Source organism: Carcharodon carcharias, chromosome 14 (assembly GCF_017639515.1).
Source record: "Carcharodon carcharias isolate sCarCar2 chromosome 14, sCarCar2.pri, whole genome shotgun sequence".
Lineage (NCBI taxonomy): Eukaryota > Metazoa > Chordata > Chondrichthyes > Lamniformes > Lamnidae > Carcharodon > Carcharodon carcharias.
Window position 1 is genome coordinate 144,674,961 of NC_054480.1, and position 119,332 is coordinate 144,794,292.

A 119,332-nucleotide genomic window follows, 5' to 3' on the forward strand; every position below is an offset into this window, starting at 1 on the left:
CTCTTTCTCTCAAGTGCTAAGGAACGCAAGCTGCAACAACTCATCGACACCAACACCTATCCAGGACCCTCCACCCCTGCCTGTCCCTCCGTCCCCACCCCATCTTCCAATCCCAGCCCCAGCCGTGTATTCACTATACCCCCTGACCTTCCCCTCTCCGATGCTGAACATTCAGTGCTCAGCAAAGGACTTAGTTTCAAACCCCTACGCCCTTATCTCAATGAATTTCGGGCTCGGCATGATACTGAACTCTTCTTCCGCCGCCTTCGTCTCCGTGCTCACTTCTTTGGGCAGGAGTCCTCTCCCCGTTCAATGGATCCTTTCACCCACCTCCAATATTCTCCCTCCACCTGGACCCCTCCCTCTGGATTCTTACCTTCTCTTGATCTTTTCATTGCGAACTGTCGGCGTGAGATTAGTTGTCTCAATTTCTCTGCTCCTCTCACCCATTCTAACCTGTCTCTCTCTGAACTTGCTGCACTCCGTTCTCTCAGGTCCAACCCTGACATTGTCATCAAAACCGCTGACAAAGGTGGTGCTGTTGTTGTCTGGCGCACTGACCTCTACCTCGCAGAGGCTGAGCGTCAACTCGCAGACGCTTCCTCCTACCTCTCCCTGGACCATGACCCCACCACTGAACATCAAGCCATTGTTTCCAGGACTGTTACTGACCTCATCTCCTCTGGAGATCTCCCTCCCACAGCTTCCAACCTGATAGTTCCCCAACCTCAGACGGCCCGCTTCTACCTCCTACCCAAAATCCACAAACAGAACTGTCCCGGCAGACCGATTGTGTCAGCCTGTTCCTGTCCCATGGAACTCATTTCTTGCTATCTTGACTCCATTCTCTCTCCCCTTGTCCAGTCCCTTCCCACCTACATCCGTGATTCCTCTGACATCCTACATCATATCAACAATTTCCAGTTCCCTGGCCCCAATTGCCTCCTCTTCACCATGGACATCCAATCCCTCTACACCTCCATCCCCCACCAGGATGGTCTGAGGGCCCTTAGCTTCTTCCTCGAACAGAGGCCTGAACAATCCCCATCCACCACTATTCTCCTCCGTCTGGCTGAACTTGTTCTCACACTGAACAATTTCTCCTTAAACTCCTCTCACATCCTCCAAATAAAAGGTGTGGCTATGGGTACCCGCATGGGCCCCAGCTATGCCTGTCTCTTTATGGGGTATGTGGAACATTCCTTGTTCCAGTCCTACTCCGGCCCCCTCCCACAACTCTTTCTCCGATACATCGATGATTACTTTGGTGCCGCTCCATGCTCTCATCTGGACCTGGAAAAATTTATTAATTTTGCTTCCAATTTCCACCCCTCCATCATTTTCACATGGTCCATCTCTGACACTTCCCTTCCCTTCCTTGACCTCTCTGTCTCAATTTCTGGTGATAGACTGTCCACCAATATTCATTACAAGCCTGCCGACTCCCACGGCTACCTCGACTACAGCTCCTCACACCCTGCTTCCTGTAAGGACTCCATCCCATTCTCTCAGTTCCTTCGCCTCCGTCGCACCTGTTCCGATGATGCCACTTTCAAAAACAGTTCCTCTGACATGTCTTCCTTCTTCCTTAACCGAGGTTTTCCACCCACGGTAGTTGACAGGGCCCTCAACCATGTCTGGCCCATCTCCCGCGCATCCACCCTCACACTTTCTTTTCCTCCTGTAAACATGATAGGGTCCCCCTTGTCCTCACTTATCACCCCACCAGCCTCCGCATTCAAAGGATCATCCTCCACCATTTCCGCCAACTCCAGCATGATGCCACCACCAAACACATCTTCCTTTCACCCGCCCCTGGCAGCATTCCGCAGGGATTGTTCCCTCTGGGACACCCTGGTCCACTCCTCCATCACCCCCTACACCTCAACCCCCTCCCACGGCACCTTCCCATGCAACAACAGAAGGTGCAACTCCTGCCCCTTTACTACCCCTCTCCTCACCATCCAAGGGCCCAAACACTTCTTTCAAGTGAAGCAGCATTTCACTTGTACTTCCCTCAATTTAGTCTACTGCATTCGCTGCTCCCAATGCGGTTTCCTCTACATTGGAGAGACCAAACGCAGATTGAGTGACCGCTTTGCAGAACACCTTCGGTCTGTCCGCAAGCATGACCCAGACCTCCCTGTCGCTTGCCATTTCAACACTCCACCCTGCTCTCATGCCCACATGTCCGTCCTTGGCCTGCTGCATTGTTCCAGTGAAGCTCAATGCAAACTGGAGGAACAGCACCTCATCTTCCGACTAGGCACTTTACAGCCTTCTGGACTGAATATTGAGTTCAACAATTTTAGATCATGAACTCTCTCCTCCATCCCTTTCCGATCCCCTCCTTTTTTTCCCAATAATTTATACAGATTTTTCTTTTCGCACCTATTTCCATTATTTATAAATGTATTTCCATCCATTGTTTTATCTCTACCTTTTAGCCTTTTTTGATTCCTTCACCCCACCCCACCCCCACTAGGGCTATCTGTACCTTGCTCATCCTGCTTTCTACCCTTAATTAGCACATTCCTTTGATAATATCACCACCTTCAACACCTCTTTGTCCTTTTGTCTGTGACATCTTTTGGTTATCTCCACCTATCACTGGCCTTCTATCCAGCTCTACTTGTCCCACCCACCCTTTAAACCAGCTTATATTTAATCTCTCTTCTATTTTTATTTAGTTCTGCTGAAGGGTCAATCGGTCTCAAAATGTTAACTGTGCTCCTCCCCGCAGATGCTGCCAGACTTGCTGAGATTTTCCAGGTATTTTTGTTTCTGTTCCATAAGGAGCAGGAATGTTCCTCTGCAGAATCACAAGATGTTGTGGTCTTAATTTCCCTGGATTCTCCCTCCTGCAAGAACCTCCTGGAATTCCTTCCTTCCCTCTTGCTTTCCTTCCTGGTGGGCCATCTGAGTATATATAGGCTGATAACCATCTCCTTCCCACCTCTTTCACATTCAAAGTGAAATGGGCCTCGAGCATTTACAATGAGGCTTGGTGAATATAGCTGGGGCCTATTTCCTAATGCAGCAGATGAGTTATTAGCCGCTCACTGAAAACCTCCTTGGATGTGGGTTTTGTTTTGAAGCAGCCTTCTTGAAGCTACGAAACAAAGTTAAACTTGGGCAATAACATGTCAGGCAACTTAATCTCAACATGTAAAAAAAAAAATTCAGAAGGCCTTGCTCCTCAAAATTAAAAACAAAATGGCTGCGGGGCCCATTCAATGGGAAATATTAAATTGAAAGTGTTTCCTGCAACACTTATTTTCTCCTTTGAAAGCCAAGCATCACAAAATAGTCGATCCTGATTAGATCAACCACCTCTGAGCCCTTTTACCCCTGTCATTTTAACAAAACTGTCTACACGCACAAGCATGGAAGCTGCCACATAAGACAGTCCGATAAATGAGATTCTTTAAAAGGCGGCTCATTAAAAATCCTGTGGCAAATAGTTGTATCATATTAGAAATTGCCTTCGCAGATCAATGCATTAATTCAGGTGTTGCTTCTGAATCCATATTGAGTCACACTTTTTTGCAAAACTCACTCAAACACTTAGAATTGGTCTTTTGACAGTTAGCATTGTGGTTGGCATTCTAACGAAGGGATACTGTTGCATCTCTTTTCACATTAATGAGATTACTTAGTAATGAGATTACTTAGCAAGATATGTATAAGGTTTTGTGCTCGGAGGTCTCATATTACTCATGTCAGCTCCCAATGTGTGGCAAAGTCATCTTTAATTCAGATGCAGGTAATTCTACTTTCCAGACCAAGATGCTGCGTGGGTCTAGGAGAAAATGTAAAAAGGCAACAAAGTCGGAAGAGAACAGATTGATGGAGAACGGTGTTACTGATGAAAATCAAATGAGTCCCACTGTGCAAGGACAGAGGCAGGGTACTGCAGACTCTGGGGTTCCTCTTCCTCCACCTCCCTCTCCTGCTCCACGGATTAGGCCCAGACTGATATTTCACACACAGCTGGCTCATGGCAGCCCTACCGGCAGGATTGAAGGCTTCACCAATGTTAAGGAACTGTATACCAAAATCGCAGAGGTCTTTGAGATCTCACCCACAGAGGTGCGTATGGTAGGGAGAGCAAGCTAGCATTTTCTGGTACTCTTTATCAGCTGTGGTTTAATGTTTTTGCTTCAGCACCAAAATAATTTGCCTGTCAGAAATAAAAAGAAGCTCCTTTTTGTGCACTATTCAACGCAGAACCAAAGGGTTTTAATAAGGGATTCTCTCTGGGGGCTGGTAATTGTGTGCTAGATAGATTTCAGAACTTAGACCAAGTAGCAGATGTTATAGTAGATATTTTATGAATGTTTCACATAGATTTTGAAGTTGTTAAGGCATTTGTAATTTTAAATTTGATGATAGCTTGCCTGGAATACTGCTGGTGGCATTAGATGTATAGTGTTTTTCTCTCCATGGTTTCAGTGGAGGAGTTGCCACAGATAAAAGTAAATAGACTGATAGAATGTGACAGAGAAATGCAGGATGAGCATGTTGGCCATTGAAATTCCTATTTTGGGGGTGCGGGCTGGTAGAGGAGGTATCCGATTTATGATCCCCGTGCCTGTATGGTGAGGCTCTGGTTGGCCTAATATTAAGCTTTGCAGGCCTTATTTCCATGGAGTGGGAAAAGCTGCCTCTTGCTCACAAAGCCTGCTTGAAACTTGAGCTACTGTAAGGCCCTCACAAGCAGCGTGAGGAGAATGAGGGGTGGCTGTGGGGGGAATCAGTTATGAAGGGTGGTGGGGCAATTTTGACAGCTAGGTGACTCACGTTCTTTTAATATGGTGCTGGGAGGTGCATTTCTGCTCCTCCGATTCCATATTCATGTAGGCATTTTGTAAAACTTATCTTGTTTGTTGAGGCCTGATTTTCCTGAGTGCACGTAGCTGGTGTCAGGTGATTCAGGATAAATAATTATGGAGTGAGCACCTAAAACAGGCATTAGGCCCTTATTTTCATGTGTAAATCCGCTTCAAGTGTGGGCACTGATCAACGCTATTTTAGCCTTTACCAATACGGTGGACAGTGCACTTCTAGTTCATAATGGAGGTGCACTTCCTGGCTGTCGTATTAGAGACATTTAACAGCCAAAAACGGCACTGTATGTCTGAAATTCTAGGCCATTATGTGATAATCCACTAATATTGGCAATAGTAATCTCTATGCTTGTGTGATAGAGAACATATCACTTATTCAGTTATCAATCAAAGTCCAGACTGAATAATGTTCAGTTGAGGCCACCAGTTGCATGAGTGTTGCATTACGACTCATCACCAAATGTCGCTTCACTATTTATCCATATAGCTTGCGCATCCATCATCAGAATCCAGCTGGTACAGATCAAGTGCTATCAGGCCTCCCTCCCCTTTGCCGAAACTGCTCATATACTACCGTTGTTCTGGAGATCCCAGGTTTTTTTCTCCCCTATTAACAACAGCCTTAAATTCCTCTCTTTTGTCCCCTTACCTTTATCTCCAGCAAGTGTGAGGAGCTCATGGATTTCTTTGTCACCAGCATGGACACCATCTGTTTCAATGCGTCTACAGTCAATGCCACCAGCCCTCCCTGCCAACTCTTTCCCTTGCCAACCAAGCCAAAATTCCCATCGACTCCTCCCTCCTCCAAACCCCAACCTCTGTCTTTCTCTAGTTTCTCTTCCATCATTTGCAGATGATCCAAATACTGGAGGTGTAGATAATTATTGATAAGATGCCCTTGGCTCAAAAGTGACTGAAGGAATTCAATGTCAATAATGATCCATTTTGGTTTGAAAAAAAACAGCAATAATTATACTCTGAATGGAAGTCAGTTCAGCACTGTGAACGAGTTGAGAGACTGCGGGCTATAGGTTCACAAAATGTTAAAGGTGGTAACTTGGGTTAAAATGTTTGTAGAAAAAAATGAAATTCTGGGTTTCACCTCATGTGGTATAGAATATAAAAGCCAAAACATGATTATGAGCCTTTATAAAACTTAAACAACATTTCAGTCAGAGTACTGTGGGCAATAATGGGCTCCACACTGCAGGAAGGATATTGAAGTTTTAGAGAGAGTACAAGGTATGTTCACTGCAATGCTGCCAGGTATAAGGGAACACAAATATGAAGAAAGATTTAAAAAATTGGGTGTTTTTTCATTACAATAACACAAATTACAGAGCAATAGGATACCAGTGGTTAAGATAATGAAAAGATGGATCAGGATAGACTGTTTCCAGTAGCTGAGGGGTCAAGAACAAGGATCAGAGGTATAAGATTAAAAGAGATTTAAGTGTTGTCCAACAAAATCGCTGACTAGCCTTAAGTATGGCCATGCCGACGCTACTTTTTAATTCATTCATGGGATGTGGGCTTTGCTGGCTGGACCAGCATTTATTGCCCTTCCCAGCTGCCCTTGAGAAGGTGGTGATGAGCTGCCTTCTTGAACTGCTGCAGTCCACGTGGTACACCCACTACTTTAGCCACAAGCACTAATTTAAGTAGAAAACACTTACATCTACTCACACATACTTGACAAGTGTATATTCACTGAGCAAACATCGAGCACCTTCAGCAATGAAGGGATAAATCATTCACCACAATTAAAAAAACTTGCATGCTCTGCTTTTTGTTTTACCATTTCACCAACAAACGCACAAAAAGCTTAAAGTACACATGCATATATCTTGCGAATATGAATATTGAGATCACTTTCCTAACAACAGCATTTATTGCTCATTTTCATTTTACTAATTTGAAATGCAATTCGCCACAAGTAGCTTAACAAGTAGCTAATGCCTTGGACAACAGTGAGTGAGAACTGAAAGCAGGAGAAACTTCTTCACACACTGAGTTGGGAGGTTGTTAAATTCACACCTAGGGTTAATGGGAGGTTTTGTCACTGGGCTAATATTCTAGAAATCCAGGGTACTGCTCTGGTGACCTGGGTTGAATCCCACCACAGCAGGCAGTGAAATTTGAATTCCATAAGAATCAGGAATTAAAGGTCTGATGATGACTGTGAAACCCTTGCTGACTGTGGTAAAAACTCATCTGATCTGGTTCACTAATGCCCTTTAGGAGAAGGAAATCTACTGTCCTTACCTGGTAACTCCAGACTCACAGCAAATGTGGTTGGCTCTTAAATGCCTTCTGAACCTGGGCAATGAGAGATGGGCAATAAAAGCTGAAACAGCATAAAAATAAATATCTGTGGGCAGCACTTTTATGGGGTTATGCTTTCCGGGGCTTGATTGTGATTCATGGGCATCCCGTGAACGAATAATTTAAAAAAGAATTCAAGACTCGATTGGATAGTGGATGGAGGAAAGGGGATTTGGAAATAGTGTGGGTAAATGCGACTGGAACAGAACTGGGCTTGGTCATGAGGCCCTCTTTGTTGGAATAACCAGTCTAAAGTCGCTGTATCATGTCATGTGTAAGGAATAACCACAAATAACTAGAATTTTACGGACGGGTGCCCAATCTGATCGGGTGTAAAGTTGCACAAGATGACATCGGGTGAGTGTCCTGAGGTCATTGCGCAATGGCGCGATATTTCTCTCGACGCTCGCACTCAAAAGTCAGAAGCGCACCCGCTTGACAACGAAGTGGGTATTTGGAGCCCATTAACGGCCCAGTTGTCTGCGATTTTTTTGTGGCCCGTCCAACCTCACAGTTGGCGGATGGGCCGATCGGCCAGGGGGCCTTTACACTTGTCATCAAACCTCATCCAAGGACAGGATGAAATCTCCATTATGAAACAACATAAAAATAAATATCAGTGGGCCAGCATTTTTATGAGGGTATGCTTTCCGGGGCTTGATTGCGATTCGTGGATTTTTTTTTTTTGCAGCTTTTTGTAGCTTTGTTTCGTTATTTGCAGGTCCGCGGCTCCCTGAGGCAGCTGTCTGTCTTCAGGGGGGGCCCTCTCGCAGCGCTCTGCCATGCCTACAGTGATGTCATCGCCCACCTTCACCCTCTACCCGCCCCCACCCCCGGCAGCGCTGAGTCTTTCAGCGTGGATTCCACACTGGCTGTTAATTGGCCGGGGTGGGGTGGGGGGCAGATAGCGGTGGGTGGTCCTTTTCCCGGCTGTTCCCGGGCCCACCGGTTGCGTGTACCCGCCAAGGATAAAGTTCAGGCCCATGTGGGTGAAATGCCAGAAGTGCGTCAGCGCTCATGGGTCTAGTGCCTACTTGACGAAGGGTTAAAGAAAATGGGCAGAATTTTCTGCCTGTCAGGCCTGACCCAATCTCCGGTGGGCGGGGAGCTGATCCCCGCCGGAGAAACGGGCCCCGCTGCCATTTTATGTGGGCGGGCCAATTAGGGCCCGCCCAGCGTGACTCCCGGCCGGAAGCGCTATGCGCTCGCTGTGTGGGTGGGGGAGGATTCCCCAAAAGCGAGAGTGCGCTCTTTCACACATGCGCACACCTGCCCGAGGCTAAGTGCTGCCTCAGGGAGATCGCTGAAAGCTGTACAAACATTAAAAATAGAAAAAAAAATCCTTAACATGTCCCCCTCATCTGACAATGTCACACGAGATGGGACATGTCCATAAATTTCACTAAAACTTTATTACACTTTTTTAAACCCTACATGAAGTCTCATCCCGCCAGTGGATAAGGTTTCATGTTTTCTCTATTCCCCGCTGGGGCTCTTGGCCGACCTACTAACATTAAGGGTGGACGGGCAGGTCCTTTAATTGTTTTAATGATCCTGTCAATGGAGTCAATTGGCCATTGATAGGTCAGCGGGCCCGCAGCTGACTTTGCTGAGACCCCGCCTTCCTGAATATTTAAATGGGGCGGGATGATGTCGGGGGTTCCGCCCAATGTCATCCTGCGTCATTTTGTGTGTCGGCGAGTGGGCCCTGCCTCTTGCTCACTGACGGCAAAATTCAACCCAATCTCTTACCCAATATGGAGGTGGGGAATGTTGTTAGGAGTTCTTCCAGAAGGAAATATGTACCCACTTCCTGCCTGTTGTACTGGGGCCTTCGCAATGTGAATAGTGCCAAGTGCATCAGTTTCTAAGCCATTTGATACATGGATATTTGATGCATGGGACTTCTCCTTTATCTCTCCTGTTATAACCAGCAAACAGTTGAAAACGCCATATTTGCTGCCTCACTTGTTAGGTTATTGCTGTTTCCATTAATAAAAGAGATCTTAAAGAAGAGGAAACAGTTTTTCGATTCTCCCCGTCATAAAAGGCCACAGGAGAGCACCTTAGAAAAGGAAGATAACAGATGGAGTTATCAAACTTTAGAGATAAAAGCACAATACCTTCTTGATGAAATAGAGGAAGCATGATCTGCTTTCAGAGCATACAAGATCAAACAACAATATTGGATAAAGCTAACATTGTTATTCCAAGTGTGTGACGAGCAAGCTTTCCACAGGTGCAACACCTTCAGCCCAACTGCTGTTGCTGAAAGTGATGATAAATATTTTATGCGTACTCTGGATGGAAGTTTAAAGGAACTGATCTAACAGCAATAAATCACACTGCTACAGGCCACTAGCAAATTATTTCCTGTATGCTAGCAATGGCGTACGTAAGCCTAATTACTGCTTATTTTTAAGGAAATTCCAGGCCAATATTCACATGTGCCTATTCTGATTAGCTTTCATTTGCATCAAGTGTGACACAGGGACTGACAACAGAAGGCCAGAGCCATTCACATAAAAATATATTAATATTAAACTAAATGAAAGAATAATAGTGACTAAAGAGAGTGAAACTGAGAAGGAAAAATGAAGGCAGGAAAGAAAAGAAAGAGCGATAGAGATGTGCAGAGATAGACATCTACAGAGTCACAGGTAATAACGCTGAGAGCAAAAAAGTGAGAAAATGTTTCAGAAAGTATAAAAAAAAAGACAATTTTATCAATCTTGTTCTTCCCAAGGGCTATCATGTGCTCTACCTCATGAATTCAATCTGTTAAGGAAATATACAACATAAATACTCCCTGAGCAGCACAGTTAATATAAAAAAACTCCAGATTGTTCCATACTGAACCCCTGCTCGCAATGGAATCCTCCAACCCCATCTTCAGAGAAACTATTAAGTCTAATATCAAATCTGAGATAAGTCATACTTCCTTCAGCTCCATGTCAACAAACCCGAGGCTGTCTTCTTTGGTTTATGTAAGCACCTCTGCTCTGACGCACCACATACTGTCTCATGTTGAGTCAGGAATTGTGAAATTATGGGGGGGGCCTGTCTGACCTCCCACCCCCCACTCCCCACCCCCCCACCAACCTTAATTCCACTTAAAGCTGCTTTTTGTTAGCTATTTGGAACCCCATCTCCCTCCTTCTTATGCCAAAAATGTCGTCCAGGCCTTCATCACCTTATAATTTGATTTCTCCAACGCTTTCATTACCTCCAGCTAACCCACCTGCATCACCTTCCCTCCATCCCCTTTAACTCAGACAAAATACTGCAGCCTCATGTTTCAAAGCCTCATTACTCAGGGGAGGTGATGGCATAGTGCTTTGTCACTGGGCTGGTGATCCAAAGATCCAGCGTAATACACTGGAGATCTGGGTTCGAATCCCACCATGGCAGATGGAATTTGAATTTGTTAAAAATCTGGTTGATGAGTTGACAGTCATTTAAAAGCTAATTAAAAATAATTAACAGAATTGCCATCCAACCTTGAGATTGGTTGGTAGACAGGTGAAGTGTGCTCCCTGGGGTATGCCTCCTTCCCTGCCTGCATAGGGTGTTTTCTGGGCTCATGTGAAATGGTGGTAGGCAGCAATCAGCCTCCCTGATGGGAGAAAATTCTCCCCTAAAAGTCTAAAGGTGTTGATTGTTGTAAAAACCCTTCTAGTTCACTAATGCCCTTTAGGGAAGGAAATTCGCCATCCTACCTGGCCTATATACGACTCCTGACCCACAGCGATGTGGTTGACCCCTGCACTAGGATGCAACTAGAGATGGGTAATGACTGCTGTCCTGGCTGGCAACTCATCTCACGAATGAATAAAAAAAACTCCTATCCTCACTAATATTCAGTGGCTTGCCATTCAGGCTTTGTAGCCCACGCGTGCACTCTGTCCCTGCTGTGCATGTTCATTTCTATTTTCTCATTGTTATTTGCAGTGTCTCTGATCCATCTTGTTGCATCCTATCTTACTGATCTCCTTCTGCGTGGGCTGAATTTTCAGGAAGGTCGGGGCTCGGCTGCAATATTACACTCTTAACAACTATTGATTGGCATAAAGCGGGACTTCTGCCCCTCACTCGGGAGGGAGTCCGGCCAATCTGACTGTCCAGCTGCTCTCCGGTCCCTCCAGGCACAGCGCTGCAGTGGCCAGAAGAGGCACTGCAGGGAGCTGCCTGGTGCTCAGTCCCACGAAATGGAGGACAGGTAAGTGGCCAGGGTCCCAGGGCTTGGGGGGGTCATGACAGGGGCAGTGATTAGGGTCTTGGGGAATAGGCTGGGGGGGGGTGGTGGGTGGTGTGGTGGAGGTGGTGGTGGTGGTGAAGGGAGGCCCAGAGGTCACGGGGCCTTGAGGGGAGGATGCCCCCTGTCAGAAGGGGGCTTCTGATGGAGGCACCCTCACCCTTACTGCCTGAGATCAGATTTACTTTATATTTGTGTTCCCCTCACAACCCCTCCACAACCCACCACCCCCCCACCAACCCATCCCCCCAACCACCCCCCCGAGCTGCCATAAAAATTGAGGCTGGGTGGGAAAAGGCCCTTAAGTTGCCATTAAGTGGCCATTTAAGGGCCTTAACTGGGGCAAAGGCAGACTTCCCGTCTGAGGCCCTGCCCATCAAATCGCTACTAGCTCAGGGTGGGCAGGATCCTGAAGACAATCCCGCCCGTGCAATTTCATGCTCTGCTCCTGCCTCAGAACCTGCTGGGGGGGGGGGTGGGGGTGGGTGGTGGGGAAGCGCAAAATTCTGGCCCATGTTTCTGCTGCATGCGCTCAACTACCCTAAAACACCATACTTAGCCTCACCCTTTCCTTCCCTTCACTTATCGCCATTGGTAGTTCTCTGGAATTTTTCATCCAGTTTCCTTTGCCATGTCATCTCTCTCCCTGCTTTCAAAACACCTCCTGAAAGACCTTTGTTTTCACCATTGCCCTCCTTCTCAACCCTGGCCTCTCTATTCCTTCCATTTGCCCTGTAGTCAATGTATTCCTTTTCTCCTAAAGTTCTCTACAGCTGAGGGGCACTATATAAATGCAAGTTGCTGTGTCCCATGAAGTACTTGAACCTTTTATTTTAGAAAAAAATAACTCAGTGTTTGAAATGAACAGGAAACACTGGAACTACACAGCAGGTGCACCATATCTGAGCAGAGAACGGGTTAACATTTTAATTTAGAACATTCATCAAAATTTGCATCTGTAATATTGTAAGGTGCAGCCTTTTCGAAATGTGAGACTGACAGGGGATTGAGAACAAACCTCTGCAGAATATCCGTCCCATCTTCAGCAGCAAACCCCTCCCATCCCCCCCTTCTTCTCTACCCCCACGCACCCCCCCAACCGCCTATACATTTGTGGACCCAATTCTAATGATGCTTTTGAGGCCTTGTCTGCTACTTTAACAGGAGGCCTGACAGCCAAAGCAAACCTATCCTGAGTCAGAAGAAGCCCACACTGGGAAGTTTATAATTTGTTTAAAGGTTCCACGAGGACCAGGGATTAGGAGTGCCTCTGGGCCCCACAAGGAAACCATGGGCTGAATTTTCCCTCCATTTGGGGGGGGGGGATGTTGATGGGCAGACGCGAACAGGTGCGCTTCCGATCGGCGCCATTTTAGGTGGGCGAACCAATTAAGTCCCACCCAGCCTGACATTTGCAGGAAAGCGCTATACGCTCCCTGTGCAGGTTGGTGGGGGGGGGCAGATTCCTAAAATCGAGAGTGCGCTGTTTCACACACGCACCTGAAAGAGCGCACTCATCTCCCTGAGGCTAAGTGCAGCCTCAGGGAGATCGGCTCTAAATGTGAAAAAGCTCAAAATAGAAAAATAAAATTTCCCCAACATGTCCCCTCATGTGACAAGGTCAGATGAGTTGGGACATGTTCATAATTTCCAAAAAAACTTCATCAAAATTTTTAAAACCCTACACGAAACCTCATCCCGCCGGTGGATGAGGTTTGATGCTTTTTCTATTAGCAGCCGGGGCTCCTGGCCTGTCCGACAACCTTAAGGTTGGACTGGCCGGTCCACTAATTACTTTAATTGCTGTCAGTGGCCTCAATTGGCCATTGACAGGTCGATGGGTGCGCAGCTGATTTTGCTGCCCCCCCCGCCTTCCTGAAAATTTAAATGGGGCGCGGTGATGTCGGGAGTTCCTCCCAACGTCACCATTCATCAGTCTACATGTCAGCGAACAGGCCCCACCCCGGCTCGCCGACAGTAAAATCCAGCCCCATGGGTTTCTCTTGCCTGATAATGATTGGCCCTGACTGGCCACCAACCACCCCCACCCCCCCCCCCACCCACCCACCCACCCCACCGCTTAGCTGACTGCTGGGGAGTTACTGAGACCCTGACAGCAGCCTCTTGCTACCAAAGTTTTGCTCCTTCCCATAAACCAGGCAGTGACTTCTCCTCCGTCTGGGCAGGTGTTGGTAGCTGGATATGGAAATAAGGCCCTAGTGCTAAAATTCCTCTGGTCCTCACAATGTGGGCCTGTTGCTTGCCCAGGCCCCTTGCAAGACAGGATTCAGCCCCACAATAAAACCGTGGCCCTGCATTCACCATTGAGAACAGACCCCCATTTCAGGTTTGGTCACTGCTTAAATGTTGGTGCAGAAATATTTCTGTAATTCACAGGAGTTAGTCAGAAATAGCTCCGCTATGCTCTCATGTAGTTAGATCTTCAAAAATATACCTATAATTATCAGTCTATAATTTTTCATGAAAAATAATTTTCAAAAACATTTTTCAACATTAAGGGAATATTGAACAAAACACAAAGACATTTTTAAAAATCAGGCAAAGGACATCAATTTCAATTAAATAAAATTGTTGACATTTTTACATATTCCAATATTGAAGTGTGTTATTAGAATTTGTTATGTTTGAATAATGAATGTGCTGGATGGAACTATACAGATACAGCAAAATTAGAACTTTAAACGATGTCATAAACACAGCAATTTTCACTGAATCATCACTACATAATAATAATGATGATAATGGCCTCTTCTAACTATTGGTTGAGCAAACGACAATTACATATTGAAATGATCAAAATGAAGCTGTACTAATCCCTGCACATTTTCATAAAAGCAAAATACTGTGGATGCTGGAAATCTGAAACAAAATCAAAGGTAGCTGGAAAATCTCAGCAGGTCTGACAGCATCTGCGGAGAGGAATACAGTTAACGTTTCGAGTCCGTATGACTCTTCATCAGAACTAAAGAAATATAGAAATGGGGTGAAGTATAAGCTGTTTGAAGTGGGTGGGACAGGTAGAGCTGGATAGAGGGCCAGTGATAGGTGGAGGCAAAGAAGAGATTGCCAAAGATGTCATAGACAAAAGGACAAAGGGGTGTTGACGGTGGTGATATTAGCTAAGAAATGTGCTAATAGGTGACATTAAGGGTAGAAAGCAGGACAAGCAAGGTACAGATAGCCCTAGTGGGGGTGGGGTGGGGGGGGGGGAAGGGATGGAAATGGGCTAAAAGGTAGAGATAAAACAATGGATGGAAATACATTTAAAAATAATGGAAATAGGGGGGAAAAGAAAAATATATTTTAAAAAATGCACATTTTCATTTTGTTTTACCCCTGTATGGGCTCTTTTGTAATATAAATAAGCATAGTTTTGTATTAACACACAAGGAACAGCTGAATCCTATTTACATAAACAGTGAGAGGCTCAATATTGCCTGAAATGTGAGATTAAATGGCTGAAATTTCTCGGTTACTCCAGTTTCTAGGGTCACTCACAATATGTCAGCATGAAATTCCTGAGCTCAGTATTTTAACAGACTTATCAGCTTGTGTATTCTACGTATTTAACACCCAGTGGAACTTGCAACACAAAAAATGAAAAGGTACAGAAGTCATTTCAAGTCTTGTATAAAGAGATAAGGGAGTCAGAATAAAAGTGTGTTAGAAACCCTGCAGCAACAAAGATAAAAAGTGATTCAAGAATGAACTGTATAGATTCACATTAGCATGTTCATGGGACTGAAATTCACACATGGGTCAAAGAAACTGCTTGCATATTGAACTCAGGATAACTGTCACTTTCTGAGGGACTGTAACATATACTAAATATGAGAGACACAGGAGAAACCATTAGAAAAATAAGTTCTGTTGAAGGGTCATTCGGACTCGAAACGTTAACTATGTTCCTCTCCGCAGATGCTGCCAGACCCGCTGAGTTTTTCCAGGTATTTTTGTTTTTGTATTAGAAAAATGGGAATGGTTATATGATAAATAACCTCACAATAAAACTATGTAATATAGTAAGAATTCCTGTTATGTCTGAAGCAATATTAACCACCTGGCTGCTCAAATGTGACTCATAAACGATAGTATTCACTGTGGAATTATTTAGTTGGTAATGTAATACTATTCTTTTAACGTCCTTATTGCAACTTGTACCATAAACAATACTTTCATATTTATTTTCAAGCTATTTTGTTCATTCTTTTACAGGGGGTGGGCATCACTGGCTAGGTCAGCATTTGTTGCCTATCCCTAATTGCCCTTCATGGGGGTGAGCCGCCTTCTTGAGCCATTGCAGTCCGTGTGATGTAGGTACATCCACAGTGCTGTTAGGAAGGGAAAGTTAGGAAGTTTGTGTATTTTTTGAAGAAAATAATTATAAAAACAGTGGTAACTATCCGGCTCGGTCTGATTGGGTAAGTATTCACGTGCCCCATGTTATTTTATAAAGGTCACAGCTGGAGCGCAAACCTTTTACTTTCTAATGAACAATGATCTTGCTTCATAGTTCCACAGTGTTTATGACATATTTTAAGTATTTCCTTCTTTTGTCTCAGCAGATTCTCTTCTGCACATTAAATACTCACAAAGTCGACATGCAGAAATTACTGGGAGGCCAGATTGGACTGGAGGACTTTATCTTTGCCCATGTAAGAGGACAAATGAAGGAAGTGGAGGTGACAAAATCAGAGGATGCTCTTGGTCTGACTATCACGGACAATGGAACAGGCTATGCCTTCATTAAGGTACCAGAAGTACAGGTCGTGGACACTGTCCTTCAAGTATGGCTCAATGAATTAGGTGCTGGGGGAGGTGGGGGTGGTTGGAACGATGTCAGGAATGAAGTAGGTAAACAGGATTACAGTCGTAATTATAAAAGTCCCCCCTAAGGTTTGATAAAAACCAAGCAAAATGAGTAAGAAACTTAAAACAACTCAAACTGGAATTGTGCCCATGCAAGAGAGGGTTTTCTGCTGAAGGTTGGTACAAGTTGGCCTAGTGTGGAGTATTGTTGGCAAGTCCAATTTAAAGGGATGCGGTCGTTTAAAGAAAGGTGTTAGTGTACAGCAACAAATAGTTGCTTCAGTATTATTAAACTTCAAAGCAATTTCGGATGCTTGTCAGCCTGGATTCAGGAATGAAGACCTATGTGAAATGAAAGGAAACCCGATGAAGATTGACACGGCTGATTCTGTGAGTAGTTGTTTCAAACACAATTCAAAGCAAACACAGTTGCAAGGTGGGAATATGATGAGGTTTGCCCGGTTTGGCACTTCTTTCCCAGAGAACACCAGGGTATCATTCATGATGACAAGTGGCAAAAATGGACCACTATGTGGAGGCTGACCTAGGAGCCCTCATCTTTGTGTTGAGTGGGAGAAGCAGAAATGTTTGCAGCAGTGGCAGCTTTTGCAGGAATTCTATCGAGTGGGATTTTCCAGCCCAGCCTGTGGCAGGTGTCACGGCGGGTGGGAGTGGACAATATCGTGAGATTGGAAAAATCAGTTTACCAGCACCATGAAAGCAATATGGGATCATCCTCTCCGGCTGGTCAATGGCGGGCTGTGTTTCCTGACACGGCACATCAGGAACATCATTTTGATACATTCGCATCCCAACAGTATCTTCATCAACTGTACCTTCATCACACGGACAGCAGTGGCTCAAGAAGGCAACTCGTCACCACCTTCTCAAGGGCAATTAGGGGTGGGCAATAACCACCAGCCTAGCGAGTGACGCCCCCATCCCATGGACAAATTTAAAAAATTTATAAGGGCTGCTCTCCTGAATCATCCTCCCAAGCTGGATCAACAGCGCATGTCGGCGTCCAGTTAGACGAAGGTATATAAGTGATGTGCACCTGGTGACCTGTACTTCACTTGTGCCTCTGAGGTTCACTCGTCTATGTTGCATCATGCAGTGCTCATGGCAAATCTTTTCAGGTGATTAGTTTCTGACACTAGAACAAAGCCACCATTGAACCCACGTTCAGTGATTAGTCGTTGACAGGAGTAGGGTGCTGCCCACCAGCGATACAGTGTGTGTCCCGGGTGTGCATATGTAATGAGGTGAGAAGCGGATGACAAGGCATAAAAACCTACCATTGCAGCCGACACGTTATGGTGACTCATGCCTGTTTCTCATTGATACTGCAGAGGGGAGACTGTCAGGAAGATGGAGCCTGGGTTTCTTGCTGCCGCATAATCACACACAGGCAGGAGAGAGGGGGGAGGAAATTGCGTCGGAGACACCAGGCTCGCCAAAGGCAGGACCAAAACCCTCAAGACCAAGGGGCAGCAGGGCCCTGGCTGGTTAGGCCATTGGGTACTTGGCTGAGGTTCCTATGAAATAAAGTGGAGAGAATTAGTGCATTGCAGGTGACTCTAAAACAGCACAGTGCACTCACGGAATGGTCCTCTGAGGGATGAGCTGGTGCAGGATCCTCATGTGGATGTTGCTGCCAACCTCACCGACAGTCCACGTCCTCTCCGGCCAACTCAAAGACTCAGTTTTCAAACTGAGAGAAGACGTTGAGTTCCGGCACTCCATCCCCGGGACTGGGAGCTCTCCCTGTGATTGTGTGTGATCTTGTCCTGCAGAAGGATAGATGGCGAGAGCATGAGCAAGACACAGGCTAGGGCGAATGATAAGAATGCCTGGCATGTGTAGGTGGTGAGGGGAGCTATGGATGGGATGAGGGTACGATCTCCGGAGGAGATAAGCCTCGATGGAGATGTGAGGGTGTGTGTGTGAGAGTGAGTGGTGATGTTCCTTGAGCTGGCAGTGGGTGAGATTTGAGTGAATGAGTGATGGGCTTGTGAGCGTGTGAGTTTATAGTGATGAGATAGTTGTCTTAACCTGGCATCTCGGATGAGATAATTCATCCTCTTTCTGCAGTGGGTGTCTGACCCTTTGGGCAGAACTTTCTGCCTGTAGGGTGGGTGGGCCTCACCCAATCTCCGGCGGGTGGGGAGCTGATCCCCGCTGGAGAAGCGGGTCTTGCCGCCATTTAATGTGAGCGGGCCTATTAAGGCCCACCCAGCGTGATGCCCGGTGGGACGCGCTATGCCCTCCCTGTGCGGGCGGGGGGGGGGATTCCCCAAAAACGAGAGTGCGCTCTTTCACACATGCACACGATAAAGCACACACCTGTCTGAGGCTAAGTGCAGCCTCAGGGCGATCACTGACAATTTTAAAAACATTAAAAATAGAAAAATAAAAATCCTTAACATGTTCCCCTCATGTGACAATGTCACGCGAGATGGGACATGTTCATAAATTACACTAAAACTTTATTAAAATTTTTAAAACCCTACATGAAGCCTCATTCCGCCAGTGGATGAGGTTTCATGTTTTCTCTAGTTGCCGCCGAAGCTCCTGGCCGACCCGCTAACCTTAAGGTTGGACGGGCAGGTCCTTTAATTGTTTCAATGATCCTGTCAGTGGCCTCAATTGGCCATTGACAGGTTGGCAGGCCCGCAGCTGGTTTTGCTGTCCCCCCGCCTTCCTGAATATTTAAATGGAGTGCGGTGACGGCGGGGGTTTTGCCTGATGTCATCTCACGTCGGCGAGTGGACCCCACCCCCTGCTCACCGACGGCAAAATACAGCCCCTTGTGTGCAGCGTTGGCACATCCATCGCCTCCCAAGCCGGGTTGCTGAGTTTGCTGGACCTCCTGTGGACAGGGTGGTGGTAGAGGACATTGTGGCAGGCCTCAACTGCTTCCTAAAGGCATACCAGTGAGGCATCACTGAATTTGGGGGCTGCCACCTTTTTGGTTTTTGGGGCCATGTCCTCAGTGGAGCAGTCCTGGGCTGCAGATATTGAGAACGCTGCGCACGGCTCTACTTTAAATATGCGCCTGGAGTAAGGAAGTGGTGAACTCACAGTGGGGCAGGCGAATCAGAGGCCACCCTCCTGCGATACAGTGTGTTTACCGTGCGTGCATATTTAATAAGGCGAGGAATGGATGATATGGCATGAAAGCCCGACATTGCAGCCAACGGGTAAAACTCGGATCTCAAAGACTGCATGCCTTTGACTGTCAATGATCCCAAAGGCTCTCCAGAGGCCTTCATCAGGAAGGGATACCATTCCATCAACATGCAATTGGCCTGCAACCAGTCTGAGCAGATCCTGTAGGCCCTGTGAGCAGCCACAATGGTGACACGCTGAGGTACTCCCGAGTGTCACAGATTTTCACTAACCCGGAAGCCTTTACGGATGGATTCTTGCCGACCAAGGATAGGCACTGAAGAGATGGCTGCTCTCACCAGTGAAGAACCCTAGGATGGAGGCAAAGGAATGATACAATGTGAACCAGATGGTGACCTGAGCCACCATCGAGCAGACCACCGGTTGACTCAAGATGAGATTTCAGGTGCCTGGATTGTCCAACTTGCCTCAGCGAGGATCTCCCAGGATGTGGTGGTCTGCTGCACGTTACATAACCTGGCGCTGATGAATTAGTGGAGCACAAGGCATCCTCAGGTGAGGAGGAGGATGAAGAAAGTGGCGACCAGTTGCCACATGTGGAAAGGCATGAGGAGCTGCATGGAGCATTCCAAGGCGCAGGTGCAAGGGAGGCACAGGAGATGGTCATTTACACTCGATTTGGATGATCCTTCCCATATCCAGCCATCCAACCATTTATGGGTCCACATTCAACGGGCATTTTGCCATCCACCTCAGCTCTAAGCGCAGGCTCGATTAACCACTGCCACCTAGTGCTTCTGAACGATCCAACATGCAGATAACTACACGCACCATGGCTGCTCCCAACCAGCCCTTGGGGCAGGGCCATGGTCCTCCTGTGCTGCCAGAGGGCCTCCAACAATAGATGGAAATTTCCAGAAAACAAATAACACCTTTATCACAAACATAATCAGGCAGAGGCTATAAGAGCATACCTACCTATTCACCTGTGATGCTGAAATGCAACAACTGTTAATTCTGTTTCTTAATTCTCTTCTGTATGCTCCTATGTAGCTTCCCCCTTTCATGGCCAATGAAGTGGAGGCAGGATCATGACCTTGTTGTCCTCTGGCCTGGGATGACCTTGGCAGGTATCTTCTGGCTGCCTAAGGTTTGGCAGGCCCTGGCATGCTGAGGGTCTCCTGGACAGGTGCAGGAACCTGCTTTGTCATCATAGCAACTTGAGGTGCTGGTGTCATTGGCAGAGGGGCTCCTGGTCCACAGTAGAAGTGCCCTGTTGCTCCTCCTCCTTCACGAGGCACATTCATACCTCCCTGCTGAGCTGAGAAGGACCTGGTGGAGAATCCAGGCCCCACACCCACCTCTTGACTTGCCACTGCTCCCTTGAGCCCATGGACAGGGCGATGGTAAGCAGGTCTGCGAGCATCACTAGCACCTACTGACTGGTCTGCTGCATGTGGGGTCTTGATGGAGGAGGCCTCAACACAGATGAAACGGAAATGACAGTACTCCTGGCCTGGGCGGACTCCTCCACTGTCCAAATAAGAGTGCACTCTGGAATCTCCGCTAGATCTTCGTGCACCTCACACTCAGCGTCCAGCATCTGCTGGGCCAGGAGATCACACGCTGCTGCGGAGCTGGTGTATTGCAGTGCTCCGGCTTTCGTGGCCCTTTAAAGATGGCGCCAGCACAACTGACCACATCAGCTGAGCCTTTGCCTCAGTCTTTGCCTCAGGCTGGTGAATGATTGCCCCGCCCCCCCCCACCAGCCCACCTGCCAGCTGTTAATTGGCTGGCAGCAGGGGAGTGGCAGAGCTGGTGCCACCCACTTTGGATCCAACCTCCCCCTCCTCGCCAGGTCAAGTCACATCCTGGGCACTATCAGTTAACCTGTGACATTACTAATCTGGCCTGCCCTATACCAATAGAATCTAAAGAGCATCTGAGGTATGCCATACTGTAGAGCTGATTATATTTGCATTAAATACATTTTCACTATATTTGCAAATTTCAGTAGTTTTGCCTAATCTTATTTACCACAGGTATAGCTATAAATAAATAGCTGTTCATTGAATAGATTGGAAGAGAAGCATCTTTCAAATGCCGGTGTCCAATCTCTCCACAGCTGAACAAATTGAACAAATGGATTTTGACTGGGATAGTCTTCTTACCCAGTCTATGCATGGCTCAGCCAGAACTGGACACATTTTTGCGCCTTGTTGTTGAATTGGACAAGATCTGCAACAGTGCAGGGTTCCTCTAGCGATAGGCATTGCAGGAGATGTTGCATAGTCTGTGGCTTAGTTCCACATTCACAAGTTGATGGGCAGGTTGTATATCCCCATTTGCTTAGCGACACCTTTGAACGAGCTACACCAGTCCTAAGTCTGTTAAGGCACTTCCAGGTTGCCCAGTTGCAATTAGCTCCTGGGGGAAGGCTTTCATCCGGTAGAATTTCCATCGCTGGGGGTTGTTCGAGACTGGCGAGCCAGTCTTTCTACAAGGAGATGTGGGCTTCAGATGGGGTTGATTGTAATGGAACACTGTTCATGAAGCTCTTCCTTGACTTTAGGCGGCTGGGTGTAGGTGTCTGACCATGTAGAGGGTGCCTCTCATCTGATGTTTGACGGAGTTGCTCTTTCTTGCTGGCTACCGTTCTTCTTATATCAGGGGGAGCGACACCCGCCAGGATATATAGGCTGTTGGTGTTTGTTGTTTTGAAACAACCTGTGATAAGTTGGCAGCTTGCATTCAGAACGGGGCCAAGGTAGAAGCATTCAGGTCGCGACCCTGTTTCAACCAGTTCTACCACCACCATGCACAGCAAATAGTGTATACAACTGAGATAGTGAACAAGGAGGAAGTGTTTTGTATTGAATCTCTCAGCAAAATAATCTCCAAAAGGCACTAAAAATAACAACCCATCTCAGAGCCCCATCACTTTAAACATACAACTGTTAAAAATTAAAGTGCAGCTGGTTAGAGCAGATGTGATCATTAGCTTATTAACATTTGTGTGTTTTCTATGTGAGTAAGCATTGCATTGAACAAGTGTTAATAACACCTTCCAACTGGTTAACTGGTTTTAATGAGCAATGCATGCTAAGTTAAAGCCAGAACACTTGTATTCATAAATTTTGTTAACACAGAGCCAGAAAACTTGGAAAACGTGATACTGTGTTGCTGTTTTCTATGGATCCAGATTATTTTAATGCAGTGTTGATGATTCCAGTATTTAAAAACATCCTCATACATTTTTATGTACTCTTCTGACCTTATTCCTTTCCCTGGATCCTGTTGACACCATTTTGTACAACTTGATTATCATACTATAGGTTATTCACTTTTGGGGACTAAATTGCTCTGGTTAAGTGTTGTAGTATAGTTTTATGGATAAAACATTACTGTAGGAAATTAATCAAAAGATTGAATAACCAAATTCCCTAGGACTGGATCGAATGAATGAAACTGTAAAATGCTGGAAGCCATTTCCATTGTGAGCTTTAAGCAATCATTAAGAAAAGCCTTCATGTCATCTCTGGGTTTAAGTTTGCTTCCACATGTCAAGGAATAGTTCTTGAGGTTAATTGCCAGCAAAGTCAGATTAATGATTTCCTTCTGCTGTTACTTCATAAATTGCATAAACCGTGCCCCTGTATGAACTTTACAGATCATTGTGAAAAAATAATTTCCTTCATATGGATAATTACTTTTGTTCTTACTAAATAATAACTTTTGATTTCACAGAGGATAAAAGAAGGCAGTACCATCGACAGAATCAAGACTGTGTGCGTCGGAGACCACATAGAAGGAATAAACAATCAAACTATAGTAGGTTGCCGACACTATGAAGTTGCCAAGATGTTGAAAGATTTGCCCAAAGGTCAACCATTCATACTTGGGTTAGTGGAACCAAGGAAGGCTTTTGGTGAGTCAGTCAACAAACCAGCCCACATTCAAATCAAGCATCATTAACATTTTCCATATCAGGCAATATTTATTTTCAGGCTACATTCTTGACTTATCCCCTAGAACCAATCCAACATGTATTAATGGATAACTTAGAAATGCCTTTGCAATTGTAACATTTATTAACTTTTCTTCATCCCTCTTAGAACATCATCCATTTCCAAGTAGGGTTAAAGCTGCCCTGATCTTTCAGCACAAGTCCATTATTATACTATTTACAAAGGGTCAGCTCCTCCACATTAGCAAATAGATAAATGTCTTGTTTGCTTGGTGGCTTAGCAGTGAATCTGATCCTGTTGGCTGTGTTGGAGAGAATGTGGATATGATATCAGATATCAGGGCTTGTTATTTTTGTGGGAGATGATACACTCGTAACAGACACTGTAGAATAGGAAATGGCTGCTTCATAACTTATTTTAATTTGTGAGGCTGATATACCTGAGTGCAGTGTACTGGGGGAAATTGCAAAACTTCCCTTTGCTAGCTGGCTCCATTAAGCCATCTATCACTGGAGGAGTACTCCCAGCGTGGCAATCCTAGTGTTTATCTCCTCTGGCCTTACAAGGAAAGTATTCCATGCTGCTATGAAAAAATGAAAGATTGTATGTCAAAAAGCAATGGTCATGTACAATGCTTGAAGTGATATCTCTTAGAAGATGTGGCAGTTCCCATCTTAGGTTTGTGTCTTACTTGACTGGCCTCCCAAGGAATGAGCGACACTGAGAACCTCTGTCTTCCTTCTGACACCAGCAAATTCCTCATTTAGGCCAGGTACAAGAGAGCTGGCTGGTTGTGTTACATAAGCCAACAACTTCATTTCAAATAACTGGTATTTGTGGTTCCTCTGGAGGATATTCTTCAGTCCAAATAGGAGAATCTCGTTTTGCTGCATCTTCTGCAGTGAGACCTCTGCTTCATCACTGTCAAAATGCACCACTTGGATCCAGAGGACCAATATTGTGATTGGTTAGCGCCACTTAAAGCTAACCTGCTCTGCTTAAAGGCTGGGGCTGATGCAGAGATTCGCGGTTGAAGGGAATTTGACCTGGGAAATAGTGACAAATAGCACAACTGAGGAGAGTGGGCTCCAAGGTTTTCAGACGCTGCACTGGAGGCCATTTTGAAGAAGGTGGAAAGATGGAGAGGTGTCCTGTATTTCCAGGGGACCAGAAGGCCCTTCTGATACACACCAAAAGACAGGAGGACCAGGTAGCCATGGGTGCTAATGCCAGAAGTAAAGATCCGAGGGATTGGATACAATGCTGCAAGAAGTTCAATGACTTCATACAGTGGTCAAGATCAGTGAATGCATCTTCAAATGCCACACCCTACTATGTGCACCAGTGATCTCAGTCGCTGTTTAAATCACCACACCTCCAAGACTCACTGGCCAACAATCTCTATCAATCAGATCTCATATCTAATGTCCATATGCTTCACCTCACCTACACACATTAGCACTGCTTAAAAGCCTTAAACCCACACCTTGCAGCTTGCACACACTGCAGCTATTCAAAAATGGCAGTTCCATCATCCAAACGGATTGAACCACACTCATTGATACACTTCCCTCCCTCTTGCAAGACAAGGTGGTGCACAACTGGGAGGCAACAGGAGCTAACCACAGGGGATAGGCACACCTGCATGTCCTAAGCCTCATGGAGGAGATGCTATTGGCCACTGTTGGGATGGCTAATCTTACCTTTCCCTTTCAGATACCAGCTCACACAACTTGGCCAGCCATGGAGTAACACCAAGAAGGAAGTAATGATGCAGAAACAACACCATCACTTGATTCACACTCAGATCTACAGCTCAGATACTGACAATGCACTGTATCTTAGAGGATAGATTAGATGCAGGATCTGCATGTGGTGAGACATTAGGCGTAAGTGGGCTGCAGCCAGGGCAGGGGTCAGCTCACCAGAGAGTGAGGTCACACACAGGTTCCATTGCGGAGGGCTCAAATGAGGATTTTGATGGGACATCCTATAGAAGATGAATTTGCATAACCAATCCCAAATAAAAACATAAAATGTGAGAAAAACTCAACAGGTCTGGCAACATCTGCAAAGAGAGAAACAGAGTTAACGTTTCGAGTCCAATATTACTCTCTATCCGAACTCTTGTGAGCTTTTTCTTTCATTCATTCAGGGGATGTGGGCTTCACTGGCTGGGCCAGCATTTATTGCCCATCCCTAGTTACCTTTGAGAAGGTAGGTACACCCACAGTGCTGTTAGGGAGGGAGTTCCAGGAATTTGATCCAGTGACAGTGAAGGAACGGCAATATATTTTCAAGTCAGGATGGTGAATGACTTGGAGGGGAACTTCCAGGTGGTGGTGTTCCCATCTATCTGTTGCCCTTGTCTTCTAGATAGTAGTGATCATAGGTTTGGAAGGTGCTGTCGAAGGAGCCTTGGTGAGTTCCTACAGTGCATCTTGTAGATGGTACACACTGCTGCTACTGTGCATCGGTGGTGGAGGGAGTGAATGTTTGTGGATGTGGTGCCAATCAAGCGTGCTGCTTTGTCTTGGATGGTGTCAAGCTTCTTCAGTGTTGGTGGAGCTGCACTCATCCAGGCAAGTAGGGAGTATTCTATCACACTCCTGACTTGTGCCTTATAGATGGTGGACAGGCTTTGGGGAGTCAGGAGGTGAGTCACTCATTGTACGATTCCTAGCCTCTGACCTGCTCTTGTAGCCACAGTATTTATATGGTTAGTCCAGTTCAGTTTCTGGTCAATGGTAACTCCCAGGATGTTGATAGTGGGACATTCAGTGATGGTAATGCCATTGAACATCAAGGAACGATGGTTGGATTCGCTCTAGGAGATGGTCATTGCCAGACACTTGTGTGAGGCAAATGTTATTTGTCACTTGTCAGCCCAAATCTGGATATTTTCCAGGTCTTGCTGAATTTGGACATGGACTGATTCAGTATCTGAGGAGTCGCAAATGGTGCTGAACATTGTGCAATCATCAGTGAACATCCCCACTTCTGACCTTATAATGGAAGGAAGGTCATTGATGAAGCAGCTGAAGATGGTTGGGCCGAGGACACTACCCTGAGGAACTCCTGCAGTGATGTCCTGGAGCTGAGATGATTGACCTCCAACAACCACAACCATCTTCCTTTGTGCTAGGTATGACTCCAACCAGCAGAGTTTTCCCCCCTGATTCCCATTGACTCCAGTTTTGCTAGGGTTCCTTGATGCCACACTTGTTCAACTGCAGCCTTGATGCCAAGGCCAGTCATTCTCACCTCACCTCGTGAGTTCAGCTCTTTTGTCCATGTTTGAACCAAGGCTGTAATGAGGTCAGGAGCTGAGTGGCCCTGGCGGAACCAAAACTGGGCATCAGTGAGAAGGTTATTGCTAAGCAAGTGCTGCTTAATAGCACTATTGATGACTCCTTCCATTATTTTACTGATGATCAAGAGTAGACTGATGGGGCGGTAATTGGCTGGGTTGGATTTGTTCTGCTTTTTGTGTACAGGACATACCTGGGCAATTTTCCATGTAGCTGGATAGATGCCAGTGTTGTAGCTGTACTGGAACAGCTTGGCTAGGGGTGCAGCAAGTTCTGGAGCACAAGTCTTCAATACAATTTCCGAAATATTGTCAGGACCCATAGCCTTTGCAGTATCCAGTGCCTTCAGCCATTTCTTGATATCACATGGAGTGAATCGAATTGGCTGAAGACTGGCATCTGTGATGCTGGGGACCTCTGGAGGAGGCCAAGATGGATCACGTACTAGGCACTTCTGGCTGAAGATTGTAGTGAATGCTTCAGCCTTATCTTTTGCACTGCTGTGCTGGGCCCCTCCATCATTGAGGGTGGGGATATTTGTGGAGCCTCCTCCTCTAGTGAGTTGTTTAATTTTCCACCACCATTCACGATTGGATGTGGCAGGACTGCAGAGCTTAGATCTGATCCGTTGATTGTGGGATCGCTTAGCTCTGTCTATCACTTGTTGCCTATGCTGTGGAAGTAGTCCTATGTTATAGATTCACCAGGTTGACACCTCATTTTTAGGTATGCCTGGTGCTGCTCCTGGCATGCCCCCCTGCACTCTTAAACCAGAGCTGATCCCCTGGCTTGATGGTAATGATAGAGTGGGGGATATGCCGGGCCATGAGGTTACAAATTGTGTTTGAGTACAATTCTGCTGCTGCCGATGGCCCACAGTGCCTCATGGATGCCCAGTCTTGAGTTGCTAGATCTGCAGACCTGTTCAAAATCTATCCCATTTAGCATGGTGGTAGTGCCACACAACACGATCGAGCGCATCTTCAGTGTGAAGGTGGGACTTCATCTCCACAAGGACTGTTCAGTGGTCATTCCTACCGATACTGTCATGGACAGATGCATCTGCGGCAGGCAGGTGGTGAGGATGAAGTCAGGTATGTTTTTCCCTCTTGTTGGTTCCCTCATCACCTGCCGCAGACCCAGTCTAGCAGTCATGTCGTTTAGGAATTGGCCAGCTTGATCAGTAGTGGTGCTATGGAGCCACTCTTGCTGATGGACATTGAAATCCCCCACCCAGAGTACTTTCTGCACCCTTATCGCCCTCAGAGCTTCCTCCAAGTGGTGTTCAACATGGAGGAGCACTGATTCATCAGCTGAGGGAGGGCGGTACGTGGTAATCAGCAGGAGGTTTCCTTGCCCATGTTTGACCTGATGCCATGAGACTTCATGGGGTCCAGAGTCAATGTTGAGGACTCCCAGGGCAACTCCCTCCTGACTGTATATCACTGTGCCGCCACCTCTGCTGGGTCTGTCCTGCCGGTGGGACAAGACAAACACAGGGATGGCGATGGTGGTGTCTGGGACATTATCTGTGTTCTATGAGGATGACTGTCAGGCTGTTGCTTGACTTTCCTGTGAGACAGTTCTCCAAATTTTGGCATTAGCCCCCAGATGTTAGTAAGGAGGACTTTGCAGGGTCGACAGGGCTGAGTTTGCCGTTGTTGTTTCTGGTGCCTAGGTTGATGCCGGGTGGTCCGTCCGGTTTCATTCCTTGAAGAGCTGCCAGCACTCTGATTGGTCAGCAACTCTTGGAAGTGAGATCTTTGCCCTTGAAACCATGGCAGCACTGAGGACAGGGAATTAATTGATTGACATTAAATCTAGCCCAAAGCACGTAGATTTAAAAAAAAAGCATGGGACTGAAGGCAAGTCCTTGTGGAACTCCAGAGGTAATACATCAAGTTTAGGAAGTGAAAGCGTTGCTCGAGTTGGGCAGACTGTGTTGGGACAAGTTAAATCTCTTCAACTTTCTAGTTCTCTTTCCTTGCAAACACTCCTTAAAACCTAGATAAAAGCAAAATACTGCAGATGCTGGAAATCTGAAACAAAAACAGAAAATGCTAGAAAAACTCAGCAGGTCTGACAGCATCTGTGGAGAGAGAAAAAAACAAAGTTAACATTTCGAGTCCATAAGACCCTTCTTAAGAGCTGAAGAGAAGTGGAAACGAGATGAAATTTATTCTTCTATTTAAGGGGGGGTGGGGCAGGTGGCGCTGGATAGAAGGCCAGCGATAGGTGGGGACATAGGAGGGATTGACAAAGATGTCATGAACATGGATTCCTTAAAACCTACCTCTTTGATCAAACTTTTGGTCATCTGCCCTAATATCTCCTTATGTCGCTCAGTGTCAAATGTTGTTTTATAATGGTCCATGTGAAGCACCTTGGGCCTTTTACCAGGCCCTATGTAAATAGAAATTATTGTTGTCCTACTGCTGACTGGTGTTATGTCATTCTCATTCTTTATCCTCTGCTTACTGAAGATCATTTCTTGCCCAGTGACACTAAATTGTTCTTATTTAATAGATTTTAATGATTTAGAGAGTACTCCTTCTTCTCCTGAATAAAATATTTTGTCATTCTATAGTAGCTGTTCAGCAGTCCGATTGTCACCTCTTCAGATCTATTTAAGCTACAAGCATTTGCATAAATTTGAAATCCTAACCTGATATCTTGAAAGGCGATCGCTTAGGCACCTGAAATTTTAATTTGTATTAATTAAAAATAGAGCAACGAGAGGTTTAGCTGCTGATTGATAAAGATTTAATTGCAGGTTAATATGGACGGTTGCTTCAAAATGGCGTTTGAAGTCTCCCAGCTGCAGTGTTGATTTTATGATAGTTCTTATTGTTAGTTTTAAAATCTTCAGATCCTAAATGCAGCTTTAACTGGTAACAGAAAGATCACAAACCTGCTTCATTATTCATTACTGTCAGCTTTTGATTTATTTATGAACAGCTGCAATTCACGTAAAAGCTTTTCTGTGCCAGTCACATCTTTTAAACTGTTCTCCGTACAAGACTTGCAGTGCCATCACATGTCCTTTTCCCTCGTTAACTTCCTGCACTTGTTTAACCAATGCAAGTTGTGGATTTAAGTAAAGATGATATTTCTGACAATTGGCATATTTAAAGCAGAAAATGCGCTGGTTGACCAGCTGTTTTATGTCAGCTTTTGAAATTAAGTAGCAGCCATGAGGGACTGGGGTCTTCAGGTGTTTCCATTATACCTGATTCTATGCCATAATGAAGAGCGCCTTTATTGCGTTTGTAATGTTTCTACACTTGACTGTTACTATAATACATGTTGCAGTACGAGTCCTACAACTGAGGAAGGAAGACATGCCATTAGCTCCCTCTGAAAGATGAAGCGTTGCACAGGCACCACACACAGGAGCTGGGATTTCCTGGTTCCACCCGCGGTGGGTGTAATGGCGGACGGGAGGGGAAAATACCGGGAGAGGGAAAAAGTCCGTTTCCCATTGGCATAACAACGGGTTGCGATCGTCTGCTCCCGTCCCCAGTGGCGGCGCCCACCACGGTTTTTCCACCACACCATGTCGAGAACGCCAACTGAATACGTTAGAATATCATGAATGCTCATTACGAAGGCATCATGTGGAGGAATCACGCTCCCATTCTGGAAAAGGCCACACCGGGGCGTCTAATTAGACTGGCATGATTCACAACCGTATATAAGTGACATGCACCTGGCGACCTGCGTTTCACTTGTGACTTCGAGGTTTGTTTAACCTACTTTACACTCGTGGCACCTCCGACTCTGCACCAGCTTCACAGGCACCACCGTTTCACTTTCAAGGCAAGGGTCCATATACCAGACCAGCTGTAAGGCGGGGGTGGGTTGTAATGTGCTACAGGGCTCGACTGGGGGGTGGGGGTGGGGGGAGACAAGACAGAAGCAAGAAAAGGGGCTGGAGGACAAGGGCTTTACTGGGGTTGGGAGGCAATCTAGAGCCTTCATTGTAATAGCGCATGCATGCGAGATTAATTTCGATGCGTTCCAATCATCAATCTCCCTGCAATAACCCCTTGTAGCAATCATGGTAATTCCCCAGTGCGATAATGACTCCAAAATCAAGTGGACCCCCAGACAAACAGGAGAAGCCTCTTGGAAACCCCACCTCAGAACTTTGCAGCTGCCAGGTTCAGAGATGGGAACACCCTGGCCCCCCAAAAGGAATCTCAGCCCCTCAAACAGCATGTGCCCTCATGTGTTTTCCAAAGGATGTAGCCTTAAGAGTCCACTGAATGAGTAATTTATCAGCTCAAACAAATGCAGCAAATCCACGCACCTGGTCAAATCTATCTCATAGTAGTAGGTCTACTGAAATGGGGCTGGGGTTGAGGAGGGAGCATCCTGTGACACTGAGAGAGGTTGTTGCGATGGCCATGATTGGATTGGCTAATAGGTGCCTAGACTGTAACCAATCCCTTGAACCCACAGCCACCCACATGTCAGTATCAGAAAGAGAACCTTTGGAGATTGATGCTCAGCATGTCTTTCTTTCAATGTCCCTGAAGAGAGGAAACCTTCAGGAAGATGGAGGGTGCATTTAATGTTCCCTGCATCATTGCATACAGGCAGGAGGAAAGGCAGAGAAGAGTGCTTCAGTGGTGCCAGGCTCTCCAGAGGGAGGAACTTCACCCTGATCAGCAAAGACACAGAGGATGAGGATCACAGAAGCGCTATGCATAGGCGCCTCTCAAGACTGAGGGTGTACAGGAGAAGCCTGTCTTTTCTGCAGATGAACGAGACAGAGTGTCGTCAATGCCTCCGCATATTCTGGGATCTGATGGCTCACATCTGCCACATTCTCTATGAGTCGATGCAGCCGCACGGATGGGGAGGACATCCTTTGCCAGTTGTTCTCAAAGTCAGCACTGTGCTTAACTTCTATGCGAGTGGCTCTTTCCATGGCTCCCCAGGGGACCTCTGTGGCATTTCTCTAGCTTCCAGGTACAAGTGATGGACGCCCTCTTTGCCAATGCCCACAAATATGGGCACTTTACTAGAAATCAAGCTAGCCAGAGCACTGGACTTTGCTGCTATTTTCTGGATTCCCACAGCTGCAGGGTGCCATTGACTGCACTCATGCGGCCACAAGAACTCCCTGGCAACATGCACTCCAACATATCAACAGGAAAGGGTTCCCCTCGCTCAATGTGCAGCTGGTCAGCGACCATGCAGGTTTGTAGGAGATACCAAGGAAGCTGCCACGACTCTTACATCTTGAGTAGATCACAGACCCATGGCAGTTACACAATATTCAGGGTAGGCTCCTCGGTGATGATGCCCATCCAACAGCCACAAGTTCCAGCTGAGGGAAGGTACATGAACATTTATAGAGCAAACCATTGGCATATTGAAGATGTAGTTCCGATGCCTGGGCCAATCTGGTGGAGCACTGCAGTACCAGTACCACTCCCCAGAGAGTCTCACAGATCATGGTGGTTTGCTGTACCATGCACAACCTGGTGCTGCAAACTTGGGGGAGAACTTGCCAGATGCTGAGGAGCTGCATGTCTCCTCCAATGAGGAGGACATTGAGAGCGGTGAGGTCAAAGAAGCTTTTTTTTTTATTCGTTCATGGGATATGGGTATTGCTGCAGGCCAGGCTAGCATTTATTACCCATCCCTAGTTCAGGGGTGCAGTCAGGAGTCACATGTAGGACAGCAGATTTCCTTCCCTAAAGAGCATTAGTGAACCAGATGGGTTTTTACAACAGTTGACAATGGTTTAATTTCCAGGTTTTTATTGAATTCAAATTCCACCGTGGCAGGATTTGAACCTGGATCTCTGGGGTATTATCCTGGGTCGCTGGGTTACTAATCTAGCAACGATACCAATACACCATTGCCTCCCCAGGGGAAGAAGCTATAGCATGGGCCAGATAAGACAGGTATTCACATGAGATGTTTATAGTCACCAGATTGCAGGAGGATGATGATAAGTAGCAGTGCTTATCCTGTCAGAGCTGTGCCCTCCATGATGGGCTCACATCACCACCAGTATGGCTAGCCTTCTCAACCATCCTCTTCACTCTGAGATTGAATATTTACACATTCTGCTCACAATGTACTCATCCTTTGAAGGATGGTGAAGCCTCCAGGGCATGTGTCCTTGTTGAGATGATGTACCAACTGCAGGAGGTCGTTCAGGCATCGTATAACAAAATTTGTTACCTCTTAAGCATCTCTCTAGCATCCCAGTCACTAAGGCAGCCTACAAGAGGCAGGAGTTGCACTGCAGCCCTCAGTGGACTCATGGCAGTATAACTTCAGTCTAATGAAGTGCCTCAAGTAGATCCATCGCCAGCAATGGAAAAATGCCTTCCGTGTCACGTCGATGGTGATATTGCTAGGCTAGATTTGGGCCAAGGCAGGTGAGGACGTTCAACAGATTTAACGTCTGTTCAGTGCACTCAGTCCTCAGTGTTACCTTAATCCTCATTACACTGAGACTCACCACTCTCAGTTAGGGATGCAGGGCTCCAGTTAGCCCGACCTTTCAACGGACATAGGTCACCTCATGAAGGCCATCCTCACACATTTGCCTGACAGACATGAAAAAGCCTCTTTTTCAACACCATCAATTTCCCATCATGGTCAGCTCCAGCCCTTGGGACCCCAAAAATGCAGACACACCATGACGCCCTTGAAGTTCTACTGCATTGATAATAAAGAGCACACATCAGCTGCATTACATCCTATCTCCTAGCTTATTTCTGCCCTGAGCATTGTCATCCCATCAAATTAACATATGAGCATTGAGATCATGCACATCTCCACATGGATGCAGCATCACTGAACTTGGTGAGTGTTTAGGGAGGGGAGACTAAGCAGAATGAATGGGCCAGCACTGCAATCCTTTTTGACAATAGCCTTGTGAGCGCTATGCAGACAATTCTAAGGTGAAAAATGGTTAAAGATGTAACTTTGAGCAGCAGGACAAAATTATGCCTGTGAGGGACAAAGCACCGGCACAACGAGGTGGAAAGGTGTGCACATTTATTGGTCAGCCTGGCAGATGTAGGCTTATAGATTCGACAACACACAAGGCTGGCAAGAGTGCACATGACCTCTGAGTATGGGCTTATAGATTGCAAATCCTCACGGATGATAGAGAGCACAGAGCTCAAGGAAAGATGACCTTTTTCCATGTTCACCTATACCTCTCCTTCTACAGTACGCCTTCACCTTTCCACAATACAGACTAGTCAGGGGGTTACACGAGCCTCCATTTTACACAGCCAAGAATAAACACCAACAGAACCTGCAATGCATGGTGACGGGATGTCTGGCCCAAGCAGACTTTAGATTGAGGGTGAGGCATCCCTGATGTCGGTAATGAACTGATAAGTGACACACACTGTGATGAGATGGCTGCGCACAACATCGACCAGAGGCACATGATGCAATATTTGCGATTAGTGGGGGGAGGGAACATGGAGTGACATCTGATCGAGCATGACACAGCTCAGCACACAGAGGGGGCATACCCAAGAGGAGATGTGGAATGGGTGCAATTCAATTTACCTATGAAAGAGAGTAGAGATAATTAGTGCACAGCAACAGTCTCCAAGATATAACATTGCACTCACAGTCTTGGTGTCTGGAGAATCAGCTGGTGCAGGATCCTCACTTGGGTGTGTGTTGCTAACCTCGCTATCACCACAGGCAGGTCCTGGTCCTGTCTGGCCAGGTGTACTGCACGCCCCTCATTCTGGGTGAAGGCCCTGATCTCTGCCATCCCGCCACAGTCTGGAATCTCTCCCTCTTATCGTGGGCGAACTTGACCCGCATGAAGACAGATGGAGAGAGTGTGATGAGAGGATGATAAGAATGCCTGCCTTGTGTGTGTGCCGAGTGGAGCTGTGTCCGGGATGGGAATGCAAGCTGCACAGGACATGAGCCCAGGCGGAGATGTCAGGGTGTGTGTGGGAGAGTGAGTGGTGATGTCCCGTGGTGATCCACCCTATGGTCCCTCATACCCTCCATGGCAACCCATGCCCCTCTACTCACCCTTCCATTGCCTTTTATAGTCCCATTGCCAACTTATGCCAACCCATGCCCTCTCTCACCACCCTTTCCCCTTATACCTCCATGCCAACTCATCCAGTATCCACCATGGGCACACCTCAGGAGCTATGGTGAGATGAAATAAAATAAAGGTCTAATTGTCAATTGCAGACTTCACTATATTTTTAAAAACACACTCATTGACAATATTTAAATTCCTTCAATTACTTAACCCTTATAAAAACAAACATATCCTTCAAGCATTTAATCCAAATGAAAACAAACATTTCTATTCATAGCTCCACATCAAAGGTGGCTAACCTCTTTACACCCACTTAGAGCTGGCAACCAAACTGAATTTATAGGCCCTCCACTGTGTTAATGATAGGTTGTTGAAGCAGACAATTAGCACTAATCTTATAATATAAGCCCTCAGGCTTATGTCAACAAATAATGAAACAGTAGCCACTGATATTTTTCAACTGCAGACTGGATTTTTTTTACAAAAATTGAAAGGACCTGGGTATTTAAATGACAGCTTGACAGTTCCACAGAGTGTATCCACTTTTTACGCATATTCATGTTTACTCTTAACAACTCCAAGGGGGTACCTGACCTCTCTCAAAGGGCACCTGACCTCTCCCAAAGAGGTGCCTTACCTCTTCAAAGGAGTGCCTACCTCTCCAAATAACTCCAGCAGCTATAGACCTTTTCCACCAATGTCTAAAGACCATGAGGAGTGTTTTGGAAACCCCAATAACGAAATTTGTTTCTGTTTGAAGGCAGCTGCCTCAATGAAGCACAGATGTGCAAAGCACAGCTTTCCCTTAGTACCCCCACCCTGGCAAAAATGGCATGTGTCGGGGTTTGGGGATGGGACTTCCAGAATCAGGCCCCGGGGGCACTATGGCTAAGGTGCGGAGCCCTTCCTTCTTGCAAAGATTCAGGCCCAAGTAACCACTTCCTCGGAACACTTGGATGTTTCTGGTAGCCTAAAAGGGGGAGGAGGCTGGAGGATACAGATCCCATCCTGCTTTCTGCCCTTCCACTGCAAAATTGCCTTGAATTTGGTGTTTCTACAGGGTTTCTGTGAATCACTCACAAGGTTACATTGACCAATTGGGAGAATTCCTGTGGAAATTCAAACTCTTTACATCTATCAAAGCTGCTTTCTATAATCTGTGCTTCTTACCTTTCTCACTGTAGCTTGGCAGTTCCTGTTGGTAATATCTGCAGCCAAATTTTAATACATTCATAAAGGATATCATTGTTCCCTACTTTAGCTGCTGACATTACTCATTCAAATAAACTGGTTATTGCCTATGTTGAAACAATGGGAAAAGCATTGTTCCATCAATATGTTGAAACATTCACCTACTAATATTGCCAACAATAATTTCTACAAATGTATTTTTGAGCTGAATCTCGATTTTTTTTTTATTACTCTGCCTGTAAGGAAATTATTTTAATTTGTAAAGCCTGGCAAGAATGAAAAAATAAATGATTCCCAGCTGTCTGATGTTTATTTTCTCCACTTACACCTTTTGAAGCTGAACTGCTTGTCAGCCATTGACTAATGATGCTTGTTAGCTGATAACTGAAGGTTGATTAGCAAGACTCAACCCATTTTATATTAGGGCTGGGATTCGCCTGTGCTTCAGCACTTGTTCTTATATTGTGGTGAGCACCAACGCTCCAAGTCAGGGTTTCCTACCTTTCACATGGTTAAGTGGAACTGGTATCAGTGCTTGCTGGGTTTCTGAATGGAATAAGTTTGCTTCTGTAGCATTTTCATGGTTATGCAAATGACTATAACATTCACCTTATAATACACATAATTTCCAAGAATACTGCTTATTGCAGATCAACCCATTCACAGGGTTCACAGGGTTGCCCACAGAGACCAAGAACTGGTAGCAGATGGGAAAAATCAGGGATTGTGCTGCTGTTGGATTTGTGACAAGCATGTAGGTTAGGCTTTAGCAGTGCTGAGAACTGAATTGGGCCCACTGTAAAAGGCAATAATAAGGTAAAGTTCCTCTGTGCACTATTCGTTGTGCACTGGTTAATGTATTGACACTGAGTTCCTGTTTGCACTATTTTAACACAGCTGTTAACTCATTTTAAACATGTTTTTTATGCTAAGATATAACAGCTAGGAAGTGAACATAAACATGGCCATCGGTATGTGAAAAATAGCACATAGAAACCCTCTGTTCAAGAGACCGATCTCTAAATTGGCATCCCAATGCTGCAACCCTCTCCATTTTACACCTCCACCTGCCTCTGTTTTTCATTAAATGATGGACAGAGTGGGAGCCAATGAATCCAGTATAAGTTTATCCTTCGAACCAGAGCCAATTGCGAAGGAATCATGAGTTGCTGTTGGCTGGAAATTTAAAGTATAATAGTGATTTAAGAGGGAGTACCACCCAAAAACCACTATTATTGACATAGGGAAAACTGATTGGGTAAGAAAACACGCAAAAGCAATATGATAATGAACATTCAATTTGCCAAAAATTTCCAAGGAAAGGGAGAGTTTTAAAAATAAATCAAAACTAATGCTGCAGGATGCCTACATTTTCTATTGAATTCCATATAAGTTGAGGTGGATGGATGTTTTGAATATTCAATAATGTTGGTTCCTAAATTTGGATTTGCTGTTTTTAAATATAGGCAGTGGTTTGATGGATCATTGGGTGTGGAGTTGCAATATAGCCCTAGCAACTCAACAACACATTACATTAGGCTTTCCACTGCTTTGTACTTCTTCTGTCCTGATTTCAATGTAGCTGTGCTGTTTGACACACAAACTGTTGGTCTCCATAGTACTCCTGCCTTCTGTTCCAAAAGTATTATGCTCTGACGCCAAAGGGTAAAATTTGTCATTTGTAACATTTTGTTGATAGTGACTTGCCAACATGATCAGTCTGCCTCTCAGATTGAATCATAGAAACTTTAAGCACAGGCAGCTGCATCTAGATAGAAAATAACAGATGGCCAACCACGTAGTCACTCATTGAGTTAGACCATAAGATATAGGAGCAGAAATTAGGCCATTCGGCCCATCGGGTCTGCTCCACCATTCAATCAAATCTCAACCCCATTCTCCCGCCTTCTCCCCGTAACCTTTGATCCCCTTACCAATCAAGAACCTATCTATCTCGGTCTTAAATACACTCAATGACCTGGCCTCCACAGCCTTCTGTGGCAATGAATTCCATACATTCACTACTCTCTGGCTAAAGAAGTTTCTCCTCATTTCTGTTCTAAAAGGTCTTCCTTTTACTCTGAGGCTGTGCCCTTGGGTCCTAGTCTTTCCTACTAATGGAAACATCTTCCCCACGTCCACTCTATCCAGGCCTTTCAGTATTCTGTAAGTTTCAATCAGATTCCCCCTCATCCTTCTAAACTCCATCGAGTACAGACCCAGAGTCCTCAAATGTTCCTCATATGTTAAACCTTTCATTCCTGGGATCATTCTCGTGAACCTCCTCTGGACCCTTTCCAGGGCAGCACATCCTTCCTGAGATACGGGGCCCAAAATTGCTCACAATATTCTAAATGTGGTCTGACCAGAGCCTTATAAAGCCTCAGCAGCACATCCCTGCTTTTATATTCTAGTCCTCTCGAAATAAATGCTAACATTGCATTTGCCTTCCTATCTACCGACTCAACCTACAAGTTAACCTTAAGAGAATCCTAGGCTAGGACTCCCAATGTCCCTTTGCACTCCAGATTTCTGAATTCTCTCCCCATTTAGAAAATAGTCTATGCCTTTATTCTTCCTACCAAAGTGCATGACCTCACACTTGCCCACGTTGTATTCCATCTGCCACTTCTTTGCCCATTCTCCTAACCTGTCCAAATCCTTCTGCAGCCTACCCGCCTCCTCAATACTACTTGTCCCTCCATCTATCTTTGTATCATCTGCAAACTTAGCCAGGATGCCCTCAGTTCCTTCATCTAGATCATTAATGTATAAAGTGAAAAGTTGTGGTCCCAACACTGACCCCTGCAGAACTCCACTAGTCACTGGCCGCCATCCTGAGAAGGACCCCCTTATCCCCACTCTCTGCCTCCTGCCAGACAGCCAATCTTCTATCCATGCTAGTACCTTGCCTCTAACACCATGGGCTCTTATCTTACTGAGCAGCCTCTTGTGTGGCACCTTGTCAAAGGCCTTCTGGAAGTCCAAGTAGATAACATCCATTGGATCTCCTTTGTCTAACCTACTCATTACCTCCTCGAAGAATTCTAACAGATTTGTCAGGCATGACCTCCCCTTGATTAAACCATGCTGACTTTGCCCTATTTTACCATGCACTTCCAAGTATTCTGAAATCTCATCCTTAATAATGGACTCTAAAATCTTACCAATGACCGAGGTCAGGCTAATCGGCCTGTAATTTCCTGTCTTTTGCCTCACTCCCTTCTTAAACAGGGGGGTTACATTAGCGATTTTCCAGTCCTCTGGGACCCTCCCTGACTCCAGTGATTCCTGAAAGATTGTCACTAACGCCTCCACTATCTCTTCAGCTATATCCTTCAGAACTCTGGGGTGTAATCCATTTGGTCTCGGTGATTTATCCACCTTCAGACCTTTCAGTTTTCCTAGCACCTTCTCCTTGGTAATGGCCACCATATTCACTTCTGCCCCCCTACCCCCCCACCCTCCGATTCTCTTGAACTTTGGGGATGTTACTCGTGTCTTCTACTGTGAAGACTGACGCAAAGTACCTATTCAGTTCCTCCACCATTTCTTTGTTCCCCACTACTACTTCCCCAGTGTCATTTTCCAGCAGCCCAATGTCCACTTTTACCTCTCTCTTACCCTTTATATATCTAAAAAAACTCTTGCAATCTTCTTTTATATTACTAGCTAGTTTACCCTTATATTTTATCTTCTCCCTCCTTATTTCTTTTTTAGTTGTCCTCTGTTGGTCTTTGTAGGCTTCCCAATCCCCTGGTTTCGCACTGCTCTTCGCTGCATTGTATGTTTTCTCTTTAGCTTTTATGCTGTCCCTGACTTCCCTTGTCAGCCATGGTTGCCTCGTCCTCCCTTTAGTATGCTTCTTCTTCCTAGGGATGAATTTTTGCTGTGTCTCCCAAATTACTCCCAGAAACTCCTGCCATTGCTGTTCCACTGTCTTTCCTGCTAGGCTCATCTCCCAGTCAATTCTGGCCAGCTCCTCCCTCATGCCTCTGTAGTTGCCTTTATTCAACTGTAATACCGTTACATCGGATTCCAGCTTTTTCCTCTCAAATTGCGGGGTAAATTCTATCATATTATGGTCACTTCCTCCTAAGGGTTCCTTCACCTTAGCTCCCTTATCAAATCTGCCTCATTACACATCACTAAATCTAGAATTGCCTGTTCCCTAGTGGGCTCCACCACAAGCTGCTCCAAAAAGCCATCTCGTAGACATTCCACAAATTCCTTTTCTTGGGATCCACTACCAACCTGATTTTCCCAGTCTACCTGCATATTGAAATCCCCCATGATCACTGTAACCTTGCCTTTCTTACACACCTTTTCTATCTCCTAGTGTATCTTGTGCCCCACATCCTGACTACAGTTCGGAGGCCTGTATATAACTCCCATTATGGTTTTTTTACCTTTGCCATTCCTCAACTCTACCCACACAGATTCTACATCATCTGACCCTACGTCATTTCTGCTATCGATTTAATTTCATTTCTTACTAACAAAGCAACCCCACCCCCTCTGCCAACCTGCCTATCTTTTCGATAGGATGTATATCCTTGGATATTTAGCTCCCAGTTCTGATCCCCTTGCAGCCATGTCTCTGTGATGCCCACCACATCATACCTGCCAATTTCAATCTGCGCCACAAACTTATTTACCTTATTTCGTATACTGCGTGCATTCAGATACAACACCTTCAGTCCTGTATTTCCTGTCCCCTTTCTCATTGTCGTCCCTTTATCTGATGTGCTTGAAGTTAGATTCCTAGCCCTTTCCAAACACTCTGTCCTATTTTGTGTTCTGGAGACTTTAATAGCCTCTCCTGGGCTCTCCTTTCTTTTCAGTTTTTTCATAATTTTCCATGAAGTTGAATCCACCACCACCCCCCCAACCACCCACCCCACACGCTAACCTACTGCTTTGTTTCCCATTAGTTATACTTCTTGGAGTTTTACCCTTTCCTCCACCCCCCCCAACTTTCTAGTTTCAAGTCCTGTTGACCACCCTATTTACCCTTTTCGCTAGAACATTGGTCCCAGATCAGTTCAGGTGGAGACCGTCCCAACGGTACAGATCCCTCTTGTTCCAATACTGACGCCAGTGCCCCACGAAATGGAATCCCTCTTTCCCATACCACTCCTTTAGCCACGTGTGCAGTGGTGCACAAGCTGCAAAACACTGGGGATCATTAGCTGAATAACCTGTCAATCAGGATGTTCAGTGTCCAAAGCAGCCATTCCGGCTTTCATCCACCCTGACTGACAGACGACTTGGCCAATTGTTGCTGTAGTTCTGCACAATCATTGGCCTAGTAGGTCACGCCAGATTCTCTGGTCCTCCTTTCTTGTGGACATGTTCTGTTTAGACGTTGTTGGATGTTGCTTTCTTCACTGTTCTTCAGACCTGGCTGGAGGCTGCTGGAGGGCAAAGTAAGGTAAAACGCCTAGTGCCTCTATGTTTAGTTTATTCCCACACTGCCCTACCCTCCTTGACTTCCCCTCGAGTCAATGGTGCCTGTGGCCGCTGGCCCTACCCAAGCCCTTCTTAGTCCCTTGACATTGGTGTGTGACCCTGGGCCAGCCTCCCCCTGCGTGCGAGTGATTCAGTGAGCATGAGAGTGATTGAATGAGTGCGAATGATTGAGTGAGTGTGAAAGTAAATGTTTGTGTGTGTATGAGTGTGAGAGAGAGAGAGAACCCTGAGACTGGGAGTGAGCTGGACGCACACACATACACACACATGCACGCACACATACTTCAGTGCAGGGACTCACGCCCTCCCCTTTCTCTACCTCCCCCCTCTTTAAAAACCTATCCACACACCCAGACTGAAAAGCAATCCACGTACAAGCCCTTCTTTCACATGAACTCTGTCAAGGCCAGCTCGGATTGTGCACCAGCAGAGGTGAATGCAAGTTTGGTGCTAGTTAACCTTAGCTCAGCCCCGGTCCCCTCCCCCTTCCTTGGAGACCTGGACTTGGGGCCTAGTCTGTCTTTCTCTAGAACAAAAACAGAATTACCTGGAAAAACTCAGCAGGTCTGGCAGCATCGGCGGAGAAGAAAAGAGTTGACGTTTCGAGTCCTCATGACCCTTCGACAGAACTAGTTCTGTCGAAGGGTAATGAGGACTCGAAACGTCAACTCTTTTCTTCTCCGCCGATGCTGCCAGACCTGCTGAGTTTTTCCAGGTAATTCTGTTTTTGTTTTGGATTTCCAGCATCCGCAGTTTTTTTGTTTTTATCTCTGTCTTTCTCTAGCTCTGCTTCTGAGGCAAAAAGGCTTCATTAGTTAGCTGTGCTGCTTGGCACTTTTGTAATGGTCATTTTTATTAATTATTCATATTTTTAAGTTATCGGTTTATTGCTTACAGTTTGGTTTTTTGTTGCTCAGAAAGTTGGTTATGTTTTTTTCATATCTTAACTTTTCTTTTGAAATTCATGCTTAATGTTGTTGTCAAACCAGATCTCCGGCAGCTGCTGCTGACTTCTTGATGAAAGGGAATGAGAGGCTCATAAAGAAGTCTGATTGCTTTTTGGAGGGCTGGCAATAAGGGTCATTTTTGTTCCAATATAAACAGAAAATGTTGGAAATGCTCAGCATGCCTGGCAGCATCTGTGCAGAGAAAAAGAGGTCAGTGACCCTTCATCAGAACTAGTGCAGATCGTGGACCTGAAGCATTGACTCTGCTTCTCATTCCATAGATGCTGCCCAGCCTGCTGAGTATTTCCAACATTTTCTGTTTATACTTCGGATTTCCAGCACCTGTAGCAATTTGCTTTCCAATTGTATGCTCCATGCTGGGCATTTGTAAGTGTGGTTAGTTTCAATTTAAAATGAGAAAATATCACTCAATGCAAAGTGTAATTTTTCTGTTAACAAAGCCCACCTGTGTGGCTAGAAATAGCACATTTATTGCAGGTAAATTGGTTGGTGCTAATTTACTGGAAGGTTTTTCTCACTTTTAAACCTGGAAGTGAAACCAGCTGTCACTGTTAGTTTGAGATAGCCTCATTTGTACATAGGATTGTTGTTTGTGGTGCTTATGAGGGTCAAGTTTTTTGCATGTTGCTGCTGGATATTGCATAGGGCCAGGTCCAAAGGAGCAGGGCTGGTTGCATAATATGAATGACAAGTTGCGTGTAATTGTCTGACAAATCTGTGGAAGTAAAGTGCATCATACTGAAACCTTTCGATGGGCTTTAGAAATAGAGGCATAGAGTACAAAAGTTAAGAAGTTTTGCCAAATCTATATGAAACAGTTCAACGCCACTGTGACTATGGTTCCCAATTCTGGACATCAGAAGGAAGTGAGGGGTGGGGTTGCAGGGTGGGTGGTGGTGGGGTGTGCGATGAATAAGGGGCCCAAAAACAGGAGAAGCATCAGGGCACATGATTTTTCTCCCTGGCCTTACAGGGTGTTGGTGGGATTGGGTGGAGACATTTCTGATACATTAACAAGCCTGTTTAAACTTGCTTTGTACAAAGCCATTTGCTTTGGGTCCAACTGTAAGAACACTTTTTCAGTTTAAACAGTACATTTTAACTTGACTCACTTGTTTATGTGTGAAGAATGTGAATTGATAACAAGAATCTAAACAGCTTTTCAGTGCCAGTCTGTATATCAGATCAACCAATTCAGTAATTACTCTTCTAGTTTCCATTCTCTGTTGCCATGCTTAATGTCCAACTTGATGATAGACTGCAGTAAGTATTCCAGCCAAAGCCAAAGATTTTCAAAAGATGTTTAACAAAACATAGAAGGACACAATGAAGACATTCCATTAATAATGTTGTGCTTTTATAACTGTTTACCTAAACCCATTGTACTTCTAAGAAATTTTCCATCAGTGAATCATACAAACCAAGCAAGACCAAAAGAACTTAACTGAAGAATAATTCAGTTCACGCACTGTGCGTTGTGACTAACATCGAGGCCGGGATTTTTCAGCCCCGCTGTGTAGGGACCCGCCGTGGGGTATGTGGTGGGCCAGCCAAAATCCCATTGACCTTCGGTGGGACCGGATGATCCCGGCAGCGATTGGGTTCAGAAAATCCTGCCCTGGGTTTGCTGAATGGTTTGTAATTTCTGAACATGTTAATGATCATAAAAAGAAAGACTTGTATTTATATAGTGTTTCTCAAGACCACCAGATGCCTCAAGTAATTTCACACCCCATGAAGTACTTTTTGAAGTGGTAATCACCATGTAGGAATGTAGCAGCCAATTTGCATACAGCAAGCTCCTATTAATGACAATGTGATAATGACCAGACAAGCTATTTTTGTAATAAAAACAGAAAATGCTGGAAAAGCTCAGCAGGTCTGGCAGTATCCATGGAGAGAGCAACAGAATTAACATTTCGAATCCATATGACATATGGACTCGAAACATTAATTTTGTTTCTCTCTCCACGAATGCTGTCAGACCTGCTTAGCTTTTCCAGCATTTTCTGTTTTTAATTACAGGTTTCCATCATCTGTTATATTTGGCTTTTACGTAAGCTTTTTTTGTGTGTTGTTGATTGAAGGATAGATATTGGCCAGGACACAAAGGATAACTTCCCTGCTTCTCTTTGAAATTGTGTCATGGGATCTTTTACAGCCACCCAAGTAGGCGGATGGGGCCTCAGTTTAACTAACATCTCAACCAAAGGACGGTACATCTGACAGTACAGTGCTCCCTCAATACTGCTTTGGAGTGTCAGCCTTGATTTTTGTGCTCAAGCCCTGGAGTGGGACTTGAACCTTGAGGTTCAGAGGTGAGAGTGCTACCAACTGAGCCACCATTGACACACCTTAAACAATGATCCATTATTTATCTTGAATTGTATGAATCCTTTGTTTCTCTTGCATCAATCTTCTTCAACGTCTATCATCTTTATACCATATACAATAGAGATGGAAGCCATTCTGAAATCAGTTTGGTATTAGGGCTTCACTCATAAAACAGCGTGAAAATATTGCCTCTCATTATATCACTTTCGGACGCTCTGGATATCTAATTGGCCTGATCTTCCTGTCTCCAGATTGACCCAAGATGTGCATCAGGACCTTGCAGATTTCCCAATGTGCTGACCTCTGTGGGAATTGCCCAGGAAGTTTAAACTACTGAAGAGCAATTTCCCTGCTCCCTGGGACACTTCGCGAATGTCTCCAACTTTGAGCTAGAGTTGGAGACTTTGGACAGTTCTGTTGGACTTACCTGTACAGTTACCCAAGAAATGTTAGGCAGGAAAATCCTAGTCCTGGATAACTGGAGAACTGACCCCCCAATCATTCACACTGTCCCCCGACTCGCTGCTCAACAGCCTTGACAATACCCCCCCTGACCCGGCCCCACTACGCCCCGACCACCCGACAACCCCTCGGACCAGAACTAACTACCCCCCACCACCCAACTTGACCTGAGAGGCCCCAAGCTGACTTACCCCTCCTGACCCAACCTGACTACTACCATCTGACCCACTACCACCTTACCCACCTGCCACCCTACACACTTAACTCACCTATTCTACTAATTACCTCACCCACCTACCTACCTTACCCATTCACTCATTCATCCATTCAAAAAAATTCATCCATTCGCCCATTCACTAACATTCACACTGGATTTTTAAACTTACCACAGAGCAGCTGGTCCATAAAAAAGGGAAATGTCTTGTCTTCTCCCCCTGAATCTACTTCACCGCAATGGATCTCTCTGATGGACGCTGCATTCTGCATTCCTGGGGAAGCTGGGGTCGAATGACCTGGCAAGAGATGCAGAGCAATGTCTCGACATTGGATAAGTTTGAGCAGAGCAGCAATCCAACGATGATTGCTGCTCCACTGAAGCTCCGGGCGGTTTTGACAGAGGTTGAAAATATAAAATGGCAACATGCTGGATCAAACCTTCCAAGAGACTGGGGGGGGGGAGGTGTGGTGGATCACGTCAAAGGCTGCAGTCAAGATAGATGTGGAGGGATGGTACATCATAGATACAGTGGGACAGGATGTAACTTGTGAAACAGGCTCAAGGGTAACATATAAGGGAAACATTTCTAACATCACACCTGCAGTGAGGAGTCTTGCCTAGCAGGAGTGTATATTTGAAATTCAAGGGCAAAGAGTACCCGCAGGGTTAAGGGTCCGATAACCCGCTGTAGGCAAATCGCTCAGAGGTGGGGTCACATTGGGAAGGGGACTCAATGTACAAGTTTCAAATTTTGCTTCCTATTCCCCTCCAAATCATCTTCTACACAGCAAGGAAGATCCTGTCCATAGTTTAACAATTAAGGATGGTTCTTAAAGTGAATTCAAGCCTCCCAAATGGCTCCTAAATTATGATTTTCCACTCATCTTTTCCATTACCAAATATGTTTTCTTTCCTTGATGTCCTGTCAGTGACTTGGAGTTCAGAATCTTTACTAGTCTCTCATTTAGTTCCCACTCAAATATGATTGATTTTGCTGTCGCAATGCTCTGTCTTGTTTGGACCTGGAATGAAATAACAACCAGGGTTGATGTTGCAGATGCTTTCCTGATTAGAAATGCATCAGACATTGAAGCTTTTAAGTAAATTCTGTGTTGCATTAAAGCAAAGAGATTCATGAGTTTCCAGCGTGCGCGACAGATTGCTCAGATCGCCTCAGGTTCATAATTAAAAACAGAGCACCTAATAGCTCAAACATTCATGTTTAATATAACTTGTGCGTTGGGGAATTGTTTCAACTTATTTTGTTAATTTATATTTAGAAATCCTGATGAACAGTTGTTATGGCTTTTAATTAATTGCATAAAAAGCAGATTAACCAGGTTTGGAAGTTCGAATCTAAATATTACAATGCTAGGGAAGATGATGGTGAGGTCATATTGTGGTACAAATATGAAATCAGATTCAGTGATGTCCAAAAGCATTCAAAGGAAGTATGAATTTAACTTGGGTTGACATCTCAACATAGATGGTTTCGGGCGTGAGAGGAGAACATAGCGAGAAGGCTAAAAATCAGCTTCACGCCTTCATGAAACCAGCTTGTCATCCTCTGCTCCACCTGTCAATGGCGGGCTTGCATTTCCCATTGCCACACTTCAGGAACATCATTTCAACACAGTTATATCTATGTGTGATGGCAAGGGTTGTTGGGAGGGACTCAGACGAACACACAGACTCTGGCGGTGTGAAAGAGGAGATTGGGGAGGTCGATGTGGATGGGGGTGGGACTCTTGGGAAGATAGGGAGTGTGTACATTCACCTGGACATCCTGGAAAGACAAGGGCTTTGGTTGGTAGGTGATGGCGGGAGGTGGAAGGTGATGACACGGGGGTCAACAGTGATGGGGGAAAGGACGTGGGTGACTGGGGGAGGGAAAAGGATGGGGGAACTGAAAACAAACGTTACAATGGCCATGCTTCTGAAATTGAAAGTGAGACGAGCCTCGTGTTGGACGGGGACAAGTGCTGCATGGGAGAGCGATCAGTGGGTGGGCGGAGATGCAGGTCGGCTCAGGAGGACAACTGAAAGAGAACCCCAGCAGGCAGCTTGAAGATGCTTGGGATAGTGAGATGAGCGTGATGGACGAAGGCTCTGTGTATGTGGGAGAGTGTTTGCACGAGGCTCTGAAAGGCCCTGCCACCCACAACGTCTCCCCCCCACCCCCCCCGAATCACTCGTGGTCCAGCTGCGTGCAGCTGAACTGCTATTGGGACTGGGGGGGGATGCAGGGGGAGGACTTGCAAAGTCTGTAAATGAAGCTGAAAGCCAGCATTACACAATACTCAGTGAAAGTGAATATCTTTTCAGCTTATAAAGTGACAAAATGTGTTCACTTGTGATCAGAAATTTTTGACTTTTCTAGCTCTAGCACTTCTTCTAGGTGAGGCGCTACATTCACAAGAGAGGTGGAGACAGCCTGTGCAATGGTTAGTCCTGCTGCCTCTGATGACGTTGGCATTGGTCCTCATGACAGCTGCCGCCTTGAGGGCCCCAGCTTGCTTTGGCTGTCCTCCTATGGGCCAGCTACACCCCCTCCGGTGACAAAGAACAAGGTTGAGGGGAGGACAGCCTCTGAGGTTCCTGAATGGATGACCCAGGGGTGTCCAGCTGCTGCTCCTCCTCCCTTTGGGTGGCCGAGGGCCCCAGCTGGACTCCTTGATGAGAAGGAGCACCTGGAGGGACATCAAGGTGCCCTGTTTCCCTCTCGCGTTGCCACTGCAGGAGCTCACCCATGGCTACCGTGATGGAGCGCAGTGCATCGCCACGTTCTGCTGGACCAAAGCCTCCATGATGCCGACCATCCTCCCCATGGAGACCTCCATACATGCACGTGTGGGCAGCGCTTCATTAGAGAAGGGGTGGACACACTCCTCCAACTCACACGCCACTCTGTTGAGGGCTTCCAATAGATGTGCCCCTGCCTTCTGCTGACTCTCCTGGAAGGCTGAATCCAGAGACTCATCATTGGACCTCACAGATGCCTCTTCCTTAGTTTGTGTGGTGAGTGGAGCCATGAACAGGATGAGGACACACGCTCCAGAGGATATGAGCCTGATGGAGATGTGAGGGTGTGTGTGAGAGTTAGTGGTGTTGTTCCTTGAGCTGTGAGATCCCTGTGGGTGTGTGATGGGTTTGTGAGTGTGTGTGAGTTGAAAGTGATGAGAAGAGTGACTTACCCTGGTGGAACGGATGAGACCATTCATCCTCTTGCGGCACTGGGTGGCTGTCCTCTCTTGCAGGGCATTGGCGCTGACCCCCATTGTCACTGCCTTCCATGCTGGATTGGTGACTTTGCTTGCTGGTCTTTGCCCAGAGTGGGGGCAAATGACATCGCGGTGAGTCTCAACTGCATCCAGTAGGCGCTTGAGGGAGGCACTGCTAAATTTAGGGGCAGCATGTGTCCTTCCTTTGGCAGTCATCAGTTCCCAGCCACTTCCCATTCCTTGAAGTGTGCTAGCTCTGTGCAGGGCCTTTAAATATGGCACCCGGTTTACTGAAGGCCCGAGGTGAAGGCTGAAGGTGAGTCACCGGCTCCAGCCAGTGACCCAGTCTATTTGCCAGGAATTAATTATTAATGAGGCAGGAGACGTTGGGAATGGGATGACACAGCATGAAAAGCTGCCAATGCGGCCAGAGGGGGTGGGGGGTAAAAGTCTTTTCTCCTGCCTGCTACCACACTTAGTGCAAATCTGGGGTGATTCCACCCAGAAAGAAATATTACTTTTCACGAGAACAATATTAATATTTGTTTATATGACCAGCTCTAGAATAGAGAATAAATTCAAATTCACTAACAAATCTTTTGATGTTTATCTGTTCTGTGCCGTATGTTTAAATTAGAAAACAGCATAAATAAATGCCATAATAAGCAATTGCAATGTTCCACAAATAATAATCCATTACCATCCATGTCCAAACACAGCAAGACCTGGACAATATTCAAGCTTGGATTGACAAGTGGCAAGTAACATTCACACCACACAAGTGCCAGTCAATGACCATCTCCAACAAGAGAGTATCTAACCATCGCTCCTTGATGTTCAATGACATCACCATCGTTGAATCCCCCACTATCAACATCCTGGGGGTTACCATTGACCAGAAACTGAACTGGACTAGCCATATAAATACTGTGGCTACAAGAGCAGGTTAGAGGCTAGGAATCCTGCAGCGAGTAACTTACCTCCTGACTCCCCAACTCCACCATCCACAAGGCACAAATCAGGAGTGTGATGGAATACCCTCCGCTTGCCTAGGTGAATGCAGCTCCACTCCACAACACTCATGAAGCTTGATGCCATCCAGGACAAAGCAGCCCACTTGATTGGCACCTCACCCACAAACATTCACTCCCTCCACCACTGATGCACAGTGGCAGCAGTGTGTACCATCTACAAGATGCACTGCAAGAACTCATCAAGGCTCCTTAGACAGCACCTTCCAAACCCACGATCACTACCATCTAGAAGGACAAGGGCAGCAGCCACATGGGAACACCACAACCTGCAAGTTCCCCTCCAAGTCACTCACCATCCTGCCTTTGAAATATATCGCTGTTCCTTCACTGTCACTGGGTCAAAATCCTGTACTCCCTTCATAACAGTACTGTGGGTGTACCTACACCACATGGACTGCAGCGGTTCAAGAAGGCAGCTCACCACCACCTTCTCAAGAGCAATTAGGATGGCCATATATAATTGCAGCAAAAGTTCCTTACTCTTGTACTGCACCCTTCTCCCACAACCACCCCACCCCAACCTCCTTGCAATAAAGGCTAATATACCATTTACTTTCCTAATTGCTTGCTGTAAGCACATATACAGGTATCCACATACAACTTGCATTTACATTGTATTTTTAAGAAAAAGCCACAAAGGAGCATTAACAAGCAAAATTTGACATTTTAAAGAAGGAAGAGAAGTAGAAAGACTTATGGAGAGAACTTCAGAGCTTAGAGCCGAGACACCTGACAGCATAGCTGCTTTTGGTGGGGCGATTAAAGTTGGGGATGCTAGAGGCCAGAATTAGAGGAGCAGAGGGATCTCAGAGGGCTGTGGGACTGGACGAGGTTACAGAAAGCGATGTGCCATGAAGGGATTGAAAACAAGGATGAGAATTTTAAAATTGACGTGTTGCTGGACTGGCTACCACTCCAGGCCAGTGAACACAGTGGTGATGTGTGAATGGGATTGTTTGCAGGCTAGGATACGGACAGCAGGTTTTGGAATGAGCTCGACATATGGATGGTGGAAGATGGGAGACCAGCCAGTAGAGCATTGGAATTGTCAAGTCTAGAGGTAACAGATCCATGAATGAGGCTTTCAGTGTGTGAGTTCATTGTGTTCAAATGGCCTCACCCCCTCCCTTTCTCGGTACCCTCCTCTAGCTCAACAACCCCCCAAGAACTTCATTTCTGGGCTCTTGTGCAACTCAATTTCCATCATTAGTGGCTTTGCTTCAGAAATTTTGGTCATAAACTCTGGGATTCTCTTCCTACACCTCTTGATTACCCATATATCAGCAGACATGGGAGATGTCATCAATCCTTAGTCACCTCCTTTCATGCAGTGCGAACTGCTAAGTGTGAGGAGCATACCACGGTCACATTATACATTTTTGTGCAACACCAATAAAAGGAGCACTCTGTATTCAAATCTCCTATGTTCCATGTTTTCCTCCTTTAAGTTGTTTGCTTTTAAATAGCAGCAGCAGCATCCCTTTAACTGCTGCTGCTGCACAGTATATCCTAATACCCACATATGCAGACAGCTGCAGGCCACTGACCTAATTTGAACAGATAGCTTTTCAGGGCATATTTAAATGAAGGATTCCTCAAAATCCCATTCAGTTAGCTCCTGAAAGATGTGCCAAACAAACGCAACAGATCATGTTGACTTAGCAACAAATCTGGAAAATTGGCACCCTCAAACTTTCAGTTATAATTAGATCCAACCACTTCATATTTTAGATCCTTGCAATTATTTCAAAATATTCAATCTTTCTTTTGTTTCCACTTATCATTCTGGTCTTTGTTCCTTTCCAGTATTTACATATTATTTAAGTGGGCCCAGATTTGTTTGAATCAAAGTATTTCTGTTTTATCCTTAAACGCTAATCCCTCAAGATTAATGGTACCTATAAATAAATGGCTCTACTGCTCTTTGAAAAGTGAATAAAGAGACTTTCAGGCTGTCACACCTTTTAGAATTCAGCTTATCCTTTCATGTTAAATCTTCATCTTGGGCACTACTTTCTCACTTCTTCTGAATTCTAATTCATCTTCTCACACATTTGCTATGCACATGCTTAAGCTTTGGAAGTAATTTTGTGAATTAAAGTATATATTGCTTTGCAAGAAATTACAGTCAGCATTACTGCATATGTGACCTCCCCCCAACTACTTCATAGAATTCAATATTTCCACTGTCCCAGGTTATTAAAGTGAGGCCACCATGATTTTACAAGAAACAGAAATTTGAATGGACTCATGTGAGCCTTCACTTGCAGTTGGGACGTTTGAACTTGACAAGGTGATTTTCAATTTGTGCTTGTATTGGGCATGTGGTGGACAGAATGTCCACCCTGTCTAACCGATGGCAATGATGGGATGCAAAATCAATTTCCATGTCATTTTTAACCTGTAATTTAGCATGTTCCTGGCACTCTGCAATCAGGACCTCTTGCCTACTCTTTCCTGCTTTCCTGTTATCCAACATCTTTTCAAACTAGTTTGAGATGCTGGCACCAAGTAGGCCAAAAAAACTACGCAGAGCTCTTGACCCTGCTGGTCTTTATTCATTCATGGGCTGTGGGTATCGTTGGTTAGGCCAGCATTTATTGCCCATCCCCAATTGCCCTTCAGAGGTGTCTGGAGTCACATGTAGGCCAGACCAAGTAAGGACAGCAGATTTCCCTCCCTAAAGGATATTAGTGAACCCATTGGGCTTTCACAGCAATCACTTCATGATCATCAGAATTGTAATTCCAGATTTTTATTGAATTCAAATTTCACCATGGTGGATTTTGAACCCAGATCCCCAGGGCATTACCCTGGGTTTCAAGATTACTCACCCAGTGATGATACCATTATACCACCACCTTCCCTTTTCACTAAGGATGTTATCTGTACCCCAGGTTATTGAAATACCCACAGTTACCACATTAGGATTCCCCTTCTCTTTTACACACCCCACACCGCACCCCCCCACCCCACCCTGTGCAAAAACTCCTGTGCCAAGAGGCTGTCGTCTGCCTGTCTTTCCGACAATCTTTATCCTTATCCTCACAGATAGCAAGTAGGATCAGCTTCTGTGGTTCCTTGTTCTCTATCTCACCTGGGTTGTCTCTTACTCCGTTTACAATTAGTCACACTCCAAACCTACACTTCTTTACGAGGTGTAACTGAGTTCCGCAGCAAACAGCCTAGAAACTGCTCCCCTCCCTCATGTATCAGAGAATCTCCAACTCGCACTCCAACTTAACGATTCTGAGTCAGAAAAAATAGAGAGAATGAGTCAATTGAGTGAGGCAGCAGGTATGTCCAATCAGGACAGCCTCACTCTACACAACTTCCCACTTACTGCAGTGCGGACACACCACCTACTTTGCAATATCTTAGTCTAAAATATTAATAATCTTTCTATCCAGTTTTTAGCTGTATTTTTTTTCTATCTTTTTGACATACAGCTTGCACATAACAGCAAACAAAATGTTTAAATATTTACTGTCTCAAGATTCTACTACAAGTTTTGGAGGCAAAAATAAAAGCTACAAATCCGTTCCCTGCTGCACTGACTCCCCATTTGCACCAAATTTCTGACTTTAACACTCTGTTAACACTACACTCTTTTCACAACCACGTTGTGTGAACGGTCCCACTGTTGAAGTTGAAATCAGAAACTCGATACGTAGACTGTTGTATGGCCTGCATGCCATTGTAATGTAAAGATGCTCTGCCGAGCAAAGGCTAACATGGGACTGGAGAACAACATCGCCCACGGTATGATGTATAGAGTCACATGGTAATAGACTCATAGAACAGTCTAGAAGCAGCCTACCTGCATGGCAGCAGCATGATGTGAACTGGGACCTGGACATGTTAAAGATTAACAATAAATGGTTCACGTTTAAACATACAAGTCTCAAGGTCTCATCACTGAGACATCAAACAAATCCATAATGCAACATAGACAATCAAACCTAAGCTATAGCAGTTTATGGGATGGTGCAGCAGTTGAAATGATTCAGCTAGCTGCTTCATGCTCAGATCATGGGCAGAATTTTATGGACCCCCACTGGTGGGTTTGAAAATGAGGGGGGACCTGTAAAATTCTGCGGGTGTCTTTCCCACAGCCAACCCATCTGCCCCTGGCTTGTCTGTAATTTTATGGGGGGTGGGCAAGGCCTAGGGTGCCCTGCCCACCCTTGCCCCAATTTACATCCTTAAATGGCAAATTAACGGCCACTTAAGGCCACTTCCCACCCAGTCAAAATTTTTAAGCTGGTGGGAGGAGATAAGGGACGAGTGGGGTGGGGGGAGGGTGACAGGGAGGTCTGGCAGGTCACCCTGCTTGGGCGTTGGGCATGAAGTGGGGTGCCATCTCATGGGCTACTTTTGGCAATCAGGCACCCCCTGAGGTCCGAGATTCTCTCTACCCCCCTCCCCCTAAATTCGGCCTTAGCAGATTCAAAAGTGGCCTGGGACATCATTTCATCATTAACTCTGCAGGGGCAATATCGGTGGTCGTGTGTGGCATAGTCCTATAGCTGAAAAGGAAACGTGATAATCTATTTGCAATAGAGTCTCAATCCGGTTTTTTCATTTTGGACTTAAAGGTCTGGGCTGCCCTCTCAGAGTGGATACAGGGTGGGATACCGAGGTTTTAACATGTGTTATGTCATTGAGATTTGTAAATCTTTGGAATTGTCCGCTGGTGAATGCCGGTCCGTTATCAGACACTATTAACTCTGGTAACCCGTGTATTGCAAAACTCTGACGCAATCTGTCTATGGTGGCAGCAGATGTGGGTGATCTCACCTCGTATATATTTATCCACTTGGAGTGAGCATCTACAACCAAGAGGAACGTTGTGCCTAAAAAAAGGCCCCATGTAGTCAAAGTGGAGGCAGACCCATGGCCTTCCTGGGAGGCAATGGAGCCGAAGGGGGCAATTTCTGTACCTGTTGGCACTGTATGCAACTCTTGACTAAGTTTTCAATTTCTGTATCCATCCCTGGGCACCATAAGTAGCTGCGCGCCAACATTTTCATTCTAGAGCGGGTGAGCAGCCAGGGTGAGCACCGTGCAATTCAGTCAATAATGGCTTTCTTCCTCTCTGAGGCATGATGACTCCTGCTCCCCACAGCAAATGCCATCCTGGCAGGTGAGCTCATATCTCCTATTAAAATAGGGCTTAATTTAATCAGACTTTGACCTGTTAGACCAAGCCTTTAACACTTGTTCCCTTACGAGGGACAAAACTGGACTGAGGTCTGTCCACTCTCGTATTTGTTTGGCATGTACTGGTGACAAACCCAGAAAGCTTAATAGCAAGACAAGTTCTTGAGCACATTGTTCATGTTGCTGTCCTTTAGAGGTAATTGGCTCAGTGCGCGGCATTTGCAACCTGACTTCCCGATCGGTGAATAAAAGGATGTTCATAAGCAGCTGGAATCAGTGCCCACCTTTGGATGCATGCAGAGGGAATTGGGGGATTGCCTTATCTTCCCTGAACAGGCTTAGTAGTGGCTTGTGGTCAGATACAATGGTAAAGTGGTGTCCATGGATGTATTGGTGGAACTTCTTAATGCCAAACATAATGGATAAGCCTTCTTTCTCTATTTGTGAGTATCTTCATTCTGCAACACTGAGCGTTCTTGAGAGCTAACCAATGGGCCACTTGGAGCCGTCCATCATCCGGTGGGAGAGCACTGTCCCTACTCCATAAGGGGATGCATCGCAGGTCAAAATGAATTCTTTCTTTGGGTTGAAATGTACAACTGTACCAATGAATGTAGCAACTGCTTTACTGTCATAAAAGCCTGTTGTTGTGGAGCTTGTCAAATCCACCTGTGGTTTTTCTTGAGCAAACCATATAACGGAGCCAGTACTGTTGACAGATTTGGGAGAAAATGGCCATAATAGTTAATCATTCCCAAGAAGGACTTGAGTTCTGTGGTGTTTTTTGGTGCTGATGCCTCACAAATAGCTCTCACCTTGTCTTCTACCAGGTGAAGGCCCTACGAGTAGACCCTATAACCCAGGTAAACCACTTCTTTTGCTTGGAAGATACATTTTTATCTTTTCAAACGTACTCTGGCTTGTGAGAAATGCTTTAACACCTCTTCCAGGTTAGCCAGGTGTTCTTCATCAGTTAGCCCTGTTACTAGGACATCAAGATAAACCACAACATGGGGCAAACCTTGAAGTAAATTTTCCATCGTCCATTGGCAAATGGCATAAGCTGATGAGATTCCGAAGGGTAACCTGGTATATTGGCATAACTCCCTATGTGTGTTGACAAACACAAAATCCCGAGAGGCCTTTTCTAGCTTGACTTGCTGGTAAGCGTGGTTCATGTCAGGCTTCGTATATGCAGTTCCCCCTGCCAGCTTGGAGTACAATTCATCAATTTTCAGTATAGGATGCTGTCAAGTCTGGCCACTTTGTTAATGGTCAACTTGTAGTCCCCGCATATTCACACACTCTGGTCAGGCTTTAGTACTGGAACTGTGGGTACTGCCCAGTCAGAAAATTGTACAGGTTGTAGGACTCCCAACCTTTCCAGTCTGCCTCATTCAACATTAACTGTTTCTCACGATGCATAGGCCCCGCCTTCATGAATTTGGGGACTGTCCCAGGATCCACGTGGATTTTAGTTTGCAGCCCCTGGATCTTCCCGAGCTCTTCCCTGAAGACAGAGGAATATTTCTGTAATGAGTCTTGCAGATCTTTCACTCTGAGTTGAAAAATCTCGGCCCACTCCAACTTTATTTCTTTAAGCCAGTTCCGACCAAGTAGACGTGGACCCTCCCCTCCTACCACTATCAGGGCTATTAACAGGGTTCATTAACAAACTGGTTTCCATACTATACTGGAACCTTGCATATACCTCTTCCTCATGTGTCCTTATCAGTATATGTCTTTAATTTAACATCTGAATTTTCCAGATTTAGTGAGTGGTCTCCTCCATTCAGATATTTGAACGTATGTTCCCCTATAACTGTCGTGGATGTCCCTGTATCCACCTCCATTAAGATGGGTTGACTTACACTGTCAAGTAGATTGGCTCTGTTTTACCCATTTTTAAGTTGCGTAGTGAGTAAATATCCAACTCTGTTTTTTCTGGTCCCTCTATTATGTGGATTTCATGATTTCTACTTTTTGCTTAAAGTTTTGTCTTAATCTGTCTTTACAATATTGCATAATGTGCCCATTGCAATATCAGTAGAAACACTTGATTCCTTTAAATTGTCGTTTGCTTGCAGGCTTTCTGGTTCCATTTCTGCTGTAATTATTGTGGGATTTCCCGTTAAACCATTGCTTTTTGCTGGTCTGTTATAGTGGCTGTTTCCAGCCTTTCCGCGGAGCCCTGTGCTACCACACCATTTCTAGCTGGTGCTTCCCTCCCGACACGAAGGACGGTGCCCGTTTGTGCTCCCTGGATTGCTTCTGAATCCCTGACTGCGTCTCCATTGCCAGCGCCAGCTCCAGCGCCTTGCTGAAGTCTAAATTCGTTTCTGACAACACCCTTTTTTGAATGGCGTCTTCATTAATCCCACATACTAATCGGTAAATATGTTGTAATTGACATCCTGACTCACAGTGCTCTGTCCGTTGTTTTGAGGCTGCTACACAGCAAACGACTGTCTCTCCAGGGGTGCGACACCTCAAATTGAATTTAAAACGCTGCATTGTTACCGAGGGTTTCGGCTGAAAGTGGCTTTTCACAAGATTTATCAACTCATCAAAGCTCTTGGAATCTGGGGCGTTGGGTGCTGTTAGACTATGAATTAGGCCGTATGTTTTACTGCCACACATCGATAAAAGGATCGGTCACCTCTTCTCCTCCCCGATATGTCATTGGCCAAAAAGAAGAATGCGAGGAGTTCAATATAATGTGACCTGGTCATGTTATGTGGTGGTCCAATCAAACAGTTCGATAGGGCCAAACTGTGGAATACTAGAGAGAGATAACCTCAACAACTACGATGAAAGCTGTGCTCACAATCACCTTGCAAGGTACGGTTGATTTACTTCGGTTGAATTTCCTCATCTTTCTTTGGTGTCGTCAACTGGTTGTGTTATGCGTCGTCACCAGTTGTTATGCTCCTTCTGTCGGGTCACTTTGCTCGCGAACGTGGTTGCACACCTATCTACTGGTGAGTGAGTTGGTAAACAATTTATTGCAGACGCAGAGACCAATGTAAGGTGAAGCACATGCTGTTTATTATCAGAAGTAACAGAGCACTAACACAATGTGTGCTTCTCAAACAGGTCCTATTCTAAACTGCTGATTAACATTGTAACCTGCGCCACACAACAGTTGGGTAATAGAATCACATGGTCAATCTGCTCACATTCTCTTAAGGGTGTATTGCACCTCAGATTACCACATATATCTTACCATTACTGGCATCCATTTGGAGAGTGAAGAGGAATTAAAAATAATCGCTTAATTCTATCCACTCCCAATTGAGTGCAATCAATCAAAGGGCGATCAACTGCACTCTTGAAGTCCAAGAATGTCAACTACAAAGGTGGCAATCCCAGCACGAGATTACCAAAATTATTCTAATGCAGCTGATACCAGGAAAATTGCAAGGTCACCATTGAGGCTATTTGGGTCATAAAGTCTCAGGATGAGTTTATGCTGGGTTTTCGCCGAAGTATGAAATTCAACTTTTTCCTCAAAGTCACTTGCTGAAAAATATTCCATGCTCCTGTCAAAAACATCTATCAAATGATACTTCTCAATTTATGCCCTCCTGTAATGGATTCACCAATCAGAGGAAACCATTTTTCACTATTTATCTTCTCAAGGTCTTTCATAATTTTGACAACTACTGAGTAGAATCACTTTTTATGTTCTTGTCAAAATAGCCTCAAAGTGTGAGCCTTTCTTGATAATTATGATCCACGTGTAATATGATTTAGTGAATCTTCACCAAAGCCTTTCCATGGCTAACATCTTTCCTGTAATGTGGTATCCAGAACTGGATGCAATAATACAACTGTGGAGTAACTAGTATTGTATAACTTCAACATCATTTCCTTGCATCTAAGAACCTAGGATCCTCTATGTCTTTCTATGATCTCTTCAATCTGCACTTATACATTTAAAAGCCTTAGGGGTAATCTTGACTTTGTGTAACATGGGTAATGGCAAATCAGCAGCCCATATTTTACCTCTTGTTTTTAATTTCCATCGACTCCATACTGGCAGAATTGGATGTACAGCCACCTCTGTGTTATATCTGCTACATTTCTAGGACTAAAAGCAAAAAAACTGCAGATGCTGGAAATCCAAAACAAAAACAAAAATAAAAATACCTGGAAAAAACTCAGCAGGTCTCACAGCATCTGCAGAGAGGAACACAGTTAACGTTTCAAGTCCGTATGACTCTTCAACAGAACTAAGTAAAAATAGAAGAGAGGTGAAATATAAGCTGGTTTAAGGGGGGGTGGGACAAGTAGAGCTGGATAGAGGGCCAGTGATAGGTGGAGATAACCAAAAGATGTCACAGACAAAAGGACAAAGAGGTGTTGAAGGTGGTGATATTATCTAAGGAATGTACTAATAGGTGACAATAAGGGTAGAAAGCAGGACGAGCAATGTACAGATAGCCCTAGTGGGGGTGGGGTGGGGGGAAGGGATTGAAATAGGCTAAAAGATAGAGATAAAACAATGGATGGAAATACATTTAAAAATAATGGAAATAGGTGGGAAAAGAAAAATCTATATAAACTATTGCGAAAAAGGGGGATCGGAAAGGGGGTTGGATGGAGGAGAGAGTTCATGATCTAAAATTGTTGAACTCAATATTCATTCCGGAAGGCAGTAAAGTGCCTAGTCGGAAGATGAGGTGCTGTTCCTTCAGTTTGCGTTGAGCTTCACTGGAACATTGCAGCAGGCCAAGGACAGACATGTGGACATGAGAGCAGGGTGGAGTGTTGAAATGGCAAGCGACAGGGAGGTCTGGGTAATGCTAGCAGACAAATCGAAGGTGTTCTGCAAAGCGGTCACCCAGTCTGCGTTTGGTATCTCCAATGTAGAGGAAACTGCATTGGGAGCAGCGAATGCAGTAGACTAAATTGAAGGAAGTGCAAGTGAAATGCTGCTTCACTTGAAAATAGTGTTTGGGCCCTTGGACGGTGAGGAAAGGGGAAGTAAAGGGGCAGGTGTTGCACCTTCTGCAGTTACATGGGAAGGTGCCTGTGGGAGGGGTTTGAGGAGTAGGGGGTGATGGAGGAGTGGACCAGGGTGTCCCGGAGGGAACGATCCCTGCGGAATGCTGCTGGGGGTGGTGGGGGGGTGGTGAAGGAAGATGTGTTTGGTGGTGGCATCATGCTGGAGTTGGTGGAAATGGTGGAGGATGATCTTTCGAATGCGGAGGCTGGTGGGGTGATAAGTGAGGACAAGGGGGATCCTATCATGATTCTGGGAGGGAGAGGAAGGTGTGAGGGCAGATGCGTGGGAGATGGGCCGGACATGGTTAAGGTCCCTGTCAACCACCGTGGGTTGAAAACCTCGGTTAAGGAAGAAAGAGGACATGTCAGAGGAACTGTTTTTGAAAGTGGCATCATCAGAAGAGATGTGATAGAGGCGAAGGAACTGAGAGAATGGGATGGAATCCTTACAGGAAGCGGGGAGTCTTGATACTGAATCAGAGCCACTGTTTAGTTTATTAATAACTTTTTAATCTGAATTTTACAGACATGATTGCTCGGAGGACAAAATGTGGCAAGTCTACAGGTGAGGGAAAAGTTGGATCTGGAAGGGAAACTTTGCGTTTAAGGTCAAAAGGTGCTGCAACTGTGGAAGAGGCTGTAAGTAACATTAGATTTTATTCACCAGCTGGGACTTTTCTTCATAAAACATGAATACAAATGTCCACTTCCTCAATCGCAGCAGTTCCAGTGAAAACTAGAACTTAAGTTCAAGTTTAAATTAGGTCACTTGCTTTTCCATTTTCTCTGTGATATGATTTTTTTAACACAGCAAAACATCCCAAGGTTCTTCAAAGGAAAGATTATCAAATGAAATCTGACACAAAATCATGTAAGGTGATGTTAGAACTGGTGACCAAAAGCTTGGTCAAGGAAACAGGTTTTAAGGAACGTTTTTTTTTTAATTCATTCTGGGCGTGTGGTCTCCGCTGCCTGGGCCAGCATTTATTGCCCATCCCTAGTTGCTCTTGAGAAGGTGGTGGTGAGCCTCTTAATGAAAGAGAGAGAGAGAGAGGTGGAAAAGTTTAGAGAGGGATTCCAGAGCTTAGGGCCCAGGTAGCTAAGGTAGGGCCCACCAATAGTGGAGTGAAGAAAATTGAGGATTCAGAAGAGGGGAGAATTATTGATTTCCAGTGGGGTTGCAAGGTTGGAGGATGCATGCTCGGAGGGATGTGTCCATGGGATGGATTTGAAACCAAGGATGAGGATCTTAAAATCCAAGTCTGTGAGCAATTGTAGATCAGCAAGCACAGGGTGATGGGTGAACTGGACTTGGTGAGAGTTAGGAGGCAGGCAGCAGAATTTTAGGTGAGCGGAGGTTGACAGAGAGTGCAAGGTGGGAGGCAGGCCAGTTAAGGATTGGAATATTCAAGTCTAGAGATACTAATCGGATAAAGGTTTCAGCAGCAGGTGAGCTAAGGCAGGGATAGACTTGGGCAATGTTACAGAAATGAAAGGTGGGCATTGTAATGAAGAGGATTGGGGCCAAATTCTCACTTCAGGGTCATTCGGATGCTGAAGCTGTGAATCGTCTGCTTCAGTTTCACACTGTGGCCAGCAGGGAGGGTAGAATTGGTGGTTAAGGAATGGAGTTTGTGTTAGGGGCAGAAGGCAAAGGCTTGGCCTTCCCAATATATCGTTGAAAGAAATGTCTATTCATCCAATACTGGATGTCGAGCAAACAGAGGTTGTGGTAAGAGCTGGGTGTCGTCAGTATATTTGTGGAACATGGCAGCATGTGGATGAGAAATAGAAGGAGGGACTCCCAAGGGAGTGGGAAGAGAAACCATTGCAAATGATTCTCTAGTTACGACTGGGTAGATAGGAGTGGAATCAGGTGAGCAGGGGTTCAGATATACAAGTGAGTTATACACTATTTTAAAAATGAGTTGCATAAAAAGTTGCATAAACAATGGGTTGGATTTTAGGGTTTCCAGTGGGAGAAGGGAGGCGGAACTGAACGTGTGTGGTCAGCTTGCTCCCATCTCCGCCATTTCAGTACGTCAGTTCAGGTGGGAATGCTGGCAAATTAGCCGCTGGCTGCTGGAAATGTCAGCCAATTAGAACGCAGGGTGGCTCCACGCCCCATTCGGCATCAGTGGGAGAGGAGTTAGACTGTGCACCAGGAGTCAATTCCGGCCACCAATTTAAATACTCCATCCACCCTCCGCACCTCCCCCACCCACCCCCCCCACCCCACCCCCTTCTCTCTCTCTTTCTCCTTAATTGTAATGTCAGCCTATAAAAACTGAAAAAATGAATTCTACTAACAGCCAAATTCAGCTGCTATATGCAGCCATGACCCTGTTTGCTGACCTTTCCATCTGCACTTGTGCTGCCTGGTTATACCTGGCTGAACTCACTCACAGCGTTTTTCCTGTGCGACTATTGGAAAATGGAGTGGGCAGAAAAAAAAAATGACAGTCCATTGGCTTTCTTAACAAGTTCAATAGTTTGTTTCTTGTTTTGTTTTTGAAAGAATGAACAGGCTTCTGATTTTGGAACCCTCTCACCTTCCATATTATTGGAGATGGGCAGGATGATGTCAGATGGCCAAGCCGATGCTGTAACAACTGTTTTATATAAGACCGGGGCAGGGGGTGGCCTGCCTAATTTGAGGCTTGTAAAGGCCAGCTCTGTATCTTCTATTTTAGATTTTGTGATGAATAAATTGGGAACTGCTGTATTTGTTAATGTTTAATGGAGCAAATTCCCACTCCCAGGGTCATGGCATGTTTGCAATAGGCTTCATGCAATTCTTTTCAGTAATACTCTAGGGTGAATGTTCGAGTCCTGTGCTGGCAGTGAAGTGGTGAGACAGTAATACTGCGAGCTTTTCACTTGCATGAATCAGCAAAACCCAAAACTGTTACAGCTCCCAAGATAGCTTCATGAACAGAGCAGGTTTCTGGCCTGGATTGAACCTGCACCTAGAAAGTTGCCCAAAAAGGGGCATAAAAGTCAGAGTTAGCAACATAGCATTAAATGGTTGCTTGCAGGGAACTTTTCTTTTCAGCCTGTAAGGCTGTAAGGATCAAAAGAAGCGGGTGTCTAAGAAAATGTGCAGCCAGGAAATGAAGGCTTGGATTTTCACTGTGATGGAAAGGGTCTTTGGCTTATAGAAAATGGCACCAGAGGCCCGAATCCGGAAGTCCTGAACCCGGTGCCCACAATTTTCACTGGGGGTGAACCGGGGGAGGGTTGTAGTTTGCACATCTGTGCTCCACAGAGGCAGCTGCACATGTTAATGTGCAGGTGCCTTCAGTCAGATCCAATTTTTACTAGAGGGCTGTCCAAAATATGACCTTTGGGCTTTAGACCTTTCAAGAGAAGGTCTAAATCTGCCAGAGTTATTTGGAGAGGTAGGGTACCCTTTTGGATAGGTCCAAGGACACATCTGGAAGAGAAATGGTGCCCTTTGGCAGAGATAAGATGTCCTTTGGGAGAGATCAAGTGCCCTTTGGGATTGTTAAAATTAGATATAAATGTGTGTAAAAAGTTGATAAATTCATTGGAACTGTCAAGCTGATTGGAAGAGTTAAGCTGTCAAGAGAACAGTAAATTTGTTGAGGAAACTGTCAAGCTATCAAAATATTTAAATCTCCTGACCTTTAAATTTTTGAAAAACTGCAAATTGAAAAGAAAATCCGTGCCTGCTATTTCACTCTATCTGTTCACATAAGCATGAGGGTTGTCATTATAGGATTTGTACTGCATGGCTGATTTCACAACCTATCATTATTACAGTGAGGTGACTGTCAGTTCACAGTTTGCTTGACAGCTCCAAGTGTTTATGAAGTCTTTGAATTAGGGCTATGAATACAAATGCTTGTTTTTACAAAAGATAAAGTAGTTGAAGGGAGTTAAATTTAGTGAAATGGTTTTAATCTATTGGGGTTCTTTTTAAATAGTAAATTCACCAATAGACACTTAAGAGCTTTATTTCATTTAATCTCAGCAAGGGTCCTGAGGTGTGCCCATGGTGGATACTGGGTGAGTTGGTATGGAGGGTGTAAAGACAAAGGATGGTATTGGGGGGTATTGGTTGGAATAAGGGCTATAAAGAGCCATGGATGGTGAGTGAAGGTTCTTTGTTTGGCATGGAGTGTATAAGGGGCCATTGGGTTGCGTGGAGGGGCATTGGTTAGCATGGAGGGTGTGAGAGGTCATGGGGCTCAGTGGAGGGCCTGGGTTGGAATGGAGTTTATGTGGGATCCAGTTCTTTGCCAGCCAGCTGAATTGACTCTGTTCTCAGTCCGTGAGGACCTTGATTTCAGGCATTTCTCCACTAGTCTGTGACCTCCCCCTTTTGTTGTGTGCCAGCTTGTCCTGCATGAATACAGATGGAGAGATAATAAGCAGGGCACCTGTCAGGCCAGGTGATGTGTGCCTGGCGTGTGTGGATGGTCAATGGTTCCATGGATGGGCTGAGGACCATAAAAATGTGTGTGAGAGAGTGAATGGTGATGGCCCTTAAACTGGTGGTGAATGAGATCCCTGTTGATGTGTGATGGGTTTATGAGTGTATGAGTTGAGAGTGATGACAAGAGTGACTTATCCTGGCGGAATAGAGGAGATCGTTCACCCTCTTTCAGCACTGGGTGGCTGTCCTCTTTTGCAGGGCGTTGGCACTGACCATCACTGCCACCACCTCCCATGCTGGATTTGTCACTTTGCATGCTAGTCTTTGCCCAGATCAGGGGTAGAAGACATCACAGTGGGCTTCCACTGTGTCCAAAAGGTGCCCCAGGGACACATCACTGAATTGGGGGCTGCAGTCTCCTTGCCTTTCGGGGCCATGTCTCCTGTGCAGCAGTCCTGGGCTGGAAGCGCTGAGGAACGTATTCGCTGCTGAACTTGAAATATGGTGCCCAGTGTGAGGAAGCGGTGACGTCGTGCCGGGTGAATCAGAGGCTGCTCGCCAGCGAAACGGTATGTTTTCCGGGAATGCACGATTAAGGAGGTGGGATTGGGGTGATACGGCCTGAAAAGCTGCCATTGTGGCCGACACTAAGACGTCCTTTTTCCTGCCCGCTACTGCACTTAGTGCAAATCTGGGGCGATTCCAGCCTCAGTAAAGCTGAAGAGATGGGGAATACTGCTCAGTGTATGCATGAGACAGTAGACAAATGGAGCACGCAGCACTTGTTTCCCCCACTTTGTTGGTTGTCGAGCTAGTGCTATATGAGCTACTGCTAGGTGTCTTGTCCTTTGTACCTATCCACAGCACCATCCCAGTGGTCAGCAGCATGCTTACAAAAAGGTACCACCAAGTCTCAGGCCACAACGAACCATTACAGCCTGTCTCTATACACAACTTGCATAGTAGTTGCAAGCACCCTTACAGCAGAGGGCACAGTTTAACACCTGCTTCCCTGTTGACCCAGGCTACCAGGAGACGGGTTCCTATGGTCATTGCTGGTTAGGTTTTTTATGGAAATGGTTGATGACATCTTGGCAGGTGCAGTCAAATAGGCAATGTTGGCTTCTAATCACCCTGACATACCTTCCTTCATCCAGTGCCATGTAAAGCATGGATGCTATGATTCTGGATGATTTTGTAGAACCTTCCAGCAGTACAGCTAGTCACATCTCATTGTGATAGCACAAGGGCTCCACTGGCAAAATCTTCCTTGTGAAGAAAACTATCCATCAACACAATATTTGAGATTTTTCACCTTCCCCTGCAGAGATACCAGCTGGAAGACCTGGAGTGCCTCTCAAATAGCCTGATGTGTATGATATCCCTCTGGAGCTTCTCCTCCTCCTCCGAGCATATCAGTATGAAGGATCTCCATTGGCAAACCCTCTAGTGCTAAATTATGGAGCTTGAGGAGAAAAAAGTAATCATAACTCCCATAGACAAACAAAAGCCCGAGTTCTGGCAGTTAAAATAAACATAATGGGAAGGCTTTTAAAAGGTCTAAAATAGCTGGAAAACCTGTGGGCCTTTAAGGTGAGGCCTACTCCAGACTTTGTTCCTGACAGGTTTTCATGGATATGTTGGGGACCTTTTCCTGAAATTTCCACAAGTGCCTCCGGATCTCCTCCGGAGGTTCACTGAAAACTCAAAGAAATGCTCTCAATGGCTGTTACACTGTTTATCTGGCACTTCTGCCAAATTTGCTCTATGGTGGTCAGCGTATTCATCAGTAGGAAAAAGGCACACTGTCCTTCCCCACCCCTTTTTAAGTACACAGACAGCCCCCACATATACTTCAGGCAGGATTTGTGTGTGACAGGAAACAGCCATCACTCCCCTTGAAACTGATGGCCCCCTGGAGACTGAGGCAAATCCTGTCAAATTACTGCTACTGCCTCACTTGTGGATGTAAACAGGTGAATAGACCAGAACTGGCTTCACTGTTGTCTTCAGGGTTAATGTACATCAGGTAGCAGAGCTGGTCAAGGTTTTCTTGGATAAATATCATCTTACATCACTGTGCTTCACCATATGTCCCCCAGCAATAGAAAAATAAGATGATGTAACACTAAGGGCTGAATTTTCTTCTCCCGATGGAGGTGCGAATTGAGTCGTGAAATGCTGAGCTTTTTTTTTTGCTTCCTCTGCCTTCTCAACCCCACATCATTTTTGTGTGGCCTTTTCATGGGTCAGCAAGGCCTTGGGTGCTAAACACACTTGCACCTCTTCTGATGTTGGGGTCCCCATTATGAGAACGTCAGGAAAATTGCATTTCCTCCTGCGTACAATTTTCATGTGCTGTGCAAGTTTGGGAGGCCCTAAGAAATCACACCTCCTTGGAGAGTTTGTCACCACTGGGGCAAGTCTGCTGAGGAGATGGGAACATTCTGAAAAGCAAATGCAAAATGTTTTGACACCTTCAAATGTCACTATTTGATACTGTATTGAGATGTAGATGTATTTATAATGTTGTGTCATAGGGATATATCCTGAAAAGGTAAGTTGACTGTTAGATTGACCATCATTATGTAAGTGTTGCATGTGTTACAGTACTTTTTCAATTGAAGAAAGTGCCATGATGCATGAAAAATATTTTTTAATATGTCTTGTCATGTTTTGTGCTGTGAATTAAATCAACTGACCTGGCTTTGATAAAAACTGCTTTTGAAAGTTGAAAAAAGAACCTGTACCTGCTCCTCTCCATTAACTGACAAGCACTCTGCTTTGAAATGGAGATGGGACACCATGCTTTTCTGTCAGTTTCAGGGACTATAGCTGGAAGCTTGTGTTATGATAGCTATGGCTATTATGAATGTTTGCCTAAGTTTCAAAAGCTAATAATAGCCTCAGCTCAGCAGATAGTCTATTAACCCAAGAATAACTGGCACTTTAAATAAGCTATACTAACAGAATATGCATTTAATGTGATTTCTTATTTGTTTATAAACCTAAAAGTCACTTAAAGGATTACAGTTTATTTTACATTGGAATAAGTTTTTTTCTCTTTCGAGTATCGATGATAGTGGGTTTGAATTCAGGATCTTAATAGATTGTTACATATTTAACTTTTTCCAGTGATTTTAAAATAATTCAACTGCCATTGCATGCCTCCTGAGCACTGTACATAGTGGATACTGGGTGAGTGACCATGGAGGGTAAATGGGGGGTGCATGGAAGTGGCATGGAGATATCATGGAGTTGGCATGAATGATCTTTGGGGGAAGGGAATGGATGGGAGGGTTGGGGAGGTGAGGGCTGAGATTTGGCGGCTTTTAAACAATGTTGAGAGCTGGGTGATGTATTGGAGAACCAAGGAGAGCCTTCTAAATGGCCCACCTCCATGGCCATACTTCTCACGCACTCCATCATGACTTGCAAAATGCACTGTGAATCTTACGCCTTGTGTGAAAAGACAAAATTCCTGGGCAAAGTCACATATCAATCGGGTGTGCATTTCGGAAAGTGCAAAAGTGCGCAGGTTAGGTTTCCCCGAGTACACAGGAAAATCTGACCCCAATGTGCTTTGTGGTTTCAAAAGGAATCCATTCATTTTCTTGATTTTGGAAAGAATCAAGGTTTCTATTTCTTTAGCCAACAGAGTTTGAAGAACGAGCAACTAAAAAGGTGGATGATTTACTGGAAAGTTACATGGGCATCAGAGACACAGAGTTAGGTGAGTCTTCTACTAAATAAAATGAGTTTACCAAATGCATGAAACTGATTATTTTTATTGTGGACTTCTCATTGGAAAAAGTTTGTTTGAAGATCTGGAGAAAATAGTTTTGCTGATAATGACCTGGGTGAGAGGCCGACCTCTGGGTTCCGGCACTTTGTCAAAACTATGAGGAAATGACTAAAGTGAAAAACAGCCCTCATCATTAGCAAACACTATTTTCTCCAGATCTTCGAATTAATTCCCAAATTGTTGGCAGGATAATGATTTCTTTACTGGTAAATAACAAGAGGCCGTCAAAATTCTTTCTGAAATCCATTCATTGCAAATATCAATCAAATTGCAATTGGATATTGTTCTCAACAAAACTGAATGTCGTCTATTTCTAAAAAAAATAAGTGCCAGCCATTCGCTGGTTTATTCCTTGGCCACACCTTGACCAATTAGTCAAGCTGCCTGGTTTAAATTTCAAAATAAAAGCTTGGCATTTAACTGTTAGTAACCATCAACTGGTGCATTCTCCATGGCAACATCTCTACCAATCAGAGTCCATTTTCCATCTAATCAGTACTCTCTTCTCATACAGTATAAATTGTTGTTCCCTTTACATTTGGCATGGTTGTAAATTGTCCTGAAAAGTGCAAGACCAAAAGCTTTGACAAAAAATGTCTCTCTTTTTTCAGCTATGCTCAAGTTCTGTACTACCAAACGATTATTTAAAATGACAGAAAATCTCCTTCCATGGTTATACTTTACTCTGCCTCTTACATAGGCAGTCCTTTCTCCCGGGAACCAGTGCAAAGCAATTTACAGCTCCTTTTTCCCTTATCCATCCGAATAATTTCTAATCCTCAAACCGAAATTTACAGATCTCCCTGGAGATCCCACCCTCTAGATAAAGTTAGGCGAATCTTCCAGTTATGTTTAAACCGTCACAACGTTGATATCTTCAATCTGAGTACAAGTTTCGACTAATGGTTTTGTGTGCTGAACAATAGAGACTTTGTTGCTTCTGTCTCTCTCTCTCGGATTCTTGCAGACTGACCATGTTTGTGAAGTTCAGTGACTAGGAAAACCTACAACCCGATCTTACAATGGCTTCCTATGGATTCTTACCGTCTCAAAGCCCATCTCCATGGCAATGTGAATAATATGGGCCTTGTATCCAGGTGGAAATAATAATTAGCTATCCCGTAGACCCCCAAATTAATTTATCTTGTAATTAAATAGACATTTTAAAGTATAATTATTTACAAAACCTAACATTCCCAACATCTCCATGGAACCTGGAGGCTAATGCCTGAATTTTTGCTCCTGGGACAGGGTGCAGACCTAATCCAGGAAAAATATCCCCAGAAGTTCAGATGTTTGGTCCGAGGGGACTGCTGAAAATGGGCATTGTGGTAGGTGAGCCCGGAAAGAGATTGGAGGATGCTGGGTGAGGAGGCAGTCTGGGTGAAAGACCGGCCTCCAGACTCCAACACTTTGTCAAAGCTATGAAAAGAATGAATAAAGCCTGCCAGCCCTCACCACTTACACCCTCTCACCTCCCAAACCTTCCCCATGCCCCATCCATGCCAACGCATGTCACCTCATGCCCCTTCCCTCCCCATGTCTCCTCATACCTGCCATGCCAACCTGCCCCCCACAAACCTCCATGGTTCTTTATAGCTCTAATGTCAACTTATGCCCCTCTATTCACCCCCATGGCCCTTTATAGTCCATTTGCCAACTTAGTGCCAACTCATGTCAACCTCTGTCCCCTTCACCATACTTTGCCCTTACACCCAACATTCCAACTCACCCAGTATCCACCATGGGCTGACCTCAAAGGCCATGCTGAGATTAAATAAAGTTCTTAAGTGTCTATTTATGAATTCACAAAAAAGGACTCTAATTGATAAAAACCTATTCACTACTTTTAACTTCCTTTAATCCCTTATAAAAACAAGCATTTCTATTCACAGCCCCTCTTCAAAGAGTTTAGAACCACTTGGAGCTGTCAATCAAACTGCGAACTGACAGGCACCCCACTGTGATAATGAAAGGTTGTGAAATCAATCATGCAGCACAAATCCTAGAATGGTAGCCCTATGCTTAAGTCAACAGGTAGAGTGAAATAGCAAGAAATGTTTTTTTTAAACTGCAGACAATTTTTTCAAGTATCTAAAGGGCAGGAGATCTAAATCTCTTGACAGCTTGACAGTTCTCTTGACAGATCTCTGACAGTTCCAATGAGTTTATGCACATTCATGTTTACTTTTAACAATCCCAAAGAGCACCTGACCTCTCCCAGAGGTCACTTGACCTCTCCCAAAGGTGTCCCCGGACTGTATCCAACATTTCCAAAGAACTCTGGCAGGTAAAGACCTTTTCCTACCATGTCTAAAGTGTAAAAGTCATGTTATGGGAATCCCATTGATGAAAATCAGATCTGACTGAGGCAGCTGCACTTTAACATGCGCAGTTGTCTCCGTGAACCACAGATGTGCAACTAAGAACCTGCTCCCATTCCTTCCCTGTGAAAATGGCAGGGGCTGGTGTCAGAGGCAGGACTTCTGGACTTGTGCTGCCATTTTTGCTAAGATGAAGAGCCTCTGCGTCTGGTGAAAATTCAAGCTTAACAGTCTATCTACCATCAGCAGAACTGCCCGGGCCATTGTTTCCACGTGTGAATATCTTGCCTCTTCTTCTCAGTAAAACAACCTGGGCCTCCCTTTAACATCGAACAATCAAACCACTCAGGTTTGTTATTAGCAGAATGCAGAACAGGTCACATGACCCCTTTCATTCTTCCATTTTACCTTAACTTAAAGAGACAACCTCAAAATATAACAAAATGAGAGATAGCAATCTTATAAACTGCATATCTGTAATAATGTAGAAGATGTGCCATAGAGTTAGCAAGATATTTACTGGAAGGGATTGCAGTTTGCTGGCTGTGTGTGATAGAAATAACAATATGCCATGTTTTTTGTTCTTTTAAGAGACCAATAAATCTTCCAGATCATTCACATTTGTCCATTTTCCAGCCCTCAGTTATATTCAGATGCTTTTCTTTCATCCAGTGTCTCAAGTTACAGAATGCTGCTCTGCAGAAAAGTCTTCCTTTATAAGGCAGATATTCTACCGAGCATATATATCAGCTTTGACTGAGAGCACAGTAATTTAGATCACTGCCCTTTGGCTCCTGAGCTTGGAGTCCGATGTCCAATTAAAGCAAATGGAAACTCGCTATTCATTGTGACAGCTGTTGACAAGGGTTCTAAGGGAAGCTCCTTTGGGAAATTCAGCTTAATTGCCTGATTCCAATTGTACTTCTTATGGACATTGTCAAACTATGGAAGAAAGGAACAATAATCCTAACTGATAAAAAGCAAACACAGCATAATTTCCCATGGCTGAGCATGCTCAACTTCTTAACTTGACCCAACAATCTGATGATTAGTTATTCTCTACCAGGGGTGCAGTTATAAAATAAATTTTGTACATCCATTACCCATGCTATCCACCTGACATTCACCGCTGACAATCAAAACAAAAGTATACAGATGTTTCATTGCGGTGTTTGGTGTTTTTTCAATCACTAGGCCAGAATGTATCCCCTTCAATGACAAGATTATAATGTGTTGTATTCTGAGCTAAGTGAGAGCAGCATTTGGTCACCATTCTTGTTAGTTTTCCTGTATCTCCCATGGAATGTGTTAACTCAATGCTGCCTGTGGGCAACAGGTTGATGTGGGGAATGACCTGGTGCTTTTTTATTGATTTGTTCTTGGGATGTGAGCGATTCAGCCAAGATTGTGTTTATTGTCCAGCCTTCTTTGGCCCAAGGAGCTGCTGATGTGTCTTCTCCTTGAAGTGCAGCTGCACCTGTGGTAATGATGCTCCAGTAATGGTGTTAGATAGGGATTCCAGGCTTTTAGTCCAACGATCATGAAGAAATGGTAACATACATCCTAATTCAGAGATTAGAGAGTCTTGTGACGAAAGCAAAGTTGTTTTAATGGAAGATCTTAATTTTCATTTGGACTGGGAAGAGCAGAGTAGCCCAAGTCAGAAAAGGGGTGAATTCCTTGAGTTTATTCAAGACAGTTATCTAGAGCAATAGGTTCTAGAAGCAATAAGAGGACAGGCCATAGCAGATTTAGTAACGAGTAACGAACCAGCATTAATTATATTCTAACAGTAAACGTACATTTATCTGACAATGATGATAATAAGCACAATTTCAATGTTAGTTTTGAATCGAAGAAACTTAACACTGTTACTAAGATTCTAGAATTTGGTGAACTTTGATGGGATGAGACGGTAAACTGGTCAAATCTGTTATCGGGTTAAACTCCTGATGAACAATGGGAAAATATTCAAAAAAGAAGTTAGCTTAATGCACAACCACTATACTCCTCTGAGGGAAAAGAGATCTAACGACCAAATAAAGGAGCCATGGTTAAATAAAGAGGTGGCAGCTAGCGTAAAACTGAAGGAAACAACATATATAAGTTCAAATAACTGGGAGAGGTATAAGGAACAGCAAAGAAAGATATGGAGGGTAGTTGGAACTGCAAAAAAAGGAACACACAAAGAAACTTGCAAGTGATGTTCCCTGTAAGCTGTGTGGCAACTCAGGAGGTGCTGCTCAGTCTGCTCGCAAGCTGTGTCTGCTTTAAGACACTGCTCAGCTGTGCAAAAGGGGTTAAAAGTAAAGTCACTGGAACGAACAGGCAGCATACAGTGAAAAAAAATTAGAGGGGAAATTGCTTCAGAGGGTTATCAGTTCAACGCAGAATCACAGAAATTCAACAGCCCATCATGTCTGCATGGGCTCTCCAAATCAGCATTATGACCTAGTGCCATTGCCCTGCCTATTCCCAGCAGCCCTGCACGAGGTTTCTATTCAGATAATCACCTAATTCCCTCTTGAATGCCACAACTGAACCTGCCTCCACCACACTTCCAGGCGGTGCATTCCAAACCCGAGCCACTCGCTGTGTGAAAAGGTTTTTTCCCACTTCACACTTGCTTCTTTTGCAAATCACTTTAAATCTGTGCCCCCTCGTTCTCGATCCTTTTACAAAAGAGAACAGCTTCTCCCTATCTACTCTGTCCAGCCCCCCTCATGATTTTGAACGTCTCTATCAAATCTCCTCTTAGCCTTCTTCTCTCCAAGGAGAACAATCCCAACCTCTCCAAAGTATCTTCGTAATTGAAACAAAATGTTTTCAATTTTATTAGGAGATAATGGGAAAACCTTTCCCCCTGTTGGCTGGGTGGGGGAGGAGGGGGGTTGGCGGTGAGTGCAGGAGCAGGCGCGGTCAGGTGTGCCCCAAATCGGGGGAGTGCCGCCATTTTAGCTGGGCGGGCCAATTAAGGCTCACCCAGCGTGACAGCCACGCGATTGGGGGTGGGGGGGTGGGGGGTGGGGGATTCCCTCAGCTGGGAGTGCTAAGTGCTGCCTCAGGGCGATCGGTTCCAAATTTAAAAATGTTCAAGAAACGATAGCAACCTTTCCCTGATATGTCCCCTCGTGTGACACGGTCACGAGTTGGGAGATGGGAGATGTCCACCACTTTTACTGAAAGCTTTATTAAATATTTAAAAACCCTCTTGAAACCTCATCCCGCCCGTGGATGAATTTTTGTGCTTTTCCTTAAGCTCGCCAGGGCTCCCAGCCTGCCCCCTAGCCCTAAGGTTGGACGGGCAGGTCCGTTAATGAGCTTAGTTACTTTTTAAACGGCCTCAATGGGTTGTCGACAGGTCGGCGGGCACACAGCTGACTCGGGTGTGCCCCTGTCGACCTGCAAAATGGAAATGACGCGGGGTGACATTGGGAGTTCCACCCGACGTCAACCCGCGTCATTTTACTCGTCGGCGAGTGGGCCCCGCCCCTTCCCGCCGACCGGAAGATCCTCCTCAATGAACACCTATCCCTAATGTGAATTCAAAACAACCGGGGAAAATGAAAATAAGGAAAACGGCGGATTTATCGAATAATTATACTTCGGACAGGAATTTACAGTCCCCTGCCGGTGGGTTTGCAGACAGAAGACCCTGCTACCCTCCTGATGCCACCGATTTGTCTGTAATTACACAGGGGAAAGGCATCCTGACCCAAATTGAGGCCCTTAAATGGCCAGGCGGGTGGCCACTTCCCACCCAGTCTCATTTTGAGGCCGGGTGGGAGAGGTTCAAAGGCAGAGGGAGCTGAATAGGTCACCCTGCTTGGGCCTTGAGTGAGAAGGGGTGATGCTTCCCTCAAGGGCCTCCTTTCCACATAGGGTGTCCTACTCTAAGGTCTGACACCACCGCCCCCCCGCCCTTGCTGGTTCAGTCTCTCCCCTTGGCTTCTCAATTAAGACTCCCCCTCCCTTCTCCATACTCCCCACTCCCTGTTGGCCTCACCCCCCCTCAGCATGAGTCCACCTGCACTGACCTGGTCCTGGACTCTGGGACTTAGAATCTGGGGATTCTACCACTGGGTTCCTGGGGTCACAGAGCTGCCGGTCAATCAGACTGGTCAGCAGCTCTCTAAGGCTGGACTTCAACTCAAGTGAGGGACAGAAACAGATTCAACAGTGACTTTCGAAAGGTAATTGGATAAACACTTGAAGGGACAAAAATGACAGGATAATAAATTACATTAATTGGATAGCTCAACCAAAGAGGCAGCACAGGCTTCCTCCTGTGTTGTGTCACTCTCTATATGATTCTATACCAGTTAGAATAATAAATTAAAGAAAGCCCAATGAGGCATACTGACATCTTCTGTCTGGTTCATTGCTGGCTAATGCACAGAGAAAAACCCAGACAGTTTTCTGACAGCCAATAATGTCCTGGATCTGGATTTCCAGCATCCGCAGTTTTTTGTTTTTATCTCAATGTCGTGTTGACTCCTGATCCATACTTTACCAAGTTAGGAATCATAGGTCTTCGAATTCCTTTGATCCATGTCTCACTGGTAGAAACTTTCAACATGAGAAATAGCTGTTAGCGCGCCATTTTTTATTCTTTTACTTGCACAGGAACTGAAAGGCCATTTAGAGGATGACTGTGAATGGGCATGCAGTAAATGCAGTTGTTCACAAAGATGCTCATGAACCAAGTTGCTCTGCTGCATTCCTAAAGAAAGACTATTGATTAACATGGTTTGGAATGCGGATTTGGAAGTAAATCTAAGAATCAATTGGGACAAATTGGATAGAATGATCCTAACTGTGGTGCGATTTTCATTTGAACTTGGCTGTTCTTCTTCAGTGTGTTGGGATGCCTGCACGCGAGATATTTTTTACTATTTAATTCCATCCTAAACACTGTGTACTGAAGGCTGTGTCCATAAACTAGGCTTTGTGCACATTCATTACCACAGGGCAGAGTAATTTTGGATTGCCTGGGACTTACAACTGAGGGAGAATGATTTAGCAAATCTGGATGCTAAATAATATCTATTTACATGCTGTGGTTCACCAGTAATCATATTTCTATGGTGACCCAGTAGTTAAGGAGTTTTTATCTATGGTGGTCTTTAAATGATTCTGAAATGGCACAGTGTAATCAGTGCAACCTGGCAATAATATATTGACCTGTGTGACACAGTAATGGTCCATATCTTTGTTTTCCTGCTAGTATATTGGTGTCCTACATGTCCGATTTCTTTCTTGTTGTATTCTCAGTTGGTAGCAATTTTCTAGGCATTGAATGTCACTGAGGATCACCCAAGCCCTAAACACCGTTCCTAGTCTCACTATAGAAAGAACACAGGCAATCCCTGAAATCTAAATCACCAATCTGGATGGTTCAGGTGGGCAGAGGAAAAGGGTTCCAATGCAATCAGTAATATTCCACACTCTGCTGAGGTTGGATATTCCAGTAATTAGAGAACTGGCTAAGAAGTATGAAAGAATTAAGAAAGCCTTGTATTTATAGAGTCTTGTTCACAGCCTCAGGGATGTCTCAAAGTGCTTTCCAGCCATTAGGTTACTTGTGAAGTGCAGTCACTGATAGGAGACACAGCAGCCAATTTACTCACAGCAAGCTCTCGCGAACAGCAATGGGGTATCGACCAGATAATCTGTTTCAGTGATGTTTGTTTTGAGCTAAGTGATGCCCAAGACTCTGAAAGGAACTCCCTTTCTTCTCTTCAAACAGTGCCACATTGTTCGTACGTCCAACTGAAAGGGGAGACTGGGCCTCAGTTTAACGTCTCATCTAAAAAGAGCACCTCCATTTCCTGAATACTGCACTAAACTACTAGACTAGATCTTGTTTTTAAGTTTTGGAGAGAGACTGAAATTCAGTCTCTGATTCAGAGTCAGGAGTACGACTGACTGACAGACTGCTGAGGGCAACTATAGCTGACAGAAACAATTTTGGGTGATGCATGCATCTACTGTTGACTCAGCTCTACTGTTTCTAAGTAACACAAGAGCTCACAATTCTTGGATCTTAAAACTTAAAAAGAATACTGATAATACTAGGAAAGCCAGAATCCCACTCCATTCAACTCCATAGAGGTCCTATTTTAATGATAGCTATCACGGGCAGATTTTTTTGAATGGTGGGGTTTCTCATCCTGCCACCAAAAAAGTTGGCAAGCAATGCACCCACCCCCCTCTCCCCCTCCTGACTTCTGTCCCGCAGCTATGTAATACTCTGGAGCATTAATTGGCTGGAGGTGGACCTTCTGCCCCTTTCTGGGGAGAAACTCTTGTCTGAGAGCCGCTGGCCAATCTGACTGGCCAGCAGCTCTGTAGTCCCAGAAGTGCCACCGGGAATGGGACTACACCAAGTCCGATAGAACAATGTGCTGGGAGTCCAGGATGCCGGTGCTTCTGGAGTCTCCAGGTGGGCCAGGAGAGGAGGTCCCAGAGTTGGGGAGAATGGGTGGGGGGGGGGGTGGGGGAGAGGCGGGGCTGGGTAACAAGGACCAGGGGCGAGGGGAAACGTGGGAGGTGGGGTCAGTCAGGCTAACCTGCCAGGATTATCCCGATCCCTAACCTCCTGCTTGCCAGCCTAAAAATTGCACTGGGTGGGAAGAAGCCCCTAAGTGCCCAGTAATTGGCCATTTAGGGCCTCATGTGGGCTGAGGGCAGGCAAGTCTCCCTAAGCCTCGCTCGCCCCCACTAAGTCGCTACCAGGTCAAGGACAGGCAGGTCACTGGCGAAAAAGGCACAAGGAGAATTTTATGAGCCCCCCTCTGCCTGCAAACTCGCTGGCAGGGGCCCATAAAATTCTGCCCTATAGCAAGTTTAGGCACTTCATATTGCTTGTCTAACCATGGCTGCTAATTGCCCATCTAATGCAGCCAGTTTGAAACTTGTACATGGTTCTTCATCAGATTGAATGTTAGATTATTTTTTAAATGTCCTTAAAAGTCTGCAACAATACATAAACCTGAATGGTCCTTCAAAAGGTGGAGCCTAGAATAAATATTGCTATAGTTCGTTTTGATACTAACAGCGAACTGATCATATGTTAGCCCACTGGAGGACCTGTTGCTATTCTGGCAGTAGACAGATAACAATGAGACTCTTATTTTGAACAAATTGTTGATATTACATCTATGATGCATTAAAACTTTTGAAACCACTTATGACCTTTAAACCTCTCAAATCTAATAAAATCATAACTGCGTGTTTTGGATTCCAGCTATTGCTAAGGAATCTTAACTATTGCTCTATAATTGTAAAAGTAATTTAAAAAAAAAACTTACATAAACTTATCATTGACCAGTTGCAATGTATTAAGCTTCTCTTCAGTACGTATAAGTTTCTAAGTGTTCAGAAAAGATGTAAAATGCAATTGCGTCCGCAATATGTAACAAATTACTCCTTGTCTTCATTCTTCTTCCATCCAGCTGCAACAATGGTGGAAACTGGAAAAGATAAGAAGAATCCAGATGAGTTTGCAGAAGCATTGGACTCAGTCCTTGGTGATTTTGCTTTTCCAGATGAATTTGTTTTTGATGTGTGGGGAGCAATAGGAGATGCCAAGAATGGCCGAATCTAGCATAAGCAGTTCCTTACGTGTGAAATACACCCAACTGTGGCTGTAGTCTAACATCACAACTTTTTCATTACTTTTCAGGAGTAGGTGAGTTTAATAAATCTAGCTTAAAGCAAACTAATATCTAGACCATTATTTCTGTACTTACATAGCGATTGAAAAAGAATGTAAGTGTGCTGTTAGTAAATACGTTGAGTAAATACATTGAGTAAGAATAAAGATATAGTCGCCTGGTAGTACAGAACTTGAGTATTGCTGAAAAAAGCTATTGAAGCTTTCATCCTGCAAGTATCAGGGCAGCTTGCAATAAGCAATAAGTAAAGGGAACAATAATTTATACTGCATTCATCCTCTTATACTCGTTCATTCCCCCTGGCAATGCCTTGACAAATCAGCCTGCTTTGAATTTGAACAAAAGCTTGGCAATTAATTGTTTCCCTACTGCATTGCAGTGCCTTTACCAATCAGAGTCCACTTGCCAACCAATCTCTTCTCATGCGGTATAAACTGTTGTTTCCTTTACTGTTGGTTTATCTTGTGAGCTGTCCTGATGAGTGAAAGGCAAAAAGCTTCAATAGCATGTCTCTTTTTTTCAGCAATACTTAAGAATAAACAATTGAATTATAGTCGTCTTAGTCACCTTGAATCATAATTTGTAAGTAAGATTAAATAAGTTTATCTGTATGCCTTTGGGACTTAGTGAGGAAGCTTTAAAAACTAGGCTCAGAACTAACAAGACGAAATGTTGAATTTCTTTGGCAGACATAATGGGCAACATTCCCCACCCCCCCCACCCCCGTTGGGGGGAAAGTGCGGGAGTGGGCGGTAGTGGGTGTGGGCGGGTGGGTTCCCGATCAGTGCCCCCGGTCAGGGGCGCACCGCCATTTTACGTGGGCAGGCCAATTAAGGCCTGCTCAGTGTGATGTCCACCAGGAAGCGCTATGTTCTCCCTGTGCGGACGGTGGGTGGTGGGGTGGGGGGAGGGTGGTAGGAGGGGTGGGGGGGGGGGGGGTGATTTCCCTCAGCCAGGAGTACGTTCTTTTGCACATGCGCGGAGAAGGGAGCACAGATCTCCCTGAGGCAAAATGCTGCTTGAGTTGGGACATGTCCATAACTTTCATTTTGAAATATGCTTAGACTTTTTAAATCCCTCATGAAACCTCATCCTGCCCGTGGTTTCAAGCTTTTTTAAAAGCCCACCAGGGCTCCTGGCCTGCCCGCTAACAGTAAGGTTGGACGGGCAGGTCCATTAATGACCTCAATTACTTTTTTAATGGCCTTAATAGACCGTTGACAGGTCAGCGGCTGCACAGCCAACTCGTCTGCTCACCCGCCGACCTGAAAAGGTGAATAATGTGGGGTGTCATCCTGCGCCATTTTACATGTTGACCAGTGGGCCCCCACCCCCACCCACCAACCGGAACATCCTGCCCAATGTCTTTATTATTCAATGAATTTAAGTTGCCACTTTTCAAATAATTCACTGATTGAGAAATATTTTGTTAACGAGCATTTCCACTGATGAAGTCATGGCAAAAAATGATAGTTGTTTAAAATTACAGCCTAATTTCATTTGGCATGGCTTTAAAGTTACTTACATGAAAAACTCCACATAAATTCTGCTCTTTTGAAGTCTCTAGTAAGTCCACATTGGTTTTCTTCACATATAATGATGGAATTTTAGACCAGAAATTGTGTTGGCAAGGATTAGCTACAGTGAGCCATTTACCACAGGAGTTATCATACTCAAGATTACTTTATCATGCTTTAATGAAAGGACAGCATTGTTTTTTTTTTAACTCATCAAAAATCAAACAGATGTTCTCCTTTGTTTGTAACTTTAATGAAAACTTACACCCCTAAACTATTAACAGAAACAAATGAACCAATGTAATTTCCATTAACATCTGTATAGAAAAATCTGCAATGATGCATAAAACTGGATGGTCCTTCGAAATGCTGAGGTCTGTATAAATATCATTATAGCTCGTTTTGATATTAACAGCAACCTAATTGCCTGTCAGCCTGCAACCGGTCCTATTGCTATTCTGACATTAGACAGATAACAATGAGATTCTTATTTTTAATGAATTGTTGATATCACACCAACGATGCAGTAAACCTTTTGAGGCCATGAATAGGCTTTAACAATCTCAAAAAAATTTAATAAAATCATAACCGTGCTTTTTAGATTCCAGCTGTTGCAAAGGAATCTTCAGCATTAAATATCTGTTTCCCACACTCTGGGCAGAATTTTCTGCTCGTTGAGTGGGTGCGCACCCGACCTGGACGAATGGAAAATAATGCGCGTTGACATCGGGCAAGCATTCCGACGTTATCGTGTATTTGTGCGATATTTCGGTCGGTGGGCGCAGGTGGGAGTCAGCAGCGTGTCTGCCGACAATTAGAAGGCCTATAAAGGCCACTAAAGTAATAATTAAGTTCAATTTTTCGCTGCCCATCCAACCTTACCGATGGCGGGCAGGTGGAAAGGTCAAGCGGCCTTTGGATATTTTAGGAAACCACAACGTGCCTCAGGGAGCTTTTCCCGGGTGCACCTGCGTGCATGCGTGAAGTTCCCCGCTCGCCTTCCTCCCACCCCATCCCTCCCCCACACAGGCAGTGCTACAGCACGTGTCTCACGCTGGGCGGTCCTTAACTGGCCCGCCACTGTGAAATCGTGGTTGTGGTGTGATTGCGGGCAGCTTCCTGACCACTGCTGCTCACCCTTTGCTGAGCCCACCCGACAAGGGAAAATCCTGGCCTCTGTTTCACAACTGTAAAGTCTTCCTGCCCTTCTTTGAGGATCCAGTCTTCTGGCAGTGTTTGAATTCTCATCATACTTTCGTTTGTTTATAATTCACAATGTGACAATATGTAGAAAAGCGCAAGCAACGTCTTTGTAACCCAAAAAGAATATTCACCAAACTCCCAAGTGTGGGCAAAAGCTCCTTCCTCCAAGTAAGATTCTTTCAGGCGTCACCCCTGATGGGTCTGTAAGTAGCTTTGCAACCATAGAATCATGAAATGATACAGGACTGAAGGAAGCCATTCAGCTCATCGTGTCTATGTTGGCTCTTTCAAAGAATTATCCAATTAGTCCCACTCTCCTGCTCTTTCCCCATAGCCCTGAAAATTTTCTCTCTTCAAGTATTTATTCAATTCCTTTTTTAATGTTATTGATGAATCAGCTTCAACCATCCTTTCAGACAATGCACTTCAGACCGCAGTAACTCATTGCTAAAAAATGTTCTCCTCCTGTTGCCTCGGTTATTTTGCCAATTATCCTAAGTCTCTGTTCAATGGTTAGCAAACCTAATGCCACTGGAAGCAGTTTCTCTTCATTTCCTCTATTAAAACCCTTCATGATTTTGAAAGTCGATGACACAGAACAGGAATATCCCAGGCTGGGGTTAGGGGCTGTGCAGTTAACCCTGAGGAGAGCCCATAGGGAAGCACGAGCCAAGTATTTCTGCTCCTGACCACAGGAAGGGAATGGACATTGGGTGAAGGGCTCAGCTCTAAAGTTGCTTCTCCCATAGTCAAATAGTCTATATGAACACTCACTGCTGAGCCTCACACATGAACGATAGCTAGCCCCTTGAAGTTGAACCCCAAAAGATATATTCAAGAAGAGGGGAAATAAAATTAGTGAGACATAAAAAAGCAGAAGGAATATGATACTTTTTAGCATAGAGAATCGATGATGGCCATTGTTATTGTAATCATATTCAGCTTTGTTTTTGTGGTATTAATCTTGCAAAGAAAACTTTTAGTTTAGATGTAAGAGTTATGTATTTTGTGAATATTTCCAAGCAAAACATTCTTTTAATTTATAATATAGCGGATAAGACAGTAAAGAAGCCAGCCTCAAAAACATGATGGTCTCTAGATTGTCAGCAGAAAGGACAATTACAGCTTTGGATTGGGATTTACCTACTTTAGTCCTATCTAGAAGATTTTTTTCTAGTTTTAAAAAAAAATAAAGCTTTGGCAGCAGTGAAGACATCTTCATTTTGTGAAAATGCAATGAAGAAGGCATAAGGAAGGGAAGGATTAATTTTGTGTAACTCATGAATCAAGGAAAATTACATGTTGGAAACTTCTGAATTTCTCATTCCAGTTTGATTTTAGATATCAGTTGTGATGGATTTAAGATGTGCATTGGTGAATTGATTTAAAACTGCACAGCATTATTACAATGATTGAATAATTGAACCTTAAACTGGCATCAATCTTTTAATTGTAAGTTCTGTACTTAGAGAAACACCTACACAAAGGCTCACTGATCTACTAATTATTCTTCAGTAAAGCATCACTAAAGAGTTGATGTTTGTTCACTTTATGCCTTGCATATTATCTGACCAATGACCTACACTACATTTTGTAATATTGGTGACGATACATAAGCTTAATTGTAAGCAGAATTTTTAAAAGTTAATTGAATTATTGAGGTGGCTTCAGTTCATGTGAAAGTTTGCCAAAGCTATGAACTATTTAAAAAGAGCTCATAAAGATAATGAAACCCAGACCCCAATGTTACTGAAGTCATTAGCAGTGGTACTTTGTAATCATGAAAAACAAACAGATGCATACTTGATCTGTATTAATTCAGACAAGAACTTAATTATTATCATCATCTGTCATTGGGCCTCAAGTTATGTAGTGAGATGAGAATGTATGCTGACAATTGCCAGGCTTGTTGACTTTTCAATTCTTGTGACATAGTTGTTCTGAAATAGCGGTAATGTTATGTTGCACCACAGGCTAGCAAGGCCATAAAAATTGCATACCAAGTGCTTGGCTTTATTTCTAAAGGGATAGAATTGAAAAGTAGGGTTGTTATGCTAAACCTGAAGCGAACCTTGGTTAGAACACACTTAGAGAACTATGTGCAGTTCTGGTCACCAAATTATAAAAAGGATACAGAGAGGGACACTGAAGAGTGTGCAGACAAGATTAATAAGGATGATAATTGAAATGCATGGGTGTAACACACATGTATACATACATATATATTTCACATACACACATATATAAAAATATATATGCATGCACACACACAGACATATATATATATATTTACACACATGTATATATATTTACACATATATATACACATACATGTACATTTACATAGGGGATAATATAATATATATGTATGATCCTCTGTCATCTCTCCCGTATCTAAGGGAAGACTGGAAGATTATGGCAAGCCCTTCTGTTATCTCCACTGCCACTTATTTTAGCAGCCTGGATTGCAAGCCATCCAGACCAGGTGACTTGTCTACTATAAGCATAGCCAACCTTTGTATATTCGTCTACTCAAGTTTCACCCCATTAGCTTTACAATCTCCACTTCCACAGATATTTTGTCAGCATCCTTTTCCTTGGTAAACACTGCTACAAAGTATTCTTTAGTATTCTAAACTTGCTCTCTGCCTCTAAGCATATATCACCCTCGCTAGCCTAATAATCCCCAACCCACCTCTTACTACCTGCCGACTAAATATGCTGGTAGAAGATTTTTGGGTTCTCTTTTATGCCATTCTATTCTCATATTGTCTCTTTGCCAGTCATATTTTCCTCTTGCCCCTTCAATTTCTTATATTTGGCCTCGTTCTTGCCCAACGAATTCATCTGACAACATCATATGCCCTTTTTTTTTGTTTCATCATATTCTCTACCTCCTTTGTCATCCAAGGAGCCTTCGGTTTGGTTCCCTTATCATTTGGTCTTGTTGGCAGCCTGTTCCTGAAATATCTCTTCCTTATAGCTCATCCCCCATTATATAGTTTTTTTTCTGATAATCTTTGGTTCTATTTTACCCTGGCTAGATCCACCCTTATCCCATTGAAGTTAGCCCTCTTCCAATTTAGAGTTCTACTTTTGAATGTTCCTTGCCTGTCACCGCCATTGCTAATCCAAGTCTTAAGATACAATGATCATTTTTGTCCAAGTATTGCCCCACAAACACTTGGTCCACTTGGTCCATTTATTTCTCAGTACCAGATCCAGGAATGGATCATAGCTGAACTGAGAACATACTGGTAAAGGAAGTTCTCCTGGACCACATTATCTGGGGTTTGCATGTAAGGAATCACCTAGGAAAAGGAGTAGGCCATTCAGCCCTTTAAGCCTGTTTCGGCATTCAATGAGATCATGGCTCATCTTATTCTTAACTTTGTCCACCTACCCCGGCTCCATTTCTATGATATTCTTCCCTGATGTCAGATTTAAAATTATTATTAAGCTAATAACTATTGTTGTAATATGCCTTTAAGGGATATCAGCACAACATCAGTATATAATGTGATCCAGTCTTAGTTTCATGTTTGCTTTGAACAGAGCACACACAGTTCTGATGCCTTGAAGCTTTATATTTATGTACAACTGCTCTCATGTGCCTAGTCTTAATAAATGAACCCACAAAATGTTTACTCAATCCCTTTGAGTGATTTGTGCCTTGTGTCTTGTAAAATAAATAAGCCCAAGATATTATATCAATATAACAACACAACGCCTACTGCTTTTTGTGGGATAGAGTTCGAGATTTCTAGCACACTTTCTGTGACGAAGTGTTTCATGACTTCTCTCCAAAATAGCTTGGCTCTGATTCAAAGGTTAATTATGACACCCTGTCCCAGACTCCCACACCACCAGAATCAGTTTCTCCCTGTCTACCCTACCAACTCTGTCCAAAGTCTTAAAAGTCTCAATCAAATGGCCCCTTAACTGGTTCATGTAATCTATTCACACAATCTAACTCTTGGAATCATGGTAACATCCTGGTGCATCTTCAGTGCACTCCTTCCAAGGCCAATATTGCCCTTCTAAGGTACTGTGCCCAAAACTGTACACAGTACTTCAAAGTTGGTCTGAACAGGGCTTTGTAGAGCTGTTGAAAAACTTCCTCCCCTTTCCATTCTAGTTCTCTAGTTATAAAGGTTAACATTCCATTAGCCTTTTTGGTTACATTTTTACCTGACTACTACTATTTAGGGATCTGTGAAAAAGGATTCCTGAATATTTTTGGACCTCCCCTGTTCCTAACTTATCACCATTTAAATAATTATTGAATCATATTCATATCCGTGTCAAGAGCAAACATGGATATATGGCTCTCTATTTTGTTATCTAAGTTATTAATAAGTGGTGCTATTGTTGTCTGGCGCACTGACCTCTACCTCGCGGAGGCTGAGCGTCAACTCGCAGACACTTCCTCCTACCTCTCCCTGGACCATGAACCCACCACTGAACATCAAGCCATTGTTTCCAGGACTGTCACTGACCTCATCTCCTCTGGGGATCTTCCTCCCACAGCTTCCAACCTGATAGTCGCCCAACCTCAGACGGCCTGCTTCTATCTCCTACCCAAAATCCACAAACAGAACTGCCCCGGTAGACCGATCGTCTCAACTTGCTCCTGCCCCACAGAACTCATTTCTCGTTATCTTGACTCCCTTCTCTCTCCCCTTGTCCAGTCCCTTCCCACCTACATCCGTGATTCCTCTGACACCCTACGTCACATCAACAATTTCCAGTTCCCTGGCCCCAACCGCTTCCTCTTCACCATGGACGTCCAATCCTTCTACACCTCCATCCCCCACCAGGATGGTCTGTGGGCCCTTAGCTTCTTCCTTGAACAGAGGCCTGAACAATCCCCATCCACCACTACTCTCCTCCGTCTGGCTGAACTTGTTCTCACGCTGAACAATTTCTCCTTCAACTCCTCTCACTTCCTCCAAATAAAAGGTGTGGCTATGGGTACCCGCATGGGCCCCAGCTATGCCTGTCTCTTTATGGGGTATGTGGAACATTCCTTGTTCCAGTCCTACTCCGGCCCCCTTCCACAACTCTTTCTCCGGTACATCGATGATTATTTCGGTGCCGCTTCATGCTCTCGTCAGGACTTGGAAAAATTTATTAATTTTGCTTCCAATCTCCACCCCTCCATCATTTTCACGTGGTCCATCTCTGACACTTCCCTTCCCTCCTTGACCTCTCTGTCTCAATCTCTGGTGATAGACTGTCCACCAATATCCATTACAAACCCACCGACTCCCACAGCTACCTCGACTACAGCTCCTCACACCCCGCTTCCTGTAAGGACTCCATCCCATTCTCTCAGTTCCTTCGCCTCCGTCGCATCTGTTCCTATGATGCTACCTTCAAAAACAGTTCCTCTGACATTTCCTCCTTCTTCCTTAACCGAGGTTTTCCACCCACGGTCGTTGACAGGGCCCTCAACTGTGTCTGGCCCATCTTCCACACATCCACCCCCACACCTTCTCCTCCCTCCCAGAAACATGATAGGGTCCCCCTTGTCCTCACTTATCACCCCACCAGCCTTCGCATTCAAAGGATCATCCTCCGCCATTTCAGTCAACTCCAGCATGATGCCACCACCAAACACATCTTCCCTTCACCCCCCCTATCGGCATTCATAGGGATCGCTCCCTCCAGGACACCCTGGTCCACTCCTCCATCACCCCCTACTCCTCAACCCCCTCCTATGGCACCACCCCATGCCCACGCAAAAGATGCAACACCTGCCCCTTCACTTCCTCTCTCCTCACCGTCCAAGGGCCCAAACACTCCTTTCAAGTGAAGCAGCATTTGACTTGCATTTCCCCCAACTTAGTCTACTGCATTCGTTGCTCCCAATGTGGTCTCCTCTACATTGGAGAGACCAAACGTAAACTGGGCGACCGCTTTGCAGAACACCTGCGGTCTGTCCGCAAGAATGACCCAAACCTCCCTGTCGCTTGCCATTTTAACACTCCACCCTGCTCTCTTGCCCATATGTCTGTCCTTGGCTTGCTGCATTGTTCCAGTGAAGCCCAACGCAAACTGGAGGAACAACACCTCATCTTCCGACTAGGCACTTTACAGCCTTCCGGACTGAATATTGAATTCAACAACTTTAGGTCTTGAGCTCCCTCCCCCATCCCCACCCCCTTTCTGTTTCCCACTTTTGTTTTTTTCCAGTAAATTATATAGATTTTTCTTTTCCCACCTATTTCCATTATTTTTAAATATTTTTAAATCTTTTATGCTCTCCCCACCCCCACTAGAGCTATACCTTGAGTGCCCTACCATCCATTCTTAATTTGCACATTCATTTAGATAATGTCACCAACTTTAACACCTATGTGTTCTTTTGTTCTATTGTTGGTGACATCTTTTGATGATCTGCTTCTATCACTGCTTGTTTGTTCCTACAACCACACCAACCCCCTCCACTTCTCTCTCTCTCTCTCTCCACCCCCACCCCCCCCATCCCACACACCTTAAACCAGCTTATATTTCAACTCTTTCTTGGACTCGAACTCAAGTTCTGTCGAAGGGTCATGAGGACTCGAAACGTCAACTCTTTTCTTCTCCACCGATGCTGCCAGACCTGCTGAGTTTTTCCAGGTTATTCTGTTTTTGTTTTGGATTTCCAGCATCCGCAGTTTTTTTGTTTTTATTTATTAATAAATATAATGGACAGGATTTTGAAGTCAGCAGCAAAGTGGCAACATTCACTGCTGACCTCAAAGAAAACTGCCCACAAAGACCTAGCATTCTTACATTCTCAATGTTAATTTGAATCTGACACCAAGTCAATGATATCTCCAGGCATCCCGCAACAGTGATGTCATCAAGCAGGGTAAGCAGCCAATCACATTGAAGAATTCTCACAGACAGCAAACCAGGAAGTAAAATGGACTGATTGTCTTTCACTTTTTATAAATTTTACAGAGCAAAATAGATGATCAGATCATACACATTAGGAGCTGCTTCATCATAAACTTTTCTATAAATTGATGTTAGGAAAAAATTGATATTGCACAAATATAAAATTATTTTTAGGGCAGTAGTTATGATTTAGTATACATTTTAAACACCTTATATTGCAGTGTGAAATGTCAAGATTTTATCATTTCAGAGATTATTATTTGATTGCAGCCTACAGGAACTTCAACAGCATACCATTTGGAGAAGGGTAGGATCACTGAGGGCAACTTCTGAAATTCTATGTTTAATTGTGCATATGTGGACTCCAGAAGTTGCTGTCAGTTTCAGTGGAGTAATAACAACACACATTGACAGCTTCACTGACATTACCATTGCAAAATCCGGGCCAAAGCATAGTTGAGTTGACAACACTAGTCACTTCCTTCCAGTCTTAGTATATACCCATTACCCCTATTCTCTGTCTTTTATTGCCTTCTAACCAACCACTTAACCAAGTCAATAATTTGCCTTAAAATGCATACACTTTGATTTTAGCCTACAGGTTCTTCTGTGGAACCTTATTGAAGCCCACATAAACTACATCCATAAATATTACCCTGCGTACTACTTTAGTTACCTCTTCAAAAAATCTAATTAGTTTCATTTGACATGACCCTTACAAATCCATGTTTGTTCCTTCTAATCAGCTCAAATTTCTTTAAGTGCTCGGTAACTGTGTCCTTAATTGTAGATTTCAGTAACTTCCCACAACCATTATTTGATTAACAGTGATATAATACCCTGGTTTCCAGATATACAGAATCAACAACTAACACTTCATAACACCTTTAGTACAGGAACTGGTCGATGGTGCTGCACAGTGGTCTGAAGATAAAGGACACCAATTCAAAGTTGGAGAAATTTAAGGGGTGACTAAAAATTTGGCCAGGCAAGGTATAACACTAGAGTGTTATGCCAGTGATAAAGGTAGATCAAAACTGAACATGTTAATATTTTTGTACCCATTGCTATAATGGTGGCATCACCCATATTTATTTTATACAAATATTGACTTTATTAAAATGGTAAAAATGCCATGTGAATGCATTAAGTGTTCATCCACTAGCACCAACAACAATCCTTAGCTCAGAGGGACACTGAGAATGACTGTTGCAGACAGTCGATATGGAGCTTAAGCATTTTCAGAATTTGTCAGTAAATGATGGTCCAGAAAGGCTACACGTTTGGACAATTCAGTAAAGAATATATTAATGATCCCACCTCTAAATGACACAGGTAAATTATATTGGCTTTGTTCATAAATGGTGGGCCTTGCTCGGTTATATTGAAAATTATATTGAAGTTTGATTCATGGTAAAATCACGTTCGAAGCTGTGTGCATTTAGTGAACTGTGTGGGGAAAGAACAGGCTGTGATGGAAAGACAATTAAACTTCCTGGCACAGGTTAGGATCATGACAAATAGGGAATCAGTTATGTGAACCCAAGTTTGTGACAAAGAACATCAAAGCGTTATGTTGTCAGTTCCATGTTATAATAATTTTAAAACCCTCAAATCACATCGTTGGAAAAGATAAACAGACTTTAAATTTCTGATATAAAGGCAAAATACTGCGGATGCTGGAAAAACTCAGCAGATCTGACAGCATCTGTGGAGAGAAAGACAGAGTTAATGTTTCGAATCCATATTACTCTTCTTCAGAAGAAGAGTCATACAGATTCGAAACATTAACTTTTGTCTTTCTCTCCACAGATGCTGTCAGACCTGCTGAGTTAAAACAGTTAAACAGACAAAAATTCTTAAATAGAAGTGTGTGGAAGCCAAGAGTTAAACAACTGAAGGCAGCATTCTCAGTGAGTCTGAAGTGTTGTAGACAGAAATAGTAGCCAGAATACTGAGAACACAATATAAAGGTTCTAAGGCTTACCTTTGAGTTTTTCACTGTCCGCCTAAAGTATATGGAATACAAACGCTTGTGTGCCACTAAAAGTAGTTTTCAGTATTGGGAGGAAAGGTTCTAAATGTAACCTTCTTCCATGCTGCAGCTGCAACTGAATTTAAATGGAGCTGTTTTTTTTTGGACACATTCTTATAAATGCTAGATTTAATTTTGGGACCTGATTTTGAACGCAGGCATTCATTGAAATTAATAACTTCTGTGATTTAGGGTCATTCTTGGGCTGAGGCTTTTTATACATGTTTACTGTAACAAAGATTAAAAACTTTCAGCACAGCACTAACATTAATCCTATTGTGTGTGAATTGTGTTTACATAGTAATGTTCTTTTTATTCTTTGTATTTTTAACTTTGGCTTGCAGTTAAAGTGTAATGACTGTAATAAAACTCTGTGTGCTTCTTAATTAAAGAATTGCAATGATCTTGTGTTTGAAAATAATGAAAGCATGGATAATATTGGAACACAAACGCCGGAACAAAAGATCTATCTTTTACAAACTTAACAGTGTTGGCTTCAGGCTCAATCTGTTAAAACTTGACTGATTCACATACGTTTGACTTTTGTTATATTGTTCTTTTTTAGTTATGAATTCTTTGCTCATCATGGTGAGGAAACACAACACTTTCCCATTTCAGGCACTCGGTATTGGCATCAAACAATCCAGTCGTCAGATATAGCATAGCAAAGCGCCCTCTGCTCTGCTCTGGCAACCTGCCTTGCTTTGAATCTCAATAATTCATCCCCTAATTCAAACAGTTTCCATTTCCCATACCCTAATGGCAGAGTGAGAATGACAACTTATGCCAAAATAGAAGCTTTAGTGCTGTGGCTGATTTTCACGCAGAACTTTCCAAGCGTAAGTCACATGGCATCATTGCAGCCCAGCAGACGGTGGAGACTTTCACCAATTTGGACAGGTCCTAAAGGTGAATGTCCAGCCAGAAGGAAAAACCAATAAAACTGGAAATTTAGAACATTGGTCCGAACTGGTCTTGTAGACCTTAAAATGGAACACCAGTAAAAATTGGGAATTTAAAATACTAGTCCAAACTGGTTTTTTTTAACCTTCTGGGCACTATCTAATCCACTGCATTAGCCAATCCTCTGTCATAATCATTTGGCCATTTTCCTTTAAGAGCTAGCAAACTCCAACAGAAAAGCCAATGTTTTAAATGACAACTTTGAGTAGAAACTTACTAGTGCCATTAGGCTGGCACAAGCTGGGCAATGGGTTGGTGGGTGGGGGGGAATCCTGTACCCGAACAAATATGGTTGATATTGGTGCTCAGGTCTCATTTCAATGAGTCCAATGATCAGCCGACACCTTCCCTGCATTCCCAGGCACTAGTGACGTGAAGACCAATTTTAGACTGCTAAGGGCGAAGTGGAGGAGAGGGTTGACAGAAAATCTTAAGGAATTTTGTGGAGTCAGGAGGAGCCCACCTGCTTTGCCACACGCCCAACTCTGCAGGAAGATAAACTTTAACAAAATTTAAAGGAAAAATGAAGGGTACTTTCGCTAGGTTGCATGTAGGACTAAATTATTAAGTGGAGCAAGCCCACTGCCCCACTCCTGTCCATTGAGCACCAACAAACTCCTGCAAAGGTCTTTAAATGATTTATAGGCCCCTCGTTAACATATTCAAGGAGCTTACTGCCATCTTGGGGCAGCTACCCGGGATGCCTGCTGAATTGGTGTTAACCAATATGCACCTGTGATGCAGGCACAAATACGAAATGTGACCCTTGTGCCTTGAAATTGGTTCTTTTGCTTGCAAAAGTTTGCCTGTAAAATAGGCTCAATGAGGACTGAGCCCTTTCTGCTCTGCATTTAGTTACTGCAAGTGATTCTCAGCTGTTACTTTACTTCTCTTGACTGAGCTCATTGTGCCCTGTTATCACGAGCTTTCAAGCTGGATCCCATCAGCCCACCAGCTCTTTGGGAATATCCTTGGAGCCTGCAGGATCATCAGGTACCTCTCTGCCTGGGCCCAAACATTCTACTTTAAGCATATTCTTGAGTGTAACCTATAACCTAGAAATTCCAGTCAGTGATAGCAGAGGATTGTTTAGTATGTATGATATTATTCTGTCCACTTTTAAAACACAGCTTAACAATTTTAAATTAAGTTTAAACCGGTTAACCTCATTCATACAGCAAACACATTTAGGAATGTTGAGCAACGTACACTAGTATTACCAAATGTACAGAAGATTTTTCGCAAATTATAGCAATGTTTTGTTTGGATAGCTAGCAATCAGATTTTTCTTTCCCTGTGCTTGGGGCTATTGGATCACCCAGGCAGGTTTTATATCCATTTTTATATAGAAATTAAATTTATTTCAAGTGTGTTTTAAATTAAAGTGGATTGTCACAACTTGCTGCATTACGCTGATTCTCTGACACAAAGAGGAATTGATATATTAAAGACCCAGGCATTGTAGATGTATTTCACAATTAGCAGAGACAATAAGTAATCTTATTTCCGGCTTCCTTAAGGGAGGCAGTGATAGAGCTATGTCAGCTGTTGTAGCTCTAGCTGCTGCCCCTCATCAGGGCACGCATACACAGACACACACACACACACATACATGCAACAGGTGATATCAGTAACATTAGTCTGGTTGCAGTTCATTGCTGCATTAGGGAGAACACAGATACTCTCCTCATAAGAAGAATGAATTTATCATGCTCCAAATGGAGGCAGCAGGACAAGAAGTGTTCTGAGCTTTGTCAGAATGGCAGACTTCCCATCAGACATATATGACACACAGAATGCAGGGGACCATATAGAGAATGAAAAGTGTCTAGACTTCAGCCAGTCAGTTTACAGTTAAGTCAACTGTCCCCAGTAAATCACAACTGGCCACAGCCAAAGTTGGTGGCAAAATCTGGTACCAACTGATATCCGGTTGGATTTCCCAGTTGTTCCGGTGGCTCCTGGTGTGTACCGCTTAGCCTGGTTAGAGGCTGGTTGGATGCAGTTGCAGTCTTCAACTGGTTTCAACTAATGTTTCCTTCGGGTTAAGTGCAGGGACATCATTGACTTTACCTGGTTAGCCTTGCATTGTCTATATGAAGAATCCAGCACCCAGGAAGGGCTTCAGACAACAATAACTTGCATTTATGTAGCACAATTAACATAGTAAAACATCTCAAGGCACTTCACAGGAGCATTGTCACACACCAAGCTACAAGGAGATATTAGGACAGATTGATCATTGAGGTAGATTTTAAGGAGCATCTTAAATGAAAAGAGAGGTAGAGTGGAGGAGAGAGAATTCCGAGAACATAGGCAGTTTAAGGGATAACTGCCAATGGTGGAATGATTAGAAGCCTGGGCCCAGTTTCTTGACAGGATGATGTGCTTCTCCTGCACCTGTGCTCAGCCCTAACTTCCCTAATCACCTGACTCATGACCCCTAACAGGACCGCACATACAGATGCTAAGTGCTACAGTGAAAGTCACACCTCAACCAGAACTCTGATTGGGCGAATGATTGGCATTCTAAAGAAAGAGTTCCACTGTCTGGAACCCTCCTGTGCAGGCCTGAGAGGGTCTCTGGACTTGTGGTGGTAAATCGTATTCTGCATAATGTCACCTTGAGAAAAGGGTCAACACTTGGAGCCACCTGACGTGGAAGATTTGGAGGCACTAGAAAAAGAGGGTGATCAAAAAGCTGAGGATGAAGAGGCATAGTAAGCACCAGCAATCCTGCCAGAACTGTACATCAGCAAATAAAGAACAAGTGGTTTCATTGAGTAATCCCATCTGCTGTCTGAATCAATAGTTCCTCCCATCATCGTACAATATCCTACACCCACCAGATGAATGCCTTCAAATTGTAAACATTAGTGAATGTTGAACTGACACTAGTAACATGTTGCTACCAATATCAATGCAAAGAAATAACAAAATGCTTCATAATGGGTCACTTAAGGATTGAATGCGATGAAATTTAGAAGCAAAAATAAAAAAATCCTACTGTGAATTCCTGGTTCCAATGTCTTCTGTATGCATTATCATTATACCATGGTGGCCCAGGAGCAGTTTTACACCTGCAACCCAGTGGCCAAATATTAATTCCCAAATGATAAACCATGAAATAGTTAACACATGAAAATAACAGCCAGAATATCAGGAAACCTTGCCAGAATCAAAACATGTTGCTGCTCTTGATATTTTCAGAGTTCCCAACTTGTGCAAATGCTATAATAATAGTCTTTACAGCTAGCTGGGGCGCAACAGGCTGAATGGCCTCCTTCTGTGCTGGAACCATTCCATGATTCTAAATTAAAGTGACCTCACTGTACATTGAGTAAACTAACTGATATTCTGTGACAGTGTGCGTGGCATCGGGGGTAGGTTTTCAAGGTGCCACCTGAGCATAAAACTGGCATTGGCATTGGGGTAGGGGAGATGTTTGAAGGATATTGGGAGATGGGCTGAAGGTGGAAGGACGCCAAAAATGGATCTCCATGAGACAGAGCGATTGAGAAGTAATGGCTTAAAAATTACCTTGGGTAGGGGTGGTGATCAAGGGCTTATATATGCCTTTGTTAGAGGGGTAGCATTGGGGGCTTCAAAGATTTCTTTGGTGGAAGTATAGCTAAATCAAGGGTCTGGGAATTGTCCTCATTTCAGGACAGTTAAGGGTTCTGAGTTTTGGTGTGAGGGAACAAGGTAGATACTAGGGGGACAAATAGGATCACAGGGTCAGGTTTTATGGAAGAGCTTACAAAATCAGGAATTTCTCAGCGGAACCAATTTGTGGCCAAAGCATGGGAGTGTGACATTACTTCTGGAAGATCGAAGTAAAACATGATAGGAGGCTCATCAGATTTTAATTGAAAGCATTAATTAGCATTATTGGTAGAGGACCTTTAAATGATAGTAAAGTCATCAGTGTTGTACTTGTCATATGAATGGAAGGGCAATGAATGCAGTTGGAATATTGATGCAAAGTTTGGTGAGGTACAAGGACAACACCCACTATGGAACAGGGTGAGAACTGCCAATTGTTGAAACATACCCTTCAGGGTAAAACCATAGCTATACATTTTTAGGCCTGTTTCATCAGGCTTTGCCTTGACGTTAGGCCAATTGAAAATTTTAAGACTATGAATGATCGATTTTTGTTATTAAAAGTATTAGAAGATCCAAGGTGTGTAAATTGAGTTAAGGTACATCTAATTGAATGGCAGAGCAGGCTAGATGGGCTGAATGGCCTATCCAGTTCCTGTGTTCTTAAATGTGGTTCCAGTCACAACATACCCATCTTTCCTGATGCCATTCCAGCATTTTCATTTTGCTAATTCCAAATGCATCGTTAGTAAACTTTATATTTGCACATGCCTCAAGCTCATAGACACTCATGTTCTAGGCTGGGAGAAATAACTTTCACGTTCATTGGATAAGTGGAGCATCACTACCTGACAATATATAATTAAAGCACCCTGTTACACTCAGTTGCACTTGCTCATTGTGACTCCAGCTTTCTCATCACCATAGCCCTTAAGTTGTAGAAATCCAAAGACCCTTTAGAATACACAGTATGAATCCACCATTTGTGGGGTGAGAGGTCATTTAACCCATTGCACAGGCTTTTAAAAGTTGAACTATCACATTTATCAGGATGGCGGGTAAGTAAAGATAAATATAAAAAATTGGACTCTTGTATTGTAATCAACAAAAGTTAACATAAGAACATAAGAACTAGGAGCAGGAGTAGGCAATTCAGCCCCTCGAGCCTGCCCTGTCATTCATTACGATCATGGCTGATCTCATTTCAGCCTCAACTCCAATTTCCCACCCTCTCCCCATAACCTTTCAACCCATTACTAATTAAAAATCTGTCTATCTCCTCTTTAAATTTATTCCGTGTCCCGGCATCCACTGCACTCTGAGGTAGTGAATTCCACAGATTCACGACCCTTTTGAGAAAAGTAATTCCTCCTCATTTCTGATTTAAATCTACCACCCCTTAGCCTAAAACTATGGTCTCTTGTTCTAGAATGCCCCAGAAGGGGAAACATCTGCTCCACGTCTACTTTGTCTATCCCCTTTAGCATCTTTTATACCTCAATTAGATCTCCTTTCATCCTTCTAAACTCTAGTGAGTATAGGCCCTAAATTGCTCAATCTCTCCTCATAAGACAAGCCCCACATCTCCGAAATCAATCTAGTGAACCTCCTCTGAACCACCTCCAATGCAACTACATCCTTCGTCAAGTAAGGGGATCAAAATTGTGCACAGTACTCTGGGTGCGGTCTCACCAATGCCTTGTACAGTTGCAACAACACTTCCCTATTTTTGTACTCTATTCCTTTAGCAATAAATGCCAAAATTCCATTTGCCTTCCTTATTACCTGCTGTACCTGCACAAAAACTTTCAGCGATTTCATGCACGAGGACACCCAGATCCCTCTGCACTGAAGCATTCTGAAGTTTCTCTCCATTTAAATAATAAGTTGTCTTTTTATTCTTCTGACCAAAATGGGTAACCTGACACTTATCCACGTTAAACTCCATCTGCCAAATTTTGGCCCATTCACCTAACTTGTCCATATCCATTTGTAAATTTCTTATTTCTTCATTGCAACTTACTTTCCCACCTATTTTGGTGTCATCTACAAATTTAGCTATAGTACCTCCTATCCCGGAATCCAAGTCATTAATATAGATTGTAAATAGTTGGGGCCCAAGAACCGAACCCTGTGGCACCCCACTAGTTACAGCTTGCCACCCAGAAAAAGACCCATTTATCCCAACTCTGCTTTCTGTTGGTTAGCCAATCCTCTATCCCAGCTAATATATTAACCCTAATTCTGTATGATCTTATCTTGTGTATTAATCTTTAATATGTGAATATTGCAAAATTAACAGTCCTATTCTTTTAATATTGGATGACTCCCATCACTTATTACTTTCTTTAGTGTCTATGCTGCCTTCCATCTGTGCTTTTTAATGAATGTTTAAGAAATACTCCACTCTAAGACTCTCTCCTTGTATATGTTAATGGCTTTGGGGATGTACAGTGCAGTTGGGTAGCACAATATGTTTTGCTTTATGGTGCTAAGTTGTGACTGCTGAAATGAAAATCTCCGTTCAATGGAGAAAGATTTTGGTAGCTTTAGCTCAAGGCTGGCTACACAAAAGCTGTCTCAGCCTAGTGGAAATTGGTACTAATTTAGCAATTTCAACAGAAAGGTGATGAAGGCTGGCTGGAAAATTCAGACCAAACGTTGGGGCACAGCAGAGGGAATTTTCAGTTCAACTGTAACGCCACTTGAGGCTGACGTATTGGTGAATTTTCCAAGACCAATTCTAGGTTTAATGTGTTCTGCTTCTGCGCCCACCTCCTCTCAAGCTTCCCCTCCATCCATCATCAAACCAATCCTCACTTTCAATAGAAGAGAATAGTGTCCTGAGAGAAATTATATACTCCAATACAGATGAACAAGAAACTGGACAAAATGGCTACTTTAATTGAAGCCACTGTCATTACCTGGTGAGATTAATGTAATTAATCTTTTAACCAAAAAACACATTTTTGACTTAGAGAGTGGATTAGCCAAATACTTGAGAATATGAAACCATTAAAATAAGTTTCCCCAAAGTCATCTGCATTGTTTTCCGCTGGCTCCGTGTGATGAATAACTGGCCTACATTTTCCAATTGTAATGCCAACAGTTGTCCATTCCTTTTATTGGGCTATTTTATTATTGCAAAGTTTAAGCTGCTGTCTCTGTAGAACAGAGCTGAATGTCCAATCAACCTTTACGTACATGGAACATATTTGCTGGTAAATATAGCTACAATGTTTTTTGTATCTGTTAATGATAGAACCATCTTTGCTTTATTGGATCTTTCTATTATATTACAGCTGCGTATCTTGTGGTATTTCACTTATTTTTTGTGATGTTTGTATGGACCTATTGCAAAGCTATTTTTACAGAACCATCTCAACCTTCCCGAAAGGTCATTCAGTTTGAGTGAAATGTGCAGCGACTGATTTTTTTTTTTGTTTTGTATGAAGTTCAAATTTTTGTAGTGTTTAACTTCAACATTGTTCATATAAAATGACTAGATTGAGCAGGCTCATTGCAAGGGCTTCACGTTCCAAAGCTCTCAGTTACAAAAGTGGACGATTGCAAGCTGTTTTCCTCAATCCTGTCTGAGCAGTTGGATGCTGATTTAAGTAGAGCTGTTGGAGAATATTGTGACGAATGTGAGACTTTACAAGATGGTTATGTTTTAAAATGCCTCTTTTAACTTAAGGTAAAACAGAGTGTCCTGGATAGGGGGATGGTAAGATCATACTAAATTCTGCCCCGAGACAGGCCCATGTGATCTGTAACTGAAACCTATAGAAAACTCGGAAATGAAAGGTACCAGTAAAACTTGTCCAAACTTGGTCTTGTAAACCTTAAAATGGAACTCCAATATTATTGGGCACCAATATTATTGACTTTTACTGGGATTTGACAATGTTGAAATATTTTTTCCTTTTTGACGCAAAAGTTTGGTGGGGGGGGGTGGAGTGCAACTGGTTTTCTGGACACAGCGACACAGAGACACACACAAAGGAATGACAGCTGTGTAGAACAGGGAGCAGCCACGACAGTGAAAAGCAAAGAGAAAGATCTGTTTTCGTGTAGAGCAGCTAAGCAGGGTGCTGATGAGAACTGGCTCTCTGTTCGAAAATACTGGATTTGCAGGGATTTAAAGAACAAGGAGTCACTGGAGTGGGCCTTTCTGCTGGAAGCCATTTTGGTGATACCCAGAAGACTGAGTGTAATGACTTTCAAAGGACACTGAAAGACTCGCCCTGATATGGCACAGAGAAGGAAGCTTGCCGAAAGGCTTGGAAGAGTTTGGAAATTAAACTTCAAGGCTACTTATCTTCTGGGAGTGTGGCATGAAGTATTTTAGTTGTGTTCATCAGTTAACGGGGAAGTACCTTCTCTTTAGTTTGATGTATTATTTGTCTGTTAAGGAGTGTTTAGCCTCTGTTGATTTTAGTTTATTTGTTACAGAAAAAGTCCTACAATGTGAAATCTTGCCCTGCGATTCTTTCCATCAGTTGTTGGGGATTGTACTAATACAGAGCAGCCATAATCTAATTGAATGCCAAAACAGGCCTGAGGATCTAAATTTCCTACTCCTGTCCCTATGTCTCTTCCTATGTAATCACATTTAATTCCTGCCCAGTCCTTTAAAGATAGCAGGTGTACTGTTAAAGTAAGTGTTTTGTGGCTTGCGGTAGAGCTTATTTTCGTTCCATCCCTGTTAAGATAATGGGCAGAATCTTCGGGTCGGTGAGCGGGAATGGGGCCTTAAGGTTGGCGGGAGGGGGCAGGTGAAGAGCCCAGGCGGCCTTCGCGTTTATCATGAAACCTGATCCACGGGCGGGATGAGGTTTCATGAAGGTTTTTAAATTTCAACAAAAATTTTTAATTAAATTCAAACACATGTCCCAGCTCATGTGACACTGTCACGTGAGGAGATAAGCCTTAATTTTTTTTCCCGTTCTTTATTTAAATTTTAAAACATCAAACTAATCTCCCCGAGGCAGCTCCATGCCTCAGGGAGATTTCTGCGTGAAAGAGCACAGGCCCTGACTCGGCCTCCTCCCCCCTCCCCCACCCCCCCACCCCCGCCCCCCACCCGCACAGGGAGCGCTGAGCGCTTCCAGGTCCGCATCACGCTGAGCCAGCCAATTAAGGCCCACCCACGTAAAATGGCGGCACGCAGCCGATTGTGGGCAGCGGTCAGCTGCACGCCCACCCGCACCTGCTCCTGCCCAGCACCCCCCCAACAGGGAGAAAATTCTCCCCCAGGTTACCAAACATTCTGTTGCCCATGCCTTTAATCATACTCTCACACTCAACCTCTTTTTGTGCAAGCTGACCTATAACAGCTTCCAATTAAGCAATGCCTTGATTTCAAAATTCTCATCCTTGTTTCCTGTTTTCAAATCCCTCCATGGCCTTGCTCCTCCAACTCTAATCTCCTCTAGTGCCACATCGCTCCAAGATAACTGTCCCTATTTAATTCTGGATTCTTGAACATCTTCAATTATAATCACTCCAACATTGGTGGTCAAGCCTTCTGCTACCTAGGCCCCAAGCCCTGGAAATTCCTTCCTAAACCTCTTTTCCTCTCTATACTGCTTTCCTCTTTAAAACCTATCTCTTCTCCCAAGCTTTTGTCCATCTGTCCCAATATCACTTTATGTAGCTCAGTGTCAAATTTTCCTTTACAGAGCACCTGTGAAGAACCTTGGGGTGTTTTATAATGTTAAAGACACTATATAAATACAAGTTGACATTGATAAATTAAACTAAAATGTCAGTCACCCATGCAACTCTGTGCCCTCTGCGTATCCAACATCAAACCTATCTGGCAAAAAGATACTTGGTTTAAAACATATCATTCCACAATGCAATTGGAACAGGAAGTGTGTCTAAATTACGAAATAAACACCCACACTGAGTACAGGATACGTAAAACTACAAGCATTTAAAACACTGTGGGAAAAAAATAAAAATGTGGGCTTGATCTCTATAAAATAGGACAAGTTCAACTTTAAAGCATTTGCTAATTGTAAAATGCTCCTTAAAAGCATTCTTCCTAGTAATAGGAAAAATTTCCAAAATGTCAAATGTCTTATAAAATGTCTGATGTACTTAATTCAACTTAGATAAGATCATTTTTCATGGAGCTGGAGTAGCGTTGGGGTTGAAATTGGTATGCAAAGTGTCCATGTTTTCATACAAATTTTAAGCATGCCTATTTAGCACTGGTGCTGCCTATGTCCAATCTAAGCACTGGCTCCATTGGGCCCTTTTTATGAAGTGTCCCAAATGCTTAAAACGGGCCTTAGGACCGTTAAGTATGTCAATTACAGGACTAACGTCTGTTGAAAAACGCTTGCGTGAAATTGGAGCCTGATGAGTAAGGCAGGTGTCGGGCCTACCCCACGATCTGCTTTCTTCAGTGGCCCGAGAAGCTGCCAACTCCAGCTAGGTTTACAATTCTTTTTAGCAAGGAACAGAAAATGCTGGAAACGCACTACATTATAATCAGCAGATAAGGAGACAGGATAACTGGATGTGCTCCGTCTAACCGTTCTCATCAAGTTCAGAGCACTGGAGAATAAAAGGTGCTTTGCATTTTTGGATTATGTGTAATATCTGCCATTAATCACAGGCCAGGTATTCATGAGCCAAGAGTAAATTTCCTTTTACTCTGCCCCTGCAGCATGTCTTAATCTCAGCCACAGCAATCCAGTCTCCCAATAGCATGTTTTCCATTTCCTACATCACTTATCTTTGTAATGGTTTCCCTTCATAAGGTTGCCAATTTAACTGAGTTTCATTCACTTCATGGGCTTTGTTTATGTTCTGAGTCCACATCTATTAGCCCTACATTAAGACTAACCAAACTTACTTCAATAAAGACCCTTGTAGGTGACCAAGACGAAACTTTCATCCATCAGTCTGACTTAGGCTCAAGTTTTGAATCCAGAAGGGAAAAGCTATGACTGACCATTATGATTCAGGCTTCTCGCCAATATTTTAGATTTTTTTTCTGAGCCGAATATTAATTTACATAGCAGACCAAGTCTCCTATGAAATGAAGCTTGCGCCCTTGAGGCATTTGCGAATGGAATAGTGTGCCACGGGACCCTTTAGTTACTATGGCATAACAACAAGATCAACATCACAAAGAAGAGCAACAATCATTTATAAAGAGAGGAAAAACTCAAAATGTGCTTCATGGTAGCATAAGGAAAAAAATAATGTGAAACTAAAGGAGATTTTAATAGAGCTGACTAAAATCTTGGTCAGAGAAACTAGTTTTGGGGAGGCTCTTAAAGAAGGAGAGGGAGATACACAGATAAAGGGCTTAAGGGAGCAGTCCAGCGTGCTTAAGGGACACCAGTGAAATGGAATTGGAGGAATGAGATGGGAGGGTGAAGTTAAAGAGAAGGGTGAGGCCATGGAGAGAGGTCCAAATAGGGAAAAGAATTTTCAATTTGAGAAGGAGCATACTAAGTTATCAATGGCCATCCCAGTAATCGGGATGCTATAGAGGTGTTCACTGGGACATTGTATTATAAACAATAGAGCAGAAATTTTGTGGAGGAGTTGAATTGGTCACTTAGGTGAATGGCTTGTCCGTCTGTGACAAGTGAAATAGAAATCGTCCTGCCTAAAAACCACCTTAATCTGTCTCTTTCTAATCCAAATCCATCGATGCCATTGCATTGCCAATAGGGGCTTCCTTCCTGACCAATTTGTTTACTGTAATTGGAGTAGGCAGCTGATAGCAAAACAGTCACAGAGAACAGTGTGACACTTAGGGGAGAGTTTTCTCGCCGTCCGGTGGGGAGGAGGGGGTTGAGCAGGAGTGGGTGCTGCCATTTTATGCGGGTGGGCCAATGCGGGCGGTGGGGGGGGTGGGGGGGGAGGTGTGTGGAGAAGGCTGAGTCGGGGCCTGCGCTCTTTCATGTGCATGCACGCGAAAGAGTGCAGAAATCTCCCTGAGGCACGGAGCTGCTTTGGGGAGTTTAATCACGTTTTGAAACATTTGAATAAAGAGCGGGGACATGTCAATGAATTTTAATTTAAAAATTTATTTGATTTATAAATCCTGCGTGAAACCTCATCCCGCCCGTGGACGAGGTTTCAAGAAAAATGCAAAGGCCGCCTGGGCTCTTCATCTGCCCGACAGCCTTAAGGTTGGAAGGTCAGCTCCTTTAGTTATTTTAATTAGCTTTCAAACGGCCTTAATAGGCCTTTGGCAGTTCGGTGAGCGCGCAGCCGACTCTAGTGCGCACCCGCCGAACTAAAGATCTGAATGACGTGTGGTGAAGTCAGGACACACGCCCGATGTCACCGCGCGTTATTTTACACATCGGCGAGTGGGGCCCACCCCCTGTGTGCCTACCCGAAGATTCAGATCAGAGTTTCCAATAAGTCAGACCAAAAAAAATCAAAATTTGCAAGCAGCAATAACAAGTCCAGCACACTCTTGAGACACCAAGTGCCAAAAACTAGAATTTCAAATCCCTGGTCTATACAAATGGAGCTTTAATTTGTAGAAATTTGCGGTTTTGTTATGAGGCTTATTTCTATGAAATTGATTAACTTTGGGGTTATATGAAACCCTGAAACATTGCTGGGGATCTTTTGGAAGCCGAGATCAGGTCCATGCCGCCATTTTACATGGGCAGGCCAATTAAGGCCTGAGCCCAGCGTACCTCCCAACCCCCGTGGAGAGCGGGAGTGTGCGGGCTGTGGTGGGCGTGCACTGACCCCCGGGTCCAATGGCGACCCGGCAGACTGTTTAACTGAAGGCCCGGCAGCCTCCTGTAGGCTGCTCACAATGGCCAGTTCCAGGCCGCAGCTGAGGGCTTCCGGTGAGCAGGGCAGGCTGGAGGGTAGGGTAGGCCAGAGGAGCAGGGCAGGCTGGAGGGTAGGGTAGGCCAGAGGAGCAGGGCAGGCTGGAGGGTAGGGTAGGCCAGAGGAGCAGGGCAGGCTGCAGGGTAGGCCAGCTGGGGGCCAGTGTGCCCCTTGTTTTTCGGATGACTGCCTTGATGCCCTTCTCGAGGAGGTGGCAGCACGGCAGGAGGTGCTGGTCCCCCAGGACAGGAGGAGGAGGCCCCCCCACATGACCAAGCGTGCCTGGGAGGAGGTGGTGGAGGTGCTGAGCTCCCGTGAGGTGGTGCGGTGCACCTGGGTCCCGTGTCACAAGTGCTTCAGCGATTTATTGCGCTCTGGCATGGTGAGGACCATGTTGGCAAAGGGCATTTAACTCAGCAGGTCGGCTTACCCCCTGCAGCCCCTGCCCCAACTCTGAGTGTAGGGACTGCATTGAATCATCGATGGCCTGTGTCCTTCGCTGGATGGGCCAGCAGATATTACCCATGCTGAGGTCACCCTGAGAGGGTGGTGAAGAGATGGGTTCTGCCCCCGCGGCATGTGGTACACTGAGACCCACATGACTGGTTTGGGGACAACCTGGAGGAGCTGCACCTGGGCGCAGAGCTGGAACTCCAGGACATGTCACAGTCAGGGTGATGAGATGCTGGGAGGGGAGCTTCAAGGTGGCGTTGGCACCGATCAATCTGCTGTCCTCTGCGCTCCACGTGCTTGTGCCTCCTGGTTATGGCAGATTAGACCATGTGGTGCCTAATGTGATGTAGGCAGCATTTGGCCAAGGGGGGGCTGGGAGGTTGTGGAACTGGCCGAGCATCTTTGTGTGAGTGTTGGGCAGCAGCAGGGTGAGGAGGCACTGGAGACCTGCAATGTCCCCCTCTGGTTGGGGTGGGCCGTGCGTGAAGAGAGTCCAGGTACAAGTTGCACTAATCAATGCTCTTCTCTCCTTCTCAGGAGAAGAATGTACATAATGCCGCTGAGCGGGTGAGGACTGGTGGAGGGCTGGCACAGTTAGCGATTCTCAGCTGCTTCGAGCAGGAGGCCCTGGATCTGGAGAGGAGCCATGCGCCCAGGTCCACTGGTGTGGGTGAGGCTGGGGTGCCACGGGCAGGTATGTGTGCCCAGCAGTGAGGTCACCATTGTTCTCCCAGCAGCCATGACAGTGCTGAATGTTCAGTGATTGAAGTTTGCAACATGGCTTGACCATTGCTTATGGAAGGATGAGCGCATAATGATCCGGGGGACAGGGCTGCACATTGACATTGTCTCCACATTAACTGATCCAATGTCCTTGTTCTTCCTGTCAGCATCATTAGACCAGGGCTGGGAGGAGGAGCAGCAGATGCCCCCTCTCAAACCTGAGGGCCCTGAAGTCTCACCAGCGTCACACCATCTCTGCCAGGCAGGCACCAGCGCAGATACTAACACCTCAGTGGGAATTAGATCATCAGCTAGTGTCCCGGGGCACAGCGGTGAGGGCATTTCACAGTCGCTGGAGGAACTAGCAGAGACGGAGAGTGCCCATGGCGCCAGCAGTCGGAGGACTGCAGGGGACCAGGCACATGCTCAGTCGGTACCTGATGATGTCCCTCTGGAGTCGTCCGTGATGCAGCAAATGCAGGAAATGTGGCCGGGTGTGCGGGAGCATTGGGGCGAGATACATGAGGCTATGCTTGGCTTGGTGTCCATGGTGGAGGAGTCTACGCAGATGATCGCTGAAGCAATTAGCCTCATGTCCAAGAACCATGCGTCCTTCATGGAGAGAGTGGAGACTCTCGTGGAGAGGTTCCTCCAGGAGACCTGTAGGTGCTCTGACCAGCAAGCCCTCACATCAACATTGACCTCAGCTGGTCAGTGCCAGTGTGGGAGATGGTCTGGGCACCAAGTTTCCCAGCTCGGTGCCCATCCATCCACGGTGAGCAGGGAGGTCTGAAGTGACCTCACGTCGGCGCAGCAGCTGCCTGTCGTCTCTGTGGGCTCCTCTCAGGGCGCTCCAGATGAGGGCGGCAGCTCCTCTGCCCCTCTCCCAGTGACTGTATCATCTGGTGAGGCTGGGATGACTGGGGAGATGCCAGCTGTGGAACTGGCAGCTCCCTCCCAGGCAGGGCTGGCACAGGCTCCACGGGCCAAAGGACGACAGCCAAGGTCATCGAGGCCAACAGGACAGCAGAGTCAGCAGCTGGCTCAGATACCACTCCCAGCGAGGGGGCAGCACCAAGACGTAGCACCTGAAAACGTAAACATAAAACACCTTAGGCACACCATGGGTTTATCACTGGGGCTTTTGTGTTGGCCCGAGATGAGGCCCTTATGATTTTATTTAATTTTTAACACTATTGTCTTTTTTTTGTAATAAGTTGCTTTGTTTGACACATTAAATCCAGAGATGTCACTATGGCTGAGGGTGTCTCTTTTCTTCTGCATGTGTGTGGTTTCTGAAACTGTAATGAGTGATTTGTTGGACACTCAGCTTTATTAACAAGGCCCTTAGTTAGTGCTGCTGACCTGGCAGATTTTGCACTTAGGTGTCGTGTATTGAGCCGACAGCCCAGACTTGTCCTGGAGATCCATCTGTGGTGTTTTAGCTGAAGGTTCTTTGGGTTATAGCCTCCCGGGTGTCCCTGCCTCCTTGGAGTATGCCCGGGTCAGCGTCTACCCCCTCAGCATTTCCCTGTGTGTGCTCATCCTCAGACTCACTGCTGGACTCATCGTGTGCAGCTGCAGCCACTGTGTCTACATCTTCATCGTCCACTGTGTCCCCCCTTTCCAGCGCAAGATTGTGGAGAGCGCAGCATGTAACCACTATCAGTGACACGTGATCTGGGGGGTACTGGAGTGCGCCCCCTGAATGGTCCAGACATCGGAAGTGCATCTTGAGAAGACTGATGGCTCTCTCCACCACAGCCCTTGTGGAGCCCTGGCTCCTATTGTACCGCTGCTCAGCTTCTGTTCTTGAATGGCGGAGAGGTGTCATGAGCCACCTTCTGAGGGGATAGCCCTTGTCACCCAGCAGCCATCCATCCAGCCGGGCTGGAGCACTGAAGAGCCCCGGCACCTGGGAGTGTCTGAGGATGTAGGTGTCGTGGGAGCTGCCTGGGTACCTTGCACAGACTTGTAGAATCAGCATCCTGTGATCACACACTATCTGCACGTTCATGGAGTGGAAGCCCTTCCTGTTGATGAAGGCACCGGGCTCACCTGCTGGCGTCTTGATGGCCACATGTGTACAGTCTATAGCACCCTGGACACGGGGGAAGCCAGCAATGGCCACGAAGTCTCTGGCTCACTGTATCTGGCTGGCCTGGTTCCAACGGTAGTGGATGAAGGTCAATGCCCATCTGAACAGAGCGTCTGTGACCTGCTTGACACAAGTGTGGACAGCTGATTGGGAGACACCACAAAGATCACCCACTGAGCCCTGGAAAGAGCCAGAGGCATAGAAGTTGAGGGCAACTGTGACCTTTAGAGCCACTGGCATGGGGTGTCCACCCATACAGTTAGCGGAGATCTCAGGCCCAATTATCTGACAGATGTGGTTGACTGTCTCCCTTGAGAGATGGAGCCTCCTTTGGAACTGCACCTCAGTCATATTGAGGTAGCTGCTTCATTGCCTGTAAACCCTGGCAGCAGGATAGTGGCGTCTTCTGTGACCCCTTCCACCCTGGACTACCTCTTGGTCCTGCGCCCCTTGTGCCTGCACCTGTCTTCCCAAAGGTGGTTCCCCTGGAGGGTGAATATGGACTCCTGGCCTCCTCCCTATTCTGTCCCTCCCTTCCTCCTCAGAGGAGCTGCCTCCAGTGGACCAATCAGATCCCATACCCAGGCTATAGGAAGGCTTCCTGAAACCTGCGGGCCTAGAAAAGATTCCTCACTGCAGAGTGCTGACCTGAAGGTTAAGAGTCCAGAAGAAGCAGCTGGGATGTGTTCTGAAGTGCTGCAGATCACTCAGGCAAGTTTCAATAACTTTCAAAAATAAATACTTGACTGTGCACATTCACGACCCCAGTGAGCCCTCTTATCCCGCCCGTGGGTGAGGTTAATACAAATGTGTCCTACCCACCTGCCCGTTGTGCCTGTGCGTTGACCCAAAGATCACACGGGCATCGAAAAATCGGCATCAGTTGAAAACTAAATGGCCTTAAGTGGCCCGTTAATTAATGGTGGGTGTGCATCAAACATCACCATGCGCCCACCCAGTGAAATATCGCGATGGTGTGTGGTGATGTCGGAATGCTCACCCAACATCACCACGCATCATTTTACACGCGGACGCTCTGGCCCTGCCCCCACACAACAAGGGGAAAATTCTGCCACTGGTATCCTGGCCATCATTTCTCTTTCAAGCAGCGCCAAGAAACAGATTATCTGGTCACTTCTCATTTCTGTTTATGGCACCTTGTGTAAGCAAATTAGCTGTTGTGTTTCCCTACATTCAAGTGAGTGCACTTTAAAAGGAAGTCATTGGATGCCGCTCTATAAATGGTGCTATATAAATGTAGGTTCTTTCTTGGTATGGACACTCTCCAAGCCAGTCCTAGCATCCTAAATGGAGATATCAGAATGTGTATCATTCCCTCAACCTGTTCTTGTTGCCATATCTATGTGCTTTGGGAAAACAAGGATAGCTGAATGAATATTTCATGCCAAATTCCCTTAATAATTGCCTCCTGCAACATCAGAAACTTCCCTGTTTTATGATATTTTTGCTGTTGCAATGAGATGGACAAATCCAAGCAAAATATTTCTAATTAGCAACCTTAAAGACAAGGGCTGCACTGTGGCTGAAGGTAGGGCACAAGCACATGTGGGGTGGTGGGAAGGGAAGCAGCCATGCACTAGGGAAGCCTTGTATAAAGTGACCATTCCTCTGCAGCTAATCAGTTCAGACGCAGCCACGTTGATATATAAGCCAGTCAGGCCTCTAGCTAATCTGCCCAGTCAAACAACACAGAAGCATGAAAGTGCCACCAAGTACTCCAGAACTTTTCACCCCTTAGGCGCAGACTGAAAACTAATGGAGCAGGCACTGGTGGAGGTGCTCACAGCCCCTTGCAATGTCATCATTCAGGTTTGGACAAGTCTCCCCCATGGTTCAAGCTAACAGTGCAGCCTTGCAGCACAGGTTGGGAGAATACCTGTGCCTGAGCTGAGAGCACAGCCTGCAGTCCAATGGGCAAAGCTGCTGCCAATCGTTTGGGTGGAGCGGGGCAGAGGTGGGTGGGGTTTCTGGCCGTCATTCAGTGCACTAAACACTGGCCATCCAAGTAGTGGCCGGCACTCTCCGGGATGTGTTCAGAGGCATTCAGACTTAACCAGGAGAAGTTCTTATTATACCCAAGCTAACCCACGCATCTGTCTCTTCATCCTGCAGGAGGAGTACATCAGGATCATGGAGCCTGGTGAACTAGCTGTATGCCTCATGACATATAGAGAGCGGAGATGACAAAGAGGACGACAGAGGTGCCTGGCTGAGCAGGGGGAGGAGCAGCACCTTCAGGAAGAAGGGGTGGCTGATGTTCCCATACATGCTGCTGCAGAGCCACAGTGAGCTGCCGTTGGCCGGTGCCCAGCTAGACCCAGGGCCTATAGGCGCCGCCTTTCATTCCTGCAGCTGGCTGACAACCAGTGTCGCCAAAAACAGCGCATGTCTAAGGAGCTAGTCAGTCACACCTGCCAGTTGCTGCAGGATCTGGTGCCAGGGGGACATGGAGGGCATCCACTGCCCGTGGCCGTGAAAGTGACTGTGGCGCTCAGTTTTTACGCCAGTTGCTCCTTTCAGGGTTCCACAGGTGACCTCAGTGGGATCTCGCAAGTAGATCCATGAGATCACAGATGAGTACGGACACAACTTTACGCATTTCACCCGGGACCTAGAGGGCCAAGGTGCAAGAGCGATTGGATTTTGCCCAGATCTCGGGTTTCCCAGGTGCAGGGTGTGATTGAATTCAATCACGTGGCGCTCAGGTCTCCATCGCAACACACGGTCAACTATATCTACTGCAAGGGCTTCCATTCGCTGAATGTGCAGCTGGTGTGCAGCCACTACAAACACATCCTGTGGGCCTGCGCACGGTTTCCAGGGAATGTCCATGACTCCTACATTCTCAGTTGGTCACAGACCCCTAACATCTTCCAGGATCCACAGAAGCTGCAGGGATGGCTCCTCAGGGACAAGGGCTACCCACAGAGGCCGTGGGTGATGACACCCATGTGGGGGCCTCAGGCTGCAGCAGGGCGACGCTATAATGAGTCTCATGCTGCAGCTCACAACTTGGTGGAGCAGACCATCGGGATGCTGAAGATGAGGTTCTGGTGCCTGGACCGGTCTGGTGGAGCCCTGCAATACAGTCCACAGAGGGTGACACACATGGTCATCGTCTGCTGCGCCCTTTACAACCTGGCAACAGGGAGAGGAGCTGGCTGAGGAGGAGATGCATGAGGGGAGGTCTCCTCTGATGAGGAGGACGTCAATGGTGATGAAGGTAAGGAGGTTCTCGAAGGTGATAATGATGGCAATGAGGCCCTGACACTGGCCAGATGAGGCAAGCATGCTTATGAGGCCCTCACAGCTTCTAGATTTGTGGAGGATGATGACAACATGCAGTGAGGAGACACCATAGATCCTCACATTGCATCTGTAAACGTTTGACTCCAGTCTGGCTTATGGCAACGCACATACCCTCTGTGAGAATGCTCCGGTCCATGGAGACGCAGTGGAGGCCCTAATAGTCGCTTGATAGTAGTAGGATGATGACAACATGCAGTGAGGACACTCTATAATTCTTCACATAGCCTCTGAGAATGCCTGACTCCTGTCTGGCCGAGGACAGCTTGCTTGCGCTCTGTGATCAATGTCATATCATAAAGATACAGCCACAAAACTTTAAAAGCATCTGATCCTTTGGCCGCCTTCAGGAGCACAGCCTCACTGGTCACAGATACAGAAGAGATGGGGGCCAGCCCCACCTTAAAGATGCTGAGAGCACACAGAGAGAATGAGGGAACTCTGTGGTACCTGCCCACGACATTCTGGCAGCAATGACCAGCAGCCTTCAGTAATGTGTCCAGGGAGTGTGAGGCTGGACCATCACTGTGGCCTGAAGGCTGCACAGACACAGGGAAGAGGCCCTGGACTGAGACACCTGCCTTTATCTTGTGCAGAAAGGTTTCACATCTGAGTGTCAAGAACGCTGCTCATCAGAACAAGGAGCCACAGGCAGGGAGACATTCTTAGGAGTTTATTGACAATAGTGAACATTATGTACAAGTGATTAACACTCGTGCCCAGGCTCTGCAGCTATCTTCTTACCCTTCCTAACGCTGCCGCTATGTCTTGGTGCTCCCTGGACATCCACAGCGGAGGTGGAGGTGGCCTGCTGACTGTGACACCCTGTCTGTGATGACCATTTCTGGCATTTTCTGGAGGGCTGAGACCTGGAGGTCTCTGGCCTATTTTCAGGGCCTGCTGTGCGGCAGTGGCCCCCTCCTCGGCCTGTGGATCTGGAGCTGCTGGGCTCACAAGAAGAGGGGATAGCCTGGACACTCCTAGAGCCACCTGGATGGATGTCCCTGGCAAGGGGTACACCTGCTGATCCTTCTCCCTGTGGGTGCCCCTGGCTGAATGGCCACCATGGAGACCATGGTCCAGGATGTCTCTCCTGCACTGCTGCACGGGCTGAACTCCATCACCGACACCATAGTTGGCCTCCAACAGTGTGTACGCGAGAGGGGTGTGGGACAGCGCGATCTCACTCCAGCTACCCCTACTCCTCCATCACCTTTCTTCCACCATCCAACCGGGTGGGACTGGTTCTATTCCTCTCTATCTGGAGAATTATCAGTAATGACCTATCTTCCAGCTCCCACAAGTCCCCCTAGGATCTCTCCTTCCTCCCTTCCTATATCTTAACTATATGCTACCCCTCGACCACACCATCTGCAAAACCAAGATCAGGTTTCACGTGTATGCTGATGACACCCAACTCTACCTCAACACCATAAAAAAAAAGCAAAATACTGCAGATGCTGGCGATCAGAAATAAGGAAAGTAAGTGCTGGTAAAACTCAGCAGGTTGGCAGCATCTGTGGAGAGAGAAACAGAGTTAACATTTCAAGTCCAATATAACTCTTCTTCATTTCCAACTTCATACTGGTTCTCTCTCCTCAGAATGCTGCCGGATCTGCTGAGTTCTTCCGGCACCTTCTGTTTTTATTTCTTACCACCACCTCTGTTGACCCTTCCACTGCCTATGATTTGCCATGTATCCAGGATTGAATAAGCACAAACTTATGCCAATTGAATATTGGGAAGACTGAAGCCATTATCTTTGGTACCTGCAAACTCTGTTCCCAAGCCACCAGTTCCATTGCTTTCCCTGGCCACTGTCTGAGGTTGAACCAGATAGTACACTGTACTAGCGGCCGAATTGTTTTCTGAAACCATATTCGTTCCATTGCTAGCATCCCCTACTTCCATCTCTATGTCATCACTCCTGCCTTAACTCATCTGCTGCTGAACTCTTATCTGTGTTTTTGCTACCTCTGGACTATTGACTATTCCACTGCTACCCTGCCCATCCTCCCACCTTCCACCCTCCTTAAATTTGAGCTCACCTGAACCTCTGGCATCTGCATTCCAACTTGCACCAAGTCCTCGTCACACATCTTCCCAGTACTCGCTGGCCTACATTGGTGCCAGGTCTGGTACACCTGGATTTTAAAATTCTCATACTTGTTTTCAAACCCCTCCATGGCCTCACTCCTCCCTCTCTTTCTAACCTCCTTGAACCCTGCAACGCTCCAAGATCTCCATTCTCCTCCAATGTCGATCTTCGATTTTCATTACTCTACCATTGGCGGCTGTGCCTTCAGCTGCATGGACCCTGAGCTCTGCAATTCCCTCCATAAACCTCTACACCTAATTCTTCCTCTCCTCTTTTAAGATGCTCCTTAAAATCTATACCTCTTTGACTAAGCTTTTCATTATCTGTCCATTATGGGCTCAGTGTCATTTTTTTTGATGACATTCCCGTGGAGTATCTTGGGGTATTTTACTATATTAAAGGAAAGTTATTGTTGATGATGTATCTCTCTATTCCTTTCTCTTCTCTCTCTGATGTGTGTGCTCTTCACCCTGAGCTGCAGCACTTGTGAAATAAATAAAGTCAGGCGTTTATGCAGACTGACCTTAATTGTTTATTTTTGGTAGCAGTGTTCAGAAATAAACAAGTTGCAGATGTAGAGCAGAGACAGGATTGAACCCTGGAGCTATGACTGAGGGGGGTGCTGGGGGACTGTCCTGTACATGGAGCATGAAGGCACAGGCTAGAAATCACAAAATGACAACTATCTGGAAGAAAGTGTCTCCTCACATTGCCTGTTCCAATTGCCTGAATTGTGTGATATACTTTAACCACAGAGTGGTTGGACTTCACTTTATCTTTCATGTTGATGAGTGATCGGTCCTATCAATAAAAGATGCCAATCAAGGCAATCTGTAATAACTGACAGGAAAGCACATGATGGACAGACATGATGCCCACTACAAACACTAAACCTATCGATATAGAAGGTTACTTTGATTATATAATCAAAGTTGTTTTTCAGGCTGTTGGTACTATAGAACCATTGGGGTTTAAAACACAAAAGGAGGACATTTTGCTCACTATGCCTGTGCTGACTCTTGCTTCACACCATCCAGAACTAATTGTAATGCCCTGCCCTCTTTATATTGCCTTATATCTTCAAACATGTACTGTGGAAAATGCATTTTATGAGCTGGTTAGAACCCAGATGGAAGAAAAGGTTCTGACCAGTATTCGTATTTCCCAGTTTTTACTAGTGTTCCATTTTAAGGTATGCAAGACCAGTATTCGTATTTCCCAGTTTTTTCCCCCTGGGAGTAAAACAAAATGTATGTTAAATGTCTATGTGTGTTTGATAACCATCAATATTTACCATACACATACATAACTCAGTAAGGCACAGATTCAAGTTGTAAGTTATAACTAATTTGTCACACCTCTTCAATTGGCTTCACACATAAAATCATTACAACAGTCTCACATAGGATGGACTTCAGATTGGCTGCATACTGTATGCGCTCCTTTAACTTACATGTCAAGACTACTACTCATGTATGAAATAGAGGAACTGATGTGAATTAGAGGATGTCTTTCACGGAATGCCTGTTTTCCAAGACCAAGCCTAACAAAGTCATTAATCAACATCATCAGTCATGGAAATACAAGCAGCCTGTCCGGGATTCTGCTGCTTATTGTTATCAACTCAATTTGCCCTTTCTTAATGCCCATTCCCATTGGAATTAAATCAAGTTTCTGCTTTCAAATCTGTACTTTGTTTTTACCAAGAGCCAAAAGAAACATAGTTCAAAAATAACTTGTGAATTTTGTGTTCATCATGGTAAGCTTTAATAGTGCTCAGGACAGTCTGGCTTGCATAATACACCCCAGAATCAGGTTCACATAGTCCATAATCCTCTATACTCTGCCCCAAGAATGGAAACTCGCTCCAGACCTAGAAGAGCACCCTATTCTGCACCAGGCTAAATGTTACAACTTGTGTTTTTGTACAAACTAGTGCAGAATTAGAGGTAGTTTTGTGATGTGACCTCATACCCTTTAGGAACTGGATTGCGATCACCCTAAACATGCCCCTTCAAACCAGAGGAAACTTATATTCAGTTAAATTAGGCTGTATTTGAATCCAGAGCCCAGCGGTGAAAGATCACTTTATAACCTGCTGTACCACTTGGTTCCCTCCATCATAACAGCTTTGCATCTCTTATGCAAAATTTCATCAAATGCTTTCAGAATATCTCGGTGTTAATAGAATCTGGTAACAGAGTCTTCTCAATCCAAGGGAAACCATTTTAAGTCATTGTTTATTACAGCCTTGGTAACATCAATAAAATGGTGAGGAATTCTGCTAATCAACAAGTGCAAAAACAATTCAATGCAATAGCCCTTTCTGTTAAGACAAGGACTTATATCTACAAAGAACAGGTGGAATTGCCAATTTTTTAAAGATGACATGTTATGATTAATATGTTTGTTTAACATTCCAAAGTTGCTGTAATATTTCTACTTGTTTGGTTTTAGTTGATAGCTCTGTAGCCTCAAAATTTAAGTGCACCATCTAGCTGGCACTTCAGCACACTCTTGCAGGAGGGTTGCATTTCTGGAGGTGCTTCTAGGTGAGCCTGAGGCTCGTGTCGGCCTAATTTGATGGTGTTGAAGACAAATGGATAAGTTTCCTAATCACTACTTAACTCAAACAAAAAGAGTGTAGCTAATAGTTGATTTCATTTGTTGCTTATGAAATGTTGGTTGTGTACAAATTGCTCTAGTGTTCCAGTCCTACTCCGGCCCCCTTCCACAACTCTTTCTCCAGTACATCGATGATTACTTCGGTGTTGCTTCATGCTATCATTGGGACCTGGAAAAATGTATTAATTTTGCTTCCAATCTCCACCCCTCCATCATTTTCACATGGTCCATCTCTGACATTCCCCTTCCCTTCCTTGACCTCTCTGTCTCAATCTCTGGTGATAGACTGACCACCAATATTCATTACAAACCTACCGACTCCCACAGCTACCTCGACTACAGCTCCTCACACCCCACTTCCTGTAAGGACTCCATCCCATTCTCTCAGTTCCTTCACCTCTGTTGCATCAGTTCTGATGATGCCACTTTCAAAAACAGTTCCTCTGACATGTCCTCCTTCTTCCTTAACCGAGGTTTTCCACCCACGGTGGTTGACAGGGCCCTCAACCGTGTCCGACCCATCTCCCGTGCATCCGCCCTCACACCTTCTCCTCCCCCCCAGAAACATAATAGGGTCCTCCTTGTCCTCACTTATCACCCCACCAGCCTCCGCATTCAAAGGATCATCCTCCGCTATTTCCGCCAACTCCAGCATGATGCCACCACCAAACACATCTTCCCTTCACCCGCCCCTGGCAGCATTCTGTAGGGATCATTCCCTCCGGGACACCCTGGTCCACTCCTCCATCACCCCCTACACCTCAACCCCCTCCCACGGCACCTCCCCATGCAACCACGGAAGATGTAACACTTGCCCCTTCACTTCCTCTCTCCTCACTATCCAAGGGCCCAAACACTCCTTTCAAGTGAAGCAGCATTTCACTTGCACTTCCCTCAACTTAGTCTACTGCATTCGTTGCTCCCAATGCGGTTTCCTCTACATTGGAGAGACCAAGCGCAAATTGGGTGACCGCTTTGCAGAACACCTTCGGTCTGTCCACAAACATTACCCAGACCTCCCTGTCACTTGCCATTTCAACACCCCACCCTGCCCTCTTGCCCACATGTCCGTCCTTGGCCTGCTGCATTGTTCCAGTGAAGCTCAACGCAAACTGGAGGAACAGCACCTCATCTTCCGACTAGGCACTTTACAGCCTTCCGGACTGAATATTGAGTTCAACAATTTTAGATCTTGAACTCTCTCCTCCATCCCCACCCCCCTCCCGTTTCTTCCCCCTCCTTTTTGTTTTTTCCAATAATTTATATAGATTTTTCTTTTCCCATTTATTTCCATTATTTTTAAATGTGTTTCCATCCATTGTTTTATCTCTACCTTTTAGCCTTTTTCAATTCCTTCACCCCACTCCCACTAGGTCTATCTGTACCTTGCTCGTCTTGCTTTCTACCCTTAATTAGCACATTCCTTTAGATAATATCACCACTTTCAACACTTCTTTGTCCTTTTGTCTGTGACATCTTTTGGTTATCTCCACCTATTACTGGCTGCTTGTCCTAACAACAACCGCCCACTTAAACCAGCTTATATTTCACCCCTTTCCTATTTTTACTTAGTTCTATTGAAGGGTCATGAGGACTCGAAACGTCAACTGTGCTCTTCCCCGCCGATGCTGCCAGACCTGCTGAGTTTTTCCAGGTATTTCTGTTTCTGTTTTTGTTTTGGATTTCCAGCATCCGCAGTTTTTTGGTTTTATATTTTGGCTCTAGTGTTTACTTACACAACAGCAGTGATTGCATTTCCACAGTAATTCATTGGATGTGAAGCGATGAGCAAATATCATAATGTGTGACATAAATGCAAAGTCTTTCTATTCATTTTTTGGCTGAAGAATTGAAAAGGGGCACTGGCTTGTGCCAGTCTTAAAGTTGCCTTTCTGGAGGTTTTCGGTGAGGCTATGAAATGCTACCATCTTGTTCCTTTTGTTCTGCACAGCCGTGTATCACCTATGGCCAAGGTGGCAGAGGGGCAGGTGATCTGTTGCCAAACCTCCACCATGGATAAGATCCCCAAAGGAAAAAACCCACAGGATGTTTCAAAGCAATCTGCTCTTTCCAGAAGTGTTGATCTTGTGTACAAATTGAAAGGAAATATATTCAGTCCGAACACATGTGCCAGGCAAGGGATTTAGTGCAAACTAAAGACAGCAAATTGATGGCGCTCGTTGTCAGTTTAAACCCCAGCTTTGACTAACATTCAACTGTTTTGCAGCAAGGAAATTCCTGGGGGGCTGGGATGGGGTTGACGTGGGGAAAGCAGCAATGGGAGGGTGGGCGGTGGTAGTTGCTCAGGCTATCTCTGTCGTGCTTGGAGGTGAACTATTGCTCCTTCTGTGCCATAGAACTAATGAAAAAGAATTGTATTTTTTTCAGTTGAATCACCATAGAGAAACCCTCACTTCAGCTGCCCAAAGGCAGGTCCCATTCAAAATGGCAGAGGGCTGAAGCGTCATTGTTAATGGAGCAGTAAGGTAAGAACATAAGAAACAGGAGCAGGAATAGGTCATTTGGCCCTTTGGGCTGCTCCACTATTCAATAAGATCATGGTCCAACTGACCTTGGCCTCAACTGCACTTTCCTGCCAAATCCCCATAATCCTTGCCTACCTTATAGTTCAAAAATCAGTCTATCGCAGTGGTGAATGTATTCAATGACTCGGCCTCCACAGCTCTCTGGTGTAGAGAATCCCAAAGAGTCACAACACTCTGAGAGAAGACATGCTTCCTTTCCTGTCTTAAATGGGCAACTATTTGTCCCTAGGCAGTATTTAATACCTTCCCCTGTGACAAGTTTGGTGGCATGGGGGCATTTAATCAGGAGTGAGGGTATTGGATGTGGAGCCTGCAACCTTCCCATCTCCACACTGATTATGTCTGTGGCAGTTTGGCCCACAGAAGGCCTTCTCATGCTGCCCCTCCACTCCCCCAAACCAACTGAAACCTTTAAGTGGGCAATTAATGCCTGGCAGGCCTTCCCTAAAAGAAGCAACATGGGGCTTCTGCTGATTTTCCAGCCAGTGGGGAAGACCCCTAGTACCTACATTAAATACTTCCCTCCTAATTCTAGGCCCACATAGGCGAAAGCATTCTCTCAGCATGTCAATTTAAAAAAACTAGGAACAGCAATAGGCCATTCGGCCCTTCGAGCCTGCTGCACCATTCAGTATGATCATGGCTGATCCTCTATCTCAATGCCATATTCCTGCTTTCTCTCCATACCTTTTGATGCCCCTAATATCCAAAAAATTATCAATTTCTTTCTTGAATATATTCAGTGACCTGGCCTCCACAGCCTCTGTGGTAGAGAATTTCACAGCTTGACCACCCTCTTAAGTGAAGAAATGTTTCCTCATCTCGGTCCTAAATGGCCTGCCCAGTATCCTGAGACTGTGGCCCCTGGTTCTAGACTCTTCAACCAGGGGAAACATCCTTCCTGCATCTAGTCTGTCTAGCCTGTTAGAATTTTATACCAGCTCCCAATATCACCATTCACCAGGCAGCACATGACCACAATCTTTTGATAATAAGAAAGGTGCAAATGTTATTATTGTTATTCTTGGATGATTTTCAGGTTTTACTGCACAGCCAATGATTTTCTTCACACAGTCAGTTCTGCTATTTGAGTAGTACCATTATCTCTTCAATGTAAATACGTTGGGAAAACAGTGTGATTTCTGGAAGATGACCATTAATAGCTATGATTTAAAAATCAACTAAAATGAACATTAAATGCCATGGAGATCTGAGTTGAGCAGGAGCCAGGTCACACATCTCATGGAGCAACTAAATAGCTTCTCCTGCACTCCAAAATGTCATCGATTTACCAAGGTGCTGCTTTCTTGCTAGAAGACAGGTCAGTAAGTTTATTTATCACACACATGGGGCAGAATTCTTCCCTCATCGAGCGGACGCGTGCCTGACCCAAAGGGCAGTAAAATTGTGCGCGATGATGTCGGGCAAATGTCCCAACATCATTGTGCAGTGGAGCGATATTTCGGTTGGTGGGCGTGTGTGAGAGGTGGCAACTGCCCGTTGACAATTAAGAGGGTTTTTAAGGGCCTTAGTCAATTAATTGAATGGAATGTTTTTGCTGCCCATCCAACCTGACAGTCGGGCGGGTGAAAAGGCCAGGCCCCCTTTACATTTTTTGCGAACCTCATCCACAGGCGGGATGAGGTTTTGACCAGTGATTAAAAAAAAAAACGATAAAAGCTTTCAAAACTCATTTTTAACACGTCCCTGCTCATGTGACAGAGTCACGTGAGGGGACGTGTTCTCCTTGCTTTTGGATTCTTCATCTGTGAAGTTAAAAACCTTCAGCTCCCTGAGGGAGATCTGTGTCTTCAGGCAGCTTCCTGTAAGCGCACACCCGCATGCACGTGCTGACTACCGCGCTCCTCCCACCCCCATCCCGGCAGCACTGAGCATTTCCGCGCCGCGATTCACGCCGGTTGCCCGTTAATTGGCCTGCCAGCGTGAAATCGCGGCTGGGGCCCGATCGCGGGCGGCACTCAGTTTCGCAGCCACTCCCGGACTTGCCCACTGCACCCGCCCGACAAGGGGAAAATCCTAAACAAAAACAGAATTACCTGGAAAAACTCAGCAGGTCTGGCAGCATCGGCGGAGAAGAAAAGAGTTGACGTTTCAAGTCCTCGTGACCCTTCGACAGAAGGGTCACGAGGACTCGAAACGTCAACTCTTTTCTTCTCCGCCGATGCTGCCAGACCTGCTGAGTGAAGGGTCACGAGGACTCGAAACGTCAACTCTTTTCTTCTCCGCCGATGCTGCCAGACCTGCTGAGTTTTTCCAGGTAATTCTGTTTTTGTTTTGGATTTCCAGCATCCACAGTTTTTTGTTTTTATATAAGGGGAAAATCCTCCCCATAAATGTCACAAAACCACAAAGATGTCTTTTTTTTAAAAAAAACCCTCCACA

General features: G+C 44.9%; 1 protein-coding gene across 1 annotated transcript; it reads left to right on the forward strand.

Annotated features, from left to right (window-relative positions):
- The first annotated feature begins 3,789 nt into the window (after positions 1-3,789).
- Positions 3,790-77,945, forward strand: LOC121287633 (PDZ domain-containing protein GIPC3-like). Its single transcript, XM_041205566.1, has 6 exons — positions 3,790-4,092; positions 16,017-16,202; positions 23,140-23,320; positions 60,332-60,444; positions 67,859-67,940; positions 77,794-77,945. Exons 1-6 carry the CDS (start codon positions 3,790-3,792, stop codon positions 77,943-77,945), a joined length of 1,017 nt encoding a protein of 338 aa, XP_041061500.1.
- Positions 77,946-119,332: the final 41,387 nt, after the last annotated feature.

Excerpts from the sequence above, each read along its gene's own strand:
- LOC121287633 (XM_041205566.1), top strand. The coding sequence starts at position 3,790 with ATGCTGCGTGGGTCTAGGAGAAAATGTAAAAAGGCAACAAAGTCGGAA. Across the intron at positions 4,093-16,016 it reads TTGAGATCTCACCCACAGAG|ATTCTCTTCTGCACATTAAA; the intron begins GTGCGTATGGTA and ends TTGTCTCAGCAG. Across the intron at positions 67,941-77,793 it reads CATCAGAGACACAGAGTTAG|CTGCAACAATGGTGGAAACT; the intron begins GTGAGTCTTCTA and ends TCTTCCATCCAG.